The 144,179-nt window shown below is 41.8% G+C and overlaps 3 protein-coding genes across 3 annotated transcripts; all 3 read right to left on the reverse strand.

The window, feature by feature from the left end:
- Positions 1–14,298: 14,298 nt before the first annotated feature.
- On the reverse strand, positions 14,299–89,279 carry met (MET proto-oncogene, receptor tyrosine kinase). Its single transcript, XM_030731620.1, has 21 exons — positions 89,050–89,279; positions 86,349–87,549; positions 66,715–66,918; positions 53,067–53,195; positions 52,658–52,834; positions 51,540–51,697; positions 50,814–50,928; positions 49,786–49,922; positions 49,180–49,344; positions 47,503–47,602; positions 37,844–38,053; positions 35,254–35,403; positions 29,342–29,495; positions 28,426–28,560; positions 27,097–27,381; positions 25,173–25,253; positions 21,329–21,510; positions 20,762–20,871; positions 20,364–20,529; positions 20,130–20,266; positions 14,299–17,662 (listed from the first exon to the last, which is right to left on the reverse strand). Exons 2-21 carry the CDS (start codon positions 87,546–87,548, stop codon positions 17,380–17,382), a joined length of 4,278 nt encoding a protein of 1,425 aa, XP_030587480.1. The 5' UTR covers position 87,549; positions 89,050–89,279; the 3' UTR covers positions 14,299–17,379.
- A 13,609-nt stretch (positions 89,280–102,888) lies between these two features.
- On the reverse strand, positions 102,889–112,304 carry cav1 (caveolin 1). Its single transcript, XM_030732276.1, has 3 exons — positions 111,975–112,304; positions 110,884–111,051; positions 102,889–104,245 (listed from the first exon to the last, which is right to left on the reverse strand). The coding sequence occupies exons 1-3, from the start codon at positions 112,008–112,010 to the stop codon at positions 103,904–103,906; spliced, it is 546 nt and encodes a 181-aa protein (XP_030588136.1). The 5' UTR covers positions 112,011–112,304; the 3' UTR covers positions 102,889–103,903.
- Positions 112,305–115,099: 2,795 nt separating this feature from the next.
- cav2 (caveolin 2) lies at positions 115,100–119,842 on the reverse strand. Its single transcript, XM_030732564.1, has 3 exons — positions 119,544–119,842; positions 119,079–119,266; positions 115,100–117,950 (listed from the first exon to the last, which is right to left on the reverse strand). The coding sequence occupies exons 1-3, from the start codon at positions 119,691–119,693 to the stop codon at positions 117,800–117,802; spliced, it is 489 nt and encodes a 162-aa protein (XP_030588424.1). The 5' UTR covers positions 119,694–119,842; the 3' UTR covers positions 115,100–117,799.
- Between the last annotated feature and the right edge of the window lie 24,337 nt (positions 119,843–144,179).

A 144,179-nucleotide genomic window follows, 5' to 3' on the forward strand; every position in this document is an offset into this window, starting at 1 on the left:
TAATTTATAACATTAGAAAACTATTCTTACTAAAGTTATAGAAAGTTAAGACAAAGTAAATTTGAATGAGTGTAACTGTAAGTAGTTTGTCTTGGTTTAATCCCCATCATGAGAGGGTTTTTTATTTTTAAATTGTGGGCCTTTATCGTAAGGTCTAATGAGTTGCATTATTGAATTGCTTTCTTTGTATTTGGTGGGGGTTTTTTGTTGTTTTTTTTGCAATTAATCTATACTAGAGACAAAAAGTGCCTTTGAATAATTTAGAGTTCTGTGCATTCATGGTATCTCTTGCAAATAAAGACAATTAGATTCACTACATTTGTAGTGAATGTAAAATGTTTTGCAGTAAAAGTATATTACTATTTACTCAAATTACAGCTAAATGATTAAAAAAACCTTTTTCTAAAGTGGTTGTTCTACCTTTCAAACCAACAACAGGGTCAATACTCTAAATCAGTGTTTTAAATGGCACATCAAATTGTGATTACGATCCAATGGTTTTACATAGATCAAATCAAACTGCCAAGTCTTGGCTTTAATTTGAGTTTTCAACAATTTAGAAAGAGCCACAGAACCGTTCCTTTACTACAAAGGTTTAGAAGTAATTGGACACTCCATACAGAAGTGTAGAGAAAAAAAACCCCAACACTTTATGAGCTATATCACCTCGTCTTTCAAATACGGTGGTGCATTTCTTATGGTTTAGTCACTGATATTCTCTGAAGATTTCACTGCCAAAGGAAGCAACAGGATGTGCAGATATATGGAGGAAGAGAAGGCGGGTGACAATCACCCAGATATCAGGGTAAAGAGGTGGCCAAGTCTTTGCAGAGGACAGATCAGATCAAAGGCATACTCCTACTGTACAAGTTAAGTGGTTGCAGTTAAAGGTACTGAACTCTCTATGTCCAACACCTCGGATGGTCCCAAAAATTTTAAGTGTGAGACTTTTGTTCAGCTGCAGCATGACGTCCGTATCTGTCCAATTACTTTTGACTGCTAAAATGCTGTCACTATTACCTGTTTTCTACTGAAGCAGTACTGATTCTGGTTTAGAACTGTCAGAAAGCCATTCTTAAGAAAGTGAGAAAAGGCTGTGGTATGCCAGATTACACAAGAACTGGAGTGATGAATGCAACTTTTAAATTTTAAGTTCAGGAGGTCAGTGGAGAGGTGAGTGTCTACAGCCATCTGTTAAACACCGTGGAGACCCAGGTGTTGGAGATCTTGATGGTGGGAAATTATGAACTCAGAAAAGTACTGTCAGATTTTGTTCCACCATACAAAACATTCTGGAAAACATCTGATTGGCAGCAGCTTCATTTTCAGCATGACAATGATCCAAAACACATTGCCAATATGCTAAAAACATATCTGGGTAGAAAAAGACACAATGGAACACTATCAGTCATGGATTAGCCTCCTCAGAACCCGGACCTCAACATTATTGAAGCAGTGTGGGATCATCTTGACAGAGAATGGAACAAAAGGCAGCCAACATCCAAAGAAGAGCTTTGAATGTCTTTCAGGAATCCTGGAGAACTGTTCCTGATGACTACTTAAAGAAATTACAAGACATCTTGCCTAAGAGACTTAAGGCTGAGTTGGAGAATAAAGCTGTGATGTCTTATTTTGACTTTAAAGTGTGTTAATCCATGAGTATTTGTGCAGCAATGTATTTATATTCTTAAAAAATGGTGCACCTATTTCCCATTTTCCTAGCAAAATATAAAGAAATGAGGGGTGGCTCAAGACTTCTTCATAGTACTGCATCTAATGGGGAATCTGCATGAGTCTGAGATGTGTGTGCTTGGGATCAGTGGTCTCCCATACATTCCTATGCTTTTGACTCACCTAATGACTTCAGCAGAAAAAAAACTTGCATCCATCTACCTTTTTACTCTGATCCTATCAACAGTCCCACCTGTCCCCTTTTTGAACATGTGTGTGGCCGTGATTTTAGCACTTACCACTTACAAGAGGAGACAGGCAAACATATACAGAAACAAACACATCCTCACACGCGCAAAAGGGGGATAAAGTTAAGCCTGCTCATGTTGACTTTAGAGGGGATTAGTAAATGGGAGTGGACAAGTTGACATGCAGATTTGGAATTACCGTGTATTACAGGTATTACAGGTACAGGTGTATTATAGGTAATACTCAGATTTCTGTATTGTTTATTTATAAATGTTAAATCTTGTTTCGTGAGTTTCCATGCTATTTTTATGTTTTAGAAGGAATTGAACAAACTAGTTATTAAAAAAGATTCCCTTTGTATACGATTTTAAGATAACCTTCTTTTTTATGTGAAAGTAAAAAACAAAGAATATATATATATATATATATATATATATATATATATATATATATATATATATATATATATATATATATATATATATATATATATATATATATACTTTATTTTTAGGGATGGCACGATACCACTTTTTTATGTCCGACATCGATACTGATATTTTACATTTGGATATCTTTTTTGTATTATTATTTTTAAAAATTGTTTTTAAATGCCTGGATCAATTTTACATAAGTCAACAGTATCTCACACAAAAAAATCGAAATTGACTTTATTGTTTTTCTTTCGATATGGTAATGTTACTTTTTAACATGGTTTTATCTGGGTTTTTTTTTTGATATTATGTTTTAATTATTGTATAGCACTTTGTGACTTTTTGTCTGTGTAAAGCACTATATAAATAAACTTTACTTACAACAGTCGCACTATCACCTGAATCCTGCTGCTCCTATGTGAGAAGGTGATGCATTGGCTTATGGTATGTTGCAAATTTCATTAGGGCTACAACTACTGATTATTTTAGCAATCGAGTATTCTATTGATTATTCCATTGATTCCATTGACTTAGGAAGCAACGCTGATTGACAATTAATTTCACATGCTGTTGTGCAAATGGAATAGACAACAGGTGGAAATTATTGGCAATTAGCAAGACACACTCAATAAAGGAGTGGTTCTGCAGGTGGGGACCACAGACCACTTCTCAGTACCTATGCTTTCTGGCTGATGTTTTGGTCACTTTTGAATGTTGGTGGTGCTTTCACACTCGTTGTAGCATGAGATGGACTCTACAGCCCACACAAGTGGCTCAGGTAGTGCAGCTCATCCAGGATGGCACATCAATGCGAGCTGTGGCAAGAAGGTTTGCTGTGTCTGTCAGTGTAGTGTCCAGAGGCTGGAGGCGCTACCAGGAGACAGGCCAGTACACCAGGAGACGTGGAGGAGGCCGTAGGAGGGCAACAACCCAGCAGCAGGGCCGCTACCTCCACCTTTGTGCAAGGAGGAACAGGAGGAGCACTGCCAGAGCCCTGCAAAATGACCTCCAACAGGCCACAAATGTGCATGTGTCTGCACAAACGGTTAGAAACCGACTCCATGAGGATGGTATGAGGGCCCGACGTCCACAGATGGGGGTTGTGTTCACAGCCCAACACCGTGCAGGACGCTTGGCATTTGCCAGAGAACACCAGGATTGGCAAATTCGCCACTGGCACCCTGTGCTCTTCACAGATGAAAGCAGGTTCACACTGAGCACATGTGACAGACGTGACAGAGTCTGGAGACGCCGTGGAGAGCAATCTGCTGCCTGCAACATTCTTCAGCATGACCGGTTTGGCAGTGGGACAGTAATGGTGTGGGGTGGCATTTCTTTGGAGGGCTGCACAGCCCTCCATGTGCTCGCCAAAGGTAGCATGACTGCCATTAGGTACGGAGATGAGATCCTCAAACCCCTTGTGAGACCATATGCTGGTGCGGTTGGCCCTGGGTTTCTCCTAATGCAGGACATTTCTAGACCTCATGTGGCTGGAGTGTGTCAGCAGTTCCTGCAAGATGAAGGCATTGAAGCTATGGACTGGCCCGCCTGTTCACCAGACCTGAATCCGATTGAGCACATCTGGGACATCATGTCTCGCTCCATCCACCAACGTCACATTGCACCACAGACTGTCCAGGAGTTGGCGGATGTTTTAGTCCAAGTCTGGGAGGAGATCCCTCAGGAGACCATCTGCCACCTCATCAGGAGCATGCCCAGGTTTTGTAGGGAGGTCATACAAGCACGTGGAGTCCACACACAATACTGAGCCTCATTTTGACTTGTTTTAAGGACATTACATCAAAGTTGGATCAGCCTGTAGTGTGTTTTTCCACTTTAATTTTGCGTGTGACTCCAAATCCAGGCCTCCATTGGTTAATAAATTTGATTTCCATTGATGATTTTTGTGTGATTTTGTTGTCAGCACATTCAACTTTGTACAGAACAAAGTTTTCAATGAGAATATTTAATTCATTCAGATATAGGATGTGTTATTTGAGTGTTCCCTTTATTTCTTTGAGCAGTGTATATGTACTGTGCATAAAAACTAGGCCATTTTCTCTCCCTCCACTGAACCCTCATTCAAATACAGGGACACGGGGACACAATACAGCCTTACTGTACATCATGCCACGACTGAGCACTGCGCTTCGATGTGAGATAATTGTTCTACACCGACTTGGCCTGTCCCGAAGGCACATTTCTCGTGAGACTGGGGCGTCACGGTGTGCAATCCAGGCTCTGATCAAGAAGCACCAGGAGACGGGCTCTGTAGAGGACTGCGACCGAACCAGGCGTCCACAGAAGCTAAATGCTTCCAACGACCAACACATCTAGTTAATGTCCCTCTGGAACAGAAAGTTAACCAGCAACACCATTGCAGGTATTCTGCATCAAACCCACAACCTGCAGGTACATCTGTCCACTGTGCGGAGGTCTCTGGCCAGAGGCAAGCTTCATGGGTGAGTGGCTGCCCAAAAGCCATTCCTCAGGCCCCTGAACCAGACCAAGAGGCGTCAGTACGCGGAGAGGCACAGCAAATGGCAGCCAGAACAGTGGCAACAGGTCCTGTGGATGGACGAGTCCAAATTTGAGATTTTCGGCATGCAGACATGACAGTTTGTGTGTAGGAGGGTTGGCGAGCGTTAACTTGATCAGTGCCTGCACCCGAGCATGGGGGTGGCTCGATTCTGGTCTTGGGGTGCATTTCTGCACATTGTCCCTGGGACCTCATGAGGATTGATGGGGTTTTGAATGCCGCCAGATCATGATTCACCATGCAATTCCATTCATCTTGCAGCAGGACAACGGCCCAAAGCACACAGCAACCACGGTCCAAAGGTTTCTCCGGAGGAAAGAGGAAGCTGGCACCCTGAAGTTGATGCCATGGCCCCTGCAGAGCCCAGACCTGAATATCATTGAGTCGATCTGCGACCACATCAAATGCGAGAAGGAAAAGAGGAGGCCGACATTGCGAGAGGCATTGTGGGGCCACACTCCAAGATGCCTGGAGGACAATACCGAGCGACCTGATCACCACACTCGTGGAGGGGATACCAAGATGGCTAAGTGCAATCATTAAAGCAAAGGGTGGTCACACCAAATATTGAATGTCATTACTGTTTTTTAAAAAAAATGTGTTAATAAATTGTCAAAACTTCCATAATGTGTGTTCATTGTGGGTAGCATCCAAGGATCACTCCAGCCCGGGTTTTATTCAACTGCTCCCCCGCCCCTGTTAAAAGAAAAGGAAGGTACTACTAGTACCCCTGGTACTCCTGATGTGGGAGTGGGAAAGATTCATCCAACAGGCTGGGGATAGGGCCTCGGCCACTGCTCCAGTTTGTGGCTGCCACCTCCATCTGTGTCCCGGGACACCTGACCATCATCCAGGGGCACCTCATGCTCCCACGAGATGGGTGGACACCCACAGCGCCCTGTAAAGCAGCCTCCAGGACACACAGACACCTTCCAACAGGCCGTGGCCGGAGACAGGGCCTGGGCTTTGGCCACATCCACCGCACCGGTCCATGACTGCCACTTCCATCCACGCATCGCTCCCTGTAAAATACAGCCTCTGGGACACACAGAGACCATCCCACAGGGCCTCAGGCTTGGCCATCACTTGGTTCCGTGGTTGCCACTGCATCTTGATATAGTATTTAAGCTTGAAATGACCTCTGCTAATAATGTGGAAGGTGGTGTTTTGTTGTACCCCGCAAAAAAAAGAGCCCAGTTATCATGAGTGGCAAATGTGTTTCTTCAGGGACCCTCCCTGAAGACAGACTTATCTACCCTTGAAAGACTGAAAATTTTTCTAGCTTGAAAAATTTTCAGTCCGTTCTTCGGGGACTCTCATCTACTGTACACTCTCAAGGGGGTTAGATCAGTGACTCATCGGTCACTCATCTCTGGAGCATGGAAGGGACACACACATTATGCACAGGGAAGAGTCCCTCTGACCCCGCCACAATATCCACAGCATCCCCTGGAGCTCCTCCACGGAAGATGGGGGGCCTCTCCACATACCCTGCCCAGGGAAGAGGCCCTCTGACCCTGCCACAATATCCACAGCATCCCCTGGAGCCTCCATGGAAGACGGGAGGCCTCTCCACACACCCTGCCTGAGGAAGGGGCACCCTGATCCGGCTAGCATCATCACAGAATCCCCTAGGGATCCTCCAGGGATGGGGGGAGGAGGCACTCTACACACATTCTGCCTGGGGAAGAGGCCCTCTGACCCGGCCTCAATCTCCACAGCATCCCCTGGAGCCTCCACGGAAGGGGGGGCCTCTCCACACAGCCTGCACAGGGAAGAGGCCCACTACCCCAGTTAACATCTCCACAGCATCCCCTAGGGAACCTCCACAGGGAGGGGGGCTCTACACACACCCCAACCACCCCCTCACCTTCAAACCCCAACCCTCCAACCAGTCCCGGGACCCCAAACCCCACCCTGGAACCTTGACCTCCAGCAGCCTCCAGGAACCCACTCTTAAGCCCTCCACCGCTGACTTCATTAATTCACAGCAACACAAGCTTTGTGCCCTTGGCATTCTAAGCTGCCTCCATGCCCCTGTTATCCTGGTTGGGACTTCGACTCTGGCTGTGGTACACTGATTTGTGCCCCTGGTATTCCAAGGTGCCTTCATACCCCTGGTATGCTAAGCCACCTTTGTGCCCCTGGTAAGATGGATGGAACTTTGCCGCTGTCTGCTCCCCGCCCTCATGCTCCTGGTATCCCAGCCCCTGGTACACTGAATTGGACTTAGCCGCTGCACGCTAGCCATCCTCCTGCTGCCGGTACTCCTTGGGACGTGAGGCACATGGTGGATAGGTCCCCAGTAGTATCATGGTCGCGAGGATCAGGAGCGCTCAGCGGCCAAATCCCTGCTGGTGCTTGTTACGCATTTGGTGTGGTTGGGTGCTCAGTGTCTCAGTGCCAGCTGTCTGGCTAGCTGGCTGTCCGGCTGGCCACATGGTGCCCCTGGTACTCTGTAGACAGATGGGCCGGGATACCGGCTGGGCCCATGCCCCGGCACCGGCTCCAGCTGCCCGGTGAATGCCCGTGTCTTCAAACCTTCGTATTTTCTTTCTTGTTTCTGGGAAATGGCAAGCCCGATCATTGCTGGGAAGGCGAGTCATCACGTCAAGGTGACCCTCGATTTCTCACATTGTCAGACCACCCCTTTTCGATACTGATGATCCGACCGCCGACCTAATCAGGGTGCCTTGAGCATTTGTGGACACCCCACTGATTGAGCCCAGGCTCCCTTGTCAGTGAAGATTAATGGGGAGCACTGTTTCCCCTGGTATTACTTTGTCTGGATGAGTTTTTTTTTTTTTTTTTAGTTTGAGAATAGGTTTTAACTAATTAGTCCGTCTTATATAAGAGGGTACTGCCTGTTAGGTTCAGACCACCGTTAAATAAAAGAAGACACAGAAACCCGCAGTTGATCTTTTTACCTGCAGGGAGAGTCTCCATCAGCCAACACGCGTGTGTGTATGTCTGAGGGAGAGTCTGAACCTTCTTCCTGCTTGGCTCTTTTATTTTAGCATCACGTGAGTTTACACAAAGCTCAGGTAACAACATCACTCACTTCACATGATGAAATCACATATGCTTACACAAAGCTCAGGTAACAACATCACTCACTTCACATGATGTAATCATGTATGTGTATGTGGGTGTGTGTGTGTGTGTGTGTGTGTGTGTGTGTCCTCAGGAAACAGGCGTTACCTGCTTTCCATGTGCATGTTTATGATAAACACATTGTGATACATAGGAAAACAGTTAAATGCTTATCTATTCTTACACTGCCCTTCCTCCAACCCAACCCAACAGGGTACAGAGTTAGGCAAGGGTACTGGCCCTTGCTGCCCTCATCAGCCTGAACTCTTCCAGATGGTCCCATTGGACCACAATCCCCGTTATTTCTTGCTGCGGTGTTCAGGCAACCAAGTCTATTTTGAAAGCACAAATTTTTTCAAAGTAAATGCTTAGGACCCCAACAGGACACTCAGCCAAGAGCATCAAGAATGTGGTAGCTGTTTCTCAGGCTCTCTCTCTGGAATCAAACCCAGATTCCCTGTTACCTGTGGTCACCATGGTAGGCACGTAAAGTACCATTAAAAGTTGGTAGGGTAGACATTCAAATGAGGAATGCCAACCGAGGAGTGAGGCGTCTGCTGCGTGCGTGCGGGGGGGGGGGTGACGTAATGGCTGGGAGGACACTCGCTCCCCCTCCCTGACCCACCGCTGAGAAAAAGCGTCAGCCCGAAATCCCCTGTTGGCCGCGCGTGAGGTCCGTGGCGGGGCCGCGTCTCCGCTGCAACAGCAGGGGGATCCGTTGTAGGACAGCTGGGTCAGATGGGGTGTCTCGGTCTTGCTGCCAAGGGGTCGCTCCACTTCAAGACAGAGTGCCGCGTTATTCCCACTGGACAGAGGGGAAGAGTAGGTGGGGCTGGAGGCGAGCCCACGGGCCGGAGGAGCCCACCATCTGAGAGTGACCGGCACTATGGCCGGGACTCCGGCGGCTACCTTCCAATGGCAGGCCACGTTTGCCAGTGGATTGGAGAAGCGCGGCTGGCGTGAGCGTGCACTGGACAAAGCGAGATGTGGAGCGGAGCACCGAGTGCGAGGTGGAGGCTGGAAGTAGAGCTGGAGGTGTACAGGGAATGTTCCCAGCCTCCTCTCCCCACTGCACGAGCACTCTAAGTCAGACACCTGACACCAGAGTATGACCAATATAGCATTCAAGCTAGAAATCACCTCTGCTAATAATGTCGGAGGTGGTATTTTGGCCTACCCTGCAAAAAACGAGCCCAAGGATGATGAGTGGGAAATGTGTTTCTTCAGGGACCTGCCCTGAAGATGGACTCATCTCCCCTTTGAAACAATTTGACAATTTTTCGAGCGGCGGGGGGACCCTCCCTGAAGAACAGGCACTCTTCTCAAGGGCACGGGACGGTCACACATTGTATCCCGGGGATGGTGAGCCGCGGCCGGCTGTAATTTTCAGCATACTGCCCTGGAGCCCAGAGCTCCACCACAGCAGGTATGGCCACCGTCCTACCCAGGAAATGAGACCCAGGGAAGCGGCCCCCTTACTCTCCAGCCCCTGGCGCGCTTCCCTGAACTCCGCGGGAGGGAGAGGCACCTCCTCCACACATTGTATCCCAGGGATGATGACCCGCGCCCATGAAAAAATCATTCAGCATACCGCCCTGGAGCCCTGAGCTCCTCCAGAACTGTGATGAGGGCATTTTTACTGGGAAATGGGACTCTCAACTCACTTACCTGGGGCAGACACTGCCTCACTCAGGAACCCCCAGCCGGAAGCATGGAGCTCCAGGGAAGACCTCTACCTCCAGCAGGTCCTGGGAACCCACATTTAAGCCCCCCCATCACTGACTAATAAATCCAAAGCAACACAAGCCTTGTGTGCCTGGTGTCCTAACGAAGCTTCGTGCCACTTGTATTCTAACTCAGTTTTGGCGGCTCAGTGAAACCACTGCAATATTAAAAAATGTTACCCTCTGTTTTTTAGAGTTAAAATGGCTCTGTTGAAATATTTCCCAGCAACTTTGTATGATTGTATGACACCACACGCCCTGCACAGGGAAGGGGCCCCCTACCCTGGCTAACATTGACACAGCATTCTCTAGGAATCCTCCATGGAGCGGAGAGGGGGGGCTTCTCCACACACCGTGCCCCAGAGAGGGACTCGGGGGGACTCTCTCCAGTCAGTCCCGGGGCGCCAAACCCCACCCTGGAATCTTGACCTCCCATAGGCCCCGGGACCCCATACTTAAGTCCACGCTTTAGTCCCCCATCAGTGACTTCAAAGGAAATCCACAGTGACACAAGCTTTGTGCCCCTGGTTTCCCAGGCTTCCCTCATGCCCCTGTTATGCTGCGCTGCCTTTCTGCCTCTGGTACCACGGATGGGACTTTGCCGCTGTTTGCTCCCCACCCTCGTGCCCCTGGTATGCTGTGCTGCCCTGGTGCCCCTGGTATGCTACACTGCCTTGGTACCCCTGGTATCCCAGGCTGTCTTCGTGCCCCTGGTATGCTACGCTACCTTTGTGCCCCTGGTATGCTACACTGCCTTGGTACCCCTGGTATCCCAGCCTGTCTTTGTGCCCCTGGTATGCTACGCTGCCTTGGTACCCCTGGTATCCTTGGCTGCCATCATGCCCCTGTTATGCTGTGCTGTCTTTGTGCCCCTGGTATGCTGCACTGCCTTCGTGCCCCTGGTATCCCATGTTGCCCTCATGTCCCTGTATGCTGCACTGCACTTGTGCCCCTGGTATCCCCAGTTACCTTCATGCCCCTGGTAAACTATGCTGCCTCTGTGCACCTGGTATTCCAGACTGCCTTTGTGCGCTGTGTATCCCAGGCTACCTTGTGCCCCTGGTATGCTGTGCTGCTTTTGTGCCCCTGGTATGCTGTGCTACCTTGGTGTCCCTGGTGTGCTGTACTGCCTTGGTGGCACTTGTGTGCTGCACTGCCTCAATGCCCCTGATATCCCATGCTTCCCTCATGCCCCTGTTATGCTGTGCTGTCTTGGTGCCCCTGGTATCCCAGGCTGGTTGGAACTTGGGTTCTGGCTGCTCTGCGCTCCTTCGTGCCCCTGGTATGCTGAGCTGCCTTTGTGCCCGTTACCATGCATGGGAATTTGCCGCACTCTGTTCCCTGCCCTCGTGCCCCTGTTATCCCAGTCTGCCCTTGTGCCCCTGGTATGCTGTGCTGCCTTGGTGCCCGTGATATCCCAGGCTGCCCTCATGCCCCTGGTATGCTGCGCTTCCCTGATGTCCCTGGTATCCCAGGCTGTCTTTGTGCCCCTGGTATCCCAGGCTGCCTTGGTGCCCCTGGTATGCTGCACTGCCTTCATGCCCCTGGTATGCAGAGATGCATTAGTGCCCCTGGTACCATGGATGGGACTTGGCCTCTGTGTGCTCCCTGCCCTCGTGCCCTTGGTATGCTCTACCACCTTCGTGCCCCTGGAATCTCAGTCTGCCTACGTGCCCCTGACATGCACCGTTGCCTTAGTTCCCCTGGTATCCCAGGCTTTGTTCTTGCCTCTGGTATGCTAAGCTGCCTTTCTACCCCTGGTACCATGGATGGGATTTTGTCGCTGTCTGCTCCCTGTGCTCGTTCCCCTGGTATGCTGCACTGCATTTGTGCCCCTGGTATGCTGCTCTGCCTTGGTCCCCTGGTATCCCGGTCTTTGTTCGTGCCCCTGGTATGCTGCGCTGCCTTTGTGCCCCTGGTATTCCAGGCTGTGTTCCTGCCCCTTGTACGCTGTGCTGCCTTTGTGCCCCTGGTATCCTGGTTGGAACTTGGGCTCTGGCTGCTGTGCACCCCTTCTTACCCCTGGTATGCTAAGCTGCCTTTGTGCTCCTGGAACCATGGATGGGAATTTGCCGCTGTCTGTTCTCCACCCTCATGCTCCTGGTATGCCTGGCTGCCTTGGTGCCCCAGGTGTGCTGCACTGCCTTGGTGCCAGTGATATCCCAGTCTGCCTACTTGCCCCTGATATGCTGCGCTGCCTTGGTACCCCTGGTATCCCAGGTTGTGTTCTTGCCCCTGGTATGCTAAGCTGCTTTGGTGCCGCTGGTATCCTGGTTGGGACTTTGGGTCTGGCCACTGTGCACCCCTTTGTGCCCCTGGTATGGTGTGCTGCCTTGGTGTCCCTGGTATGCTGTGCTGCCTTGGTGCTCCTGGTATCCCAGGCTGCCATCTTGGCCCTGGTATGTAGAGCTGCCTTTGTGCCCCTGGTACCATGGACGGGACTTGGCCTCTGTGTGCTCCCCGCCGTCATGCCCTTGGTATGCTCCACTACCTTTGTGCCCCTGGTATCCCAGTCTGCCTACGTGCCCCTGATATGCTGCACTACCTTGGTGCCCTTGGTATCCCAGGCTGCCTTTGTTCCTCTGATATGCTGCGCTGCCTTGGTGCCCCTGGTATCCCAGGCTGCCTTCTGGCCCCTGCTATGTAGAGCTCCCTTTGTGCCCCTGCTACCATGGATGGGACTTGGCCTCTGTGTTCTCCCCGCTCTCATGCCCTTGGTATGCTCCGCTGCCTTGATATATATATATATATATATATATATATATATATATATATATATATATATATATATATATATATATATATATATATATATATATATATATATATATATGTGTTTATGTTCACTTTTCATTGGCAAGTGAATGGTTGCTAGTTTGAGTCCAGCCAGAGTCACTGACCCCTTCAAGATTGCTTCAATTTCTACCACTGCCAAGTCATAACATGCAGAGTTACTTACTGTTGCAATCCCTGATGGATAAGGGAGTATCTTTATTCCTTTTTTAAAAAAATCTGAAATACATTTTCAAGTCAATAAATTTCAGCGTTAACATGCATTGTTTTGGGTGATCTTACATACAGAGGAAAACACAGTTTCCTTTAGAAGGACCCGGTAGCATTAAAGGCATCAGAGTGAGGGATTGAGAGTGAAGTGGGATGAAAGATAAGACAAGCCTAGTGTGGCAGGAGTGAGATGAATGCTTAGAGTGAGATACAAAAACAGACATACCTCGTGCTTGCATTAGCTGGGGCTTAACATGGCTTTTTATTGGGATAATTTCAAGCCTTACGGCAAAGAAAATGCAACAAGCCAGTTAGTCACGTCCATGTGTCCTGGAAATTTCCACCAAGATTGATTCCCTTTTTTTTTGGGGGGGGGGGGGGGGGGGGGTAAGATTTGAAGGTCTTATAAGTGAATTGCAATGAGTCAAAATAAAGTCAGGTTTTTTTTTTGTTACACCATCCTAGTGCAGACTGATTTAATGAGAATCACTGAGAAGTATCAACAGTACGCTTTGTTGATTTGCGTACCCCTGATTAAAACAAACATGAAATGCATAAAAGATCCACTGTAGAATATTACAACATATTCTTTGACTCTTCTTACCTATCATGTTGCTGTAGGTCACACATGCTGCTTTCAGTAAACATTTTTTCTTTGGAACAAATTAATCAAAGACTCATAGTCAGGCCCACACAGTTTGATTGTGTGCAGTCAGTGCTGTAAAGGCCCTGAAGGCCATGACACCTAACACATCTCAGATCTTGCAAAGATGAAGCAATGTTTGCTTTTTCACTTCTTTTTTTTCTTCACACTGTAACACACTGTTTCTTCACCTTGTCCTCATTCTTTTATATCTTTGTCAAGTATTTTAAGTACAGCATCATAAATACTATAAAAAGCACAAAGGCCTATTATGAAGTTGTATGTTCCTTGGTTTCATTTTTTTAATGAGAAAAATGTATGTTTTTGAAGAACCAAATCAGAGAAATGTTGATAGCAAAACTTGTGTAGCGACACAGTTACACTTGTGTAGTGTAACTGTGCAAAACTCCCCTGTCCTGAAAGTATCTGCTCAGTTAGACAAAGAGAAATAAGGGGGAAAGTCTAGACCATGGCTGAAAGAAAAGATGGGAGATAGAGGTGAGGGGTCAGAGGTCACATGCAGACAATGGCAACAAAAAATGGTGAATGTCAGAACAAAGGCAGTAACTGAAAGCAGGCCCTGTGGAGTCAACATGCATTTCTCTGACGCAGTGTGAACAAATAATCTGACGACTGATCGTTCTTGAAAAATCTTCAAACAACTTTTCTTAAACCTCCGTACAGTGTGTGAATACACACACAGCACCTTTTTGTTCATTGTGAAAGCATTTTTGACTCAATTGCAGCTGCATGCTGGCTACATATGGAAAGCATGATGCAGCAGTACCCTGCACAGTAATTATAGTTCTCCGCAGTTGTGTTTGCCTCAAAGGATGGTTTGTCCGGTGAAAAAATAAGCATGGCTGATTTAACTGTAATCAAATGAGGGGAAAAAAAAGGAGTGGATTCATTCTCATGATATAGCTTTATTACACTGACAAAGTTCATATGACATTACACGGGAACATGTACCTTCAGGATTTTTTTTTATAGACAACAAACAAACACACACACACACACACACACACGCACACACACACACACACACACACAGTGTTAAGAATGTACAAAGCATCAGAGAATCACATGATCAAAGAGACAGCAGTCTGAGTTTTGTGAGGCGTCTCCAGTTTGTTCTGCATCTTAGATTGTTTTCACATTGATTTCCCAGTAATGATCAGAAGCTAAACGAGGATCCACACAGACCCACACAAATCCCTACGTTTCTGTCTCTGGTTGGTAGTGGTTCAAATAGAAGTGGTTTTATTAATTGCTTGCGGCATGATTCACTCAACACTGATCAACCCAGTGAAGAAGAGGCTCATCAATACAAAAATATAGTACAGCAATTTTCTTGTCATAGCAAACATTCATAACTGTCCATTAATGGCCAAATCATATCAGCAGCCGAAAAACAAACAAATGAACAAACAAAAGAAAAACACAATTTGCTACATATAGCAAAGTTGAAAGGGACACTATGAGTGATTTACAAGTTTTAGCCCACTGGTGACAAATTGTGGTTACTTTAAGTGACAGCTCACCAATTTATAAATCCAACTGCTGCATTTCTGAAAATCTGCTTTGTTTTTTTTTTGTCAGGGAACCATTTAATCTCATTAATTTCAGCACAGTGTAAAACTCCAACTCTAAAAACTTCATTGAGTTGTATATTTGAGTGTAGTACACAGAAAATGATTTACAGTCATCACAAGTAGAAAACTTTAATTCAGGATCTTATTAGTGGATTACAACAGCAAATTGATATACTGATTTTGATTTATTTTTACACATTTATGAATACATTTCATAACCTACAGTATATTACTTTTAACCAACCGGCACATTAAAGCAGAACATAATTTAAAATAGTTTTTGCAATTTGACTGCATTAAAGTGACACTGGCAAAGCTTAATGTAGACTGAATGTCACTGTGATGGGTTACACAATCTTTCAAACAAAATCTTTTTTTTTTTTGCCTCATTGATTCTGGAGACTTGGGGCAGGTAGCAATGTTCAATGCTGATATTCTTTAGATAGTCTGAAGAAGGGCATTGTGGCCCCAAACGTTACTACTGTTTGAAGGTCCTTTTGGATTAAATTTTTGTCCCAGGAGCACTCTGGTGTGCAGACTTTCTTCTTTTATTGTAACTATTTTTGTTCCTGCATCCTTTCATTATTGGATGTGTGTGTTTGGCCTACACATTCTTTAGGTACATACCTACAGAATGCTAAAACATATACCAAGTCATGTCAACCTCTCATCAGTGTATTTACCAAATTAGTTAGAAACTTCCTGCAAAGAGACAAAAGCCCACGTTTCCTCAGCTGTGATGCTACTCTGCTACATGTCCTGCAAACAGTGCTGAGAAGATTGCAAATAGTCAGAGATGGTTTCCAGAATAAACTGTGATGATACAATTTCTACAATACCTCAAGTATTGTTTCTTGCATGATGAAAAGCTCTCACTGAATTATATATATATAGCAATACTAATATGTTGGTAATAAGCTAATATTGGCTTATAATATCAGTCAACCAATATATTGGTGTGGCTCTAATTTTTGTATTGTGCTGAAATTAATGGAAGTAAATGGTGGGAAAAAAATCTAAAACTGTGTCACATTCTTCCCAAAATGTAAAAAGTGTAAATCATTTGTAGTTAAGAGGCAAAACATTTTTTCAAACACACAGGTAGGGTCTTTAAAAATCAAAATACTCTTTATCATGACTGCACAGTTGTCATAAAGATTCAGTAATGCGCAGCGGTCACTTACAGTCAGATAAAATTACAATCCTGTTTTGATGTCAGATGAACACAGGGGCCCTTTGAAGTGCTGTACTTGAGATTAGTAAGAGTACAACAAAGACAAAAAAGCATCCAAAGGTAACTTAAGGAATAAAAAAATGAGCTTTGGTTAAATTAACCAAATGTGGTTTAAACACCCTGTGGCTGCAAGCCCATTTTATCAGGTACACCATATTTTCTGTCAGTACAATTGGAGTCACACAAGACAGATGCAGACTCGACATACAGCAAGCAACTTGGACTGGTCTTTAACCAACAGCAACAAAAATCCCTGGACATGCATGGTTCTTATTTGTTGTCCATCTTATTTCCAAGAAAACATCAAAGTGAGCTGCATTTTTTTTTTTGACATATACAATTGAGACTTTCAAGTTGAAAATAAAAGGCCTTTATTGTACCCCCAGAAACAACTGGGGATTCCCACAGGTGAGCCACACTGAGACTTTCCTCAAGAACATCAAATATAATTATACAAATAAAGCATCCAGTGATCTGCACACAGGCAACACAATTTGTATACATCCCACCTGTACACCTACACACTGCCATCAACCTCCAGCATGCCTCAGGTTACTCACCTGAGGCAACAAAATCCATCATAGCAGGCTACATTGTATCTCAGGTGACATGTAGTCGTCTTTATGGTTTGTGGAGGTGTGATTTTTTTTTTTCTTTTTTATACAACATGACTACATGGCCATTTGTCACTCATTCACATTACAGACTTGGTGAAGGTCTGAGCCCCATCCACATACTGAAGCACATGCCACCCAGAGAGGAGTAGAAAGTGATCCTTTTTTGTGTGTGGGCTCAGTGGCATCAGTCACTGAGATGTGCTTCTGTGATGGCAGTTTTGTCTGCTGGAAAACTTCGAGGAGGCGTTCTATGCCTCGTAATTGTCTTGTACATGATGGAGGAAGTCCAACCTCACGCTCCTCGGGGTCAATGAAAGGTCACAATGATTGACAAACGTTTATAAGGTCAGCCTTAAAGTTCATGGAGGCTCCTGTCATTTGGCAATGCTTGAGAACAGCAAAAGTCCATAATCTATATACAGTGAGTGAAAGGTCTGTTTTTCCTCAGCATGCAGTGTCCAGTGTTTGGCAAATACATACAGTAGTTCTCAAACAGAGTCTTCATCACCTCACCTTTTCTTCCTTGCTTCTTCTCTCTTTCTGAGTCTCTTCTATAACCTGCTCCCTTTTCCTTTTTTCAGGTGCAGCAGTCTCGCTCAACGTGACAAAAGAGCGGGGAGTGGGATGGCAGGGATGTGGAGGTGGAGGGCTCGGAAGAGGAAGATGAGGAGGAGGAAGCGGTGGAGGCGAGGAGGGAGGGGTAGGGGCTCATCTTGTCTATGTTGACGTACGTGGTGTTGAGCAGGACGTAGTGCTCGCCACTGAAGCTGGAGAAGATGGCAGAGATGCGAGACACCAGCTCAGAGAATGAGGGCCGTCGTTCTGGCTTTGGGTGCCAGCACTCGATCATCACCGTGTAGCTAAAATGAGAGGAGAGAAATCGGAACATGAAGAATGAAGGGCTCAAACACTTGATTACACCTGATGTGTTTTTTGTTTTTAGAATTTTTTCTTTCAAATATACATTAGATTCATTTGACAAAAAATGTGACTGTATGGATTATGTGACCTGTTTATGAGACAGTTTTTTTTTTTTTTCCCAACTGGATTGACGAATGAATCCAGTCTGAGATTCCACAGTTCCCAGTTAACTGGATGGTGAGCCAACCTACAAGTTTCGACGAAACTTCATTACAGCTGCTCTGTGCTTAAATACAGATTTTGTGCAAAGGTTACTACACTTTTGATATTGGTCCAGTGACATCTTCCTTATTGTAAATAATTAACTGTAACCATGGTTATAGCTATGTGTCATCTTTCCTTGTCGCATTCACGGGTGGCAAAAATATCAATAGTGGTCACTGGTCAGTGGGAGGCACTTTAATTTATCAGGCACAAAAATCTCTGGTTTCAACTTCTAAACGCGTCACGTAAAGAGAATTTCAACCATAATTAAACTTAATCTGTCAAACTTCAAACATATAAGACCTTTTCTGACAACAGAATCAGCAAAGGCTTATATGCATGCCATGATATTCAGCCATATAGCGTACTGTTATACTACATGGTCTCACACTTCTGAGACCATTTTGAAGCCCTTAAAGTCTCTTTTTAAGAAAACACCGAAGATTCTCGATAAAAAGCCTTTACAGTATCATTGTTGTAACATCATAACCAAGTACAATATTTTGGATTTCGATAGTTATCAGATTTTTATGGATGCTTGCTTTATTTTTAAAGTTTTAAATGGACTTGCTCCCCCTCCTTTAATGTATTTTATAAGCAAAAAAACAAGCAATACAATAAACACAAGAGCACTGACCAGAGGCGATTGTAATGTACAGCGACGCAGGACAAAATTTGGCCAAATGGTGGTGTCCATCAGAGGCACACAGTTGTGGAACACGCTGCCAGCTTATATCAGGAACTGCGGCACCTACTCTAGTTTTAAAAACTCTTTGAAACATTGGCTGAAAACTAACTGGAGGTGCACTCATATGTAGATTATTTTGTTAGGGTGTCCTATCTTTACTGTAATTTTATGTTGTTTGTGTTATGTGTTATATAGGTGATGTTTGTATTATTTTCTGCTTTTTATCTCGTTGGATGTTTTTTGGTCTTACCTGCCTTAGGACAACGGATGAAAATTAGCTTTTGTGCTAACTCTGGCATATTTACATTGATGCTTATTGCAGACATGTTGATTAATGTGCATTGTCCTAATTTAAAAAAATGAATAAATAAAATAAAATAAATAAAAAGAGTGAGACTGTTCTACTTTTATTTTGCTTTATTTTATTTATATTTATTTTGCAACAAATTAATTTATCCTGTTAGAAAAAAAAAAGACATACCATTGCAAAATTTTAGGAACTATTTCCCCATTACTAAAGAGTCTGAGGTATCTGTCATTGTCTGGGACCCAAAACATCCTGTGAACAATCACAGATGAAGAACTGCATGAATCATCTCCTGACATCTGTTTAATTTACAGGTTGGGAATTTTGGGCCTATGCCTCCCTCTCACCTGAACACTCCCATTCCCCTGTAATTTCTACACACACTATGTACACAGTGCATCTTATGATGTTATCTGAGATGTATGAGATCATTCTTGGCATTTGCTTCACAGTACCAATAGGCCAAGGTTTAATGGATAAGGATGGTTCAGAAACTGTACTGACACTAATGGAGAAAGAAAAAATACAAAAAAAATTATATATATATATATATATATATATATATATATACATAACATTTTTAAATATTTTTTTGTATTTTTTTTGTTCAGAGTTTCTGCGAATTTCACCTGAAACAGTCCAACAACTGCCAAGTTTCATAAGTGATTGGCAGCAGCTTCTGCCTGAAAACTCAGATGTGAACACATCCAGAAAAGCTGAAAGAACTCAACTCTAATAAGGCAAAAGTTCATCTGAACACTTCCAGCATTGGATTGACTAATGGGTGAGCACTTTACTACCACAGCAACAAGTGTTCAGCAATCAGAAGAGACCATTAGAAAAGAAATGTTGTACTCTCACTTCCATTTAAACTCTGTTTTCCGTAAAGAAAGAAAGGTGACTTTTATTTGACCTGCAGATATGATGATATATAATGCCTGAGGACACTGAGGAGTTTAACTGTGTTTGAGTTTCTAGTTGAAGATGATGGATGGCCTAAACTTGCAGTTTGTTGCACTTTTAAATATTTTTCCTGCTGCTCTGTCCTGGCACCAGACTCTTAAAAGCTCTTTTCATACTGTCTGTAGCTCTAGAGTACATTACTCATGCTAACTGGGCTGTGGATTTGCTGTCTGAGGTGAAGGACAGGTGAAACGTATGCACACTATGTGTGTGTGTGTGTGTGTGTGTATGCGTGCGCACTCACAGGGCATCAGGGCAGAACTCGGGCTGCAGCAGCCTCCTCCCCTGCAGGAGGAACACGGTGATGTCAAAGGAGTTCACATCGGAATACGGCGGGGCTCCACGGGTCATGAGTTCCCACAGCAACACGCCAAAAGACCACTATATACAAAAAGAAATGATCTCAGCGTTATCTTCTTTTAGGAAGTATTTCTTGTGCTGATTTAAACAACAGTGACTTAATATTACAAGCCCTCACCACGTCTGACTTGGTGGTAAATTTGTGCGTCTGCAGACTCTCCAGAGCCATCCATTTGACAGGCAACTTGACTCCACTCTTGTTGTGGACGCTGTAATATTCTTTGTCATAAACATCTCTAGCCAGGCCGAAGTCTGCCACCTTCACTGTGTAGCTCTCATCCAGCCTGTCAGAGCAAATAGGGAATTCCTTTCGACTCAGTTTGTTTAGTTATCCTATTTTAAACTTCATTTTAACAATAACTGAAATGAACTACTTTCTGTGGTATTATATATTCTTTGATGTTCTATTTTATTCATACTCTTCCCACCTGTATTTACTTGTATTTTCTTATCGGTTGTGGTTTTTAATATTTAAGACACCATCACTACATGCTACATGAATAAATGTCAGCTCACATGCAGTTCCTGGCAGCCAGGTCTCGGTGGACAAACTTCTTGCTGGCCAGATACTCCATTCCTCTGGCCACCTGCAGCCCAAAACCCATCAGGTCCTTAACTGTTGGATTCTGGAAGAAACAGTTAGAGTCACCATATCATCAAACTTGTGAAATGTATCTTGAAATGAACTGAAGTTCTCCACCTATCTATCCATCTATCCTCTTACGCTTAACCAATTCAAGGTTGTGGGGGTGGGGGTGATATCCCTATCCCAGCTACCATAGGGCAAGAGGCAGGTACACCCTGGACAGGTAGCTAGCCTGTCGCAGGGCCAACACAGAGAGACAGATAACAACTCACACTCACATTCATACCTATGGGCAATTTAAAAATCACTAATTAACCTAACCCCACTGACTGCATGTCTTTGAACTGTGGGAGGAAGCCGGAGTACCCGGGAAGAACATGCAATCTCCACACAGAGAGGCCCTGGCAAGATGGTGGATTTGAACCTAGGCCCATCCACCTGCCTGAATGAAAGTTGTGTTGTGGAAATTTACAATATGGATTTATGTGGCCCCTTACATGCCCCTCATCACGGATGAAGTTGCGCAGGTCACCGTGTTTCATATAGGGCAGAACCACCAGCGGTGAGCCCTCTGGCGGAAGACAGATACCCATCAGGGAGAGAACGTTGGGGTGGCTGAAGTCCTTCATGATGATCCCCTCTTTCAGGAACTGAGACACTTCTTCCAAGTCTGTGATGCCTGATAAGAAAATGTAAGTTTAGTTAGTTTTTGACTTGCTTTATAATGATACATTTCTATTCTAGTCTATTCCCTTGTAGTAAAATATGAATTCCAGTTAAAGGGGACCAATTATGCTTTTCTTTATTCTATGTCATAAATGCACTGTTACCATGTTGGGTGTTCATATTGATCACAAGGTTAGCATATGTACTCGCTAAATGTCCAGTTACAGACAGTTTTTACTCAGTGATATGCCCCACCTATGTGACATTAAAACCTTCTGTTTGAGTGGGGCAGCCAATGAGAAGAAAGTTGGCTTAAGGGGAGAGGAGCTAGAACAGCTTGTTTCACAGACAGAAGATAAATTAAGCCACTGCATCAAGGCCCAGTAGACCCAGTGTTTATGAGATAAACAAAGACAAGGATAAGGGTTTTTCTTTGTTTATGAAAATTTGACATTGGAAACTGGTAGGAAAGATAATTGTACAAGCTTTTAGTAAAAGAAAAGGAGAAACTCTGCTGTCCTGGTATCAGTGGGAAGGTCCTTCCTTAGATACCTCTGGGAAATGAGAATGTCGATAGAAACCTATCTAAAGGGAAACACCCTCCCTCAGTATTCACCCCAGACCTGACCCATTCCCATTTGCCAATTGCATCCCTGCTTCGGGTGTCTCGCACTTTAGCCCTGCTGACTTTGCTGTAATCTAGTTAGAAACCTAAGCTCTTTAGCCTTCAGCTCAGGCTTGACCCCAAAGACAGAAAGAATGGACATTTGACTTCAGAGTCTTGATTTGAAAGTTATGAAAATAACTTTTCTGTGAGGAAGATGGCTCTTTTGTGCTACTGATTCTTATTGTAAAACATATTTCTCTTTCAACTACATATAATAGCAGATACATTAGGATAAAAGCATCAGTTTAAGCTACTGAATCCAACAAAGGTCAGAAATAATGACACTGTGCCTGGCAAGTTCACTAAAATGATCCTGCTACCCCCTATCCTACCATCCTACTGTGGTCTGTGTCCCCTTGCATCTGCACAGGTCTTTTCTCCATATTGTTCCAGCATCAATCTCCCCTGCTGCAACTGACAGGTTACACGATTAGGCGGGACCCTAATGCTGTCCTCACTATTGGATGCTCATTCATCACCATCATCTCAAGTCTGAAAAGGATTCAGGCTTCTGATGAGATGAGATCTATAATGCTATTGGGGGCACGGTGATATCATACAATAAGTATGCAATATAATATAACTAGATGAATGATTGAATAATTGTAGCTGGATGCAAGTACGTTTAGACGAGAACACTGCCTTCAGTCTGTGTGTGCGCTGGGTGAGAGAGGGGTCATGATGCATTTTAACCAGGACTCATAAGCACTATGAGAAATCTGAACACACCTGACTTTTATTTATTAATTATGTTTACTTGGAGTGAGAAACCTGTATATGCTACCTGGAGCACTCCAATAGCACTTGTTTACATACTGTATGTATTATCTGTATTAGTCTCCTGAGGGGAATACTATGTAGCAAGATTAATGGCTTAGCGAGTTACGTCAAGCTTAAAGTCAGAGATTTTTTGTGCCTTGGCTAAAATCACCGTGGTAATTTATGGGGAACCCATAACCTGATCGGGTGCAGGTTAAACCACTGAATGAAGTTCAAACTGTGCGTTGCATTGCCCTGTGAATGTGTACGCATTGATTTGGTGATGCTGAAAATGTATAAATGCTGTTATACTTTATTCCAGTCTGCTACTAAGTATCTTTTACAGAACACAGAACACACATTAAGAATACCCGTTCACTCAATAAAATTAATTTCACTTTGATCTGCCAACAAACTAAAGCAATTTCAATGTCTCTTTTATTAGGCTGTGGGACAGTAACCTTTAATGTTTAACTGTATCAGAGTTTAAGGTTTCAGGGCTCTACTGCGCCGCATTCATGTTAGAAACAGCAGCACAGCCTGAAGCAGGGAGCCCAGCTTAACAGAGAAAGATGATAACTGCTGTTGTGATACCTGTCATCTCCAAATGGGGTTTCAGGTTTTGTCAAGCCAGCTAAGGAAAACAAAGCCTGGCTGTGCTGAACTTCCATCAGAGTATACCCCTCTGGTTTTGAGCTGCATGCCATTTTGGTATTTGCCATTTGGCATGTGTATTTAAATGGAACGCCTGCTTGCAGGTGAATCTTGATTTTCTCACTGTGATAACCTGCTCTCTTACTTCACAGTGTACTGGTTTCTCACGAGGACTCCAGATAGTACACCCTGGTTTCACGTAACCAGGATAAGCTGTTTACATGAGCAAAACATAACCAGGATAATCTAACACATTCTAACTAAGTTACGCACTCACCAGTCACTTCATCACCTTGCTAGTGCTGGGTTGGACCCACTTTTGCCTTCAGAACAGCCTTAATTATTTGTGGCATAGATTGAACAAAGTGCTGGAAACATTCCTCAGAAATTTTGGTCCATATTGACATGATAGCATTCACATAGATGCTGGTGATTTGTTGGCTGCGCTTCCCTGATACAAATCTCCCCTCCCACCACATTCCAAAGGTGCTCTATTGAATCGAGAACTGGTGAACAGTGAACTGGATTCATGTGCAAGAAAATAGTTCAACATGATCTGAGCTTTGAGACACAGTATCCCACTGGAAGCAGCCATCAGAAGATGGCACAGTGTTGTTATAAAGGGTCAGCAACAATACTCAGGTAGGTTTAGGCTGACCTCTGACTTCAACAAGGCATTTTTGCCCAGAGAACTTATTGTGGAAAAATCCCACTTTCTGAAATACTCCAGCCTGCCCGGCACCAACAACCATGCCACATTCAGGGTCACTTAGAATCACCCTTCTTCCTCATCCTGATGCTCGACTTGAACTTCAGCAGGTTGTCTTGAACACGTCTACATGCCGTAGCCCTTTAATGCTGGGCGATTGCTGCTGAAGCGCCCGTTACTTGCCCTCAATAGCGGCGAACAGCTGATTGAGACGTGGCATATCAGCTCGGAGTTGGCTGATCAAAGGAACGTTGATCAGCTGGTGTATTACCGTAACTCCGCAACCATTTGTCCTATCAAAAAAATGCAAACGGTTCCTGAAAGCCCAGAAATTGCACGTCACAGCCACATAGGGGTATTACGGTATTTGTTGCCGGAAGTCCGCGAACGGCGGCACTTTTGAAGTATGTTGTGTCACATGGGGCACATTCGGTGTTAACGCATTGAGTTGCTGCCCTGTGATTGGTCAGTTATGTATAGCATTAATGCATTAATGAGCAGTTGAAGAGGTATTCCTATCAAAGTGCCCATGGTGAGTGTGTATGTGTGTATTTAGAAACACATTCATTAAATGAAGGAAGACACCTTATTCATGCTTGTGGACTACTGATAGAGAACAGAGTGGATGTGATACTGTATGAGAAGCTGCACAGTTCATTTAATAATTCAAAAAACTGCAATTAAATATTTTAAGTAGTACTGTAAAAATTTAAAAAGGGATCCTTGGGGACAACTCAAAACCTTTATCACAAACAGCAAAAGTTTCTGCTGCATAAAAATGAGTACCCCTTTATTAAGGCCCTTCACTCCCCAAAATCTCCACCAAAACCTGATAACTGATGACGGACATGGCTGACTTAAAGAATATAAAGACACTTGTACTTACGATTCAGAGACTTAACAGCACAGTGCAGCTTCTGCCCGTCTGACTCAAGCAGCGTCCCGTGGAAAACACAGCCGAAGTGGCCTGCAGGTTACAACATGACATACAGCATTAGTCAGCCATCATCAGGGAGATCAAAACCTCATGTTTAAACCTGTAAAGAACTAACCAATACCACTTCTTTACCACACACAAGTGACAGTGATAAATGATAAATGCTACACTTTTGTGTCCAATGACAATAAAATCCAGCTGTGATGGAGGCCACACCATTAGTGGTAACAGATCTGCTGCCACTGCGCCATAAAACAATGATTTAATCACAAACCTGGCTAGAAAACAGTTAAGAGTTTGTTAAGGTAGTGATTCTATAATGGGTTACTGGAACCCTTGAGGCCCATGCTGACATAAAATTTGATGGTTCTGCCTTTCACCATGACTAAGAAACATAATAAAAGCATGAAGGTAAAATTTGGCACTCCATGAAAGTAAACTGAGACAAGCAGATTCCAATTGCTTGTGTGTGTGTGACTGTAATTCAGATCAGATATTGTGCTTCATGGCTTGATGTACTCATAGATCCAGTTAGTAAACCACAGTTTCTAAATCTTACCCATAAATGGACAAAAAAAACAACTAAATTACCCACTTAGCTTTCACTGAGACACTGTGGCCTATTTTTGTATTTTGAGCAATCAGCATCCTTCATTTATATCACGGTTTAATGAAGCCTTCTCGAAAGAGTCACTGCAATTACAGGCACATGCACTTTCATTCAGCTCCATGATCACAGCAGCACCAGGAATCAAACATTTCTCTCCACTGCATACATATAAAAATGAAATTCTGGAGCAGCAGCGTCAAAGTGATTTTATTGATCCATTAAAAAAAAAAAATAAAGCCAGTTTGAAAACAGGAATGTCTGTATGTGTTTCACACCCTCAAACAGCAAATTCACCATCACACTAAACCTTAGCCCTCCAAGTAACCTAGTATGAAGCATTATTCATTAATATCCCATATAAGCTAATAACCAGTGCCAACCCCCCTTGAGTTATTGTACGTTTTATTGAATTATAACTCCGCTTTAAGACATGAAGGCTTGGCCCAGACGGGGAGGGGTGCAGGAATTAAATAAGCGCGGCGTTCTCCTATCACGTCCTTGCAGATGGCTGAGGGTGTTGGATTACGACTCTCAACAATGGATCCTGGGAATACTAGCTGTGAACAAATCATCCTACGCCACTTTGAAAAACTCCAGCCACCAGATCCAGACTTCAGGGGATAATTCAGCCAAGGGGGCAGAGGGCTGTTGTCGCTGACATGGAGGGGTTTGGGTCTTTTTCTCCTCTTGAAACTGAATTCGATCTGTGGGTCTGAACCGCCTCCTTAAATGTCACGATGTGAGGTGATTTTGTGTCTGTATGTCAGGCTTGTGGTTTGATAATGCAGGCACGCAAAACCTTAGAGGGTGACTTTAGCTTTTGTATAGCTTACCATAAATCCTGAATATATGCTTGCTGTGAGATTATAAACATTATAAACATTGCCATAGATTTGAAGTCAATTTAATGATCCTTGTAATAACATATTTTGTATATTATATACAGTGTGCATTATTTCATTAGAGTGCACTAATTTGGTCATGCTGTACAACACTAACAACACTTCACTTTGGTTTCCAGATTAGTGCTTGTGGTGAGTACCTAATTATCACTGCATTGAAATGGTCATAATGATAATGCATGTTCATTTATAGCTGCTGAAAAATGCTAAAATTAATCCTCAGCATCAGTTGATATTGCTCCATCACTTGCATTAATGAATGCACATTTCTGCATGTATTTAATAGATGCTTTTAACAAAGCAGCTTGTATTGGCTCGTCATACACAATAATTTCTACTAAATTAAATGTCTGCCTCTGACCTCTGCCGATGACCTGGTTGAGATGGAGAAGCAGCCGCTCCCTGGCGATCACCACGTGCTGCATCTCAGTCAGTAGGTCTGGGTGGAGGCAGGATGGGTCGATGTGAACAGGCGCCATCAGCAGGGGTGATACCAACTCACCTTCCATTGCCATCCCCATCCCCATCCCCATCCCTATCCCTATCCCACCTCCTAAGGCCCCCAGTCTGGGAGACAGCAGCTCCCCGTTGCCCCCATAGATAACAGGAGCTGCCCGGCATGTCTCGGGCCTGTCGATGCCCTGATCTGGAGAAGCAAAGGAGATGGAGAGGGTCAGAGGTCAGTGACTGTATCAGCAGGGCCTCAAGAGGTCAAGGTGTGTTATATGATCAGAGAAGCATGGCTACAAAGGCAGAAAGAAACTTAACACTGTAATGAAGGTTGGCAGAGGTGGAAAAACAAAGTTTCTGATTTCTTCTCTGATGATTTTTAGTAGAAGGAAAATGAATGTCAAATTACCCACATTTCATCTAAAAAGTCAGAACATAACCAGCTAAACAGAGTGGACACAGCTGTCAAGCTCAGCTACTGATCCTACAACCCATAACCTCTCCCTGAGGGCAAGTATTAGTTCAGTAATAAGTCTATCTTAGATTTTAAGCTTTTCAAGTCACATGTTAGCAGCTGGAAAATAGCTTTGACCATCACAGTAAGTATCATAATAAAAGCCTGTCTCACAGCCCGAGGTTACAAACTGAAAGAACCAAAACAACATTTTTGGAACCACAGTTTTGCCTGATGGTCAGTATATATATATATATATATATATATATATATATATATATATATATATATATATATATATATATATATATATATATATATATATAATATAATATATAAGTTTTTTTTCCTTTAATGTGAATTCTAACCACTACCAGTTATAGAGTGAGTTCAACTGCATGTACAGTACGTCTATGTCATGTATTCCTTTAAAATGAGGGTGAGTTTTGGCACAAAGTGCATCAACTGTCTCCAAATGAATGATTAACTGTCTGTTTTAACCGTGTTATAAAGAAAGTGTTTGTATGGTGGAATAAAACAGTACTTATCTACATGGATGGGTACACGGACACCTTTGATTTAAAGCACACAGATTTTTTTTTTTAAATTACAAAAAGGATTTTATCAAAGCAATGGGTGTTAGTTCATGTACAGCAAGTACAGTAAGGCATGCACGGCTAGCATAAGCGCTCAGCCCACGGAGAGGGAAGGAGGTAGACAGGAGGGAGAAAGGTGGAGTGGGAGAAGAAGGTGACAGGTGGAGAAGGGCTTATCTGGTTGACGTACCCTCCAGCAGGGTTGTTCTATAGTCGACTGACTCGTGGGACACCATTTCGTTAGTGGGGCTGATGCTCCTTGCATTAGCCAGCCTGTCCAGATGCTGGATGTGACCCCGGCCATCATACCACACCTCAGACAGATCTAGAGACAATGGGGAGAGATTGGGGATGTGGAAAATGAAATAGGAAAATGCAGTGGAAAGGAAGGACAAGGAAGGACAGAAGAAGAAGAGAAAAGGTGAGAGGGGAGAAGAGAGGAATGGACAGGAAGGAGATAGAGATGAATTACTGAGAAAGGCAAAGCATTTCCACCAGTGCACCCCACACACAAACTTTCAAACTCCAAACCCACCAGGCAAAACAAAACCCAGCAGAAACACATGCCCACAGGTTGGAAGAGACACACTGAACTTCATTTGCAGTTATGAATGTATATCCGTACAAGAACTCACAGCAGGACTGGGGTCAATACACTTTCAATTCAAATATTTCACAGCTAATCCTAAAATCTATGTTTTTTGCTAGCGTGGATATCTTTCTCTATGTATATAATACAATATATAAATTCACATGTTTAATTTGGCACAGCCACATTTTTTTTTAGGCATTTGAAATGTATTTTAGAACCTTAATTTATTAACGTTTTCTTAATTTACTGTTGATGTGCGACCTCCGCTGCTTTCAAATCAAACTAATCATATTAAAAGAAAATGTCACTTCTGGTCATAAAATAAACTACCTGGACTTGAACTGACTGGTGAGCTTGATTAACATAACATTTCAGAGCAGATAATATTTCAGTAGACCACAATGATATCCTTGGACAGTGGCTGACTGTTCAGGATATCAAACGTCTCTAGATATGCAGCTGCAGAACCGGGACTGTACTGACTTTTGTTACCCTCTGACATCTCTGCTCTTACCATCGATGTGCTTGTTCTTCCTCCACATCAGCACCATTCCCAGCAACAGCAACAGCAGGCTGAAAGACACGCAGCCCACGATGAGGCCCGTGTAGTCCTGCTCCTGTGCCAGCGTCACCTTGCCAAGATGTCTGATGGAGTCTGCCTGACGCCACTGAAAATGGTTAATGGGGAAAAACATTATCATCAAACTGTCATACACGAGACCACACCTCATCTACCCCCATACTTTAAACTTTACTATTAAAATTTTTCAGTATTTCAGTATGACAAATAAACAGGACATTTGCTCCAAGAGTGACTAGAAGAGTGATGCAGCATTGGTTAGTAGCAGTGTGAGTGTAATCAAATTCATGACATATCATATTAGAGTCAGCATTTGTTATGCATAGTTTTTGTATGAACACAGTCTTTTGAGCCATGTCTAATAGCATGAATCAAATTGTCTTCCTGAAATAACCTCGCAGCCCTTGCTCCATTAACAAATGTTTTTATAGTCATGTCATCATCAAAAAGCAGTGATTCTCTTGTGTTGGCTCTGCACTTTACTCTTCCAGGATTTATTCAACTTGAGTGACCAAGGACTACTGTGATTGCTTGAGTTGGAAATGAACATTGAGTTGGCAAACACATAAATTCAGCACTAGCAAATGCCATAAACATGTGAGAACAGTTCTTAACAACACCCCCAAAAAACGGAAACAAACCAACAGTAAAGTCCAGGCTTGATTGGGCCTGTATGCAACAGAGGAAATATGAAGCTATGACTAATCATCATAGAAAAAAAAGGTTGAAAAAGGATTAGAAGAAAAGACAAGACCACAACAAGAGGTAGCTTTGCATCATCAGATCACTTCAGAGTTCCTATTAGCAGTGCAAAAGCAAAAAGTCTCGCTTTATGTAGGAAGATGCTTGATAAATAATGACCATCACAGCAGACATGACACATACAGTATGTCATGCGTGGCATATATGGCATACGCAAAAGCTTTTAGAAGCATGAAGCTGGCATTCAGTCATACACTATGGAAAAAAAGAGACGCATGCAAACACACACACACACGCACACACACACACACACACACACACACACACACACACACACACACACACACACACACACACACACACACACACACACACACACACACACACACAGTCTGTTGCCACAGTCTGCAGGCAGATTACATCAGTGATATTGCTTCTGCCATTATTAGGTTCAGTGGAAATGAAGTTTCCACTGCTGCTTGCTGCTGCAGATGGGATGATGTGTGTGTGTGTGTGTGTATGTCTATGTGTGTAAATGAGAATGTCTGGGCATGTCTGAAAGTAGGCAATATATGAATGTGTGTGGCTGTGTGTGCAAGTTTGTGGAGCTAAAGGATATTAGCTGACCCTCCCCTGAGATAAAGGCTTGCCTCTAAAGGCCAGTTCACAAGTCAACAGTGATGAGCTTGATAGCTTTCAGTCTGGAGGTGAGTGGATGGTATTTCTAAGGATGACATGAAGATGTCTATAACTCAGTAAATGATATTAGTTTGTATCATAGGAGTTGGGCATTTCTTTGATGTTTGAAGGGTCGTTGGTTACAAGGAAATACGCTAAAATTCATGATAAAAATATGGAGTTGTACTTTTTAAAATCTGCCATATAAACACCTTAACTGCTTATATAATCAAGGCGCGATATATATGTCAAGGTCACATCATACGACATTATTTTTAGGACACTTTAGAGTGTTGTAGGTTTATTTTTAAAATGCACTTGTCAGATTATCGTCAGGCGCATCCTATTTGCTTTCAAAATTCTTAATCAGATGTTTATAGAACTTGATTAGTATCTGTGGCACAGAGTGGATAGAGTTTAGTGAAACCTGATTACATAAACCCACACATTGTACTCTGCATGTCAGGATGAAAACCAAACCTTGAAGTCCAGTGAACTTCATGATAACTTGAAGAGGAGCATTGATCAGCTCAGTTGTATAAACCTGTCTTTAAAGCTTTGTGTGATCCCAGTGGCCTCAATAATCGGAAAATGGAGAAAATCTTCCTCCTTAAGTTGGCAATCCAACCAAATTGAGTACCTGACAAGTAGAGTTGCAGTCAGAGAGGTGCTGGACACTCTAAGAATGCTTCAAAAGATACTGCAGAGACAGGAGAACCTGCCCCAGTCTGAGTTAAACTCCATTAATCAGGCTTTTATTTCAAAGATGCAAGATTGCTTTGAACAGCTTTCAAATCGTCTTCTAAATATTTGGGTACAAATTGATGTCGGCTGTGCACCAGTGACGACTTCTTCTTGCTCCCTTTATGGGTCGCCACATCTGCCTTCATCTCACCTGATTCCTTGCATCCTCTTTGGTCACACCAACCTCCTGCATGCCCTCTGTTACTACACCCATGAGTCTTCACTGTGGTCTTCCTGTTTTCCTCCTGCCTGGCAGCTCTATCCTCAACATCCTTTGTCCAATATATTCGCTATCCCTCCTCTGCATATGTTCAGACTATCTCTGCCTTTCCTCGCTAATTTTGTCTACAAACCGCTCACCCCGAGTTGTTCCTGTTCACAGACACTTGCCATCCAATCTGATGGAGTTCAAGATGATCTTCCAGAAAGAAGAACGCCCAAACCCAGTTGTGCAAAGCTTGCAGAGACTTATTCAAAAGGAGCATCAACAAAATACCAAATAAAAGGTCTGACTTTTAAAAATAAAAGTCAAATTTAATTCTTAATATGAGCACAAATTTAAAGAACACAATGGACTGTATAGTAAGAGCACAACTGACATTTCTATGTTTATATATATTTAAGTGACAAGACAGCTGGTGGCTGAGCCTGCTCACTCAACACACTGTGTAATAAATTCTCTTTTTAAATAAGGGAGTGCATTAGGACAGCAGAGCTACTGACGTTTCCTGTAAATGATCTGGAACACTGAGACTGTGACGTTCCCCTGAGTTCTCCCAGCAGTCAGTGAACTGATGATCACTCCTACAGCGATGTTAATTTATGGTTTATAATTTCATTTACTATTACTACTACTAGTTGTGCTACCACTAGTACTACTAATGACAATAAATGATAGAAATACAAAAACTTAATAATAAAAGTCAAATTTAATCAACTATAATTAAAATAATAATGGCAACTGAAAAAGCTGCACATAGTTCTCCATCTTTCATCGCTACATTATTGCAAGTCAGCCTGTTTTCCTGCAGAAGCAGGTGCTGTTATATGATATGATACCTTTTATTGCTGAAATTCCTCCTGTGAGCCTGATAATACAAACAGAGGGAAGCTTTCATAAAAATGCATTATAAGCAGCTTCATGGGTTTTGGTTGTATCACATCCTTTTGTCTCCAAAATATCTTTTAGATTCATCATCATCATTCTTGAGAATCTGTGTGCACAGAACCAGGGCTGTGACAGTTAAGTGGCAAGTCTTTTACCATTTATCAACAGCATATTTCTTTGTGTTCAGGTGATATTTCACAGCAGCTCTAGACCTGAGTGAGACAGGTCACTGCATTGTGCATTGTTTTGAAGGAAATTAATATTGACTGAAGTGTTTTAGCAGGGAAACCGAAGCAGGACGACAGGGTGTGAGGTGACAGGGATGTGCGTGTGAGTCTGTGTGTGTTGTTGGGGTGTGGATGCATGTTTGTGGTGAACAGAGTGAACAAAAGGTTGAGTCAACTGAAGTGTTAACTGACTGTTGCACATTTGATGGGGTGCAGCTGCAAAGGTGTGCTGCGAGAGTACTTATATCAGGTTTGGTTCTGGACGCTACACTTGTGTCAAACCTTTCAGGTTAGGATTTATTTATACTTTATGGGGTAATGTGTGCGTGTGATGACGCGTTGCACAATTCAACTGGATGAAAAGAATAGAATAAAGAAACAATAGAATAAACAAAAAGAAATAAGCTCTTTATACAGTGCTGTGACAAAGTATGTTTCCTCCTTCCTGATTTCTTTCTATTTGCAGATTGTCACACAGTAAGTAAAGTAAAGAAACCTATCCAAACCTACCTGGCCCTACGCAGGAAAAATAATTGCCCCCTAATCCTAATAACTGGTTCTGCCACCCTTGGCAGCAAGAACTGCATCAAACATTTACACTAACTGGCAATGAGTCTTTCACACCGTTGTGGAGGAATTTTGGCCCACTCTTCTTTATAGAATTGTTTTAATTCAGCCACACTGGAGGGTTTTAAAGCCTGTTTAAGGTCATGCCAAAGCATCTCAATCACATTTAAGTCCAGACTTGGACTAGGACACTAGGACAAACCTTCATTTTTTTGTTTTTTTTTTGGAGCCATTCAGAGGTGGACTTGTTTTGGGCATTGTCCTGCTGCATAACCCAAGTGTGCTTAAGCTTCAGGGCACAAACTGATGGCCGGACATTCTCCTTTTCTGATTTTCTGATAGAGAGCAGAATTCATGGTTCCATCAATTAAAGCAAGTCGTCCAGGTCCTGAAGCAGCCCCAGACCATCACAGTACCACCAGCATATTTGACTGTTGGTATGATGTTCTTCTTATGAAATGCTGTGTTAGCTTCATGCCAGATGTAACATTACTCAAACTTTCCTGAGAGTTCAACTTTAGTCTCGTCAGTCCACAGAATATTTCCTTTTTGTTTTCTCCTTGGAGCTCTCCCATGGATGCCATTTTTGCCCACTCCCCATCTTATTGTTGAATCATGAACTCTGACCTTAACTGAGACAATGAGGCTTGCAGTTCTTTAGATGTTATTCTGGGTTCATTTGTAACCTCCTGGATGAGTCATTGATGTGCTCTTGAAGTAATTTTGTTATGCTGGCTACTCCTTGGAAGGTACACCACTGTTCCAAGTTTTCTCCATTGGTGGATAATGGCTCTCACTGTCACAGCCTCAAAGCCTTCGAAATGGCTTTCCAACCCTTTCCAGACTGTTAGATGTCAGCGACTTTGCTTCTCATCTGTTATTGAGTTTCCTTGGATTATGGAACAATGTGTTGCATTTTGAGATTGATTCAACAGGTCTGGCAGTAAACAGATCTGGGTGTGGCTAGTAAAACTGAACTCAGCTTTCAAAAAATGAGGTTAATCACATTCAATTCATGATTTAACAAGGAAAGGCAGTTACTTCATCAACATAGGGCCAGGTAGGTTTGACTGATTTTTCCCTTAATAAAATCATCATTAAAATGTCAGGATGTCTTCATTCTCTGCAACACGGGATAAGGTAAAGAACCAACTACAGAACAACACGAACAAGAATAGTCGGTATTCCATGTTTATGAGATTGCCTGCAAGTGACAGTATACAGCTACAACATCTACAGCAGATGTAGGGCTGCACAGCGTTGTATCTTTAGACAATCAGGGTACCATTCTGGAAGCTTATGCTACGTCACACTAGGTCAAACAGTGTTGGGAGGCAGTGGCAGCACCAGAGTTATTGCAAATCTGTACAATTAAGTTGCTGCCTTTGAAATGGTTGCTTTGAAGATGGGGACCAGGTCTGTGAGCCAGAATCTTATAGATGGTGAAACAGAAATTCAGAAATTCCTCCACAAATAGTGATGTAGTTGCTGCAGGACAGCAATTTAACTGCAAATTGCCATAAGCACTCCACAACCTTGCTTTTATATTGGAATACAATCAGAATACAACCAGTTGGCAACCACTTGAGTCAAGTTGCAGCAATTGTTTGCAAAACGTCCACAATCTGTCTGAGTGTGATTCAATAGTCAGTCTGAGCCTGATTGTTTGGAGACAGGGTGACTCCTACAAGGTGACCTGTGCAACTGCCTTGTGATCAAAAGTGGTTGCCATCCTATTTTTGTTCTCATGAAACTGAGCCATTAAGAAACCATAACATTAGCAGTCTCTCAGCATCTGTTTTAGTGTTCAGTTTTCTCACCTCCACCTGCAGCTCCTTGGCAGTGGCAGCCTGCAGCTCAGTTGGTACGATGCACTCCAGAGTGTTCCCTACTAGAGTCAGACTCTCACAGCTGTGGTTGGAAACGGTGAGGACCTGACACTTCATTGCTTCCCTGTCCATCCTATCGCCCTGCAGCAGAGAGAAAGGGGTGGACAGAGAGAAACGGTGAATTAAGGAGGGAAGGAGAAAAGGAAAAAAAGAAGACATGTAAGAGCAAAATTTGCAAAAGGGTTGATGTCAACTTGAAGAGTGATTAATAAGGTGAAAGAGTACTCTTCCCAAATAAACAATTTAAAAATAAGATGGCACCAGTCTTTCACATTGAGATGAAGAGTTATACATGAAATTGGCATCAATCAGCTATAGTGAGCAATACACACAATTAAATTTTTGCAGTGTGAGTTTCCTTGTACAGGAGCCACATTTTGGAGGCAAATTTATGGCTTTGGGGCATACTGGAATTTGTAAGCAGAAGGCTTCGAATCCGGGGGGAAAACATACCGAAGCAAATGAGGTGCATCCTTCTTGGCAGAGTTCATCATGACTCATAGTGATTTAAAGCAATGAATATAAACTGGTCCTCTTATTGCAGCTGATATAATTAAGACAGAGTAACTTATTCTAGTTTTGTGAACCCTAGTGGGATGACAACAAACACCCCTCTGAGATGTGACTGGAAGCACACGCAGCTGCTTACCACGTGAGTGCGTGTGTGTTTAACTGAATTAGTGAGCATGTGCTCTTTGACAGAAAGATGTGAGAAAACAACAGAGCTTAATTCGCTCTTTTGTCTCCACTCATTTCCTGCTCTCACACACTGTTGTTCCCTCATGTTCTCTACTCAGTCTTTTTTTTTTCCTGGGATTTCACATCTCTCTCCCTCTCTCACTCACACACAGACATAAACACACTTGTTTGAGTTCAGCAGAAGGCAATAAAGAGAATGATCACATTCCTTGCGTGACAGCTTGGGATTTTCCAATTTGATACAGAGTGGTGGCTTGCACCTGTTCCTGCACTCTCACACACACTTTCTCTCTTACACACACACACACACACACACACACACACACACACACACACACACACACACGCACACACACACACACACACACACACACACACACACACACACACACACACACACACACCACACACACACACACACACAAAAAAAAAAACACTTTGTCTACAAACACAGCAAGGCAATTCAGTAATTCATCCACTTGCTTGCAATTACGCTGCTCATAAAGACAACACAAGTTCATCAAAAACACTTCTTAGCTTGTGTGTTTCCCTCCTGTAACATGACTATGTTATAGACAACTGCAAAAAAAGAGTTAAGAGTTTTTAAAAACACCCCACAGTACCAGTCCCTCTAGATAAACTGTCACAATGAAAATTAGAAATGATCAGGAGTGATAAGAGCCTGGCCATGAGCCAAAGCCAACAGCCTGGGTCCTTCACATGCTCCTTGATAGAGCTGTCTGTCATAGGTAAATATTCCTTTATTTGGCTGTTATTTGCAGCATCTGGGACTACAGTTATCAGATAGTGCTAAATGAGCCCAGCATTTGCCCCTTAATGGAGGCCACAGCAAAGCAGGGTTATCAGATGGCGTTAAATGTGGTCTGATTTGGTGCAAAGCCTGGTACCACCACCTCCCCCTGGGTAAAAATGGGAGGTTTGTCGGAGCTGAAGGGGGGGATATATGTTGGTTGTTGGTGGATTTAGCATCAGGGCCAAGGTCATGTCTGGGAAAAGAGTGAAAGAAGAAAAGCAGAAAAAAAAACCCAGCCAGGGTCCCATGCAAGAAGTTCAGCACAGGCTGCCACAAACTGTCAAAAAAAAAAAAAAAAAAAAAAAAAAAGGACAAGGGGAGAAATATGCATTTCATTGTGTTCCTACAACAGGCTCAGGGGATTGTGGTGTTCAAAAAGCAGCATTAATATGTCAAAAGCTTTGACCTCAGCAGCAACAACAATGCAAGTCAATAGAGAGCATGCATAGAGAAGTATAGCAGTGGAGGAGGGATGGGGATGTTGGTGTGGAGGATGGAAATGATGGGAAACTGACTCTGCATCCTGTTTTCTTTCAGTATTGTTTCCTTCCCTACTTGAACCTGGACCATAAGGGGGTTGTACGTGTGAATGTGTATGAGCACTGGGAGGTAAAGTGCAGCAACTCTGAGGAGTAAACTTCCAACTGTCTCAAACTTGTGAACTTGGGAATTCAACAAATCTATAGAGGTCAAGAATACGTGCACTAATTATTTCATTTTTCTGCGTCTTTGTCTTGCTCTTGCTGTTTCAAAAGGCATTTCTTACAACTGAAATTTGCTGCAGCATATAAACAGAGATTTCTCGGTTAAGTACTGCAGTGGGTCAATTTTCTGAAGTTGTTCTGAGTTTTTAACACCTGTGTCTGCAGGTGTCTGTCCTGTGGCATGGCTGTTAAAATTAACCAAAGGTTTCTATTTTGTAGATCACTTCTGTTTTTTTGTTTTTTTAACTGATATTTTTCACTGAACACTGAACTGAATAAAGTTAATGGGGCTAACCCTCCTCACCTTGAGCTCCACGATGCTCTTGTTGTCTTTGGAAGTGAGCTTTGGGTCTTGGAACAGTGGGTCTTCCACATAGATCAGATCCCAGCAATCAGTTGAATAGCCGTCCAGGACAAATGCCACCTTGGTGACCACTGGTGGTTGCAGATGCAGTTTGGCTAGAGAGGGTGTCGTGCACTGGATGGAGGTCCGGTTTTCACCATACACACAGCTCTGGAGTAAAGACAGGTGGGACAATAAACAGATAAAAATGCATAGGTTAGAAAAAAGTGTATCTGGACTGTAATAAGATGCACAAACATGCCCTTAATAGCTATAATAGGGGCAAAAAGCAAGGGTACACCCTGGACAGGTTGCCAGTTTATTGTAGGGCCAACGCAGAGACAGACAACCATTCACATTCCAATTTTCACCTGTGGTCAATTTAGAATTGCCAGTTAATCTAACCCATGCATGTCTTTGGACTGTGGGGGGAAGCCAGAGTATCTGGAGAGAACCTACACAAGCATGGAAAGAACATGGAAAATCCACACAGAAAGGTCCAGCCAGCCAGTGGATTCAAATCCAGAACCTTCTTGCTGTGAGGCAACAGTGCTAACCACTGCACCGCTGCAAAACAGCAGTTACTTTTTCATAACTCTCTGTAGGTCTTTAGCCCATAAAATGCAGACATCCCTCAGCAGTCTTTTAGTTCTTTGAAACAAATCTAGGACAATTTATTCAGGTACTCTGGGGAAAAACACTTTCCTTGTTAAACTCCAGGGTGTTTCCTCTTATTAAGAAACAATGTAGGCACAAGCTCTGATGTAAGGTTGCAAAGCATTCAGAGAATAATGTCAGGGTGGTTGGAGCCACATGAGCACAAATACAGGAATCCCAACTATTTGTAGATGCTACTTCAAAACACAGCATCTTACTTTGTCTATATTTAAATATAATTTCTACAGAAGAAGCTTTACTCAAATGAGCAAATTTAGATGAATGCAAAACTAAAAATGCAATAGTAAGAACTGAAGTGAATAAAACCAACTTCATTTGTTGACTACTAGCTTTAAACTTAACCTTCAATGATACATAAAGAGCACCATTCCTTGAAAAACAACAACAAAAAAAAACGCACAAAAAACACAAATGAGAGCTGAAGTTTGGCACCTCTGATCTATTCTTTTAAATTACAGACACATCTATACACATGCAATTTTCCATCTACTCTTGCTACTGAACAAAGCTAAAGTCTTGACTTAGTCACACTGCAGAACAACAATGTAGTAATTCTTCATGTGGGAGCTTCTTTTATACTCGACACATTATATGGGACTGTGCCTGCTTTCAGCCACTGCTGTGTTTACACGTGTGGCCTAGGGGCACAACAGAGTTTTATCCCTTGTTGGATTCCGCCCACATAGGCCTCACAGCTTTTGTGCTTGTTAAGGCCCCCGAGTGAGAGACAGACAGCTTGGAAAATAGAAAACAGCCCTCTTCATTGAGGTGTGGCAGAGTTTCATGCGAATAAAGGTACCCAACAGGGACTGAAACACTGAGACTGACATATCCAGGCAAAGATCTAAACATGATGTGGCTGGCATAAGGTCTGTGTTTATCCATGTAGCATCGCACAATGTGCAGATATCAGGGCACTTACAACACAAAATGTTTGAGTGGCACAGAGATAAGGGAAACCCACTATGAAGAAAGTATGACAGAGGTCAGCACTAACCTACTAGTGTGCTGTGTTCTATACCAGCAAGGAGCTCACTGTTATTAAATGTTATGCTACTTATGCAACTTTTCTTTTCTGCAGCTTTGAAATTCTATAACTTTTGTTTCTTTCTGTTGCTTTCTGTGGTCAAACTGTGCACAGCAGACCTAAACTGTAGAGTGGAACAGACTGACACTGGGGCAGCAACAGTTGCTGAGAATGAAGACTACAATACTCAGAAACTTTTGTCTGAAATGTAGCTCATATTATAATATCATTCTCCACAGGTTCATTGAAAAAAATTCTACATATATGCAACAATATGTTGCAAAGGAGGCATACTCTTGTACAAAAAGTCAGCTGTTGAGACTTCTATAAACACAGAGTGGGAGGAATTCTGGGGATGTGGGGTGTCACTACAAATTGAGATATGTGGCAATGCTCCCAGAAATAATCAATACACAAAAATACACAAAAGTCAAGTCAAATTTATTTCTATAGCACCTTTAAAAACAACAGCTGCTGACTAAAGTGCTAAAATAATGAACTAAAATAAAACAGGACAAAATGACAGAGTTGAGAAAGGAAACAAAAAAAACCCCGAGTAGAAACAACATAGAGTACTCAGAACTCATTCTGATTTAAACATCAGAGAATAACAATGGGTTTTCAAACTGGTTTTAAAGTGTTTAATGTTTTGTTCCACAGTTTTGCAGCAACAACTGCAAAGGCCTGATCTCCTCTGTGCCTTAATCTGGACCTCGGGACAGCGAGGAGCATAAAGAGATATAAAAAATAATGGCCATACTAATCTGAAAGCCGTTCTTCACGTGCCTTCACACTGAAGATGCCAATAGTGAATATAAAATGATTTGTTAGCTTATTTTCTGCCTGTCACCATGCCGTTTTATTTTTGGACCACAGCAGACAACACCTGCTTTTAGCTCATGTCCAGGCTCCAGTCCTGAGGTTAAGCTGAGAAGGAGAATAGAACGTTGTAAAATTGTGGTTCAGCCATTACGTGAAGCAAATACCAATGCAAGCGTGATGGCATCATATTCTTCCGTGTAGGTGTCTTCAAAACAAACCATAATTGCTTGTCTGTGTGCTGAAAGATCAATGTTGATATTTGCTCTGTGGCAACAGCCCATGATACTCTGTGTTTATCTTCTGGGTACAAAGGTAGATGTGTCCTTGAGACACTGTTCCATAAGGGCAGGAGCCAAAAAAACCCAAAAAAACTGCTCGATCAGTGTGCCTCATGTAACCTTTGAAATCAAGCAGTGCACGCACACGGATGTTTAGTGAGTCTTCACTGTCATTTACAGTGGAAGTGACAAAGAGATGCAGCACGGACATTTTTAACTTCTATTTAACCAGGAAGTGAAACTCTTAAGATAAAGAATCTCTCTTGTGAGAGTGTCCCGGGCAACAGCGGTAACCGCTGAGCTACCTTGCTACCACTGGGTTATGTTAAAAAAAAAACAACCCACATTTATAGTTTTTGCCCTTGAAAAAAAATATAATTTTAATTTCTGTTTTAAGTATGCCAGTTATGTGACACATAAAGAACATACTGTATTGCAGCTTTTCCTCAATCTTCTAGCAGCTGAGTATTAGCATGACAGAAAACAGGTATCAGTCAAAAGAAGACTAAAATTTCCATGACTACATTTATATTTAGTAGCACAGATCTGTTCTGGCACTTTTCTGATGCATGAGTTGGGGAGAGCAGCAGCAAGACCACAGCACAGTACTGAGCTGATTAAGTCAGCATGAGGTGGGTTGCAAGGCAGGTTGCAACCCACACAGGAACTGTGGTCAGACTGAAGCAGCTTAAGCAGGATGCAGTATATGAGAAGGCCAGTTGGATTTGCAGAAGCTGAGCTTCTGAGATCTGCTGGGACTGCAGCTGAGGTAGAATTTGTGGCCTTCCTGAACTGATGTTATGCTTGATCAAACTAAGCTTATCTAATTACCTGTGGGAGGAATATGCTTTTAACCACTATAATACTGATTATATAACTCATCAGACCCTACAGCTGCAAATACAAATTCACAATAATTTTACTGGATCCCAGTAAATAAATAGATTGGTTTTGCCTTTACTGTATGCAGCAGGGAAACCTGAATCAGGTTCTGCTCCAAGTGCACTTTGAAGAGGATCTATTATGGTTTTACTTAATTTCTGTCATACATAAATGGCAACAATGGTGGATGCTCATATAAAAAAACTAGGCTGCCTAGGTTTTCAAATAATAAGGTTGGTGTATATGCAAGTAAAGCTGTGTTCATACAGGAAGTGATTTGCAGTGATGTGGCAACCAGAGACCACCATGCAAAGCTTCTCTGGTAGAGTCAGTCCAACAGCAAAAATACAGATTTTCTTCACAATGAGAGGTCTGAACTCTTGGACTATGACTTGAGAACAAAGAAGCAGTGTGGACCTCAGGGTTAGACCAGTTGAAAAACAATATATTATGGAGTCTGGATAGTTTGTTATACTCAAAATCACTTGGCAAACTAGCTGAAATCTGACTTCTAATACACTGACTGATATCTGCCTCCCCAGAGACGTGCTCTGACTGCAGTAACAGCAGTACTGTTGAAGTGTGGCTGAAACTTCCTCAGACATTCACTAATCCGACTCCCTTGTGAGCTATAGCAGCCCAAATGGACACACATGAACGCACTCAGAGTAAATGTGCATCTGCAAACGCTTAAACACAGACATAAAGGCACAAACACAATCAAAACACAAACTCACACATAAAATATGAGTGTTAGTGTGTGAGGGCTGCGCTTGGGTCTCATAACAAAAGCAATCCAATGAGCTTCCCTTGTCTACATATCAATAAGGAGCTAACAGAATGGGACTAGGGGTAACCCCCTTCTCCTTGCCTCCCATGGGTGCAGTGAAAGGAAAAATATCCTGTGAATTAGTGGAAACTGCAGTCAGTTTCATTGTTTGGTTGATGTCTCCTCTTATTTAAGGAGAGAAGGTGACGGGCTTTAGGTTGGGAGCAGCTGTAAATACAATTGCTGGGCAAGCTGGACAGCAAGTGAGCCAAGAGGTTTACTGTGGGGTGATGAGAGAACCAGCGATCCCAAAAACCTCTGCTGTCCCCGAAGGATCATTAGTGTAACAGCCTGTGAAAAAGCCAAGTCATAACGGAGCTCCCACGTACAAAAGTGCTTGTCACATCAAGAGTGATTTATACCAGAGCTGCTTCCTACCGCACTGTGTTGTGTGATCATTCACTTTGGTTTTAAAGGCTCCACTTCAGAGGAATCTTTGCTTGATTTTTTTTTTTTTTGGTATCAGTTTCATTATTTCTCCTTTTGCATCTGATATTTCTATAACTGCACATAATGCATTTTGCACCCTCCTCAAAGAAAAATTTATGTATCTGTCTTTTTATATTTCCTTTTATGCTTATTTTTTTTCAGCTGTTGAAATGAACAACACTGCATTATAATTTATATCTATATATCGGTAACTTAATTAAATGTTTGTTGGAATATTTCTGGGTTACCCTTTGAGATAGGTTCATCTGAAATCTGCAAAATCATGAAAAGTAATTCAATACTGGACTATTATTTCAAACTCTGCTGAAATATGTTAGACCAACTACATATATAAGTTGCATAAGGTTTTATGGACCTTATAGATATGTTTTAACCCCCATTTTACCATCACAAGATTCCCAGTTTTGTGTGTTTATATAGCATTAGTTACTAGTTTATTCTCCACAGCAACTGTCTCGCTTTACTTTGATAAGTGACTTTCACCCCATTATCTTTCAGTCCATTCCTGCTCTCAGAAACCAACCCCCCCCCCACCCCCCAGCTGTGGGGGCCATGGAAAGTAAAGAGGTTCTGTGAGGCATTCAGGTGTCAGCTGGAAGGATTATGTCCTCCAGGATGAGACAGGAAGAGGCGTCTGACACGAAACAAGACAATTTGTGAATTCAGGCAACAGGTGTCTGGCTATGGTGAAGCCCCTGTTAAACCTAACTATTTGTGATGGTGCAGTACAGCAAAGCAACCCTGGCATCGTTAACTCCACTCCCCGAGCTTTGTGTTAGAAGCAATGTCAAAATTCACAGATGACTTTTTTTGTATATGTAGCTTCCTTTGACTTTGTGACCATGCCAGCTTTTCACGATGGACCATAAAAGAAATCTCTTTGATGTTTGTGGGAAAGCTGAGATTGGCTGAGACTGGGCTTTACTGGAGATCTGAGGGCCAGATATCAAGTCAACACTGGCTGTTTTTTTAATGCTCTGGCTCTAGCTGAGACCCCTAAACCTCTGCTGTTGGTTTTTCAGTAGTTCTTGGCCTTCTCTCTACAACCTGTTTTAGGGTGAAGATCTCAAAGCTGAAGATCTCGTCTGACCGGATGGCAGGTTTTTCCATCAGAAAGCAAACTCGTTCTTCAATAGCTTTTTGGACAGTACGCTGATCACATGGAGGTTTATGAACACAGTTCTAGAGGCACGACAGGCTGGCTCACATTACTGCTGACCATAGAAACCTCTGTATTGTCCATTTGTGAAAGATCCTTGCCTCTATTTTGAGGGGTTAAGACAATAAGACACTTATACTGTCCCTTCCCAGGCTGAGGCTTAACTCATCCCGTTTACTGGAAAGAATTTACAGGCGACAGCTGGAGCCCTACAGGGCATGATCCCTTCCTAAATCATTAGTAATGATAGCCTTTTTATACAAGCCTTTCACTTCATGCTTTCTCTTGCCCTTTCCAGAAAGCCTGAAATTTGTTTTTGCTATTTTTCTCTGGCCTGTTATTCCAGTTCAAAATGAACAATAAACTCCGAGGTCAAGGGTTCACTTAAACATGCTTTCAGTCAACTTAGAGCCATTCACTGCCTCAAAATGTGTTAATAACTTTAACTTTAACACGCATATAAGCTTCCATCACTGTAGGACCAGGTGACGCATAAAAACCCCCTTTACAACACAAAATGGCCCAACTCATCTCATAAAATTACAGGTGAAATTACACCCGTCAAAATTGGCTGTAACTTACACGCACAGTTTGCTATAAACTGAAACTGATGACTGTATTCTTCAAAGTTGGGATTCAGTAATGCTACATTTTTAAAGTGACTCGAATTAACCGAAGTGAAGCCCAGCTCACAGCTATCTGCTACAGTAACCTGCGGCATCACCCACTGGTCAAAGTGTTCACAGCCCTGTTAATGACAACCGTAAAGAGGCGCCCAAATAGGAAAAAAAAAAAAAAGGGGGAGAGAGCACAGAATGTCAGTGTAATTCAGTGACATGTAGTGACATTAGCAATGTGATGTGGGGAGGATCTGGAGTTACATTTTTCTCCTATTTGAGATGAACTGGAGTGACTGACATTGACATGTGAGGGGACGTGTTGCTAATACAGGTTTTTGGACATTTAAACATGGTAGTCTCTGGGGGATCACTCACTTTTAGAGCCAATCCAGGAACTGCATTACTCACTGGCTTTTTTTTCCTCCGGTGCTGGAGGCTGCTGTTGTCTCAGAGAATGTTAGCTAACCGACTATGCAGTGATACCAACTACATCTGAAAGACACTTGTAGTTCCGGCCTCTTGATGGGTGAAATAGGAATAGGACCTAGTAATTTTGAGTCTTAAGCCTAATTTCAGAGTTGTATCTGCACATGCTGTTTGTGTGTAATGAAGCCTGAACTCCCTTGAGACCTATCAACTGCTGAGCTGAACACAGGTCAACGACCACAGAAAGAGAAAATGAAAGCTGAGACACTGCAGACTGTGTGCATGTGCATCTGAGAGTGGGAGGAAAGACAGATAATAGGATATTCTGCCACTAAGATTCGACATGGAACTCTTATTCCATTAGAGCAGGTGTTTTGTATGGGTGTTTGTGCGTATTTACGGAGTGTATTTACAAAGCTTATTATTATCTCCTGACTGAACCTGGAGCAGCAGTTCAGGATGAGAGATAACATCATTACACTGCTTGCCCTTAAACCGCCTCCCTAAAGCAAACATTACACACAAAGAGACCAGGCACACAATCCTTGTGTAAAAGGAACTGTTTGTTGTGACTCACCAGAAAACATGTCACATTTACTCTTAAAGAACATTTACTAAAAACAGTTCTCAACAATACAGGTGTCAGAAAAAAACTATAGCACAGGAGTAGTAACTGCTGTCATTAAATTTCTGTTTCATTTAAAGCTGATGGCAGGATGAGAAAAGGTTCAATTTGTTGGTGCCTAATTTATTTTCTCTCTTAAAGGAAAAAAATAGTATTGTTTTAACAGGAACTACAATGAAACCCAAGCTGTGAGACTTTTATTCAAGTGCTCTGAGAGTGGATCAGAGGATCAGCAAGTTCACAGTCAGAAGCCATGCTGGGTAGTTTATGTGGTCAGTATTGTTACTTCAGACGGGACTGAAATATTCTGGCTGTAACATGAAAACTTTGCGAAGACAGCAAAACACTGGCCAAAGGAATGTTGTTATTTCTCTGAACTGTGTTTTACATCAACGATCTATGTCCTCCTATAATGTTTTTCTGGGAAGCAAAGCAAAACTGTGCCATCTCATCAAGTAATATCACGGTTGTTTGCAGTGAGATATCCTAAACGAAAGTAAGGCTGAGATCATATTCACTTGCACATGTGCACACGATTGGCTGCAGACACCAAGAACAATCTATTTTTATAACTTGTAGTGTAATGCATGGATAAGCCAGGGAAGTCACAACAATGTGGAGGGTAAGAGTATAACCACATGGAGCCTCTTGTTCATTCTCTGATGATGGACTTGGGTCCAGACAGATTGTCCTATATTGGCAAATGCAGGAAGTATAACACTGGTGCATCTAGCCTTAAAGGTGACACTGCACAGCTTCCCTATGTGCAACTATGATCTTCTTGTTCAGGTGATATAATATATGAGCAATAAGTGTCATTTATACAGATCATAATGGTCAGCATCAGCCAGTGGTAATGCCATTGTAACTCAAACCAATCTCTTTCCTTTGACTTATGACCTGGATGATATTTTATATACATTTAACAACTGTTTAAGGATTTTATAATTGAGATACATAAATTTTAGAGATGTTAAAGGGTCATAGACAGTGGGGCACTGTGTATGTGTCAGCTTGTAGAATTTAAAACACCTCCAGGCTCTCGCAATAAAGTAGTGCGTGCATGCGTGTGTGTGTGTGTGTGTGTGTATCATTTTCGTGCATTAAGTAGAATAAAGCCTGACGGAGGTGAGGTGAGCCAGCGCATCCTAAAGGCTTCACTTCTGCTACTGTGTGTGTGTGAGTCAGAGGTTACAGCTGGATCCTGCAGATCAGACTGTGGATTTTCCATTTCCTTTCTTCTTATGTCTGTCTGAAACCTTAGCTTTTTTCCACTGTCAAGAAATCTTTATTCTTCTAGAAGGTTTTTGGAGGTGTGGGAATGCATAATGGCAATTCCATACATGTGACAGTGAGGTACTGAAATGTTTATTTTTCCCCATTTTGCTTGCTGCTTGTGATTTATTCAATGGGAACCAGGATATGAGAAGCCTCAAGAACTAAACTCAAGGAACTAAATTAGAAACCAAAAAGTTTACTTGGCATTTTCATGTTTACATTTCCAAGGAATGTTAAAAACCAGAGCTTAAAACAATGGCTTTATTTTTTATGTCAAGTCAATATTTCATTTCTGCACTCATGCAACTTGCACAGTGCCACCAGGTCTTCCCTGCATCTTAAAACGAGTTATTGTTTGTCAGGAAAGAAAACTGTACTGTGGATTTAAGTTAAAATACATTAAAAGTAACTGATAATATTCCCAAGTTCCAGCCAACATAATAAAACTTTCCTCACTGAGGATGCAAACTTACCTCAGATTGTACAAAGATCATAATCAATTAATGGATTTCACATTTTGACGTTTAATATCCAAACTGTACTCACCACCTGGAAGAGCTCCTTATCCTGACCAGTGCTGAGAACCATCTGGGGCTGAAGGCCGGATTGGAGGAATAAACCATTAGCCGACACTGTGCAGCCTCCGCTACAGAGAGGGGGGGAGAGAAAGGATATTAGCATTAGCACCAGACGGAGACACAGTAGATTCCTACAGGGAGCAACCTGCTGTTAGCATTAGCAGTTTAGCCACTCATCACCTCCCACTCATTTCCTACTGCTGTGAAAACTAAAGCATTAATGCACAGTCCAAACACCAACTCACTCTTTCTCTTGTACTTCATCTTAGGTGAAGAGATATCTCAGAGCTCATATTTAGAGGGAATTCACTGAGACTGCAAAGTGATATCCAAGCTAAATACAATCCCGATTCCAAAAAAGTTGGGATGTGGATAAAATCTAAACTAGAAGGGCACTCAGGAGAGCAAGTACCTCGCCCACCCCTAACTAGCTATGGGCCCATACTACACTGCAATAGATACTACCCAATGTTGTCATAGTCAATCATAAATAATCTTCAGCATTTTGGATCAAGAATCCTCCTTGGATCATGAACAAACTTTGCTATACGACAGAACTTATGGTCATGATGCACCCAAAGTCTTTTAAAAGGATTCTAACTTATCCTCATAAGGTTAGATGCAAATATGTGAATATTGTCCCTATCTTACAATGGCAAAGATCCAGATCGTGACCAAATCATCACCAAAATTTAAAAAATTGTTCCTTGTACCGCCCCAACTCCACAAACTTTCATTGAAATCCATTAATAATTTTCCATGTAATCCTGCAAACAGACCAACCAACGTCACCAAAAACAGAACCTCCCTCCACCGATCGATGGGTGAGTTAATGAGCACCAGCCCAGAGTAGTCTGGCATTTCTTCATCATGTTTACATATGCCTTCTTCTTTGCATATTTAAGCTTTAACCTGCATGAGTGGAATGGATGGTGTTCACATACAGCGATTTGCAGAAGTCTTCCTGAACCCATGCAGTGATTTCTATGACAGAATCATGCCTGCTTTTAATGCTGTGCTGCCCGAGAGCCTGAAGATCACAGGGATCCAGTACTGATTTTCTGCCTTGTCCTTTACACACAGAGATTTCTCAAGATTCTTTTGATAATATTATGCACTGTAGATGATGAAACGTTCAGTCTTTGAAATTTCATGTTGAGGAACATTATTCTGAATTGTTACACAATTTGTAGATGCAGTTTTTCGCAGATTGGTGAACCTCGGTCCATCTTTTGTTCTGAGAAACTCTGCCTCTCTAGGATACTCTTTTTATATCCAATCATGTTACTGACCTGTTCCAAAATGTTCCCTCAGTTCTTTCTTTTTAGTACCGCTTTACATTTCTAGCTCTTTGCTGCTCCTGTCCCAACTTTTTTGAGACACGTTGGTGCCATCAAACTCAAAATGAGTTACTATTTTTCATGAAAATGAAAATGTTTCACTTTAAACATCTGATATTGTGAATAAAATATGTGCTTATGAGATTTGTAAATCATTGCATTGCTTTTTTTTTTCCTTTTTACATTTTGCACAGCATCCCAACTTTTTGGAACTCGGGTTATACATGTAGTAAGCAGTTCAGTTCTGGCCACCATACAGATGTGGATAGAAATTAAATCAGAACTCATTTACGAGTGACTCTAACCTCACAAAGGAGCGTGAGGGCTGGATGTTGTTGATGATCGGGTCAGGGTTGTAGGTGAAGAGCACAGGGGCGCGGCGCTCCACCGAATCTACTGTCAGCTTCACAGTTTGCTTCGAGTGAACGGCGTGTGGAGGCGTCTTACATGTCAGCATGGTGGAGGACACGCTGATGGTGCCGATAAAGATGAGGTCAGGGCGAGTGAGTAGACAAAAATGATGTATTGTTTAGTGTATACAATGGTAAGTACTGTCCAAGGGGCTGTTCATGCATTTTTCTCATTAGTCCTGAAGATAATTCTGCTCATAAGGTATAGAATGAGGAGAAAAAGTATAGAATGAGGAGAAAAGGTATAGAATGAGGAGAGGTGCAAGAGAAATAAGAGGTAATGAAAAACTGAAACAAAGATCATTGAATTTTCATTAGCCTTTCTGCTATAGGTAGAGAAGTCTCAATAAAATCACTGTACTGCAGAGGCACAATAAACACCCATATTATTTTATGAGCCCTGAAAAAAATACAAACAAAAACGAACATAAAACAATAAGACAATATATCAGTATAAACCAAACAGAAAGTAAAGGAGGGATAAAAAATGAGTGACCTTACCTCTCAATCTTGCAGGCCACCTTCCCCACAGTCACCTCTTGCTTGTTTCCTGTATTCAGGAATTCTCCTCTAATGGTCAGCATGGTGTTTCCTGACTTTGGCCCAAATGTTGGGAAGATTTCATGGATCACAGGGTCCTACAGGTAGAGACAACCACTAACTTTTCATACCTGGCAATAACATTAACATGCATCTTGAATGAGATGATCACTAGTGGACAAATCTAAGTACAGGTGTGAAGGCACCCAGGAAGTATCAGATTTTCACTATACTGTTTTTATATTCAAATAATTTACAATAACAATATTACTGCAATATCAATAAAAAGGGTTTTTTTCAGACTGCTTTAAGAGGTGGTTTGGGCTACTTTTTAGCAGTGTGGAAAAAAAAGTGTCCTGGGCTACATTTTAGGACTGCTTACTCAACTGACATTCCTCACCCCAGAGGAAAACAGCAACACATTTGGCTGTGCTGCACCAGGTCATATGCCCACAGTCACTGCTAGCAAATTGTTTTGCATAAGACTGTTGGCCAGTTAAATGTAAATGATGCCCTTTAATGGTAAATGACTGTTTAGCCCAAGTATTAATCATAGGTCCGGATTCAGGACATATTAATGGGTTATAGGAAGGTCTACAGCTTATATGAAACTAATTGCGTGTAATGAGTTGACTTTGGTAGTCTACTAAGCTAAAACTGTACCTGCGCAGGACTCTGGCATTTGGTCTTTTCAAACAGAAATAATGTAGAAGCTATTTGTTTATTAAGAGATAGAGCAGGGAAGTTAGATATATAAATATATCCTTTTTGAAATGCACTATAACTACTGCGAGAAGTGAAGAACTACAAATGAATCATAAATAATTTTAAACAGCAGCTTTAACATCACCAAGCACACTTGGTAACATGCTGTATCATCATGTTCCATCTTCACACATACGCAGGTGTTTGTTTGTGTTGTGTACATCATGTCCGCTTTAAAATACACAGACTTTCAAACCGAAAAGAAAGAAAAAAAGTATCCTTACCACAAAAGTGAATTTCCCCATCTTGGCCACCTTGTGGCCACTGGTGACCTTCACAGCATCTCCTGATGGGGTGAAGTTTCCATTAAACACCGGGGAACAGTGCATCTCAGTCCACCTATACCCAACCCCCCAAAACAACCCACAGACCAGGCATTATACCCCACCAAGCCAGCCAGCATTTAGCTTAATTCAATGATCATCCAGTACCCTGCAGGAATGCACAAAGACACAATCTTCATGGGATTGTGCGGGCAGTGTTTTTATTTTCCCCCCAATTTGTAATGAGGATGTTTGTAGCAAAAGGGTTCTTCTGAATGGGACATGGCCCCAGTGGATTTGGGAGAGTGGAAAGTCTGCATTCAGCGATTTTTCCCAGCAATTTTTCAGTTAAGGGAGTCATGTGTTGATCGTAGCAGGCTGCAAAAGAGTTAGGGGTGGAGGGGCTTCTTAACATTCTTCCTTCAACACAATAACCCCTATTAAATGTGTTCTCCCCCCTACAGGACACCAGTGTACTGCTCCCTTTGTCTCATGAACACTCACCACTTAACATACACTCTTGTCTCTCTCTTTGCCTCTCAAAGGTGGCTTTCAGATACTGTGCAGAAACAGTACTGTTTGAATACATCACAGATGGCCAGTAAAACTTGCATAGATACAAAACACATACAATTTATTAAAGAAGACCTGAAAACCGTATGCTGTCTTGACTAAACACAAGCATACCTGTTGGTGTTTTCTTGTCTGGGCAGTTTGCAGGAAGCTCCTGCCACCTCCACGGTTACCACAGAAGCCTTGAAGTTCTCTGTCTTGTCGAATCCAAAGTTGCGGCCGCAAATTGTCACTACAGTAGAGCCTCGTACTGGTCCAGATTTTGGATAAAACTACGGCATTCACAAAGAACACATTTTAAACAATCATTTATCTGTTTTTCTTCTCATAGAGCTGAGATATCTGCCTGGACTTAACAGGCAGCTGCAATAATCTAAATATGCTGTGAGAGCTATAGAAAGTAAATGTGCAATTTCTTCATTGTAAACTTAATTTCATTTATGTCTAAACATGTTAAACATGTTAAGATCATGATGCAGAAAAGTAAATTACAACACTCAGACAAAAGATGTTTTCACAGGTACATTCAGAGCAATGGAGGTCAGGTGCCACTGTGTGTGTTTTTTAATGGAGACAGACTAACAGCATGAAGTGCAGCATTAAAGTTAGAGAGAACGGAAATCAACTGAGCCAGCTGAGCTTAGTGAAGTCTGGCAATGCCAGAGCAGTGTTTAGTAGTTCAGTGCAGCTGTAAAACGTCTGCCTTTCAGGAAGCACCTTAACCTTCATAAATACTACAAAAATACTATGCAAACATGTGCAGATGAAAGGCTCAACAGACAGGTTACAATTCAATTCAATTTTATTTATATAGCACCAAATCATAACAAACACTTGCCACAAGGCACTTTATACTGTAAGGTAAAGACCCTACAATAATTACAGAGAAAACCCAACAGTAAAAACAGCCCCCTATGAGCAACCACTTGGCGACAGTGGGAAGGAACAACTCCCTTTTAACAGGAAGAAACCTCTGGCAGAAGCAGGCTCAGGGAGGGGCAGTCATCTGCCGAGACTGGCTGGGGGTGAGGGGAGGGAGACAGGATAAAAGACATGCTGTGGAAGAGAGCCAGAGATTAATAATAACTATTGATTAAATGCAGACTGGTGTATAAACACAGAGAGTGAATAGAGGTGAATGAAGAAAAAATGCTCTGGGCATCTTGGAAAATCATGACTGTGGCTAGTGACCAACAGACAAAATATGCACAATCTTTGCATACTGTGGTTACCTCAGTGATAACAGGTGTGCAGTAGTCCTGGGTCCAGATGGAGGAGGAGGGGCACTCGGTTGCTCTTGTGCAGCGTCCATCACACCAGCCACATTCTGTCACTCTTGATGACAACAACCACGAAGTGCAGGTGGTCAGCTGACCACAGCCAGGGCCAATTAGAGGGACCTTAGTGATCTAGGTGGGCAGAATTTGGGACAAAAGAACTCAGTATGAAACCTGACATTTGAGAAAGTCGACTGTGCTTTGTTTGACAGAAAAGGATATCAAGAAAAAACAGGACTCAGGATCCTGGGAGGAAGCCTTTAGGAAAATTATTGTCTTTTGTTTGTTGGCTCAGGTTGTAATCATCTCTAATGCAAGAAATTCTGTGGTATTATATGCATTTTGTCCATAATAAGGGGCTCACCTTGTTTCCTGTGGCCATTAGAATGGCTCCATCCGGGTGGTCAGCATCCAGAAGTGCTACGCTAGAAATGACGGGTCTTGAGTCCAGGTGGATGTTGACATGGGGAGAGGCAAAACGGGAGAACAGAACCTAAAAGGAGGACACATCAGTGCAGTTATAACAGACTGGTTCTTATATAATGCTTTTTTTTTTTTATGTACTTGAGCACTCACAGTGCTTTATACAACATGTCTTCATTCACCCATTCACACACACACACACACACACACAAGCACTTTCTACATCTAAGTGCTTTCTAGCTAACATTCACACACGCAATCACACTGATGAACACATCGGGAGCAACTCAGGGTTCAGTATCTTGCCCAATGATACTTTGGCATGCAGAGTGGAGCAGACAGGGATCGAACCACTAACTTTCCAATTAGTAGATGACCTGCTCTACCTCCTGAGCCGCAGCCACCCCAAGCCATCCTAAAGGGGCTTCAGTTAATACAGATGTGGACAAATTTGTTGGTACATTTACAGCTCATTAAAACAATGCTTCATTTCTCCTGAAAAGTTATCCATCCATCCATCCATCCATCCATCCATCCATCCATCCATCCATCCATCCATCCATCCATCCATCCATCCATCCTCTTCTGCTTATCCTGTTCAGGGTCATGGGCGGGCTGGAGCCTATCCCAACTGTCATAGGGCGAAAGGCAGGGTACACCCTGTACAGGTCGCCAGCCTGTTGCAGGGCCAATACAGAGAGACAGACAACCACTCATGCTCACATTCACACCTGTGGGCAATTTAGAATCACCAATTAACCAAACCGCACTAAGCGCATGTCTTTGGACTGTGGGAGGAAACCGGAGAACCCGGAGAAAACCCACACAAACACGGCAGAACATGCAAACTCCACACAGAAAGGCCCGGGCCAAAGTAGAGTCAAACCGAGACCCTACATGTCTTTAGTATGTGATAGAGTAAACAAATAAAACAAATGTGAAAACAAATTTATTTACAAAGATGTGCTAAAATAGCATGGACAGATTTGTTGGTATCCTTAATGAGAGTTAATTAGTATCACAGGCGCCTTCAAGCTTGTCATCTCTCCTTTGCTTTCTTTGGTCCATGTTCTCTGTGGTACACACAATGATACCAAAAAACATGCTTCTGTGTAGTTTGGTATCATTGTGTGTACCACACTGAACATGGACCAAAGAGAGCAAAGGAGAGAGAGCTATCTGAGCAACCCAGAAGGAAAATTATAGATTATTAAAGACCATCTCCCAGCAGATTTATGTTCCTGTGATCACATTTGCTGACATTAAAACGTAGAAGGTTCATGGAACTGTAGGACTGTAGCCAGTCTCCCAGGATGTGGACACAAGAGCAAATGCAGCCCCAGGTGGATCAGAACAATAGCGTGGATGGTAGAAAAAGAGCCAAGGAAACCATCCAAAACCATTTAAGCTGAACTCCACGGTCAAAGTATGTCACTTTCTGATCACACCTGTTACATTCTGAACAGTAATGGGCTCCATGGAAGAAGACCCTGGGAGAATGTCCTTTGGACTGATGAGACAAAACTGGAACTTTCAGCCACTCATGCCAGCTTTATGTTTACGGAAAGAAAAAAAATGAAGCTTTAAAAGGAAAGTATAACTATACCTACTGTGAAACATGGGGAGAGCTTGGTTTTGCTTTGGGGCTGCTTTGCTGCATCTGGTATTGGGAACCTTGAGTCTGTGCAGGGCACAATGAAGTCTCAAGACTACCAAGGCATTTTGGAGCAAAACATACTGCCCAGTGTCAGAAAGCTCAGCCTCGGTCATGGGTCCTCCAACAGGATAATGACCCAAAACATCCAGCTAAAATCACTCAAGAATGGCTGAGAAAAACAAACAAACATTGGACTACTCTTAAATGGCCCTCCATGAGCCCAGATCTCAACCCTGTTGAACATCTATGGAAAAATCTCAAAACTGCAGCGTGGAGACACCACCTTTCAAACCCGAGGCAGCTTGAACAGGTTGACTAGGAAGAGTGGGCCAAACTACCTGTTGACAAATGCAAACATCTCATTGTCAAGTAGGTGTGAGATTGCTTGTTGGCACAGATGGCTACAAAACGTGGTGTCACAAAATATGGATACCATCTTTTGTCTTTTCATTTGTTTAACTAGAACTGCACTCAGCAGAGTACATATCTTGCCCACCCCAAATTGTCTATGTGCCAATAATAGATAGCACCCAATGTTGTCATTGTCCATCATAAATGACTAGATCACAAAACTAGAACTGCATTTTATTGGCTTTTAAAAACTGTAAAATATCATTTTCTATTTTTATTTTTAAAAATTAGATCCACATGAACAGTTACTGGCACATAAAGTCAGGATATATGTTGTGTCTATGTTCCCTAATGGCACCCTCAAAAAAATATCTGCTGCAATATGAATCGTATGAGTATGTGACGTTTGCGTAGAGTTTGTAGTTCACTTTGCATTATTGTGAGTATTTTAAAACAGAACATGGCATGCACTAAATGTCATGCCCTGTGAGGGCGGTCCCTCCATGGAGCTGCTCCACACCTGTTCTCCATTGAGGCAATCAGCACCGCCTTCTTAAGATGACAGCAGACCTCGACTCATTGCTGGATCATTGACAGAGTTACAGTCAGTGTCGGCTCAGTATCAGGCTTATGACTTACCTGTTCCTATTGTCTTCTCTAACTCCTCGTCTCTCACCTCAGGTCAGCTGTGGATTCCTGCCCGCGCTCCATCGCCGCCACCGTCTTGCCCCCCCGCTCCTGCGGACCCTTGGGACCACCGTCACTCGTATTCCTCGTCGGAGGCAGCCTCTCCTCTCCCTCAACAACTCTCGCCCCCTGCTCACTTCCCTTCGCACATTCTATTGTAATAAACCTGTTAACGCTCACCCTCCTTGTGTCTTTTCGTTCTGTGGACGTGACAGAATGATCCAGCCACAAACTGACGCGTCGACCGCCAGCCCCCTGGATCGGGCCATGGCTCTACAGGAGGAGACTCTCCAGCGGCATGAGCACATGCTGCGGCTGGTTTCCAGCCAGCTGGGCGCCACCACGCAGCAGCTCGCGGAGCTGAAAGGTATGCTGGAGGCCACCGCATCACGAACGCCCTCCGCTCCCCTCTTTTCGGCTCCACCGCAGCCCCAGCTGCCGCCGGGAGATCTCCCGGGACCAGCCGGACCGATCGAAAGAGCCCTTCCGACTCCGGAGCCTTTCCATGGGGACCTGGGAAAATGTGGGGGTTTTCTCACCCAATGCCTGTTTATTTTCCAACAGCAGCGGACTGCATTTGCCTCAGACGGCACCAAGATCGGCTTCATTCTCGGATTACTACGGGGACGGGCGCTGGACTGGGGACACGCGGTGCTGCAGAGGGACCCTGGAATTACTTACCGTGAGTTCCTATCTCAGTTCAAAGAGGTGTTTGATAAGGGCTCCTGCCCGGAGGCGGCCGCGCAAAAACTCATAAATGCACGCCAAGGAAAAAGAAGCGTTGCAGACTTTTCAGTGGACTTCCGGATCCTCGCGGCGGAGGCGGGCTGGGAAGAAAAATCGCTCAGAGGTATATTTCTTAACAGCCTAAATGAGGAAATCAAATATGAACTCGCCACCCGAGACCTGCCGCCATCCCTGGGGGCTGTGATCTCCCTTTGTATTCGCCTGGATGATCGCCTGAGCACCCGGCGCGGGCTGCGAAACTACAATTCCCATCAGGCCTCTCGTCGCACGGCCCCGGCTGATCGGGATGACACCCCGGAAGAGGGACCAGAGGTTGCGGGGACACCTGTTGGCCTGGTGGAGCAGCCCATGCAGCTCGGTCACTCTCGGCTGTCAGCAGCGGAGCGCCGCCGGAGGATGGCGAGCGGTGAGTGTCTTTATTGTGGACTAAAAGGACATTTCATTAATTCCTGCCCGACTCGGCCAAAAGGGGCCGCCCGTCGGTAATGGTGGGGATACTGACGGGCGCGGTCAATGCTAGTCCCTCCCAACCCAGGTTAACCATCCAGGCAAAAATTAACCTTCCTCCCGAGAGTCATCCGGCGCTCGCCTTAGTGGACTCAGGGGCTGAGCAAAATCTTTTGGACCGTGCTCTCGCTCACCAGTATGGTATTCCCTTCGTCCCGCTTCCTCAGCCGCTTCAGGTGGTTGGCCTAGATGGCGCCAAACTTTCCACAATTACCCACCGGACTGACCCCATCTCGCTCACTCTCTCAGGTAACCACTCTGAACTAATCTCATTTTACCTTTTCGAGTCTCCCCAGACACCCATCGTTCTCGGCTTTCCTTGGCTTCAACGACACAATCCACACATAAATTGGACCACTCGGAGCATCTCTGGATGGAGCGAGCAGTGTCACCTGCGATGCCTTAAGGCCGCTACTCCCTCCGTCCCGCCCGCAGCATCTCCCAAGGACAACACGCCACCCGACCTCTCCGGAGTGCCCGAGATATACCACGACCTCGCTGAAGTGTTCAGCAGAGATCACGCTGTCTCCTTGCCGCCTCATCGCCCCTACGACTGCGCCATTGACATCCGCCCGGGAGCTCCCTATCCCTCCAGCCGCCTGTACAGCCTTTCCAAACCGGAACGAGACGCTATGGAAAAGTACGTCACTGAGGCCAGGGCAGCTGGTCTCATCCGGCCCTCCACGTCTCCCTTGGGGGCCGGATTCTTTTTCGTTGCCAAGAGGGATAAGTCTCTCCGCCCATGCATCGACTACCGGGGCCTCAACGCCATCACCATCCGGAACAAGTACCCACTTCCTTTACTCACCTCCGCGTTCGAGCTACTACAAGGAGCCACCATCTTTTCGAAACTGGACCTCCGCAACGCTTACCACCTCGTTAGAATCCGCAAGGGAGACGAATGGAAAACAGCGTTTAATACACACCTCTGTCATTTTGAGTATCTGGTCATGCCATTCGGACTGACCAACGCCCCCGCAGTGTTCCAGGCCCTCATTAATGACGTACTCAGGGATTTCATTAATCATTTTGTCTTTGTGTACCTCGATGACATCCTCATATTCTCCTCCTCGTTACAGGAACATCAGACACATGTGCGGCAGGTGCTGCAGCGGTTGTTGGAGAACCGCCTGTTCGTGAAGGGGGAGAAGTGTGAGTTCCATGTTGACACCACCTCTTTCCTGGGCTATGTCATTGAGAAGGGGCGGGTGAGGGCGGATCCTGTCAAAATCAAGGCCGTGTTGGAATGGCCAACACCCGCTGATCGCAAACAGCTGCAACGTTTCCTGGGTTTTGCCAACTTTTACAGACGCTTCATCAGGGATTACAGTCGGATCACCCTGCCATTAACCTCTCTTACCTCTCCGAAAACCCCTTTCAGGTGGACGTCTGCCGCGGCTGAGGCCTTCCAGCTCCTGAAGGACCGTTTTACCACCGCCCCAGTCTTGCTCCAACCCGACCTGTCACAACCCTTCATCGTGGAGGTGGACGCCTCCGATGTGGGAGTAGGGGCCGTCCTCTCTCAACAGGCAGCAGGTAACCTTCAGCCGTGCGCCTTTTTCTCTCGTCGACTCTCCCCCGCCGAGAGCAACTATGACGTCGGGGACCGCGAGCTGTTGGCCATCAAGCTGGCACTCGAGGAGTGGAGACACTGGTTGGAGGGCGCTACACATCCATTTCTGGTGTGGACGGACCACAAAAATCTGGTTTATCTCCGATCGGCCAAGCGACTCAACCCCCGGCAAGCCAGGTGGGCCCTGTTCTTTACCCGATTCAATTTCACCATCTCTTACAGACCCGGGTCCCGGAACGTGAAACCAGACGCCCTCTCTCGTCAGTATGCCTCCCCGGACCACTTCTCCCAGACGGAGTACATACTCCCACCTTCCTGTGTCATAGGCTCTATCACCTGGGAGATCGAGTCGGCAATCCAGACGGCCCTCCGGACGGAACCGGACCCCGGTACCGGCCCTCCTAACCGCCTCTACGTGCCCTCCCAGGTTCGGGCCCAGGTTCTACAGTGGGGCCACACCGCTAGGTTTACCTGTCACCCAGGGGCTCACCGAACCGTCACCTTCCTCCAACGGTATTTCTGGTGGCCCTCGCTGATTAAGGATGTCCGGGAGTATGTGGCTGCTTGCAGTACCTGCGCTCAAAATAAGCCATCGACCTCCTCACCCGCTGGTCTCCTCCGGCCCCTGCCGACCCCCAAGCGGCCCTGGTCACATATTGCTCTGGACTTCATCACCGGCCTTCCTCCCTCTGAGGGTAAGACTGTCATCCTTACCATTGTGGACCGTTTTTCTAAAGCTGCTCATTTCATTGCACTCTCCAAGCTCCCCTCAGCCCTGGAAACATCCCTACTGCTTACTGATCATGTCTTCCGCCTGCACGGCATTCCTGAAGACATCGTATCCGATCGAGGGCCCCAATTCACGTCTCGAGTATGGAGGGAGTTTTGCAAGTCGCTCGGAGCCCAGGTGAGCCTGTCTTCAGGTTATCATCCTCAGACTAATGGTCAGACAGAGCGTACCAACCAAGAACTCGAGGCAGCGCTACGCTGTGTGGCCTCCACCAACCAGGCCACCTGGAGCTCCCATTTGGCGTGGATCGAATACGCCCACAACTCCCTCTCGTCCAGCGCCACCGGCATGTCACCTTTCGAGGCCTCCTTGGGTTTCCAACCTCCCCTCTTGCCCACCATCGAAAGGGATCTCCAGGTTCCTTCCGTCCGACACCACCTCCGCCGCTGTCGCCGTGTGTGGCGGGCGGCCCGGTTGGCCTTACAGCGCACCAAGGACCAAAACAAGCGAGTGGCAGACCGACATCGGACCCCGGCGCCAGCCTATCAACCTGGCCAGAAGGTATGGCTCTCAACCAGACACGTGCCTATTCGGGCTGAATCTAAGAAACTCGCCCCTACATTCATTGGTCCATTTGAAATACACTCCCTTGTCAATCCTGTCTCGGTCCGGCTTAACCTCCCTCGCAACATGCGTATTCATAACGTCTTTCATGTGTCCCAAGTGAAACCTGTCTCTACCAGCCCTCTGTGCCCGCCGGCAGCCTCTCCTCCTCCGGTGCGCATCATCGACGGCCATCCGGCCTACACCATCAACCGCATCCTGGATGCGCGCCGCCGCGGCCGTGGTTATCAGTATTTGGTGGACTGGGAGGGCTATGGGCCGGAGGAGCGCTCCTGGGTGTCCCAAACGAACATGCTGGACAAACGCCTAGTGCAGGAGTACCGCCGGCGGCATCCAGACAAGTTCAGGTCGCCAGGAGGCTCCCGTTGAGGAGGGGGTACTGTCATGCCCTGTGAGGGCGGTCCCTCCATGGAGCTGCTCCACACCTGTTCTCCATTGAGGCAATCAGCACCGCCTTCTTAAGATGACAGCAGACCTCGACTCATTGCTGGATCATTGACAGAGTTACAGTCAGTGTCGGCTCAGTATCAGGCTTATGACTTACCTGTTCCTATTGTCTTCTCTAACTCCTCGTCTCTCACCTCAGGTCAGCTGTGGATTCCTGCCCGCGCTCCATCGCCGCCACCGTCTTGCCCCCCCGCTCCTGCGGACCCTTGGGACCACCGTCACTCGTATTCCTCGTCGGAGGCAGCCTCTCCTCTCCCTCAACAACTCTCGCCCCCTGCTCACTTCCCTTCGCACATTCTATTGTAATAAACCTGTTAACGCTCACCCTCCTTGTGTCTTTTCGTTCTGTGGACGTGACACTAAATCCTGTCCTCATATTGAAGTTGGTGTTGCATTTCTACAAAAACATCACTGACATTTAGATGTAAATGACTTTTTTGGGGCTGTCACACATTAGCCATACATTTTGCTTTATGACAGAGTCTGGCATCTCTGCATCAAGGCAGAGTGAACACTTCAAGAACTTTTTTCTGCCCTTAAGACAACAAACAACATTCCTCAGAGATGTTGAAGATTCTGCAGATTTGTTGGTTGGCACATTTGTGATGCGACTCCTGTCCCACCACAACCCAAAAGTACTCTGTTGGATTGAAAACTGGGTACTGTGAAGGCCATTTGAGTACAGTGAACTCATTGGCATTTTCAAGAATCCAGTCATGTCAGTGACAGTTTGAGATGATTAGAGCTTTGTGGCATGGTGCATTATCCTGCTGGAAGCAGCCATCACAAGTACACTGTTGTCATAAAAGGAAGACATGGTCAGCAACAATACTCAGGTAGGCAGCGGTTTTTAAACAATGCTCAGTTAGTACTAAGGGGCCCCAAAGTGTGCCAAGAAAACATATCCCACACCATTACACCACCAACAGCATCTTGAACTATCGATACAAGGCAGGCTGGATCCATGCTTTCATGTTTTTTACGTCAAGTTCTGACCCTACCATCTGAACGTCACAGCAGAAATTGAGACTCATCAGACCAGAAAACATGTTTTCAATCTTCTGTTGTTGATGCGCCCGTGTAAACTGTAGTCTCAGTTTTGTGTTCGTAGCACACAGGAGTGGCACTGGTGTGGTCTTCTGCTGCTGTAGCCCATCTGCTTCAAGGTTTGACTTGCTATGCGTTCTGCATACCTTGGTTGTAATGAGTGGTTATAATTGCCTTACTAACAGCTCAAAGCAGTCTGGTTATTCTTTTCTTTTTTTTTTTAAATATATATTTATTACATTTTTCAACAACAACAACAAAAAAATACATACAATACATATCTCTTGATTACCTGACATGCAGGCTGCACAATAAAGATGATATTTTTGTTAAAACATGGGAACCCTTTTTGTTATATATGGGAATGAATATTTCTAAAATCTTTACAAGAGCCTTTGTATTGTAAATATTATCAGTGAATATGGTCTTGTATTAGTTACTAATAAAACTAAGTGCTATTTTATTTGTATATACAGCTAATATTCGACTGGGACTCTAGAAACTGATGTCTATGTTTATGGGCCAAATGTTTGTCTAAATTTTATTTTTATCTTATTATTATTATTTTTTGTTTTGTTTTGTTTTGTTTTTGTTGGTTATTCTTTTCTGACATCAAGAAGGGATTTTGTCTCTCTGCACCTGACCTGTGATTACTGGCTGGCCATATTTTGCTGCCTAATTTGAGTTTGGTATGGGTCCCTCGATGAGCGGATACTGCGAAATTAGACTGCAGAAACATGTATCATGTACCGTGTATCAGTCTCCACTTTTGTGCATTTGTTACTGAAAAACTGACAAACAAATGAACCCATGCTGATGATATCCAATCACAATTATATCGTCACCTAAAAGAGCATATAGATTGCCAAAAGCGTCAAAAGACTACAATCAGTCAGCTTGCTACTTGCAGTAACAAATTAACTATTTTATTCCAAACACATTTCCATATGCATACCAATAAGCATAAAATACAGTTTAGTTCAATTTCCCAAAGATTTACTTACACACAGACTTTTATTAACACTCATGCCATACATGACCACATGTCATCAAATATCAGCGAAACTAAGTAATGACTGAAAACACATCAATTTTCCCCACACACAAATGCACACATGCAGTCAAGACACCTGAAACACCATTCATCATTTGTGGTTATGCTGCAATTACAGGCCTCACAGCAAATAGAACAGAACAGGGTCTCTAATAGGGTGCGCGGTTACTCCAGTTACATTGAACCTTTTAAATTATACACCCATCCACACACACACACACACACAGACGTTTTTCCATATCAGAATGAAACTGAAATGCCATTTATCCTAAAAACAAAAAGAAAAAACAAAACTGTTGTTGCAAGCAAAGCAAATCATGTGAAGCATATCCCGAACACAGTAACAGGGATGAGGGTTGTGTTATGTCTGCACAAAAGGTTGCGCAATGCACTAAAAGAAAGTTTCTCCTACATAGTGGAAGTTAATGGATGCTTTATATTTATATTGTCTAGATTCAGACTCACTTTGAAACGCTCACACAAAAACAGTGTCACATTGTCTATCTACACCTGACCTGTGATTACTCGCTTGTCATACTTCATTGCCTAATTTGAGTTTGGCTAAGGGTCCCTTGATGAGAGGGTACTGCAAAATGAGACAGCAGAAACATGAAATAGAGTGTATAAGCCTGCACTTTTGTGCATTTGTGTGGGTCACAGTCCAGTATATCCCTAAGGTACTGTGTGTTGTAAATTTTAAATGTGATTTTGTTGGTTGGCTGATTCACTGCTTGCCCTCACCCTCACCCTCACAAATGTCTTGTTTTCCTGCATCATTCTTCCCACTGTTTGAGCCTCATGATCAACATTAGCTTTGTATCAGTGAGTATAATAGGTGGCTTTCCTCTGGGGACGAGGTCATACAAGAGGAATCTCTCTGGAGGGAATGGTGGTGTAAATTACAGCTTATTGTATTAAACAGGCAGGGGGGAAATTTGGCCTATAAACACGGCTACTGTATTATTCCCACAGTGGCCTAACTGAAGTCGAGGGAAACACTTCCTGAGCCAGAATGGAGTCCATCAGGAGGAACAACGCTCTTTTTCTTTCACTGCCTCTACTCTATGCTCCATCTTGCTGCGTCCACTGGGAGAGACCAGGAAACTGAAATACATGAAAAGTTGACATGTTCTTTTTACCATACTAACAATGAAATGAGCTGCCACAGCAAGACGACCACCTCTCACTGTTTCTTGTTGCTTAGCTTGAGCCGAGAATGAGCAGGTGGCCAGAAGGTCATCAGTTCAAATGTACGCCTCGGCAGTTTAGGGTAGGAAAAGTCAATGGGATGCTGCACTCACAGTATGACAAAGTGGTCAGAGAATAGATAAAAAGGTTGGTCAGATTTAGGACTGAGTGGGACTAGAGCTGGTTGGCTGCCATGCTCTCTTCCAGCCCAGTTTTTACTGGTTGGACATCCACACATGTTACTCACATAAAGAAGAAAGTGCTACATCAGTAGCCTACAACACTGGACATGTACAGCTTAAATAACTTTCTAAAATGTTTTAAGCTGATTGTTTTCTCAGAGCTGGCTCCAAATGCTTTATGTGTGGCTCCATAGTGTAGTGATATACATGCTTGCTTAGCAAGCAAAAGCCTTCTGATTCAAAGACAAATTTCCAGCATAAAACAATGTGAAATCGAACATGTGGAGCTGCCCGATGTGGTGACTCCCTGTGACAATGGAGCAGCTGAAAGTAGCTTTGCAGCAGTAAATGCATCTAAAATTCACAAGAAATGTTTGTGCTCACACATCTTCCACCTTAGTGAACAGAAGTCACTTAAAGCAATCGAGAGTTTCCCACAGCTTTTTATAAGTGAGGTGCCACTTCTGAAAACCAGTTAATTGATGGAAATCCTAAAGCCCAGCGTAAGCAAGACTGCTTTATTGGACAGTATAAAATAGATAAAAGTCCAAACAACTGAGGATCAGGCCAAAAACAAGCAAACAAAACAAGAAAAAAACAAGGTTTCCTGCTAATTTTCTGATGACCTGATATCTTCCCAATGATTTTCTTACTATGGCTTTAATGTCAAAGAAATATCTTTCAACCACTACTACCGATTACTGTCTTTCCCTCCCCACTGTTTACTCCCCTGTCCCTTTTTTTGTCCGATTTTAGAAAATATTTTTTTAGTACACAGTTATTAATGAAATGAATAGACAACAGAAACATGAAACAATGGATATCCACAGTGAAATGTATAGACCAGTGCATCACAGCTGGTCGCCTCTTCAGACTTCTAGTTAAAACAATGAACCACATCCAATTCAGGCAGCTACAAAAAAAGCAAAAAAGAACTGAAGGAGGGGGTGCGAGTGGGGTAGGGTGGTGGTTGACGGTACAGAAACGCATAGCAACAGCTGCATGGGACGCTCAGGGAGTAGAAAATGGTGTGTGAGAGAACGTGTCAGCGAAGCCCGCCGTTCACCATTAACGTGCCGTTCAGCTTGTAAACCCCCCCCCGCAACCCCACCACCCCACTGCCAACGTCTCTACCCTTCCTCCATCTTTTCCTGCTTTTCCGTGCAGCTGTCAGCCCTTTTTTCCACATCTCTCTTGCTGTTTTTTTTTCAATACATCTTTTCATTCTTGTGTTTCAAAAACACGTGAGGTAATTCAGCTTTTACTTTATGTGTTTCACTCCATTTGCTGTAGTGTTTTGTTTTACTGATACAACAATGCAGTGCCACTTGCTGCACTTGCTGTCCTTTTCAGCTGCAACCCTTGCATGCATAGTTTTATTGTTAGAGTAAATGACTTCAACACCACAAGAAAAGGGAAAGTAGCTGCAGATGGTGAGTCACAGTGTTAGATGCAGCTGCACAGGCCCGTCATACTGACTTAATTAAACTGAATGCCAAAATGTTATGTTTTACCTTGATAATCAGCTCTTTCATGACTCCATTTCAGCTAAAGTACCTCTTACAGGCCAAATCTTCATTTGAACTGCAGGTGCACTGGAACTAGTCTTATTACATGTGGTATTTATTAGTTTTAAATTTATATATTTTTTTAATTTAACTCACTTGTAGTTTTATATCAAGGCTTAAACTTATGCATTACTAGAAGAGTGCCATCTTTGACTTATAGGTACATGTGTATAGCCACACAAGCGGCTATTGCTGCTAGCTTTGTTTATCCATTATGATTTTGATGCCTTTTAGAGTATTTTTAACATAATTTTCTGGATTCTCTGACAAATAATATGGCTAGTTGTGCAGTTTACTAGACCAACAGATGATTAAAAAATAAGTTTGTAGATCAGTCTACAGTTTGTTGGGTGACATTCCAGTGTTACTTTATTTATCTTTCAGGACTCATTTTCTGGAATTTTCTGTTATGAGAAGTTTGCGGAAACTGCTTGCTAACCAATCCAGTGAGCGTTAGCTGATAGCTTAGCCCTCCGGTTCAAATATGTTCATTCTGGCTCAAAAACCTCTGGCTCTACAGCTCAAATCACATATGCTGTAATGAAAAGAAATTGAGGAACTACCAGTTTCAAAATGTAAAATAATTGTATATTCATTACAGTTAAAACTGTTAAGATTATAGTTTAGTCTAATGAATTTACATACAAATACAAGATAAATTGCTTGCTCCACATGATTTAAATATGACAACATATATACAACGGGTGGAATGTTTAAATAGTTTCTGTACTATTTTATCTAACATGTCTGAGCCAGCCATTTCTAACTATTTTTTTTCAACAAGATACAACAACATGAACCCTGAACATGGAAACTCTGACTTGCTTTAATAAAGTCATCTAATTACATCCCTAAAAAATGATTTTAAAATGATCAGAATGGTGGAATCCATTGCTGCTCTCTACACTAATAGCCTGAAGGGACTGTATTTGTGCAGATGGCTGACTGGAACATGAACTTCTTTGGAAACTCGCTGAGCATAGTTCAGAGGTAAGCAAATTGTGCAAACAGAAAGACTCTGGAGCTTGTTCATATTTTCCCCTAGCCTGCTTCTAGTTGAAGCACTGGAACTGTTTCTGTATTGTGTCTCCAGTTAGACACTTTCACTCTTCACATATCAACATCCAGCCACATTTACAAGAATAAATCTGCTGTAACCTCATGGCCTCTGCACCAAACTTTCGGCATTTTACAAGCAAATTAAGTACCTGCTGGTGAGTTCTTTACCTGTATTTGACGTCCATCAATGGTTCCTAGGTATACCACAGCACGGCCGTGGACGGGCGCCACGGTAATTGAGGTCACCAAGGTGTTTGTTAAGTCTTTGTGCCAGTACTCTAACCTCTGGACAAACTGGGTCACCTGCAGACGATACGTGCTCTCTTTTCCTTCGTGGATTCCTTCATGAGGGTCGCAGTCATCAGATGAAGTCTGCGAAGAAACCACAGCCATCAGAGGGAGAACATTTTTTCTAGTGTACCACAAGAATAACACTAATATACACTGAGAATAATAGTGGAGAGAGTGGTTTTTGTTGTGGTTACAGGGATGATACTGATAGGATATAAGATGTAGCCAAGAAATGTCAAACACCAGTGCGGTCATGTTCAACAGTGAAAAACATCCAATATGGAACATGTAATTAAAATCAGTAAACTTGGAATGAAAATGATGCTGTAACCACAGAAATCTGATTACCAGAAAAATAAAACAATGCACTTTTAAGAGAGATCTGATCTCTTTGCCCAAACAGATCCTAAAATCTACTTGTTATATAATATCACGTTGAACTATCTCATTTCATATCTGTTCAGATGGGGGAGGGTTAGGAGCCAACCCTCCTAAGCCCCCTCTTAGCTACTCTTTCATCAAACCGAGCTCGTAATGGAGGTCTCGGCATGATAGTACCTCTAGGGCAAGTACACGCTTTGTTGAACAGAGGTTTGAGGACTGGAAGATTTCATGGGAAACAGCGAGGAGATATTCATGCTGTTTTTCATTCCACGAGTTGCTTTTTCTCTCTCCAACTGGGAAACCCCTCTTTTTTTCTCGGTTTCTCCACCATTCTCCTCTGTACTTCTGTCTCCTCATGAGTTTAGAACCAAAATCTTTTAGCCCAGCTCCCCTCTTTGGTTTTCAAATGTCGCTGGGTTGTTCAGATTGTTGTGTCTGTAGCCTTTGGAGCATACAGTGAAAGCACGGACTGAAGCCAGAGTTGGATTCAGGGCTTTTTCTCTATCAATAACCGCCTACCACCCCCTCCTCTTACTGCCCAGCACTGCTCTCACTGTTTGGACTCTTGTATTTAGTCATGGCCTTCTGTCCCAGCCTCGGGTTTCATTAATTATTAATGACCCAGAGGGTGGTGGGCCTCTTGTGGCTCTTAAGGTCCTTGACCTGGCTGCTTGACCAGAACTTAGCTTTCTGTTGTTTTCTCAGCTTCAGCGTTTAACGATCTCTTCAATGGACTCACAAGAAAGAGGGAGGCAGTACAGGTAGAATGATTACTGCAACTTGTAGATGGTCTTAGTGCCTGAGAGTGTCTTAACAGTAAATGTCTACTGTACCACTTAATCCCTCATAGAAATGTTCATGACTTTAGTTTGTGACCATTTATTGTGCATAAAAGGGCAAAAACTAAGCTGGTGTCCCTCAAAACTGTTAATCACTTAGAGGCTCATCATCATTTTCTGCCTCTACCTAAAGTAAGCCTGGGTCATTATTTGTGGTTTGAGTGAAATTTGCTGCATCATTTGTTTAGTGGTAAGCTTTGAAAATCAGGAGAACAACATTGAAGTAATAAATCTGACGTTTTTTTTTTTCTTTAAATTTCAGTGTGACGTTACTTAGCTGAGATGAACAGGACCTCATGGAGAGGAAAGGCCAAGAAAGCAGAAAAACCTGGCCAACTGACAAGCATGCAGGAACAAACCTTGGTTAAATCAAATATCCCCAAGGCCATTGGTTGCAGTTAGAGGGACAATGGCTAAGTCAAGACCAGGGAAAACGTGGAGGAAATTGAAAGCTGGCAGAAAGATTGCGTGACTTTTTTTTTGTTTTTTGCCAAACACACAGCTGTGAGAAGCCAGCTGATCTGCATGGAATTAGAGGAAAAATAATTTAAATTATATCATAAATTGCAGTCTGTGACTGAAATTGATTCAGACTTGGATAAAAATATGGAGACGTAGGAAAGTAGACACGTAGCATATGGACAGAATCTGAGGGCCGAGGCATAAAAAGTGCCTCTTCTTCAAACAAGATGGAAGGCCATTTTTAATCTGTTGATGTGTCTGTGTGTAAGAACACCTTTACAGAGTCTACCTTTCCCATGTAATCCATCATAACTCCTGTTTGCAGTTTCCAAACAGAACATCTAGTACACTGAGCATTTATGAAAAACATGGGAAACTGCCAAAACCCTCCTGACTTCCCTAAAACTACAGCAGATAGAGATGTCATCACTATAGAGATTACACCATGTAGCTCAAAAAACAGGCCCCAGGCTGATTATTTTCAGAGCAAACAAACAGGATTTAGGGATGTTTGTTGAAGTGGAACGGTACGATGGGCGATAGAGGAGAAAGGGACCAGGAGGCATTCCTCTGCCTCTGCTAAAGTATTTTTGAGGATCAAGGCAATGAAACTGGACAGTGGAAAGACTGTTTTGACAAGCTTCGCTTGAAGAGCCGCTGCTGTTGTTCTTGGCTGTTCCTTGGCATAGAGACAGAGAGTTTGCCATGGAGCCAAACAGGTTCTGCAAGAGGGTGATGTCACACTTAAAATAAATATTTTTTATTCAGTAACTGACAGGTAGAAGAAGTGCAATGTTAACAATTGACAGTCAAATATTATTTAAAAAAAAAAAAAAAAAACAAGAGAGAAAGAAACAAACAGGAAACCTCCGAGAATCTTTCCAAAGAGCACCTAGCTAATCCAATAACATTCGACATAGTTAGATATTAGTTTTAGTAAAAGACACTTTCTTTAACCAACCTTAAAACCTTTTAATGGTAGTTTTATAATGCAGCTTCTCCAAGAGATTGGAAAAAAAAAATTCAGAAAAGCCGGCAGCAGCTGTGCTTTAATTTGAAGCAAACAAGGTGACTTTAACTAGCTTTGGTCTCTTAGAAAAGACTGGATCATCTACACAGTTGTCCACCAAGATCCACCAAAAAGTTTATGATCACGTCCACCTTCTTCAATCTCTGCTGCAATTTAGAACTGATATCAAACTGAGCAATCATCTGTCAGTTAGTACAGTTTTACTATTACCACTATCAAAAGTCAGCATCAAAAAAGTGTTATTAATCAGTGACCCAATTAACCCTTAAATTCAAAGCAAAATTTTGACCTTTTTTCTTACATTCATCTGTCAGAGGATTTATAGCGTTGGCAAGATGTTCTACATCTTTCAAGCCATTTTGTGAACATGTCTTTCAGTAGTGAAACAGGCACCACAGGGCACATATGTGAGATATTGTACACCTTTTGCCCCGTACTTAAAGAGCAGTCATTGTCCCCAAAACAACGGCACTGCGATAGGGTTTCGGTGTTGTGGAGCTCCCAATGCCTGCGGCACTGCTCAGGAGAGTCAAAAGAGGGGTGAAAGGTGATCCATGTGGCCTTCAGTGTCATTTTCATACTCTAACTGCAGCTCCTGGGTCCGGTGTGAAGGGATACACTAATGCCTGAATTATAAACCACTGACTGGGTAAGAGCCAGAAGAGGCTTTGGGTACAAACAGTCTGTTCAGTGCAAATCCAGTTAAAAAAAGAAAAGAAAAAAAGGTTAAAGGCACTTTCACTAATGTCCAAAAATACACCATGTGTGGAGGTTTAGCACTGAATTAGCAAACTTGCACACATGCAAAAATCTATGGGGTCTGTCTTTTTGCTGGCCTCCCAGCTGGCTCTCTCCCTTGAATAACCTTTGACCTCTAGATTGCAGAGAGGTTTGGTTGTCGTTGGGGTGTGTGTGAATGTAGTTTTTAGAGAAAGTGCAAGCAAAGAAATGCAATGTGCACGTATGGGTCTACAATTTGTGTGTACACATGTGCGTGCTGGAAGGAGGTTATTGTTGCCGTAATGCTGGGGCACACATTACAGTACTCCACCTGGAGTCAGTGTGCACGATACTCTGCAACCTGATCTTAATAGCTGTAATAACCATGATGTGTGAGGGAGGGTCTAAATGCACAGGTGGCTGGTAGCAACAACCACATACAGTCATGTGTTAATGTGTTTTCAAGTGTGTGTTGTAGAGAACTGTCAGGGTGTGAGGGACAGTAAAGGGAGTAAGGCGAGGACAGACCCTGATGCTCACAGTGTATCAGGCCTTGCATTCAGGTGGCCCCCAGATGTCAGGCAGGACTGCAGTTTTGATTATAATGGGGCCCTGTAATGATACATACAGAAAATATCTGCAAACATAACCAGGTCCCACAGAAGACAGGGAGAATACTACGTGATGATTGTAGTGAAATGTGACCACTGTTTTTTAAAATGTGAGGCACATATTTATTTGTCTACTACCAAATATGTAAGACTAAGTAGGACATATTTTAACTGTATTAATCTGAATAACAATTGCACGTTTGAAGAGCTTGTGTCATGTACCTCTTACAACGCTTTGGCTGACCGATGTGCTTTAAAGCTTTGAATGTTTCCATGTCTAAATCAGTGTTTAAATTCTTTGTTATTGTTTATATTATTATATGCATTACCAAATAAAGCAAAAAGCAATCCAACAGTTTTCAATGAACTTCAAAATCTATTATTGATGGCTCACTATGTTAGGAACATGTTGATAAGTGCAATTGTGACTTACATGCCATAAAAGTATCATTTTAGTTTACCAGCTGTTGCTAATTGTTTTCGTAGGTATCACAAAGTTCAAAACCATTTTACACAATTGATTTAAAAATTGAACACCAATAAAACTAATAAAAAAAAACATACTGCGCTCTTTTTTAGCTTGACGGAATAAAAAACATTTCATTAAAATTATGTTCTACTGTTTCATATTATACAGGCTGCTGTGTGCCCAATGGATGCACTGACTTGCCTAAAAGAATTTTGTGAATGGCAACAAAGGAAACAGATTATTTCCACCCTCATGTGACCTTCAATGGATAGTGAAAAGTGTTTTTTTTAAATGATTAACTTTTATAAAGACTATGGTAAAAAAATAACTTGGCCTCGGCAATCTTCCTGAACCATTTTAGTCTACTTTCAGGGTCACCTGAAACACTTACTAATGTGGTTAATGATTTTCTTATTACTCCAATGTGTTGGTTATTACTCTAAATGCGCTACAGTTCCACCTGTGTATGGAGTATCTCAGGGCTCTGTTCTTGGTCCTACTTATCTTTCTTTATATTTTACAACTTTTTGAATTCCATGGATACAAAGACGACAGGTCTACATGCCTGTAAAAGCTGATGACCATTCTCAGATTATTAAATACATGGCTTGCATTTCTGCTGGAAACAATACATTTACACAATTGATTCAGGAATGTATTTTTTTGATTGCCTTAGTAATAGAAAAATACACACCAACTTGCCCAAGCTTGATTAATTCTTTAAAATTGTGTGAGTGAAGATTCATATATGACTCAAGTCTGATCTCTTTGAATGTTTTATACATCTCATTGACTTAGCATCAAGGTTTCTTTCTGACTTCAGAGCTAAACTAAGTCAGCTGGCTATGCATTGCTGGAGAACTAATTTACCCGAGAGCTAGCTGACCACGCCACATAGAATAAAATGAGTGTTTTAAATGAGATATTGTATCCTTCTATGGGTAAGAATTCAGCTTTTTAATTTCTCACAGCAAGCTCCCAACATGTAATTTATATTTCAGAGTTCATGCTTATTTCATGACAATTTTTGAGCCTTTGGTGTGAAACTTCCCTTACAAAGAAGAAATGGGAATGATGGCATGATTACTTTCCTTATTTATCTAATATGCTAAACAAATCACTTCCTATCCTGACTAAACTAAAAATTCTCACACACCACAGGCACAAGGATATTATCTTCTCTGTTCAGCCACGATAATGAAAAAATCTTATTGTTTCATGCAAATGTTCAAAGTGTTTGCAAGCCTCTCTTCCTCCCCATTTTCCATTAGCTGTCCCTGAGCTAAAGGTTGCTCCTCATCCCCCTTCAATTCTTCTGTCCACTAACTGCCTTCCTCTCTTTTTTCTGTTTCCTTTAGTTCCTTGCACACACACAGATTCATGCATAGTCCATTCTAAATAATCTGCTAGTGTGTGTGTTTTCCAAACTTCTCCCACAAAGGAACAATGCAGCTTCCAGTCTCTCAGCCCTACTAAATCACCTTAACTGTTTGAAACCTGGTTGCATGAATAATTATCCTGTCTCCTCTGCCTCCAGTGGAAGACTAAAATATAATCTCTGAGAACACAGTTTGGGATGATTTTTCACCTCTGTTAGACACAGCAACTTCTTTTCCAGCATGAATCAATATCTTCTTCTCCTCTTCTTCTTGGGGATTTATGCAATTCAAAATAAGGAGCAGGATGATGGACTACTGAGTTTGAAGACTGGGAGCCAAAAGACACTTCTTCTTCTCACTGAGAACTTCTTTGATTCCACCTCTCCGAAACGCAATGACACCATTCTTCAGATGAGCTTTCCAGAGTTGCCCTTCAAATATACATTTCAGTCAGACTGACACAGAAGCTAAAATTACAGCCGGTAGATTAAAAGGGAATCAGTAGGGTCAACTCCTTAATGCATTCTTGCAAGGACAAAAAAACAAAACAAAAACAGCAACACAGGGAACAGCTTTTGCAATTATTTTATGAGGCCAATTTCTGTCCCATTTGAATAGCAGATGGTCTTTTTTCCCAATGCAGGGTTGATATTAGGTATCATCCATACAGCCCTTGTCCTAGGTGTTTCATAAAAGCTTTGGACATTAGAAAACCATTACACCATATAAACTTTTCATGCTTGGTTTGCATTTTGTGCTTGAAACATCAAGCCAAACACTCCAACTGGACTTACACTTTACCCATTGACTTTTATTTGTTAAATACTGCTGCATTTAGTGGTAGTGGTAGTATGGGGTTTCACTATGAAAATAAAGGGTAGGCTGTAATTATCTAATTGGGACCCATTAATTCAAATCCTCCACACCCTACCTGCAGAGGCCCGGGCTTTTCATACCAGTTTGAGAAGCACTGCTTTAACTGGAATCCCAGTCAACAAATCACTTTTTAGCTGACAGTTGGTCGCTAGGGGACATTTCAGGCTCCAGTTGCAAATGTAATCCTCTTCCCCACCTTGTCATATACTAGTGAACAGCAATCACTAGCTTCAAAGTTTAGATTCATTCAGCTTGATTATCCTCCAGCGTCAAGCTCTCAACCCGTTAAGTATATCTTAATGATTTTCACTGACATTCCCTGGTCTTTGATGGCCACAATATGCTAATCTCTTCCTTTGTGTATGTCCCTAACACACTACACTAGTGTCCCATCTTTGCTGTGAGGAGATTTCATAAGGAAAGCATCCTTGTGGAAAGAAGTTACAAAACAGGCACAAATGTCAAATCTTTTCAATGGTGTAAGCACCACAATAAAATCTCCCTTCACATCCACTGTATTGGATTGGGGGTAAAGATAGTTCATCGACATATCTCAGAACCAAGAGAATTAAAGCAAAACTATCCGAAGGTCTGCAGAAAATGTGTTTTGTTAACATTTACCTACGTTTAATGTTGTTTGTCATAATCAAACAGGTCAAGAAGTATACTGTGGGTGCATATGGATGTGAACAACTCCAAACACTCTGTCCTAATACTATGTGACAGTGCTCCAACTAAATGAGGAATCCAAAGGACAATTTTAGGGTGTAAATGAGCACCAGATTGCACTTTGCTTTTTCAGCCTTAATATTAGTCACTCAAGAGATTATTTTAGAGCATTAACGTCTTTCTGAGATCACATCAATCTTGAAACTGATCGCTGAGTGGAACGATCAGTCGTATTTATTGAAGCAGCTGCCATTTCTGCATGTGCTCTCAATTATAGACATAAATACCCATAAATGTAAAGGGGAGGCTGATTTATTGTCGAGGCTTCTTCGGGGAGATAGCACCAATCATCTACTCACATTATTTTATTAGCATTAGCATTACCCTTTTCCACTGATTACTACAAAGAAGTGGATTTAATACAGCTTCACTGTATGCTGAGAAAGCCAACACTGGCTTTGAAGCGGGGATATGCACACAAGATTTAACGTGACAAGTTATTCAGCCAAATATCTTTTTTTTTTTCTAAAATTCCTGCTCCTAGCAGTCTGGAATAATCAAATCCATCCACCGGTGCAGACACTTGGCAGAACCTTCACAGTGAAGATTTCACTATGAACAGAAATTGCCAAAAATGGCTCCTGCGGCCTTCTTGCTACCATTTAAAGCACAGAACATTCTTGACTATAAGTGGCTCTCTCTCTTCGTCTCATTCTTTGCAAATCTGAGAGTCGAACTTCCATCTTACAGGCAGCAGGACTTAATCACACATGAGGGAAGGAAAGGAAACGGCAGCTGGAGAGCAGCAGTCGTTGAGGAGCAGCCTGATAACCGAGCCACAGCCGTTGAGGAGCAGCCTGATAACCTTAGGTTGTAAACAACACCGGCCTGCGCTTCAGCAGCAAGGCAGCTTTTCAACTGTGAGTCAATACAAGGTCTGTACGTGGAGGGCTCCTCAATGACCTGAATGAGCGGAGATCACTTGCACCATAGTGCTGGCAGACACACTGTGCTTCTCCACACAGGAGAGCTCAGATCAGACTCAGTTGAAGAGGTGCAAACGAAAACAACTAAATTTGAAATGTGTCTTTGATTGCTCAGCTGCATGGCCCTTTGCAATTGTGTCTTTTCATCAAGTGACAGAAAAGCAAATATAGTATTCCAGCTGCTTTGCATGAAAAAGATGGCTAAATATAATCAAGAAACCCTATGGAAACACAGTCAAAACCTCATCATAAAACTTCGAAAAACAGGCGTTTTATTTTATGGATGCAGATCTTTGTGAAGTCACCATAAAATGTTTCATAGCTTGTCGTGACAGCTTGCAGGTGGCAGCCATTTGTGCATTTGGAACTCTCAAGACTGCAAACAAAAGAAATATTAGCATTGCCTCTGTCCTCAGAGAGCAGACCACGATTGCAACAATGCAGCATTGTGTTACTTTTGACACTTATTAAAGTCCTGGAAGTTGGCACCAAACTTTGCAGTGTTGCTCAACCTCTTTTTCACTACATTGCACAAATAAAGATCTTCAGGGATTAGATGTGAAAGCCAGAAATTTTTAATGCCAGAATGGAGGATCCGAACATGCTGACTTCATGATGGGGGCTTCATTCCATGTTTAACTTTGAAAAATAAGCTGGCTGGAGGGTGTGTGATGCAACTGAGCAAAAAGAGTGGTTGTTTGACGAGCATGCAAACTAGTAATCAGACCCCCCCCCCCCCCCCCAAACAATAAAAACAGCAGTTAAGTCAGGTTTGCAGGCATAATGAAGAATAATTCTGTATTCTCAAACTAAATATAGCAAATAACTGTTTTGCAAAGAACTTTTCTTTTTTTTTTTAAAGAGTCTTTAAACAAAAATGATCAAAACAATCCTGCCAAGTTCCAGCTGTGTACAAAACGTGACTTAACCGTAAAACACAGTATTCATTTCCAAGAAAAACTACTCAGCCCTCAGGTGTGAGCTTACCCACTTCCCGGTAAATGATTCAAACCATGATCCCCGATGAGGAGGACGAGATCAAAGCCTGTGGAGACAATATCTGTGGCGTCCCAGGGATTGGCTAGATAACTTTTCTGTTTGTGGTGCATTGTTCAGGGGCACAGCAGGGGGGATAAAAGCCATACAAGTGTGTAGACACTGATGGCAAGGAGGGTTTGTTCTCTGACCTCCTCCATTACTTGAGTACACATTCTGGCATAATCCCTTGCTTGCATTGTGTGAGGATTACTGTTTGAATGGAATGGGGGGAATCAGTCCTCGTGTGTGGTGAGATCTTCCTGTGGAATGACATGGTGTCCACTTTCATTTGGTTTAAAAAAGTGGAGTTTATTGATATTTGTGTGCTCAGGAAGAGCTGATATAGGTCTGCAACTGACAGGAAATTCTATTTGTCCACAACAAGAGAATCTCAAAGGCTCAATTAGTCCAATTGGCAAAAATAAAAATGGTTTTCCCCCTACAATTCTGTTCTTTTTTTTTTTATATGTAATTTCGAAATTTTGAAAATTCAGTTCCCTTCTGTTATAGTTAGGTGGAGTCTAAAGTCTGAAAAACATGTTACAAAACCAGCATTATCTGTAAAACATGAATGCAGACAGTTTCAAATAAGAAAATGTGCCTTTTTAAGAATTCACAGTACTCAAGTCAAGTAAACGGATGATGGCGGTGCCTCCACTGCTGGTCATTTCACTTTGGGTTGAGTTAAGTTGAGATGCATTTGCAGGAAGAAGAGTCCCAGTTTTTCCAGTGTGTCTTTATGGTATCAAAGAGCTCATCAACCAGACTACAAAGATAGAAATAATCTACCCACTTCTCACTATACCAAATCCAATATCTTCAGAAATATGGAGATGAGGTAAGATTTCATTTTTGTCTATCCAGTTTACTGTGGCTGCAGGCCTGCCATGGTCATTTGCTGCTCCAGTGAACTTTGTGATTATGAGCTTTTCAAAGGGGCAGACAGACCTTATGATAAAGCCCGAAGGACCCACAGTCAAGGAAGTAAGAGTGATCTGGGGTCGAGGTGAGGTCGCAGCTTAGGACAAGCTTTTGGTCCTTCATTTTGGGCATGGGAGGGGCGAGGGACAGATAAGCATCCACATGCCTTATTTCAGTGGAGAGCAGGATATCACTATGTGGTGAAATAGAAGAGTAGGAGGCATGCAGCTGATTAGGAAATAGCTTGGGGGCCTTGACTCATAAACTCAGCAGAGCAAAGTGCCTCCATACTTGACACTAAACAAGTGTATCAGGAATGGCTTCTGGCACTGTTGGCAAGTGTCTCTATGCTGGTAAGGAAAGCAGTTTTTCAACCACAGATAAAAGCTTCAGCAGCACTGCGTTTTAGGAAAGTATCTAATTTGCATCACTGTGTCAAAACAGAAAGATGACATGACAGTCACAGTGATCACCAAAGCACTTAGTTCAGTTGGTTGGGGAAAGTATTTTATTCAGAATTATATCAGAATTATATAAGGATGGAAAAATAGGATAATTTTTTAAAATTGTTAACTTGCAGTTGAGCTTATTTTAAACACATGACCAACCAATCAGCCTAAAATGGTCAGAAAATAGTAAAACAAAACAAAACAAAAAACAAGTGCAAGAAGGAAGAAACAGATTCTTGTCATGACAAACAGTGTCTTACTTGCAAACTGGTCAGTGCACATTTATGCTGTGCCTCCAAACAAAATGAGAAATGTTTAAAGTCTTACATTTTTTGTGCTGACTCTAAATTTTCCAAAGATACCATATATGTCTGGCTGAATATTAGTGATGTGTATTTAAAATGATGCATAAGGTATCTAGACTATTTCCATCTGATAGCATGTTTACAGAAAACACAGAATCTATGTGTGTTCCCAACATGGAAAGTGGGGCCCCGGTGTGAAGTCACAAAAACTGGGATAGTTTTCCAAAAGTATAATCATCCTAGAGATTTAAACAAGTGTTGGAAATACTGACACTGTTGGTCAACAAGAAATAGGTGCAACCCCAAAGTAAGCTAAACCAAAGGGGGAAAGTTAAGGTGTTAAATAGCTTGTTTTGTCCCAGTGGTACTGGAGTTGTAGTTAGCAATAAAAATCTTAACAGTTGTGGCCTAATTTGAACACTATTTGGCTGACGTTTGGCTGGTGGTAATTTCCCACCTTGCTTATTGAAAGACAGCTTGCAGGCATCAGTGTTTTGCATATTCTCTCTTTATCTAGGGAACAAAGATAAGGTGTGCATACAAAAGACCGCACAAAACAATTTGCACACGCTTCCTGCAAAACAAGAAACTGAACTCCTAGTTTAATAATTAACAACTTGGATTCAAACTAAACACTAACATTGAGTGAATGTGAAATCATGTGGAAAATTGCCTGGAAATGCCTGCAGACGCGAATAGGCTCACAATCACCCAACACTACAGAGGTAGATGGGTAGTGTTGAGAAAAAAAAAATGCAGCCTTTTGCTTAACAGTTTTATCTTCCACGATCAAGGTATTATGAAGAAAAAAAAATTCTTTAAGGGGCTCATTAGTCATATATTGGTCAAAATTACTGATCCGCTGTAGCACTGCAACTTGTCATGATTGGCACAGCTCCAAGTTAATTTGACCGTAAACCCTTTGAAAAACATTACACTGCCATATTTGACATATCAGATACAGTACATGTTTTTTTTTTCCTGATGTGCTGTGCAGCTGAATGTGGGTGCTGACCAAGTTTCTCCTTTTGAAGAGGGGACCTGTCTCGACATGGCTGTCAGATGACGCAAGGCCCTCCTGAGGACGAAGGAATACAGAGCTGCCAGCTCTCACTGCCTCATAGCAAGCCAGAATGTAATGCTTTGGGGCACATAGAGTTTTCCAAGATATTATACTGCATAAAAGGTAGCTTCCATGGCCTGAACACTATTTTGCCTTCACTCATATGGCTAAATGATCAACTTGATTATCTTCACCAGTAATCTAGGAGATTTAGGAGAAGAATAATCTATGCAGCAATGTGCATGTCCTGTTTTTTGTTCATTTTATGCTGATCAGCTGAGCACAGCATCAAACTCAACACATTTATCTAGCTCTGCTGCATAAAACACGTGCACCTCTGTGTTAACATGTAAAGAGACAGATGCAACTTACTGGAACACAACAGCTCTAATCTTAACCTTACTACAATCACTAACTGTCCTTAAAAAGAATGGCAGGACGGGACAGGAACATGCTATTTTCATTGTTTTGTTGATTCTTGTACATCGATGGAGATGCACCCACCTGCTGCCGTCAGCACCGGGTTGTACACCCAGCTGAGCAATGGCATGAACAGGCTCGGACATGTGAACACGATCTGTGGCATTTGTGGTAACAAAATGTGTAAAGGATGGTAGAAAATGTAACATAAACATGCAAAATTATCAGATGAAAAAAATACTAGACCATTTCCTGTTATTGCATCCCCTCTTCCATCCTCATAATTCAGAGTCATTGGGGGGGTTCATAGGGCAAACAATTCACACTCAAGTCTCCACCAATTTACAATTACCAGTTAGCCTAGCATGCATGTTTTTGGATTGTGGGAGGAAAATGGAGCACTGTGAGAAACCCCATGCACATTTCTCTCTACTTTCTGTTCTCTCTAATTCTGCTACTGCCACTTCTCTCTACTCTCTGTACACACAGGCACCTGTTACACGTCTGTCTGTCTTGGAAGTGAAATGGAAAATTCTTTAAGAGCTAAATCCACCAGAGCTTGTAAAGAAAACAGTCACTGATAATGCATTTTCTGGCTGCCAATAGTGGTAAATGTTTATGTATTGTTTGAGTTGAGTGGTATATTAGGTTGACCCTATAGCCAAATGTATAGGGCACATACCACATGGGCTAAAATCTCTCCCAACAAGCTGGAGTTGATCCAGCCAGCACGTCACTCCCCTGCATGCTCTCCCCACAATTCCTGTTGATCACCACTGTCCTCAGTGAATAAAAGTAAAAATTCCCTAAAACATTCTTAAAAAAATAAGTAACTTCATAAAATGATGATGATAATGTCATTTACTTCAATAAAGCCTGCTGTTTTGCACATCTGTTTCATGCATAAGTTTAAATGAGCAAATACCAGCTTAGTGATGCTATAAGCAGGCTTGGGCATGTGGGGCTAAAAACCATGACATTCACAGCAGAACGCATTGAATGAGCAGCACGTCTGAGAGATTTGCAGCAATAAGTCCATCTATTATCTGACAGCTGTGGATCTAATCACCTGAAACTCTCATTATGTCAGTGGAAAACTACAAAAAAAAAATATATGAAACATCTGGGACATGCACACTGAAGACAGATTTACCAGTAATTGCTGTCACATTACATACAGTACATTACATTTCTTATGTGGCTACGTATTTTCTTGACATGATAAAGTTAGATTTTGCAGCTTCATCTTTCTGATATCTTTGCTTTCCCCCCTTGTTTAAAATATATAAATATATATAAAATAAATAAATATATATATAAAATAAATAAATATATATGGCATTTAGATAAAGCCATAGTTATTCAGGCTGGATTATAGGCATGGTTTCTACAGCCATTATTAAAGATGGAGGCAATAAGGAATGACATAATAAAAGCTCCAACAGTATTTGTATTTCATAACTGGATCTCCATGTGTTCACTGCTGTATAGAAAATTTTCAGATGTGCAAATCATATCTTATCTAGTGACTAAACACCTGCACGGCAAAGCGAAATACATCCCTGAAGCCACATAAATTAATGTTTACTGTTTCATAATCAGAGACAAAAAACATAATTCAGTGAGTCACTGTAGCAGCTTGTTTGGCATTTTCTTCAAGCCAACATTTAAAACCTGTTCATTTAAACAAGCAGCTTAATTAAAATGACTGTTGGTCAAAACTGTCTCCCTCCTGGAATTATATTACTCGCACTATAATCAATCAGGCCTAGAATTCAATTTAAAAGCAATCAGCCTTTGGTGGGTTTTCTCAAATCAATGGTAATCCGATGATAATTTTGACCCCGAATGTGGCTGTTCTTTATTTCTAGTCTCAAGTGTTTCTGCTCCCTCAGTAGACTTATAGGAAAGCTCCAAATCCCCATAGCCCCGCAGACTACATTACCCAGGAAAATGGCTGTACATGTCTTTTTCAAAAGCTGTACTGTCAGGCCACAGCACATTCCGGGGGCTGGATTTAAAGAGTGCGTTTGATATTTGTGAATGTCTCTCAGAGGTGGAGGGCAAGTGAAATACAAAATTTGACTACTCAAATTCAATTTTCACTGAACCTAGGTAACATTTTGGCACACGTGCTTAAAATATAAATAGGTAGAAGAATGAGATTGGCTCATTAAGCACTGTAATGCACGCACCAGTTTTAGTGATACTTATTTCAACTGTAAATGAATGGATTCATTATCAGTTAACTGTTTATTACTGTTCTCCCCACGGAGCACCCAGTTAATCTAAATGATTACAAGCATATCCTAATATTAAAGCACAGTAAACAGTAGTTGCTCATGGTTGCTCAGTTGTTTTGTGGTTAACATTAGCTCTAATTTTTTAACTTACATGGTTGTCATGCAACTTACAGGAGCTTGAAGGCAGAAATAACCCTGCAGAAATAATTAAAAAGCAGATTTTTTCTATCACAAAGACAGCTGAAAAAAGAGCCACTAGTCATTACATTTATCATATCTTGCTGCCTGAAATGGAGTTAAGAGGCACGTCTGAGCTGACAACCAGCACTTAAAAACTTCAAACATGCTCTTACGCTGAGCTTTCAACCTCATCCAGATCCCTACTGGGAGTTTTCCATCAGAAACACACAGTTTGGTGGAGCAACTGACAAAAATAACCTCTTGTGTGCCTAAGTATGCATCCTCCAAACGTCTGCAGTTTATGAATTTATGACTGTGCTTAACTCTCACAAACCTCCTGATAACAGAGATACCTGCCGTATGCCACTGAATACAGGTCATAAATCTATTAAATGGAGCCACGACTAGATTACTCCACTCCAAGCTTAAACCATGAGCATCAGGTGGGCAGTTGTTCAATGGTCTTTTGTTGTTACAGCTTGTTTCTTAACCTGGCAGCTGTGGATAGGAAGAAATGAAAGACAAATTGGAAGATAAAAGCTCTTTTGGCAGCAGCAATTCAGCACTTGACCTACTGCATGTGTGCAACTCTACTTTCAAACTATGAAATACTTTGAAACTGCAAATCTTTATGTAGATGAATGAAAAAAGTCAACAGTGGTTGTGTGACTGTGTCAGGGTACTAAATAGGGAGCAGTGAGTAAAGATGGTTCTGCAGCTGCAAAATAAAGAATTAGGTAGGTTAAAAAAATGTAAATTTTAAATCAAAGTGTCTAGACAAACAGAAGGAGTCCTTTGATAATTACACAGCACAGTGCTGCTACTGTACCTCCAGCAAAAACTGATGTCACCCTGTAATCAATTGAGTCAAGAGGAAAGAATGTCTAATAATGGAATAGTACATTCTCACTCTGAAGGATCAAAACAGCAGGTTTTATGGAGCCCGTCACTGTCAAGAAGAGGAAACAGACAATTACTGTTTGGGGTTTCAGGAAAGAAAAGGTATGCTCGGTGTTTGGCAACTGGTAAATACGGCTCATTTAAAGAAGTTTGGAGCCGAAGTAGGTTGTGGGGGTAAGTTGTTTGATTTGCAACAGGAAGATTTTTGTTTTGATCCTGTGCACAGTAGCTCAACAGGCTTTGTGAGTTTACAGCAGATAAATGCTTCTGACTCTGATTCCAAATGTATTCACTGTCAAGCAGTGAAAATCTTTCACATCTGTTCAGCAAAGATGCACAGAGCCACAAGGTCTGGGCTGTGGTTTGTTTGGTGTTCTCCATTTTTAGCTTTTTCCCTGCTCTGTCCCAATGGGAGTCCCATTTTTACAATGAAAGATATGAACTTTAAAAGTGCATCTTCTACGTCAGGTCTCAAAGTGTGAACAGTCTCTAAATTTTAAACACCAAGCCATCAATGCACTTCCAAATACTGATGAAAGATCAAATCAAATTAATGCTCATCATGATAAAACTCTTTAGCTGCTGAAGCATTTTGCACTATCCTACAGGTGCCAGTAACAGGTGGGGGTTGCGGCAAATAAAACAGAGACATTGCCAGTGTGCCTGGCTGCCACAGTGGGTTGGGAAGATCATCTTCCACCCAGCTGCTGATGCCCCGTTATCCCCCAGCCATTCATCACAGCTCGCTGATAGATATGCACTGCCCTCAAATCCCCCCACCACGCTTTGCTCCCAGCATTCCTCACTTTCCCCTGTGGATCTCTGCTGCTGATAGCTGTCAGAACTGCAGTGATGTACACAAACACCCACCCACCGTGTATGTGCATGTATTTACAAAGCTGCTTTCAATCTCCTTTCAACCACATGTCACTCTTCATGTCTGTCTGTAAGATCACATTGATTAAGAAAAAAGAAAAGAAAACAAAAAAACACGACATTCAGCCTTAAAGGACCAGACAGCCTGTTGGCAAGTTATAGCTTTGTAGAATTTGACCACTTGTAGCACTATGGAAGTATGTTTTGTAGAGCTTATTCTTGTTTATTTTGTATCTGCTGGTGCAGTGGTACATATAAGAATACAGGTGTCCACATGGATGGAAGAGGCTATTCCACTTTTAATGGAGGTAATGCGTCCAGAAAAGAAGGAATACATAAGAAAAAAGGAACTGGGGAAGAAAACTGATACACAACTGTCTTGTCCACTGGAGAAGATTGTATTGGTGTCAGCAGTGCAGGAATGTGAATGTGGATTATCAGAAGGCCCACTCACACCTTTTACAGAAATAAATATATAACACTATACATACTTTGTGACAGTGGCTTATTGAGTACTGCTCAGCTGCCTCTTCAGTGAGTTCCTCATCCCGTTAATGGACACCCAACTGGAGTCTTAAAATTCAACTGGTGAAGATAGTTCTTGGTCTCTGCAGCCGTGTTGCAGGCAGCTTTAGCAGTGCACGACCGAGTTCTCCACCTGATGCATGTTTTGGTTTAAATGGCAGTCCAGTGGAGTTTTAGACCTGAAGAACAACTGTCGGCACCTGCAGTTCATGAAGCTAGAGCTGGAGACAGAAGGCTAGCCAGTTAGTGTTGACTGAATCTTTGAAATAAAAGCAAGGTGACTGTCCACTATTAAAGCAGTCGCCATTCTCAAAGTCTGTGTGTGGAAAATGTTCTACAATGCAGACTTGATGTTTACTGGAATGGAGTTCAAGCAAGTTTTATCTGTCTGGTCATTGATTTTTATATTGCGCAAAAGGGACAGCAGGAATGATAGAAATGTCAACTAAAATGTCTAAAACAGCAGCCTAGTATGCAAAAGTCACTCACTTGAGCGCATATAGTTTATAAAAAATAGGATAAATTGTGCAAAGCCATCAGTCACAAATGCTTCTTACCCATAGATATGGTGCATAGTTGTGGTTTGTAGTCAAGCACCAATAAATTTTGCTACAATGATGGCTAATCCAACCATTTTAAAGCAAATTCATAACACAAAAAACAGCCCCCGTAGTAACGCACACACCCAGTGCTTTGACTGTGGTCTTCCTCTGGAGTGTGTTGGGTGTTTTCCCTCGACTCATTACTCCTGTATGTGCCTGCCCTTTGACAACCCATTCACTGCATAACATATCAAGGTAATCGTGTGCTTGACAGCTGATATAAAGTACTGACTGATGCTGAAGTAAAGTAAAGATGAAGTCACAGAGGGGGCAGCTCAAGTACGCATATTGACAGCCCCTTTGTCAGGGTGGTCAGCAGTTAACTTCATGTCATTATTGATCAGATGATCCAGCTGATTGATTGGTCCATTGCTGATAGATTGGAGGACAGAGACAAGGCAGAAAAGACGGCTAGTTACAACTATTTAACAACAACACTGGGGGAGGGGGACTTCTCCAGCATATCAGCTTTGAAATCAATTAAAACATTAAAACAAAATGACAAAGTTAAAGAGCCGGCTTTCACCTCTAATTCAGAAGCCTTGCCTTTCACATCAGATTAGAAGTAAGCAAAATTTAAGAAACCAAAACAAAGAGATCAGCCACAATATTAGAACCACTGACAGGTTATGCAACTACCACTGATCACATCATTACAATGCAGCGTTCTGCCAGAACTTGGGTTCTCGATTATATGGATGTTACTTTGACATGCACCACCCACCTGAAACACTGCTGCAGAGCAAAGCATCTCCTAACCCTCTTCCTCTTTCTTTAGCATATGATGAGCTTCACGTGGCCAATCAAGAATGTTCAGCTATTCTGGCATTAAAAAAATCTACTCTGTTGTCTTCTTTGTATATTAAGGAGCATCCTCCCAACACTTGTTCCAAATGTTGAACGACTGTTTTGAGAAGGCAACAAGTTGTAAACAGTTCACCAAATATGGATGTTAACAGCTTCAAATTAAAGCTGAAGGTCAGGACTTTCACATCACTGTCATTCTTTAATTTTAAATCCAATATGCTGGAGTACTGAGCCAAAACGATGAAAGATTTGCCACAGACCCTAAACATAGGTCTCAGAGGTCAGAGTTATGTTTCAGTGTCTTCCTCAAGGACACTTAGACAACAGCAAAGTAGACACGGTGCCTGTGTGAACCTGAGACCACCCAATAACTGGCAGTCTCTCTATCCAACAAACTAAATAACATTTAATGGAGAGCCAGGGTCTATAATTCATAAAGATTAAAATCAAGGATCGCTGTAAAACAGCACTGGAATCCTGATAAAACTTGGGTTTCTTCAGGAAAACACTCTAGTCCTAGAAAGTGTCATAAAAATGCATGTGAGTGCAGCAGTAGCCATTGCAGACTTCCACATGGAACATAACTGCAAGAACTTTTGAAGTGATAAAGAAATAATTTGCAAATACACTTTTGTGTTGAAATTTGATTAATCTTTTATGAAAGCTAAGAAGAAGAACAGCAATTTCCTTCCAAATAAGGGCAAAGTCTGCAATAACTATAGCTGTAATGTAAGCCCCTCCCCCTCCCGGCTCTTACCACATTGTAGCAGGACTTCTTGTCTGAACCAGTGAAGTGATATGGGTCTACGGTATTGCACCTGTCCATATAGGCCTTGAACATGTTGTTGATGTGTTTAAGGGACATCACGCAAACAGCTGAATTAGGGGTCGGTTCTGGAGAGTTTGGCTTTCCTTGAGCAAAAGCAGCAAACAGCACGTCATCGCCCTCTTCCACCTTCACTTGCTTCTGGAGTTCTGGGTCAATTCCCGCCTTAGTGACATAGGCTGCCTGCAAGATATTGAACACCTTCACATCTTTCACAGAGCGCCGCCGCCGCTTGTCGGTGCTGATGCATTCAAGGGGCATTTCCACATAGCGACGAATCACAAAGTCTGTGGAGCACATGCGGACTATGCGGGAGTGGTAGGCCTGAGAGTCCTTGCTCACCCGCTGCACAGTGAGGAAGTAGGTGAAGGGTCCACTGTGGAAGGAGTAAACGTAGCGCAGATAGTAATTTCCACGTAGAGATGGAATCAGGTCCATGTATGACGTGTTAGAGAAGAAAGTGAAACCATTTTGGCTTGTCTTCATTTTCCGCAGAGAAATGGTGTGTAGGTGTTTTGCACTGCCTGAGATGTTTCCTCTGCCAGGAATTTCTGAGTTCCCAACAAAAAATTTGATGACGTTGCTCTCCACATTCAGCACTTGGGAGCCTGAAGGGCTGACTACAACATCTGAGTCTATGGGTTGCCCTGTGCCTAGGCTCACCTTATTGGCAAAGCAGTAGACTTCTTCGTCTATGGTTTTTGGGCTGGCGCCATCATCCAGGACGTGACGACGGCAAACACCGTTATCTGCTGAGCCACAGCTGTACAACCCCTTGTCATAAATGTTCTCCACCACTAAGGCAATGTTATGGTTGTCCACTCTTCCACCGCTGCTCGTTCCACTCTGCTTCTGGCCGCAGGTCTCGTTGGCAAGCAGTGGACCTGTGCGGTACTCTGACAGCTTCGTCAAGTTCGGGGCCAGGGCATATATTCTGTTCACGGCACCGACATAGATGACCCCATCCAACATCACCATGTTCTGAATTGGGAAATCTGCAGTAAACGATGGGAGCTCATAGGTGACAGAGAGGTTGAGTTGGGTTGCCTCTGATGATTTATCGCACTGGCCCTGCACACTGGAGCGCATGGCCCACAGCAGCATGATGGCAAGAAGCAAACAGAGATTCATCCTGTTCCAGAAATAAGAGACATGAGAAATTAATTATTAAAGCATCCCCGCTAGAACAACAAGCACTGAAACATTCATCACAGATGAATAGGTGGCCTTAATTACATTGAGTGTGAACTTTTGGGGAAAAAGCTGCAGTTTGTGCTGATTTGGAAGATTCAAATCCCTTATTTAGACTCACAAATAGGACTCTGTCAGGCAGTGAAGTCAGGGTTTACTCACTTCACCACAAGCATTGAACATAGTCATACTCAAGTTACTGGAGGTTTTATGGTGACACAGAGCTTCGATATCAGTCTTCTTATCATGGACACGTGCACATCTGCTCTCACTGACCGCTGGACGAACAAGGAACAAGACTTGGGTGAGCACTTCTGTGGCGCTCTGCTCTGTTCCCAAGTGACCACAGTGCAAAGCAAAGCAGTGAATCACCCTGAGAGGAGCCCGCACTGCGCGCTGATGGATCCACTGGCCTAAGTTTAGACAGCAAGAGCCCATGGGAGCAGAGATAAACTTAATTAAAACAAAAGAGGTGGGAGGGAGAAGGCAAGGGGGCCCATCCAGCAAAATGATAAATAACCCCACCAACTAAACGGTAATCCACTGGGATTACCTTTTCTTTTTTTTTATTTGAGGGTGGGGGGCAGGGGTGTAAAATAGCCACACCAGGGAGAGAGAACTGGCAAAATGTCCGTTTGCATGCTCCCTGTCTGGATGTGTCTTTAACACAATCCGAGGATATAAACCAAAACAAAGCAATAACATGCTGCACAGTAAGTTTGGGTTTTATATTAATGCCCACAGCTACGCATAAATTCATTCAGATCCCCCCGTGTGTGCACATTCTGATTGATTTATATTGGATGTCTCAATGTTAGGAGCTCATTTGTTATTGTAGAGCAAATCAGGGGGAGAAAACTCAGCATTCATATGCAACATATGTTTGAAGGGGAGGATTTTCACACAGACAGCACTTAACAGGCGCCTGTAGGCAGAAAACAGAAAACGGTACTCATACTTGCCAAAGACTGAATATCACAGTCTGAGGAACCACTGCAGGATGATGATTGTGTATCAAAGAAAATAAGCATTAAACAATTAAAACATTCTCATTCCACGAGACGGTCAAGAGAAGCAGACTTGTTTTTGGAGTAATAGGGAGCGCATTATTGTGCACCTGCACCAAACACAAAAAAGATCATAGCCTCTATTATTCATCACTTTCTTTTCTTTTTTTTTTTCCCTCAAAAGACAAAAGGTGGAAAACAGTGAAAATGTTTTCAGTTTGAAAGGAAAATGAGTCATGGCGAGAGGCTCAGAAAACAGCAATGGGAAGTTGGTGAAATGGTGTTAGGAGCCAGAAAAAAACGTTACAATACAGGCTGTGATATCCAGAGGAGGAGAAGAGGGTCTGGGATCATTCTGCGCTTTTACGCATTGTGAGTTTAAAAAAACAAAACAACAAAAAACAGGAAACTGGAGGAGTTCGAAACAAACTTACCTGTTAGTGAGCAACAATGCGGCACGTCCTGTTGAGTCAAATCATATTCCGCCGGACAGTCTCTGAAGACTGCAACTTTTTCATTAAATCCGACCGGAGAGTCTTCTTTTCGCTTCTGAAAGAAATATCCTCCCAGTAAAAAGTTTGGGGTTTTTTTTCAATCGATTTTTAAATACTTTGCCTTGAGCCAAGCCCGTGGACCTGCTGCTGCTGAAACGTGTGGGACTAAACTCTGGCTGACTGCATCCAGCAGAGAGACTCGCTCACATCTCAGGTCCTCTCGTGGCGCGTGACGCCCCGCCTCCTTCTCTCCACGAGAGCTCCGCAAGGCTCCGCTTTCAGGTGCTGCAGGGGCGAATCGGTCTATGGATATTAGGCAATATAGACACTCAGGTTAAGGAAGCAGAGCTGGAAAACCATGCAAAAGTAAACTACTAGAGTTGTGAATATTAAGCAGTAATGATGTGTTAATGATTATGCATTATTCGGTGTGTTATGACTTCACAGAACCTATGTCAGTTTGTATGATACCAGCTCATGTGTACTAAAGGAATTGTAAATTAACTGCTATCAACACAGCTTTTGTTTTTAGTTCTTATGTATAAAAAAAATATTTTAAAACAATAAAGCTGCTACCAGCACACTTCATTTCACCAATACTACCTTCCCTGTCAATTAAACCAAACAAAGACAACGTGAAACAAGCTCTTTGTAGAAGAAGAGCTCTTTCTTGTCCAACTTCCACCTGACTCTCCTCCAGAACCCCTGAGTCAGACTGCTGGTAGCCATGTTAGAACTAAGCCATGAATAATGAGTTATAAAGGCTAAACCTACTGTGTGTGTGTGTGTGTGTGTGTGTGTGTGTGTGTGTGTGTGTGTGTGTGTGTCAGCAATGAATCACAGCGGGCAGCTCAAAAAATTCCTTTGTCCCACTTCCTGAAAGGAGGGTATTCGTACTGAAGACTGGAAAGTCTGAAAACAGAGATTGTGTAGTTAGGGATGTGCTGTGGATCTGCACAGGTGGTGGCTCTTTGCACTCACTTACTGTACAGTGAGGGTTTAATGAAGCTGACGGACACAGGATGAGTGTACTGAAGTGATGGAATTTGTAACATCTTCTCTTTCATGCATGCCAGTTATGAAAAGTATCAGGACAGTGTGATAGTTTCCTCCCTCGGACTGAGACAATCTGACAATCAGAGGACGTTGCAAAAATCTAGATTCAGTTTAGAGTTTTGAAAATGGTGCTTTGAAAAATGGACAGCTCAGCTTTTGATATCATTTATTTTGAAAGTGTACAAAAACAAAAAGTTTACTATTTTTGTTTTTTGTGATTTCATGCACTCAGAAATCTTTGCAAAAAGCAGCAGAGACTCAGTAAGAATTCACAAACTTTAAACGTAATTCAGATCAATTTTAAGCTGTTTTTAGTAAGTTATGTTGATGTTGTACACAAAAAGAGAGAAAAGTTTCAGTCTCACAAGCAAGACTAAAGTTTCACAACACACTCCTTAGCTTGCTGTAGTCACTGTTTGCTTGAGGAGCTGTGTTTTACCATACCTCAGGGCATTTCTGATGCGTTTGGCAAGGGGTGTGTCTGACACAGGGTGTGTGCATGTGTCTGAGTGTATATCCCAGAGGCGTGTCTGTGTGGCTCTAGTGGTGGTGAACTCTGTTTTGGCTCAGGCTCTTGTCATGCAGTAGCAGTAGAAGACAATGATGGAAAAGCTTGGTATGGTGGTGAACCATGCTCGCTCACAGAGTTTGGAAACCTCAGTGTATGACATACACTGCAGGAATGATGTGCATCCTACACCCACAGCACCTGCAACACAACAACTAGACTCTATTTTCTGTTTTGTGGTCAAAGTTGCACCATGGCTAAGATAACAAGATAAAAGAGAAGTGAAAACAGGCCCTTTTGACTGTGTATCTGTCTACATGCCATGACAGGTTTTCAGTTCACAAAGCCAAACTTGACTGCCAAATGTCAGTGGTCCACCTCTGTGATTGTAGATGAATAGGAGCAAATCCCACAGCCAGGTTACAAACTATGATGGAAAATCTTCAAAGCAAATCAGAGCAAATCGGAGCTATCTTCAACACCCACATTAGGGCTGTAATGTTTGCATGTCCACATACCTATGGCCATATGGGAGATAAAATATGGCCATATGGGAGATAAAATATGGCCATATGGGAGATAAAATTCATACTCTACCTCCTAAGGTAGAGTATGAAAATTTTATTTTTTTTATTTGCTAGTTTTGATGGAACTGGCCTTTAAAAATCTATTTTACCAGAACTGGATGAGCAGGCAGAAGAAAATGAATGGATAGCTGACTTTTTATGGCGCCATCTGCTGGTAATTAACATGAACAGGCTTCCCTCATGAAGCGAGCCTCCTGGCAGACTAATTTATAAGCTAATGAATGGAAACTCAAGGGAGTAATCTCACAGACAATGCTGAGGGATTATCAGGGAGGAGCAGTGCTGCACTCAGTCTTCATTTTCCTGTTTGTGCCAACCATTCTTGTGCACCTAAACTTAGTTCAGTGGAGGTTATTTATCACCTGCATGGTCAATACAAACCCTGGTTCACTGCTGATCAGGACAGTAAACTCTGATTGATGCTGTTGACCCATCAAAGATCTTGGCTGTTTCATTCTCCAGATGGAACGTGCAGCTCTCTGAGTTCTTTAACTCATAGAGAAGAGTGGTGATTAAGTGTGTGCCGCCTTCATCACTCTGTCATGTATATCTTCACGTAGACCGGCTTCTGCAGCAGGATCATTCATTGAAGATAGGAGCAGAGCAGCTCATTTAAGGTTACATGAAAGCAGGGGGCCAAGGCATGATTCTCACTTCTTGTTTAATAGTCTTCGGTGTTGAGGTTCTACAACGTCTGAATGACTGAAAAAACACTGCAGTGGAATTTGTCTCGCTTCTGCTCATTAAAACTTCACGTCTTGTCACCTTATTGTCTATATGTGCTTAAATGAATGCATTATATGGCTAATTATGATTAGCTTTCCTGCACATACAGATTCTTCCAGAATATCCATCTAACAGACACAAATGTATAGCTTATTACAGTAATATAATTTTACCATGAACCTCAGCGTATAGTATATTTCTTGTCAGTTGTTATAATTAATCTGAAAACTTTGGAAAGGAAAGAAAATAGCAGGCTTCTTTAAAATATGCCAGGCAAACAAATATGTAGTTTAATTTAAAGCAATTAATTATCACCTTTATACTTCAAAGAGGTTTTTTTGTTTGTTTGCTGGAGGATTTTTTTTAATCCAAGTGAAAGAATCCAATTAAGCAAATCCAGTTATTATTGGAAAGAGAAGATATTGTGCAATATCACTTTTAACACTCTGTTTTCTCCTCTGAACACTGGTCTTGCTCATTGTTAGTCATATTGTTTCCTGCCTAAAATGAACCTTTAGTCACCTTTTGGTTACAGCGTTCCCTCATCAGACACGAAACCCCAATGCTGGGCCAGACTCCAGATTTTCATATATAGAGAAAGACAGATCAGACCTCTCATCTTCCATTACCTGTCTCTTAGATACAAAGGACTCTCAATGAAAAAGGAAATCAAAAGATTAAAATCTCATACATCACAGGAAATGGTTCTTGCAGCAGATGGGCAGGACTGCCAGTCAATAAGCTGTGTGCTGTATCCATATCTGTCAATCTGTCTCATCATGAGTGGAATCAGAACATAGCTCATATCCACAGCCACTGAAGGCCATCAGTGGAGGTAAGAAAATAATGGGGGAAAAGCAGTGAACATGTTTGCAGTCATGTTCAGATTTAAATGTGTTTTGAAACAATCAAGAATGACTTAAAATATTGTGCAAACACAACATTTTTGATCACTTTAGAATGTGTTTTGTCCATAAACTATAAAATAATCTATCTTTGCTCTCTGTCTGCTTAAGTCTACTTATTAAATTCTCATTCTCCTTATTGCTTTTGACAAGCTGTTTCTATAATGTAATCATATTAAACTGCAAATTCCTCTGTTTCCAAGATTCTTCTGTTTTCATTTCTATTTCTACTGTGTCAGTCTATTCTTAAACAGTTTATAGAAAGCCTTCAAGAGCTCTTACTCTCCCATCCTGGTTGTTTATCTGTGGAAGCTATGACTAAAATAAACCACACTCAAGAGCAAGTGAAACTGCAGCAGAGCATCTGGGCTTTATGCTGCATGTTCATTTTGCCTTGTTCCTTTTCTCTTCTTTGCAAAAAGTCATCTGAACTGATCTGAACTTATTTGACAGCTAAAAATGTACAAACTTTTATCTTAAGATAATGTTTTGAGTGACTTTCTATACATCTTCACTTCAGACTATGCTGATTCCATGGACTTCTTTATATGATTTTTACATATGGCTTATCTTTGTACTTTTGTCAGTCAGTCAGTCAGTCAGAATACTTTATTAATCCCAAAGGGAAATTACTACTGTTACAGCTGCAACCGTTTCATTTAAACGAGTAAACCTAAAACACAATAACATACACTAAAGGCATAAAAGTATAAAGACTAAAGAGATATTTTGACTATATACACATCTAAATCTATACACATATGAAAATTGTGAGTGCAAAAATTTTTAAATAGGTGTCATTATATATATATGCACAGTCCTTTTTTGTACAATGTATAAGTGTATGTACAATGTACAATGTATATATTGTATGTACAATGTATATGGAAATTTAAACAATTTTATGTACAATTGAATACTGATAAATGAATGACACTGATGAACCACAATGTCACCTATTAAGGGAGGAGTTATAGAGTCTGATGGCCACAGGTAGAAATGACCTCCTGTGGCGCTCTGTGGTGCATTTTGGTGGGATGAGTCTTGCACTGAATGTGCTCCTGTGTCCCATCACTGTGTTGTAGAGTGGGTGGGAGCCATTGTTCATAATGGCCTGCAGCTTAGACAGCATCCTCCTCTCCGACACTGCCATAAGCGAATCCAGCTCCACTCCCACCACATCACTGGCTTTGTGGATCAGTTTATTGAGTCTGTTGGCGTCTGCCGCCCTCAGTCTGCTGCCCCAGCATGCAACAGCATAGAGGATGGCACTCGCCACCACAGACTCATAGAAGATCCTGAGCATAGTCCGGCAGATGTTGAAGGACCTCAGGCGTCTCAGAAAATAGAGGCGACTTTGGCCCTTCCTGTATAGGGCATCAGTGTTCTTAGCCCAGTCCAGTTTGTTGTCAATGTGTACTCCCAGATATTTGTAGTCCTCAACGGTGTCCACACTGACCCCTCCGATGGACATAGGGGCCACCGGTGCCTTGTCTTTCCTCAAGTCCACCACCAGTTCCTTTGTCTTTGTCACGTTGAGCTCTAGATGGTTCCGCTTGCACCATGTGACAAAGTCCTTCACTGTCCTCCTGTACTCATCCTCATCACCCCTGCTGATACATCCAACTATTGCAGAGTCATCAGAAAACTTTTGAAGATGGCAGGTCTCTGAGCAGTAGCTGAAGTCTGTGGTGTAGAGGGTGAAGAGGAAGGGAGAGAGGACAGTCCCTTGTGGGGCTCCAGTGTTGCTAACTACTCTGTCAGACACACAGTGCTGCAGCCGTACATACTGTGGTCTGCCAGTCAGGTAGTCAACAATCCAGGACACAAGGGGGACATCTACCTGCATCGCTGTCAACTTATCACCCAGAAGAGCAGGCTGAATGGTGTTGAATGCACTTGAGAAGTCAAAGAACATGACCCTCACAGTGCTGGCCGGCTTATCCAGGTGAGCGTAGACTCGGTTTAGCAGGTAGATAATGGCATCCTCAACTCCCAGGCGGGGCTGGTAGGCGAACTGGAGGGGGTCCAGAAATGACTGGACAATGGGCCGGAGCTGATCCAGGACGAGCCTCTCCATGGTCTTCATTATGTGGGAAGTCAGTGCCACTGGCCTGTAATCCTGAATAAGATACATAAGTCAACTTTAAACAAATCTGTAGATAAGAATAGTTCACACTTAAGTCAGTTTTTAAGACAACAATGATTTTTCAGAATATAATGGTTTTGTTCTCTAAGGCAATACAACCTTCTCTTCAACAAATAGGATGATACATTTTTCCGAGTTATTCCGAGTCAACAGCACACAATTTATTATTTTTCTAGCACAATTCTCTATAATCCAGACGATGTAATCCAGATTGCCTTTAGTGACTTAATGTGTTTTCATATGTAAGTGTATAATTTTCAGTTCCTGGTAAGACCCATTATAAGGAAGAACACATGTAGAAATATGGTATCCTGATAAAAAGAATCTAGCATAAATGATATGTGGAGTGCCCCAAGGCTCACGGTTAGGCCCAATATTATTTTATTTATGTTACCTTTTGGTCAAATTACACTCAAACTGTAGTTTTTAATTGCCATGCAGATGATATCCAGTTGCATTTTAATCTCAATAATATCTTGGACCTGTCCCATGACTTTTAATTACAGCCAGATAATCACTTTGAGCATCACCGTACTTAATGATTTGTTTTATGACTTATTGCTTTTAATGCTTGTCATAGCCAAGTTCCAGAATATATTTCAGAGCATGTCAGGCTCTGGGTCTAGATAGAAGACTAGTTGACCTGACAAGTCAACTAAATGCAAAATTCAGACTTAGCAATCACAATCTTCCTGCAAATCGTCCATCCATCCATTTATTTTCTTCCATTTATCCAGGGGCAACAGCCTAAGCAGAGAAAACCTAGATCTCACTCTCCCCAGTCTCCTCCTCCAGCTTATCCGGGGGAACAGGCATTCCAGGCCAGCTGAGAGATATAATCTCTCCAGCGTGTCCTGGGTCTACCCTGGGACCTCATCCTGGTAGGACATGCCCGGAGTACCTCATCCAAGAGACACCCAGGAAGCATCCTAGTCAGATGCCCGAACCACCTCAACTGGTTCCTTTCAATGTGAAGGCATAGCAGCTGTACTCTGAGGCCCTCTTGAAGGACTGCACTTTTCACCCTATCTGTAAGGAAGAGGCCAGTCATCCTGACAAAAATTGTAATTTCCACTGCTTGTATCCAGGTTCTTTTGGGACATAGATCGACCGGTAAACCGACAGCTTCACTTTTATGCTCAGCTCTGTCATCACCACGACAAAGCAGTGTAGCATCCTCATCACTGCAATCGTGGCCCCAATCCATCTGTAAATCTCCTGCTCCCCACTCCCCTCACTCATGAACAAGACCTCAAGATACTTAAGGGGTCAAACACACACCGGAGACAAGTCTGGCTTATTTTCGGCAATGCGGACCAAGCTCTTGCTACAGTTGTAAAGGGTCTGAATGGCCCATAATAACGGACCAGTCACCCCATACTCCTGCCGCACCCCCCACAGGATCCCTTGAGGGATGTGGTTGAATGTCTTCTCCAGGCCCACAAAACACAAGCACCTTGAGATGATGGTTTGTTGTGATTTGATGCCATATAAATAAAATAGGATTGAATTGATTGAATTCAACATGTAGACTGGATGAACAAACTCCCACGCACACTCGAATATCCTTGAGAGGATAAAGAGCTGGTCCAGCAATCCCAACCAGGAAGAAAACTGCATTGTTCCTCTTGAATCTTCTTAAAGATGGGAACCACCAATGCTGCCAATCTAGAGACACCGCTCCAGATTTCCATGCAAAATTGCAGAGGCATGTCAACCAAGACAGCCCTACATTTCTCATCCACCCCTGGGGCCCCGTCACCAAGGTGTTGCTGAACTACCCCAGTGACCTCACCCCTAGTGATGGGTGAGTTGGCTCCCTCATCCCCAGAATCTGCTTCCTGACGTGTCAGTGGGATTAAGGAGGTCCTTGAAGTATTCTTTCCACCAGCTGACTATATCCTCAGTTGAAGTCAGCAGCACCCCACCCACACTATACAGTGTGAGTAGAGCTCCGCTTTCCCCTCTTGATGACTTGCCATGATTGTAAATCATATTTGAAAACAAATTTTTATCTCTTAGCCTGTGAACACTCCTTTTCTTCTGTGTGATTGCATATTATTTTCAGTAAATCATCCCTTTTATTTTTTGTATTTATTTTATCTCCTTAAGATTTGTGTATCCCACTTCACAACACTGATTACGAAAGGTGCTGTACCAGTTGGTGTTAGTATAATTGTTCAAGGCATCAGAATGAATTGAGACAATATCCAAGCATACAGTGTTTTCTCAGTGTTCAATTGCCAGGTGATTTCTGGGAAATGCAGCACAAAAACAGCAAAGAGAAGCTAAGTAAAGGTGCTCCAGATTCACCTTGTAAGCTTTATCAAGTTATGTTTTCTTAAGAGCCACACACAGAGTGACATATCTGTTCAAAGAGTGCAGTCACTGACCTACAGAGACCAGGTGTGCTGGAGGGAGGAACATCTGTAAAAAGCTTTTGTGGTTGAGTGGGTGGTTCTCTGCCAGCCTTCCTCTTGCTTGATGTCATAGCATGCTTCATCAGTTTCAGCAGTCACTGCAGCAACAGCTGACGGAGCGTAAGGCCAAAAAAAATGACTCAAATTGCTTCTCTGAAAAAGTTATATATGGGTTTTTCCCTTTGTGTGTGTGTGAAGTCTTGTTTTCATTCAAGAGTGGTTACAAAGGAGCTTCTGTAAACTCACTGACCATGGCAAATTTAAGAGACTTGAGGGAGTGTGTTCTCTACAGGGCAATAAAGTATATAGCATTCCATTAAAATAGAGTGTGTGTTTCATTTTTCTCAATATATGGATCTCAGAAACTATCAGAGATGCCACATATATGAGGAGAATGTTGATCTAACTCACTCATATGTTATGAAATTAAAGGTCATCTTTCCAAGTACATGACTCATTCTACCTGTGTATAAAAAGTCAGTTATTGTATGCATGCAGGTGGTTAAAAAATAAAGCAAAAATATATCAGATAAAACAACTGATTTTGGTCTTTTGGGCACAAAATTTCAACATGACACCCTGCAGGCAATCAGCCTGAGAGCTTTTTGTGTGTGCAGTTGAGGACAAACCAGGACATTAGCAGCCTCCCTGAGGGTTTGTTTGCTAAAAGCACATGAGGCAAGAACACAAACCTGATCTACCTGATTTGTAAAAACCCTCTGAAATGTGTTCCAGCTGCAGAAGTCTGTTAACAGGTCAGGATAGCAATGAGCTCTCCACTGGTGGTTCCGGACCAACAGTGGCAAGCTGCAAGAAAATAAGACAAAAATGTTTGGTTGAAACAAAAGAGGATTTGAAATACATTTTTGAATCCTAAAGCAGCTGAGACTTCAATATATAACAAAAAAAAGGAGCATGAAGGTTAATTATTTGCTTCAGCACACAATATGACTGAATATAAAATAAACCCTTCCATATTATATTCTGGTGGTTCTTTAAAAAAACAGTACATCCTTGAACATGAGCATCCTACAAAGAAGACTTTGTAGTCTGAGTTTTAAAAAAATGAGACTAATTTCTGAATTGTCTTGATTCCTTTTCATTTGACAGTTTTGCCTGCTGTGCATTTGATTCCTGTGAAGCACTTTGTGACTCGTGTCTGAAAATCACTGTATAAATAAATTTTACTTGCTTCCTAAAGAAATAGTGTCCAGGAAAGCAGAGAGCAAAGTAAACAACACTTCTGTGTAAGTATATTTCTACATAAACTCCTGAAAGTGTAGCAGTCCCACTTTTGCAGTCAAGGGTTCCTAAAAGGGTCTTAAAAAGGCCTCCAAACAAGGCCTTCAGACCTGAAGCACTGTAGATGCCAAAACATAGTCCTCAGGGAAGGTAAGGGTGATATATTTTGACAGCAACAAATTACACAGAAGGACTCACCAAGGACTTTCTGCTGTGAGAGGAAACAGCTGTTGATTCTGCAGCCCTCCAGGTGGTTTACTTCACCTGGTCTCCATCTTTCCACTGACAAACACTTCTGATGCTGATTAGTCATTCTGACCTGAGGAGAACAGAAGAGACTGAACATCATGTCTATGTCATGTCTGATACCTCATTCATTTACAACTTATTGCCAGCTGTTTTGTTATATCTGCTGCAGTTCTCACTTTGACAAAACAAGTGATATGTTCAGCCTGCAATGACCTATTTCAAGTGGGAAAATATATCAATCACTAGCTAGATGGCACTCTCATAATGATACCAGAACAGAGTTGTTTATGCTAAATAGCCAAAGCATCCACAATAAAAACAAAAAAGCAAAATAAAATACATTAAAATCACCAGTGCAATTTTTTTGGTTTTGAATATATGAAAAACTATTAGGACTTCAAGTGTTTCTTTCCATGAGTGGAAAGACCTGAACATCACTTCTTAAACATCAATTTAACATCATCTTAAAACAGATTGATTGAGTGGCATTTCTCTGTCTTATAATGTCTCAATTACATATTATTCAAATGAATGGTTCATAGTTTTAGGCAGCACGGCGGTGCAATAGTCCCTTCACAGCGAGACGGTTCTTGCTCCCAGTCAACTTTGGCCTTTTTCTGTGGAGTTTGAATGCTACAGTATGTGCCTGAGTGGAATTCCTTTGGGGACTCTGGCCTCCTTGAACAGTTCAAGGACATGCTTGTCAGATGAATTAGCTATTCTAAACTGGTTGGAAGTGTGGAGGTGCCAACCCCAATTCAGAAAAAGTCTGGATGCTGTGTAAAAATAACACTATGTAAAAATGTAAATAAAATAAGAATACAGTGTTTGCAAATCTAAAAAAAAAAATAGAACGTAGTAAACATATCAAATGTCTAAACTGAGAAAATGTACCATTTAACAAATATATATATATTAGCTCATTTTGAATTTGATGGCAGCGACATGTCTGAAAAAAGTTTGGACGGGCAACAAAGGGCTGGAAAAGTACAAAGAAACAACTGGAGGAACATTTTGCAGCTAATTAGATTACCTGGCAACAGGTCAGTAACTAATGGCTGGGTATAAAAAGAGGCAGAAGTTCACCAGTCTGCAGAAAACTGTCCCTACAAATTGTGGACTTGAACATCTCACTATCTACAATACACAATGTCATAAAATATTATTATCATTGAGAACATATTTTGAGTGGGGATATTGAGGGGAAAACATTTTATAAATGATATTTTATTGGGCCCTGCGACAGGCTGGCGACCTGTACAGGGTGTACCCTGCCTCTCGCCCTATGACAGCTGGGATAGGCTCCAGCCCCCCCGCGACCCTGAACAGGATAAGCGGAAGTGAATGGATGGATGGATGGATGGATGGATATTTTATTGCTCAAGTATGAGGCTTTTCCAGCGTGAGCCTATTTAACATAGTGGGCCTGCCCTCCTCCCTGCAGCCAGGTTTGACATCTCAAACTCGATATTCTTTTGCACCAGTGCATGCTTTTGGAATGAAATGTACAAACATCACGTTTTCTTTACACTTTCTTCAAAATGCTTTGCAAAAGGTAAATATAGAGTAAATACATGTGTAACCAGGCACAAGCAGAATACCAAACATTAAACAAGGCAAAAATGCAGTATTAAATATGATAATAGATAAAGATGGAAAAAAACATGAAAGTGACTTTGAATTGTTAAGTGCTGATAAGGTTAAAAACACTCTACAGGTAGAGGCCGTTCCCCGTTTGATTGTCCACATACTTTTGACCACATACTGCAAATCTGCACTTCTCTGTGTATTCCACCAGAGGAGGCTGTTGTAAAACCTGAGTTAAGCAGCTCAAAAAGTGAGTGGAGAGACATCAGCCCACAGATCAAAGTCAAACCTCTCAAATGCAGCCTCACAAGAAAGAGCCGTTTATTTTTACACTTTTAAATTTGCACTCAGACTCAAATGATGCTGGAGTTTTTCCCAGCATGCACTGTGACGAGTTAAAACTTAAAATATATTTGGGCGTGTCACATTCTTGTTCATTTTTGGTTTGTAGCTGTTCAACAGAGCTTGTGTGGCTCCATAGTGTAGTGGTTTACATATTTACCTCACAAGTGAAAGGGCCCTGGTTTGATTCTGGGAGGAGGCACAAGTCCCACTGAGGTTGTGTCAGAAAGGGTATCTCACTGTTTAATAGTCACCTCTATTAAAATTATATCCTAATGCTTTTTCTATCAGTTATTCAAAAAAGATACCAACATGCATCCAGATTTGAAAATGATTCTGGTTTGGGCTTTTCTGCAGCCCTGTGCCCAAAATTAGGCCCACAAAGAAATGCCTTCCAAGTTTGGTGTGGAAAAACCTGACAGACCCCTGACGTTAACCCCATCCAGCATCTCTGGGTCTTATTGCTCCAGTGTTGTGGCTGAATGGGTGCAAACGCCTCCAGCCGTGTTCTTCATGACAGTGAAGAATGAAGGCTTTAAAAGCAGCAGATTAATGGCAGCAGGCTTGGAATGACTTGTTTAGTCTCACATGGCTGTAATGTTTGTGTGTCCACATACTTTTGGTGTCGTAATATTATACACAGTCTCTAGGGATGATGGCAGCGTTAAGCAGCTCATCTTGAATACTTTTTTTTAAAATTGTGTGCTTGAAAGTAACTAAAAAAATATTAAAACAATGAACCACTGTTAAGCTGACATCATTCTTAACACGTAACTGCTGAACAATACTGTTTACAGTGTGAATCCAGGTCTGCCTCAGGCGGCATAATTATGTGCTTACTTGCTGTAAATTAACTTGAATAAGGTTAAAAGAGTGGACTCCAGTCTCATGAGCATTGCTCAACACTTTCTTTGTTTCCTGAGTAACCATGGAAATGTTGTGCCAGGCTCTTGGGAAAACAGCCTATGGGCAACACTGGAGGCATTAGGCCTTACTTACAGAGACTGAGATACAAATAAATACTAGAGAGGGTTTGCACGGCAGTGCTGCTGGAAAAAAATTTTCTGTTCAGCTTCATTCTTGTGTATTTTTTTCCACAAAGTAGCCCCAACTGGCTTCATTCTGCACTGTACATGAATGAAAGCAGTCACCAAGTATCTACTGTGAATCATTACACAATTGGATTTGCTATGACTCAATATCACAAGTATAAAAGAACAAACGGTCCACTGTTAGGTTCTGAATTTCATGGGGAAGCACATGGTAAATGATCACTTCATCCATGCTTCGAATAAAACTGTAGATCATAAAACAAAAACAAATGCACACCAGATTATATTAAATTTTAATGTGCACAGCGTGATATGGTACAGTAAAAGCAAGGAAGAAAAAAAATCATTTCTTATACAAAAATATCACCTTCAGAGCTTAAAAACTCAACTTGATTTGATATTATCATCCCTGTGAAAAGACAGCAGGTAGGCTGAAGGTGACATAGTCAAAGCGAGCTTAGTGTCTCATTTAAGCACAGCCCTCCCTCCACCCCATCCTCACCCATCCATGAATTCACCCATCTCTGGGGTGGGAGGTGTCATTTTGATGCTTTTTAACATCATGTCCACAGTAAAGAAGCAAGGCAGCATAACAAAACTGTCGACGAAAAAAAGGGTGGGGCAAAAAAAAAAGAATCTAAAGTCACACATTTCACCTCACATTGTCTTTATTCCAATGCATCAATCTGTGTAAGTACCACAATGTGTGAACATCTCCAGACAAGCTCATAACTGCACAGTATAACTCTAAAGTGTGCAAAATTAACTGCTAGCACTCTGCTGTCTTAGGAAATATAAAACTGAGACTTTCATTAGTGCTATTCACTAACAATACTTTTCCATAGATTAGTGCACTGGAATAGTTTTTGAAGTCTTGTTTTATGAATAATCACCCATACAGTACATACAGGATATCAAAACAACGGCACTGAAATCAACCCCCCCCCCCCCCCCCCCCCCCCAAAGTTCTTCATTTTCATAGTGTAGAAAAAAATAATAATTTGCTGTGGCGCTATGATGATAAAGCATGGAGCTTGAGCGAAAAATAAAAAGTCTGAGTTTGTCTAAAAAATAAAAAAAAATCAGGTTCTGTAAAATTCAGACATTTTCTGTCATACACTCGAGGTGAGAAAACTTGCGCTGAGAAATTTAGTTTGAGGTGAAGCAAAAAGCTGGTGTAGAGAGTGAGTGAGCTGAGATGCAGATTGCTTCCGGGTCATCCGGCCATGGTGCGGGTGTGGTGGACGGTGAGTTGCTGGCAAGGTGACGCAGGTGCATGCAGAAACTAGGGCAGGTTCAGTGTGTCAGACCGTTGGAAAACAGGAGGGGAGGGAGGGGTGGGAGGTTGCTTTTAGGGGGTTGGAGGTCATGTGGGGCAGAGGGAGGGGTGCTTCTGTGCTGCTGGCTGCATGTGGTTCTTTTATTTTTGCTGAGTCAGACAGAATTTGGCAGCGCTCACTCATTCTCTCTGTTTGGACCTACGCAACCCCAACATCACCCCCACCCCCCATCCTACCCTGCCCTACAGCTCCAAAAAACAAACACAAGTGTGAAAGGCGACATCCCCCCTTCACATGAATCAATCCTTGTGATGAGCTCTCCATAAACAGAGTAAGAATGGAAGGAATTTACATCATAACAAGATACGGAGCTTCGCCGCCTGCTCGAAAAACTTAACAGCGAGAAATTAAAAAAAAATACTAGAGAAGACAAAAACAAACAAACAGACAAACAAAAAGGAAAAACAGAAGAAAACAGCTGTTGGATAAAGGCGGGGCTAGGTGCCAATTGACCACACCCCTTCACCTCCACACACCCCCTAACCCCCCCACCCCACTCTGGAAAAGTCTCAACTTTTGTTTTCTATTTTTTCTTCTTCTTTTTTTTTGTTCTGACTTTTCCCTCCATCTCCATTGCTCTGCCCACCCCCGTCCTTCTGCCCTTCTTTTGAATCCTCCTGATTTTGGCATGCTACACCTCCTTGGTCATCCTGACTCGGACGCTGCTGAGGCACTTGCCCATGGCCTCGAAGAGTGGGTCACAGAAGGTATGCACCCCAATAGAGTAGACGCGGCTGATGCAGTGGATCTCGATCAGGTAGCTCTTGACACACGGCACCACAGCCCAGATGTGCAGGAAGGACAGAATGGCAAAGAAAATTCCCCAGATCAGCGCCAAGGGGATGCCGACCAGTGCCGTCAGCAGCCGGTAGCACCAATACTTGGTGACGGTGAAGGTTGTGAAGCTGGCTTTCCACACACCGTCGAAACTGTAGGTCCCTGCGGGTTCTGCAATCACGTCTTCAAAATCAACCTAAGGAAGATCAAAGCGGACAAGTCAGAAATTGCCAGTAAACACACAGTATTTTGGTCTAGATTTATTTATCACAGGTCCAATGATAATACTGACTTAATACAAACACACAATTATTAGCCAGCTTAAGTATACTGAAAAAACTGAAAAAAAAAAATACAATTTGGAGTTATATACCACACCTGTGGCCATTTTAGAGCCACCAATTAACCTAACAAGCACATCTTTGGATTGTGAACTAGCCCTTTAACTACTGAATGTAAAAAAATTAAGACACAGAAATGCACATCAGCACCACATTCAGCCTAAACTCATCACTCTGACTTGTTAAATACCTTCATCCCCTGCCAACAGAATTTCACAAGAGTTTCTGATATAGCGCAACTAAAACCGCCAAGCAAACTGTATCGTTGTCAAATCTGAGCTCATTATTTCCACATAAATCAGCTTCACTCCCTGTTAATATGCCAGTTTTGCAGAGTTAGAGGGTGGGATTCTTGACAAGATTTATACCTCTCTTAGCAGCGACTGGTACACAACTCCACATCTGCCACTCCCAAATTGCTGATTGCACAAACTCTGTCTCTGGTATCAGCTTCAGTTTCTGAAAATCAGCTCATTGGTTTTTCATCTTGCGTGCCTTCCTTACTGGAAATAATTGGACACACATAAGAAATAAGACACGTTTTACTGGCAGGTGATCTACTGGACTTCTGCTCCATCCTCCATCTCCCGTTGCTAGCGCTTAACTGTCAGCCCTCTAATAGGAGACTCCATGCAAGTGTCGACAACCTGACTGCTGCTGTTTAAGGAACGGAGGAAAAAGCGACAACTCAGTGCTTACTCGCCTTACCTCCTCCCTCTCACTCTGTCTCTTCCTAGGCTTCTGAGCACCATGTCAATATTTATTTTACAGTTACTTAGAGACTGTGTCGTGTCAGAGCAGTTGGGCTACTGAGGGCTAATGGTTGTAATATCAATAAGTCATGCAGATAATATCCAGTGTTACACTGACAGTGAAATGGAAAAGTGAAGTGCTTCATTCCTAAGAGATACACCATCTGGATGATGTGACTCCAGCTTACACAAACTATCTGACTTTGACCACTTTTAGATCTTTGAAATAGAACTTGATTTAATAATTGATATAAAAGTACTAAATACTGATACAGATTTTCTGCATTAGATCCATTACTAAATAGAGATATTTATTATTTGTTCAAATACTCTGTTCACAAACTTTGGCTACAGTTAGATGAGAAAATTAACACTCCTGTCATGTTGTTCCCTTTAATATCGAGCTATTGTTAGAAGAGTGTCAGCTTAGCTTCACAGTAATACTGCAAACAAAAAGGATGAGCCTTGACTCTAAAAACGAAGCAACAAATGGAGCCCTGGCTCCTTTCATTGTTGCAAGGTTTCTGCAGCTGTTTAGAATGACACATAATAGCAATAGTATGTAACTGCCTTTAAACCACAGTTGATCATACAGTACCAGTTGGACATACAAGTGTGTCCAAGCCTTCTGTTTTATCTGTGCAAAAGCCTTTTGTTTTTGTACAGATAAAACAAACACATATAGAAAGTTCAAGAGCTTTAGAGGTATTGCTAAGCTAAACACACAATACATTTTCATGGCCCATGCTTAAAGTTGCAAGAGGTAGAAATCTAGAACTCAATAGCTTGAAAATAGCTCTCCTCCTGCAGCTCGTCCTTGTGTTTTCTCAGCTCCGCCCACCAGGTGAGCACGGAGATTATTTTTTGTCTAATGATACCAACCACATATTGCCAACTTTAATATTTAGTGCACTGATATGAGAGTGGTACTAATCTTCCCATGAACTAAATCTCTAAATGTCTATCCTCAAAAATATTTCTCACTTCATCTCTGGACACTAATCATTCCTTTTTCACGCCATTATTATATGAAATAATGTTTAAATTCAAGGACAGCGTCAGTAACCAGCTAAGCTTTGCCAATATAATAAGAACATCTCACTTAATATTTTGGATAATAATGAATTATTTCCAAATCCCAAATAATTAATGGTATTGGTTTGTATTATTATTCCCAAATAATACAAAAATAAACACACAGACTGAATGGCAGCTACTGGAGTGCAAGAATAAAACACTCTATTCACATATGTATGCATTTATTTTTTAATCTGGAACAAATCAATTGCACTGAAGATTCAAATTATGCAACAGTATCCATGCACCATGAATATGTGATATAATGCACAGCTCTAAAACACTCAAACACTTGTTTCACTGCAGTTCATAATTCAAAATCTTTTATTGGGGTCATTTTGACTGTTGGGTTTTCTCTGTGATTATTGTAGGGTCTTTACCTCACAATATAAAGTGCCTTGAAGTGACTGTTTGTTGTGATTTGGTGCTATATAAATAAAATTGAATTGAATACATAGTGAGTGTAGGGCTTAATCCCATGCTGTTATTCTTTATGTAAATGTCATGTGTTTCCAATCCTACACAGCTAATTTTGGAAAAGCACTTCTCAAATCCAGGCCTGCTTTTTTTTTCTTGCCTTGAAACAGCAGCTTGCAAGTCCGATTCTTTAACTCCTTAAGGCAGCATAAGGCCTCTCTCACAACACCAATTGGCGGCGCTCACTACAGCCTTATAATATAACACTGACTGTGGCCACAAAACCAGCCCGCCATCCATTTAATTTTTCCACAGCTACAAATTTTAAAGTGGGCCAACTCAGTGCCAGTTTCCAGAACTTTGAGACTAAATGAGAGCCTTCTGCAGAGAGGCACAAACACAACCACATCAGGGTGGTGGGGAGTGCCTGACATCATAAAATTGCACTCTTCAGTACTTTTTTACTTTCCAGTTTTGTATTTTTCCTGTTTTTAAATTGGTATTTATGCAACATTATGAGGAAAGTCATCAGTACCTTTGCTGTATTTCAGGAGAACCTTCCTCTGTAAACTACTCAAGTGCTGAGTGAGATTTTGGCAAGAACACCATAAATGTCCAATAGTTATATGGACATCCCTTATATAATTATGTTAGGCAGTGTACCATTCTGAGCAAAGTATTCACATTTATGAAGACAGTCACAAAGTTAGGAGGGATTAACACTTATTGTAGGACTTTAGTTGACAATCAAGTCACATTTAGAGAATTACACTTTTGTACTTTTGTGCTGATTCAAAAAGGGGGCCTCTGTGGTCATTTGAGAAGTTTGATACGAAACAATAAAGTCTTGAGGCCAGCATGTGACCAGCAGTCAGCAAGGCAACTGTATTATTGAGTAAATAAGCCCATGTGCTATTTCTGGAGCTCTGTCTTAAGGCTGTCGACTATGCTTGAATAGACAAAGTGGGTCCCTGGAGAAGAAGGTCAGAGTGTAGAAGGTTTGGGGGTTTTGGTACTCAGTGTGTTTGATTTTAGGAGACAGATTAGAATGATTAGCACTCAAGACATAAGCATCCAAAAGCTATGGGTTCATTCAGGACAGGACTTTGTATTGCATCCAAAATGTGTTTTAGGGTGCAACCTTATATAGCAGTAAAACGTGCTTTGAGATGAGTATTGCTGTTATTTGGTGCCACACAAATAAAGATTGAACTGAATCTTGCATCTTTTTTTTTTTCCTCATATCTCTACACTGTTTGTTGAATTTGCATTCCATTTGCATGGAAACAAAACTACACTGAGTTTGAATAGGTTTTATTAGCATTTAATGCCTCAGCCCATATGGGAGTGTGTAGCCTAATAAAAACACATAAATCATCAAAGCAGGAGATGTGAGCTTTTCATACAACAATATCATTATATCTGTAATCAGCTAAAAATCCCAGGATCCCGGAATGAGGTGGATAAGTAAAAATACCACTAAGAGTGAACCAAACATAGGCTTTACAGTCCCAGTGGGAGTGTTTCATTCCTTCCAGTTTTACCCTAGAGACTTAAGATCTGCTGCCAGAGCACAAATTTTTCACAACTCCCTCTCAAAAAATTTTCTCCAGTGGGGGCATTTTCACTCATCTCACTGCTGGGCCTGAGCTCCTCCTCTCTCCTATATAAAATCCCACAACTCCTCCAGAGGGAAAAAACCTCTCACTGCAGGAGAAACTCCAAATGCACGGCAGTAATGGAACTTGTTTGATGTGGCCAGGTGATTGAGGCCAGCTGCAGCAGCAACGGGAGTGTACAGAATGTACTCCTTTGATTACCAGAATGCAGAGTACGTGTTTGTGTCTTTGTGATTGTGCGCTGTCTATGTAGCGTGCTTGAATGCATGCTATAGAGATTTATGTGTCAGTCCTGCACATGAGGGTTGTGTGTGGTCATGGTGGATTGCAGAGTGAGCGTCATTAGAAGGGATTCCCTGCTTGTGTTTTTCATGGGGGCACACCAAACACACGCTTCCACTTGGCTGAGCTGTTTCACTGACCTCAAAGCACCTCAGAGCGGCTGTATACGGCGCACTGTACAAACTTATTAGTGTTTACTCTCAAAATCCAGAGGGAGGCAGTGAGCATCTAAGGGCCTCTCATTACAAAATACACCAAGAGGCTCCTCTGTTGGGATTCATTAACTCAGTATGAAAGGAGTTTTTTTAAATGGCCGGTCCATTACAGAATTACAGGAAGGATTCTGATACTGTCTCTAAGTAACAACAACACAAGATAAAACGAGCTCATGGAAAAGTATCAATGCCAGTGTTACTTTGTGGTTTGTTATGTTTTAGCACTACTGAGCCATAAATATGTAAGTAGCATTTTAACTTTACTACTCACTGAGGTGCAGCTAATTTAAATGTTTTCACTCTTCTAGCAGTTTTGCAATGTATCTTAATAGTTTTTTTTAAAAATGTAAAGTAAAATATTAATTCAGATAATAAAATAAATACATCAAAGACTTGATTCTTTGGCAATATAAGGCAACAAAACAGTATAAGGAACTATAAATAGTCCACTAGCTGAAGGTTTCAGGCTCCTTACAGTAAATGCTGCCTATAGCAGGTTAATTTTTACAGTGTATGCACATGTGTTGTCAGATCATTTCAGCAGCAGTCTGTTGACTTGATTCAAGAGGGGTGGGACAATCATGAAGCTGCATTCTATTCTGAGACTGGAAGGAGAGTCTGACTCACTGTGACAGTGGAGGAGAATGGGGAGAGAGAGGGCAGAGAGCGGTGGAAGACGTGGGGACAGAAGCAGCAAACAGGAAAATGAGAGAATGACAATCTTTTTCTTTCCAAACCGACCGACATATTTAAAAAAAAGCTTTCTTTTTCTTACAAAAATGTGAATTTATCACATATGTAGCACATTTTTAAGTAAAGGAGTGCGTCACAGGGGGAAAATGCTGGCAGTGACACGTATGCCTCTGGACAGTGATAAATTCTATAAAAACACACGGTTTTCAAATATATAACATGAACTGGAAAAAAGTACTTCTTTGCACAGATTGTATGTGCAATTAGTGTCATGTATAAGAATTTCATTAGCATAACATTTTTTAATGCATTCCAATTGTTTTACTTTGATATAGTTAAAGCTTTGGTTGTTTTCATCCAAATGCTCTGTCAATTTAATTTCATTAGTCAATTTGACAGGGGATGAAACCTTAACACGTTTATATATTTTAATCACTCTACAGTGAAAGGTTATCTTCCAGTAGTTATGGTCTGATCATTCAATTTAGCAGTGTGAGGCGCTCATTTCTACTGAAAAACGTTATGTTCCCCAACAAAAAAGAAACAAATGGATTTACTCCTCTGACGTAACTACAGGCATTCAGGGAGGAAGAGGAGGGGGCAGTGGCAGAATGGGAGGAAAGAAGGGAGGATAGGGAGTGGTGAGGGATCCCCTCAGACTAATCACCCACTTGGGTGTTTCCCTATTTTAACAAGGCCGAGTTCAGGCATTTCAAAGATCTGACCCTTCCTGAACACGCAGGGAGCTGTTTGACCCCACTCTGATGTAACCAGATGCACCAGCTGGAGAGGAGCACCGCCGAGCGCACGCGGCTGCTGCTCCCCTCTCCCATACAGACGGGTCAGGTGGCTTGCAGCGCACCACTCCTTCGCCGCTATAACATCCCTCCCTCTGCTAACTCCTTTAAACAAAAATAAATAGTCAGTATTTATCCGATCAGGGTGCTCTGTTATGGACAGAATTCTACTTTCCCAACAGAAAGGCGTGTGCAACAAGGACTGTGGGAAATGTGTGTTCCAACAACAGGAAATTGGTTATGTTTCCTCTGTTGGAGGACAAGTTCAAGCCCACTCCTCAGACAAACGCGCCGATATATACCCAAGGGTTACTGCGGGCCATTGTAACGCAGACAAACGATCTTTAATACATTTGCGAAACTTCTTCTTAATAGGGAAAGTCACCGAGGGGTAACGCTGCTAGAAGCACAGCAACGGTGCGCAAAAGAGCTGCAAGCGCGTCTGACGCGCATATAACCTGTTTGACAGCTCATAGACTTGGACACCGTGTTGTATAGATTATTTAAGCTCACACTGCCTGTCAGCTAAACTCAGCAGTTGAAACACAGCGTAAACTCTGCAACAGGTATCCTGGTGAAGTCATCGTTTCAGCTGCCATGGATGAGAATAAAGAACTGCATCTTAAACATGTTTAACTCACCTTAACAACGTCGTCGTTTATATGTTTGGGATCCCGGTTGACCAGGTCGATCTCTTTAGTGTGGACATCCTCCATCGTCTTCTCGTTCAGACTGTCGTTGTCCATGTCTTTGTTGTTGGGTTTGTAAATGTTCCCTTGTTTTCGGATAAACGGAGAATGCAGAAACTCCTGATCCGGGGGAGACAGAAGGAGAAGAGGGTGAGGAGAAGAAGGAATAGTGTGTAGCGCGCTGAGAGGGAGAGCGACTGGAGCTGCAAGTTACCAGGCTGCCCCACAAACAGGGATGGGTTTAAGTGAACAGAAAGTAAAGTACCACACCCCTTCATCCAGCCGCAAGGGGTCCTCACCATCCAGACAGTAATCCAGTATTGTAAAATGACGTACAGTTGATTCAACGCGTAGCCTACCTGTGACAATGGCAACACTTCTAAGAAATGTGCAAAGGCGTTATTTTCAAATATGAAAAGGTATCCAATAGTCTTCCACCAAAATAATATGTTTCGACATTAAAAAGCACTAGTTCAGGTATATTTGCAACGTAATTTATGGAAATATGTTCATATTAAAAATGCTAAAACTTACTGGACTAATGTGTTTTACGGTTTAAAAACCGAATGCGTAAAGAGGCCTTTGGCTTTTATGACCCTCGTCAGTCCTACGTGTCAAGCATCTTGTTTTATTAAGCACACCACACAACTTCAGTTAAAATTTACGGCTAAAGAAGATTATAGATTTCCTGTCCCGTTTTTACGCACGGAGATATCAAGTTTAGGCATTTGTGCGTAATCACAATAATCGGTTATTCTGCTGAAAGAGGATTTAGCAGGTAAAATCTCACACCCACATTCTAATGTAAACTCCGTCGTCCTCCACAGTGCCTTAGCCTGTGTGGGAGAAGTGCTCATGACTAGGTGCCAGAGAACAAGATAGCACTGAATCATTGCGCACTAGAGTTTCAGAGAAAATCCAAATATCCGGCATGAACGCAAATTCTTTTGGGGAATAATCTGCTCCTGGATGAAGAAAAATCTGCGTCAGCTACAAACAACAGCCAAACATTGAAGCAGCTGTAGTTGAGAGCTGTACTGTACCTCTTCTGTCTCGCCGTCCTTCAGTCCTCCTGTCATGCTGTTCACACGTTTGAAGAGATAAGCGCGTTGAAACAGACAAAAAAAGAGACAATATAGGAAGCAGAGAGGGAGGCGTGGATGTAAAGTGAGAGGACCGGGGCTTTTCTCACAGTCCTGTATAGTGAAGTTATTCCTGCCCTTTTTGTTGAACGTGACTAAAATGTAATGCTAGAGCGCGTACGGGGAAACCTCCAGTGTTTCCTCGGATACGCAGCGCGCAGCTGGGGAGTCACCAGTAAGCAGACAGCAGAGCCACCGCGGAACCTGCCCGGCTGGAGGAGAGACTGACGTGATCTCAAACTGAAAGGGTGTTTGTAACCAGCATGGAATTACTTATTTAGGGATCACAGCAGAGTATAAGAAGTTTTTTGTTCAGTAAAATGTGGGAGGTAATTGAACCTGGCAAGGTGTGGACACTTGCCATACCTTAGCCTGAGGGAGAAAAATTAGAGTGGTTACAATGGATAGAGGGAAGCGAGGAAAATATGTAAGTTCAGCTATTTCAGCACATGTAAAGTCACGCCTGTCATCAGCTGTTTCATAGGAGCGAGTTTATAGTTTGGTTAGTGAACCCAGTTTTTCAAGCTGTCAGCTTCACGAGGTTATGGAGTCTTGCTGGTCACTCTGGTCTGTTTACATTCTTGTATCAGCTCATTTTGGAGAGACAGCAGCTGGCACACTGCAGGTTTCAGTCAGAGGGGTTGTGATAAAAACAATTTTTAGGTGTGTCTGATAGGTGTGTCATAAAATAAATGGGCTGGCACACAATAATAAGGTTGTTTTCAGATTTTTCTCAATCTGGCAAATTAGAGGCTGACACTGTCGTAGTCAAACCTTTGTTGAATTCTGACAGCCCCTGAAGACAGCCTTCATTTACTCTATCTGTAAGAATTTCAGCTGTTTATTGATGGTATGCAGCACTAATGATGAATTCAAGGTATAACAAAGGAAAAACAAAACAAAACCCACCCCCTTTGACATTACGTTTGTACACATTTTGGTGAAACAATAAAAAAAATACTTTTAATTAGTTAATTAAAAGTAATGTATAAACAGTCAAAAGGGTGGCATAAATTATTAAAGTAGAGAAGTAATGGTGAAAAGTAAATTAATATCTGAAACACCCAGCAAGAAGTTACAGCTACAGTTCTAATAATAATAACTATAGCTAATAGTATCTCATTAGGCAATCAGCACTCAGAGAGTGCAAGCCTCTGCCAAAGGCAAAACCAAGTATTGGTGTATACCAAGACACCAAGTGCAATGCAAAGCATCAGATGCAGTGATATAAAGCACACCGTCACTGGATTCTAGAGCAGCAGAGAGGTGTTCTCTGGAATGATGAATCACGTTTCTCCATCTCGTAATCCAATGGATGAGTCTGCGTTTGGTGGGTACCAGGAGAACAGTCTGACTGCATTGTGCCAAGTGTAAAGTTTGGGGGACGGGGGGTTTTGATGTGGGGTTGCTTGTCAGGAGTTGGGCTCGGCCCCTTAGTTCCAGTGAAAGGAACTCGTAATGCTTCAGCATACCAACACATTTTGAACATACTCCCAAGTTTGTGGGAACAGTTTGGGGATGTCCCCTTCCAGTTCCAACATGACTGCACACCAGTGCACAAAGTGAGGACCATAAAGACATGGATGAGCCAGTCTGGTGTGGAAGAACTTGACTGGCCTGCACAGAGTCCTGACCTCAACCCGATAATTTGGGATGAATTAGAGTGGAGACTGCAAGCCAGGCCTCCTTGTTCAACATCAGTGTCTGACCTCACAAATGCGTTTCTGGAAGAATGGTCAAATATTCCCATAAACACACTCCTAAACCTTGTGGAAAGCCTTCCCAGGCTTCCATTGTTCCACCTATGCAACATAGGACTGTATCATGAAACATCTGCATCCCTTTACGCTGCTCACAAAACCTTTATTTTTTTAACAAGTTAGTAAATAAGCAAAGGAATAAATCAGTCACTAAGTAATAAATAATTAAATAAATAAATGGCTGTGCTGGTTTTTTAATCACTGTTGGATTTCTATTAAGTTCTGGGTCAATTTAATCCATCCAGAACATCACTAACCCACTGTGGATCCTCTTGGACTTGTGCCATTCAACTCCAATTTTTTTTTCAAATACTTCATACTTCCTCACTTGATTTTCTTGCTGGCAGAAAGACTTTTTATTACCGATCATATCTACCACATAGTGGCACGAGACAACTAAATCTGTAAATACTCATATATATTCTTTCATCAAAGACTTAATATTTTGTTTTAGGTGTCACTGGCAATTAAGCTATTATGTCATACAGATATGAGGATCTGTTGATAATGACAGTATTACCAAGAGCTTAAGCAGCATGTTTGGTTGCCTTATAAAGCTTCTAAAGCTGGAGGTCAAAAGGTCAACATGATCTCATTGCAGACATTGAAAACAATGTAAGTGCATTCTGACGTCTCTTTAATTTCCCTGTAATTAAAGAACAGTGCAGTGCTCTGTTTCATGCTGGGCTGTGATTGGCTAGCTGAAACTATTTATCAGACAAAAACAGCAATGCAGGACGCAACAACTCAGCCTTTACACCAAAATGTTTTATATCAAAATCTGAATGAGTGACAGTTGAGGTTGATGATGATGGTGTTTTTGCCCTCCTGACCCTCCTGATCCTGACCCTGTCAGGCAGTGTTCCTTCCAGCCATATGTACTCTATATGGCTGTGGATGAGAAAAGTTAACATGAGAACTGTGGTTGAGTCTGTTCATTTAGTCAAAAGGGAACACAGTGAAATGAACACTGTCATCAGCATTGTCCACACACAAGGGCTACAGAATGGAAAACAAAACAAAAAAAACGACAGTTGAGGAAATAATCTGTGCAGTATCATGACTGTTAATGCCGTGCAGGCCTGCAAATCAAACTGCAAAGCCTCAGGTCATGTTCCATCAATGCACAGCTCATCTCTGTATAGGAAAGTGTGTTATGCAATCTCAGCAAAGTGATTTATGAGACCTTTCTGGCACTCACCTGCACATCCCAACCACACTCATCTCCTGTGACAAAAAGAAGAAACCACACACAGAAGAATTCCCTTGAGGAAAAAAAAAGATCTTTATTTTGGTCACGAAGGAGACATTTGCTCTTTTAAAGTCAGTGTTTCAAAATGCGACAGTCACAAAAATGAAAACCAAACTCATAAAAGTAGCATCATACCGATGAAAGTAGTTTTATTTTACTGATAGGTGGATATCATGCAGTATTATGTTCTTTTTGTCTAAGAAGAATATACTGTATAAACTGCATCAGAATTAAAAGCAGAGATGAAATACTGTGGATTAATGCTACGTGGTTATTTATTATAAACTGCCAAACGCCAATGTAGCTTTTATTTCACGTGTTTTATTGTCTTTGGAAAATCTGGATGGTCATTTCTTATAAACTTAATTGCATTCTAAAATGCCAGCTGAAATGAGACTTTTTGGGTCGTGTGTCCATTTCTGACCAACCCCATTTTACTCTCCCTAACAACAAACCACACAGCTAGCATCTAGCTTATAATGAAAGTAAGGCATCTAGTAAAGATTCAGATATTTCTTACAAGAATACAAAGGACTGCAGAAATTCAAATGAATGCAAATGTTGCTCAGTGTAAGCTGGCTGTAGCAACTGTTTATAACATCGGGCACAATGAGCTAATACAGCATCCGAGAGGTATACAGGTGTTTTAGCCTGCTGTCAAGTTCTTCATATCCCAAAGAGTAAAACCAACCAAATAAAAATGTACACTTTCTTATCCCAGGGTGCCAAACAGAGGATATGCAAAGGGGATGTATCCCCAACTGTGCATGCTTTGGTGGTGTAAGATGTGCTGAGGCTACAAACGAGATCCATATCTTGAGCCTTTCAGAAAGTCAAGAACACTAAAGCTCTGAAGATCAATCCAAATGGCAACAAATGACCTAGTGTTTCCTCAGTTGGGATCCTAATCTTGCAGTTGTATGAGAGCTGATGCAAAACTCTGAAAGCCATTTTGAATATTCAGTGTGATAACCTATCCATCCATCCATCCACCCATTGCAGGGTGGCAGGGTTCTGGAGCCTATCCCAGCTGTCACAGGTTGAGAGGCAGAGAACATCCAGCATAGATTACCAGTCCACCACAGGGCCAGAGACACAATCATCCAAACTTATTCAAGCCTACAGCCAATCTAGAATCACCAACTAACCCAGCATAGATGTTTTTGGACTGTGGGAAGACGTTGGGCACCCGAAGACACAACAACGTGCAAAGCCCATACAGAAAGGCCACAGCTGGCTGGCAAATTCAAGCCTCTCACTGCAAGGCAACAGTGCTAACCACTGTACCACTGTGCTGCCCTTTGAAAATTCCAATGCTTGTTCTTCCATTGGTCTCTCAGGTATACTAACTAAGATGCAGGTAAACTATTTTTATTACAAAACTCAGATTTCTCAGGGTGAGAAACTGGCATGAGCACGTGCCTTGCCCAAGGACATCTTGTGCTGATCTCTCGGCCATGAGTGGGTTTAAAGAACTGAATTTTTTTGATGCTCTGGGAATGAGAATGGATTTACTGGATATATCATGGTGGGGTTTGTACTTGACAGAGAACAATGCAAAAGCAAACAGAATAGACATACAATGATGTACCTGACACTCAAACCTGACTGCTACACAGTTTCTCTCACTGTCATAGTCTAAACTTTGCCTTGTGCAGCTCATTGCAAGTAGGTGCTGTCGAGGTTTTAATTTAAAATTAAATGTTATCAAAACCACTACAAAAAGGTAAAAAAATCAAATCACTCTTTCATTAATTCTGGCTGTAGAAGTATTCCAAATCCCAGCCTACTAAGACGCAATGCTACAGCAAACACAGCTTATCAAAAATGCATGTACTATAGTCTCAGCTCAGCCAAGGCTTCAGCTGAATGAAATATGGAATACCTTTATCACACTGTAGTACAGTATTTCGACACCCTTGTTTGTCAATCAAGAATTAGTTGTCCCATAAATAATAAATTAGAAAGGCCCCTCTCAGATTATGCTTCTTATGACATAGTTAAATATCAGTATAGTCCGTACATAAGCAAATGCCCATTATTATTGCTGATACAGTAAAATAAGGCTGCAAATGTGCAACAAGCTGCTGCATAGCATTTAATATTCCAATAAACTGCTCTTGAGCAAACTATTCAGTTCATTCCATTCAACTTCCAGCTGAATGCTTTATAATATATACACAATATATATAGATAAAAAGCAAAAATATTACATCTTTAAGCAAGTCAGAAACCTGTTAGCCTGAATAACAACAGATTTCACAACTCCGTCAGTCACACAGTAATGGAATGACAAACTTTTTTTGGTCACAATCAGCAAAACGACTCCATTTTTGGTGGCACACATGAGCTCTATGTAAAGATATGAGGGGTTTGTTAAGTGGCTGCAAGTAGTGTTTCTTAAATTGCTGATTTTCTCTTTTCAGTGTTATTTGACTCAGAATGCACACAGGTGTGTTTTCTGTATTTGAAACCACACGGTGCACCTGACATGCTGTGAGAATATGCAGATCAGGTAATATGTAAAGAGAATGTTTGACAAACTCAGCCCTCATGGCCAAAGTTAAAAAAAAAAAATCTACAGTTTATTACTTTGCATAAACATCATATTTCATATTTCACTTAGAGCTCATGTATCCTATTAGTCTCATTCACTCTCTTGTCAATGACTCAGTCCACCCTTACATTTCTTTCTCCTCAGGGACAGCGGAGTATCAGTTTTCTGTAGTCTTAACTTGAATGGAGGACAGGACCTTTCCCATACTGTGGAAGAGTGGTGTTACGAGAATGCCCGTTAGACTCCTCCACACTACCTGGACTGATGGTAAGAGCATCATGAAGCTCTGGATCATGGGCATCACCAGCCTGGAGAAAGAAGGTCAAAGGGTCAGTGGTGCTTTTCTAGACAAAGAGGTTTCATCACAGATTTCGATTTTAAACTAATGCTATCAGGAAGGTATTTGAGTCGTTGGTATTTATGTGACCAGTTGTTGTTATGATCTCATTTGTAAAACAGTTTGTCAAGAAAAATCTAAAAGAAGTGCATCATATCGTATTGCTGCATTTCTGCAGCTTGTTTCAGTGTATTGTGAAGCTATTTCCTCCCTTGGAAAAGCACCCCTTTGTACACTCTCCCACCCAGACATTCCTGATATACTGACCAGCTCTCCTGATGCCTACCTGTGACCGACTTTCTCCTGGCCTTATGAGCTCAGCTAGGTCAAAGGTCATGCAAAATGCATTCTACAGTGCTCCATGCACATGTAAAAAATGCCCCACTCAGGTCTGAAAATAGGCTTCGAACATGGGACATTTTTTTCCTCTCACTACCAGTGGAACGCAACATTCCTCCCAACTTTCCATAGGTTGCTCACTTCTCCACATAAAATGTCGTTTCATCAAATGTTAATAAATGGACTCTTTGGGATTTAGCTGGAAGCCCATGAGCACATTTACTTCAAAAACCTAGAAGCACCTGGCTGCTGCAGGCATATAGAGCTGGCATAAACATGGCATCATTTTCCAAATAAAAGTAAAAAAACAAACAAACTGATGACATAATGCTTCAATGATACACTGGATATGATGTGAACTGTAAAAATAACCCATGCCAGTGTTTGCCTAAAGAGCCAGAACAAATATAGAGCAGTAGTGGTTCATACTGTTGATGCAATGTTCCCACCAAGATCTAAACTTTTCATCAGGGCAAGCTAAAAATAAATATAGCAGTCATGGAAAATTTCACATTTTGTGTACCAGTTAATTTTAATGAATTGTTTATGTATTCTCTCTCTCTCTCTCTCAAAAAAACAAACAAAAAAAACTTCTACTCATCGTCTGCAAGGTTGCCTCTTCTGGGAACGAACTATTGGGACTCTAGCTTATAATGGCATCATTTTTTGCAGTGTTCACATGCTGTTTTCTGAAAATACTGCACAACACCGGGAAGTGAGGTCCCAAACAGAGCCTCGCAGCCTGAGAATAACTCCTTACCAGATGTGAACACAGCTGAGCACTCCAAAGACTATCCCGAGGATGAAAGCCACGGGCACAGCGAGTAATGTAGTCAGCAGGCGGTAAAAGATGAATTTGACCAGCTCAAAGGCGGCGTGGCTTCCAATCCACACTCTGTCAAAGCTGTGCGTGGAAATGGGCTCCGCGATGACATCTTCAAAACCCACCTGTTAGATCACACAAGTCATAGGGCAACCCATTAAAAAAAATTGAAAAAAAAAAAATCATTAACGCTATCAGGAAGGTATTTGAATGTGATGGATTAATGCGCAGACAGCGACTTCCAGGTATTCATACTGCAGATTAACGATATCACAGTCAATGCGGGCACAAAAAGCGTCCAATAAGACTGTAAAAGTCCATAACAAATAATTCAACTGGACAAGCTCCACCTTTTGTAGTTTCAACTTCAAAGAATCACCCAACACGCTGCGCAGACTTTACCTTCAAATGTGCGTTGATATCGTTTGGATCTCTGTCCGGCGACGCTGCATATACATTCCCCTTTTTCGACAGAATGGGCTCTATCGATCTGTTGAACTCATCTTCGTCCATAATTATGCTGGTGTCCAGTTTCTCCTTCTCTAAACCCATTTTGTCGAGTCGGGTCGGCAGACGGTGCAGGGAGAGCAGCTGGTTACGGTGCGCAGTGCGCCGGACTCAGCGGCACCCCGCCCCGTACGGAAGTCAGCGCAGCGTGGGGCAGAGGAGACACAACAAACCCAAAGTCACATCCCTAGACCGTTTCAACAGTTTAGTGATGAGAGACGCCTCTGTGCAGTGTACTGGTCTCGTTTCATGAGCCATTGAGTCTCAACAGTCCGCAGGGTTTAATAGGCGCTGAACAAACCAGCCTTTTATAGACATGTGATCAACCTGCAGGACTTTTCTTTTTACAGCCCACAAACTCATTTCTATGAAGTGGTTTATATGTGAAGCTTTTCTAAAATAAACAGCGATGCTTTGGAAACTATAACCACCTACATCCCATTTCTAATTCCCTCCAGGCCTTTTATTTGGTACAGGTACACCAAGATGTGGATTGCAAGAATAATTTGTAACTATAAAAGCCTGGTTATTGTTGCTATTGTGGCACAATGTTGTACCTGTTGAGTTGATTTACCACACATGTTCTTTTTTGGTTTTTGGTCTGCATAGATTTATTGCACTCTAACTCTTTCATGCTCTGAACCCACCAACCAGCCAACATTGTTAGAATAACTGCAGGTCTTTAGATGTCTAAGAGGAACCACAACAGGAAGGCATTTTCCTCAGGCAAAGGGAGGGGAATTAGTTTCTAAAGACAAAGGTTTTTGAGCCTTAAAAATTTGTATAGGGGTTAACTTTGAGTCCGTTTTTGATGTTTGTAAAGTTCCTAAATTGCAGTTAAAATATGATGGCATGGTTATGGAATCATTACACAGTAAGCACACACTCCTATGTTTTCAGGAGTGTGTAGTGGCATTTGTGTTAGTAAACGCGATATCAGGGTCAGGTTTGCTTAGACAGTTCTGTGTGGAAAAATCTGTCACATCTTCAACCCTGAGAAAATAAGAAAGTTTGAGAAAAGAAACATTTAAACCCCTCAAAAAGGCTAATATTTAAGATAAAAAAGACATGAAATTACTTTACTGTATGCCAGTAGTAGGATTATATCTCTAACATTGAGCTTTCAGGGAATCCTGAGATAGATTGGATCAACTTATCAGAGGTCTATTTAAGTTAATCATCTTGCAGCAACTGTCCACTTATTGTATTAGAAATTTCCAGCAGAAAAGTGCTGACTAAGAAGTACTGTTATGTTGTGAAACATGAGTGAAAGTGTCAAGAAAAGTCACATTTTTATTATAAGCAAAGAGCCCGTTTTAGATTGTGGCTACACTAAAGGTTATAAAGGTGAAAACCAAAAGATTTTGCAGAAACTGGATGTTCAGTGTTGTTCAATGACAGGTAAAATTTCTATTTTCTTCTTTTGTAGACAGGTACAACTTCCTCACAGATATAGAATTTGTTAAATAAAGATTGTGAGATAACAGTTTAGTCAAATAAATGTGTTTTTGCAGGTGTGAGGAGTCCTATACACTTATCTCTAGACAGAGTTGTGCTAAATACTTTTCTGTTCCAACAATATAATCAGGAGAACTCCTGTCAGAACAAGATTACTACTAGTGGCTTCTAAACCAGTTCTTGGGAGAGAAGACAAGATCAAATCTTTGATGTGGGCTGAGAAAAAACAGCAGGAAAGAGTCTTATTTACTTATGAACACATGTAAATGAGTAGTGAAAATAGCAGGCAAACAGGAGACAGAAGGATACCACAGAATGCCAAACTCACAGGAAACCAGAGTGTTGAGAACATTTATGTTTTTTTGTGTTTTGTGTTCTCTTGATACCTGCAATGAACTGATATCACCTTCACCAAGGAGAAGAAGAACTTTTTTTTCAGATACATGCTCACCCCCTTTTCTTTATTGCAGAAGGATAATAAGCTCAAGCAGCCTTTTAAAGCTCTAAAGAACCAGTTGATGACCAAATTAGACTAAAGAGTGCTGACTGTCCTGGATGCTTCTCCACAGTCATCTAACTTCAGCCCCAGTGAACAAGCCAAAAATTCCTGAAGCTCTTTGGAAAATTGACAGATCATGCTGCGAAAGCATAGATTATCAGATTTTAAGCAAACGTGTGGCATCCATGAAACACTGATGCATTAAAATAAGAGGAGTAGACAAAAGCCAAAAGACATTTCACTCAAATTGTGAAGCTGATATTATCATCTGTAGCTGGAGGTACGAATTGTATGAAATAAGCATACCTTAATAAAAGCACAGGTCTGAGCTGAAACTCCTGCAGACTGGCTTTGTCTATGCAAAAAGTTTGTCTTACAACCCCGGTTACAAAAAGTTGGGATGTGACACAAAATGTAAATAAAAACAAAATGCAATGATTTGCAAATCTCATGTCTCAAACTCAAATCCATATTTTATTCACAATTGAACATAGAAAACATCACAATGTTTCAACTGAGATGTTTTAATAGTTTATGAGAAATATGAGCTCATTTTGAATTTGATGGCAGCAACATGCCTCAAAAAAAGTGGGACAGGGCCCAGAATAGTGTAACATAGTGTAGTGTAGTGGTATTGTGTGGAATGCTGGCTTGTGCTACAGTGGTTATCCATGATCAGAAACTGAGGCTGACATCTAGTGATCGAGTTGCAAGAGATATATTATTATATATTCAGTGTGATGCTACATGAGGGTTAGGTATGGTGTGGTTTCTGCAAACAGGAACAAAAAACCATTACACTATAAATAAGGACTAAAGGTCAACATAACTGGCCTCAAACACATGTGACGCACACCAGTGTTAACAAATAAAGGATGGGCTGTTCCCAACAGCTTTCTGCACAAACCAGTTCAACACCCAGACTCTTCTACTATGAGGCCATGCTGTTTTATTAGCTGGAGTATGCAATTTAGCATTGTCTTGCAGAAATATGCAAGGCTTTCCCTGAAAAAGATGTTGTCTGGGGGGAGCATATGTTGCTCTAAAACCCGTATATACCTTTTGGCATTTATGGTGCTTTTCCAGATGTGTAGGCACTAATGCACCCTCATACCATCGGAGACGCAGGCTTTTTAAGTGAATGCTGATAACACAGAACACTTTCTTGCTTTGCCTCAGTCCATTTTAAATGAACTTTTGCCCAGCGAAGATGTGCAGCATTTCTGGATCATGTTCACATATGGCTTCTTCTTTGCACAATAGAGTTTTAACTTGCATTTTAAGATGGCACGGTGAACTGTGTGCACAAACAATGATTTCTGGAAATGTTCCTGAGCCCATGCAATGATTTCCATGACAGAATCATACCTGTTTTTAATGCAGTGCCGTTTGAGGGCCCGGAGATTATGGGCATCCAATACTGATTTTTGGCATTGTCCCCTGCACACTGGGGTTTCTCTAGATTCTCAGATTCTTCTAATGATATTATGTGCTATAGACAATGCCCCTCCAATAGTGTAGTGGTGAACACATTTGCTTGGCAAGTGAAAGGTTGCTGGTTTGATTCCAGCTGGAATCCCAAAACCCATTTAGGTTTGTGTCAGGAAGGCTATCCTGTGTAAAACCGCTAAGTCAAACATGCAGAGCTACTTGTTGTGGTGACCCCTTGTGGAAAAGGAGCAACTAAAACTAGCACTCAGCATATGCACTGCAGATAATGAGCTATTCAAAGTATTTGCAATTTTACACTGAGGAACATTAGTCTGAAACTGTTTGACAATTTGTAGATTTAGTTTTTTGTGGATTGGTTAGTTCAGTTGGTGATTCTAAATTGCCCATAGGTGTGAATGTGACCATGAATGGTTGTGTCTCAGGATAAGCGGAAGAGAATGCATGGATGGTTGGTGAACCCCTGAACTGCTTTAAGTTAACCTAATTATCTGGAAACAGTTCTTCCAGCTGTTTCTTCTTGGTACCACTTACTTTTCCAGCTTTTGTTGCCCTTGTCCCAATTTTTTGGAGATGTGTTGCTGCCATCAAACTCAAAATTAGTTAATATTTTTCGTGACATAGTAAAATGTCTAATTTTTAAACATTTGATATGTGTCTATGTTCTATTGTGAATAAATCATGGGTTACTGAGCAAACAGTGACAGACAGTGCATTCTGTTTTGATTTACATTTTACAGCATGCCAACCTTTTTGGAATTGGGATTGTACTGCAGTAGAAGGCTAACCTGTTGGTTGCCTGCACTTTGCATCTCATTTGTTAATGGGCAGGTCCAGCAACCTGCCTAATGGTGCCTTGAGGCAACTGTTGTTGTGATTTGGTGCTACATAAATAAAACTGAATTGAATTGGTGGGTAAACTAAGCAACAACATGCCTTGTTTGGAGACCTGGGCCTGGAATTCATACTGAGGGACAAAAACTTCTAGGTCAGAACAGTGAGAGACAGCACAACAGAAACACAGCAGACAAAACAAAGTGATGCTGAGTATTCAGAGCAATCAAAGTGATCCCCGACCCTGGGCACAGCGACAATATGACACCACAATCCTCATGGATTAACACACAGTGGACAGTTTTGACAGACAAGCATTCAGTGAGGGGAGGGGCTGACTGGCTGGAGGGTAAAGCAGGATCGGGGAACGGTGTTGACATGAGAGTATGTGAGTGTATGAAAGAGCAGCAGAGGAAGTTATTGTCTTTGGTTTGTATTACAGTTTGGATGCCAATGGCATGATGGGACTGTAACAAGATTTGAGTAAAAGTAACTCAGATATTTTGTGTTAAAGCAGCTTGGATGAATAAAACCAAAAATGCTCTGATTAAAAGGAAACATGACTGCCCTTTTTTTTCTTGGAGGGGGGCTTTATTTGACAGTCAGCGGTGAAGAGAGACAGGGAAGTCACGCAGGACGGGTTGCGAACCTGTGCCACTGGCATCGCCACGTGGCATGCGTGGTCACCTGCTCTTGCATTGAGCCACCCAGGCGCTCATGAGTGCCTCTTTTTTTTTAAATTTACAAATGTACTTATACAAACATTATTTGTTAAAATAGTGAATGTTCTGTGAATCAACTTATTTAACAGTTACTGATTTAATTAATTATTCTATCTTTTTGATATGACCAACATCAAATCTTTACACTTTGGGGGATCGTTGACAATTATCTGCATACATATTTGGTGTGTGATTATTTAAAAACTGAAATAGAAACAACAACTGAAAGATGAAAGATGAAGTGGTGTTTACATTTTTTGTAATGATATATAAGGTAATGGGAATGAGTGGCTCCAACTTTTTCAGCAGATTAAGTTAAATGAACTTACTTCTTTTATTAAGATATACTGTTTTACAGTGTACAAAATGACCTCCTGCAGGCCACTGGTATGAATGTGTCTGACCAAACAATGAGGGTGACTTGAGGGTCTGATGTGCCCTAGTGTGCCCTGTGCTCAGTTTCTGGCACCGACTTGCATTTGCCATAGAATACCAAAATTGGCAGTGTCCACTGTGCTTTTCACAGATGAGAGCAGGTTCACCCTGAGCACATGTGGCAGATGTGAAGGAGTTTGGAGAGGTCGTTATTATGTTATGCTGCTTGTTCATGCCCAGGTCCAGATCTGGGAGAATATCCCCCCAGGACACCATCCTTTGTGTAATTAGGAATATGCCACGACATTGTCAGGCATGCATGCAAGCACATGAGATCTGATGTGTTTTCAAAGTGTTCCTTTAATTTTTTTGAGAAGTGTATTTGCAGACTGTAACAACTCCTGCGTGCTATGCCTTTAACAGCCCACTGTTTCCCATCCCAGAGCATGATACTGATGAAATTCTGCTGAATTTTCCAAGTATGAAGCAAACTATACAAGTTCATCTTGAATTTAGTTTAAGATTTTCCATTGTATTAGTTGGTTCAGTTGACATTATTTGCTGTTTTGCTAGCAGACAAGACAGAAGAGTAAACATGACAGCTGATAATCTGCAGTCATCTACTTGCAGTCATCACTCCTCAGTTATTAGTGTCTGCTCTGACTGTTCTTACAAAGTATCCCAAAGAACAATAATTTCAGCAGGTAAAATGTTAAACATTGTGCCCTTATTGCTTTATTTGTTATTATTAATTGTAAAACTTGCAGGTCATTAGCATGCAGGTGTAGAATATTGAGCCAGACACCACTGGCTGACCTTTCACTGGCCCGCGAGCCTTTTGATCCTGCATGGTTAATTTTTAATTAATGCAGCAAATAGCCACAGGACGTTCCACACCAACATTCCCTGGAGAGTTGCATCCTGATGTGCAGCTTGGAGAGTTTCCGGTGACTTCATGAGGAAGAAATGCCTATTTGTCCAGGAGTTTCCACAGGGAACAATGATATCAGAGCACCCGTAGTGTTCAGGGATTTCCTGTTATACCCAAAGACCTCTCATAATGGGTCTGAAACACACAACACCTTGAGTAAAAGGTGTGTGCTTTTCCTTGTGTGAATACCATCTGTGCTTGTGTTTGCATCCAAGCATGGATAATAAGCATATGTATGCCTGCCCATTGATCTCTGTGTGACTGCAAGTGCATGTGAGTTGAAGGGAAACACCCAAACTTTCCTGTGCTCTCTGTCTCAGGATGTGTTTTTGCATTCTGATCTTTAGATTTATTAATTTAGATTTATTAGATTAGGAATAAAAAAATACATCAGAAACTCTGTGCTGAGTTTACATACTTGTATGCTGTTTGATCCTGTAGCAGAAAATCTCCCTAAATTACAAAAAAATATTTGTGATATAATTTCGTGGAAAGATCTGAGTCTAACCATAAACAGTGTGTGTGAAAACGAATCATACATTAGCCCCAGGCTGTTATACATATGATGTCAAAATTTCCACCACTGCAACAAATGAGTACATAGCATATTAGGGTCAAATGAATTTAGGAAGCTTTTATTTGATAACTGTGAAGGTAGAGATGCATATTAAAATAATAATAAAAAAAACATAGTGAGGTTGTGTGAAGCTTTGTATAAATATATCCATAACTGAGTGAGAACACACAAGGTATATGTGCCCTGTGGTCCACTCATCTTTATCCACTTAGAGTTTCCATGAGGTTGTCCTTTTAACGTAAATTCTGTCATAACTTTATTAATGAATGCCTGCAGAGTGGCATTCACATGTATGTGTACTCGTTTCTGTCAGCTCAGGCTTGAGTTGCCTACTCTGGTTGCAGACTATCCTATACCTTCAGGGCCATAAGTTTGTTCCACAGTTCTTTTGCTGAGACATAACAGATCAAACCCTAAAATGTTTTTGGGTTTGGGGCTGTTGGCATACCCAACAGCCATTTTTTGCTTCTCTGTGATGGTTTTGTTTCTCCTAGTGACTCATTCAAAATTCTTTCCACTAATAATGTATAATGCTTTCTGGCACAAAGCAGCTGGTGGACTTGGGTCTGTCAACTAAAAAAAAAGAGACCCTAGCTGAACCAAACCAAGCCTTGTATGCACATCTGCCACTGAGATACAGTATTTTAACATTTGGAAGCCAGAACAAATGACTCACCTGGGCTCGAAATCTGCCAATTTTAAAAGCTTATAAATACATAACAATGTGGCTGTGAAAAATAAAATAAAAGGCATTAAAAAACAGGCTACTGCATAAATATGCACAGCCATATTTTATAATTACACTGACATAAAATAAATAATAGTATCACCTTATATACACTATTTTTTTTCTTTTCAAGCAAGTCAACAAGCAGTCACTGAAACTGCAGAGCTCTCTCATTATTTTTCATAAGATAATTAGGAAACACTATAAGATATGCTGCAAGGCCACACCCAGCGTAAGGCAAGGAAACTAGAGAAAGAAGACCCTGAACTTTCAAGATGGAAATAAATACTGAATGTGCAGACATATATAAAGCTTGTAAAGAATCTCTTCAAAACATTTATGTTGCAGATATTTTGTACAATAATTGGTAATTGGATTACTGAAAGAGTTACACCAACTTTTATCTATGCATGCTGGCAATTCTTGCTTTTAAAACCTTACAATTGTTTTGGCCAAAGTCAAATTAAACATAACTAACTGTAATCAATTTTCCATTTTTCACACAAACTCTGAAAGACTGCGACTCAAAATTGTCAAATTTGCTTGATGTTTCATGAGATCTGTTGCAACACTGCTGTGGGTGCATGTGCAAATGTGTGTGAGTTACTTAATATGATCCAGACACAGATAAGATTCCATACACCGCAGCAAGAGTAGAATAATTTGACATTTTCGGGCTGAAGGCAGAGACAATCAAAACCTTGAATCTGTTATGGGTTTGGTCTTCTACTGGTTATTTGACAACTGCCTGATATTTATTAGATAATAAATAGGTCTCAGAAATTCAAACAAACAGGTGTTTGGATTATGTTAAACATTTTTCTTTCTTTTTTTTTAACAACAGCCATGAATTCAGTCAGATAAATTGCTCCCCAGATTCAGTATCAGAAAAGAAGCACATTGTCTCTGCACTTCTCTTCCTGCCCAGCCTTCAGAGGTGGTGGATCGATGAAGATGAGATAAGATGAGAAGAGGAGAATATCGGTTTTAGAGAGAGGAATGTCCTGACAGGCCCTGGCATATTGAGGCACTGACTGTCACATGTGTTATGAGTCGTGGAAAAATTTCATATCAAACTTGAAAGCCCCTCAAACCATTTTCCAAAATGGCCCAGATCTGTCTTGCAATGTGTTAGACACCATATGTAAACCGTCTGTGTCACGGACTATGCGGTCTCAGATAGGTTCTGCTGATGGAACCTGGATCAAATGTTCTGGAAACCAAATAAAGTGAAACCAGCTGAGAGCCTATATAACACCTGCTGTATCTGTCTCCACATGCCTGTGTTGCTCAGGCTGCTGTGCCAGGATTTTACTGATAAAATATAAACACGGAATTAAAAACTGATATTATTGAACGGGCAACTGTGATTGCTTTGTAAAAATGAAAAAGTAAAGATATGATGATAAGTTTTGACTTGATTACAGAACATTCATGTTCACCAACCTGTGCCTGACACAAAGGACCTGCTATTTTTTTTCCCCCAGTGTGATTCTTTTTCAGATTAAGACAACATGCACAATTCACATGCTGTGGGTTTAACAGTCTATTCTCTAATCTAGGCTTATGTGGACAAGGATAATATTAATGATGGAAATTTAGTTTCGAAAGCATCTTGATAAAGTTCTGATTGGATCTGGGAAAGGCATTTCTTTCCCAGATCCAATCATGTATCCCTTGCAGAGGTAACAAATGTTGCCTTGATGCATGTTGACCATGAGATCTCTATGTGACGACATTTCCTCTTGTTTTGTAGGAAGTGAGTAGACACCATCTGTTGCCACTATGTGTACAAAGCAAACATCATAAAAGCTGATGGGGTCAGTATTTTGGTTTTAGTTTAAAAGTCCTGCATTGTTTATTTGTCTGTCACACAGGAAGCAAGCAGGGAGCTGATATGTATCCTCTAAAAAAACCACAGCTAATTCATGCATTACATCCAGCATGCCACAAGTCATTAACCCCAGGCCTTGAACATGTGTATATGAGAGATTTTGTTACAGAGAGACTGAGGACATTTTTACACTTCTGAGTGTTTAATATGTTTTTTTGAAGCTGTTGGAATATCCAGGTGCTGCCTCTGAGCCACATCTGTAATGTTAGTGACATCAGTCTTTGTGTACACAATATAGTAAGCAGTGATTCAAATAGAAATGCATTTTAAAGGCATGCACCTCATTTTAAAGTAGCTACTGCATTATGATACGCCATGTGTCCAAGGGTGATACAAAGCATATTCAACTTTGCTTATCTGCCTTCATTTTCCCTGACATCACAAACTAAGCAGACACAAGAAGGTGGTTATCAACTTAATAAGTCAACCCAGTGCTTCCCAGTGTGATGATCACATAAAAGAGATGGTGCTGGGTTGTGACCAGTAGCAAACATGGACAGCTCTACTGAGCACTTACTTTATGACATCAGCAGTTATATCAATTATATTCGATTTTCTACATGAAATACATCAAAACATATCAATAAATATGTAAAGGAAATGAAAGAGTATGTGAATGGACAAACAGCAGTATAGAACACTTTGCATTGTGTCTTTGACCACATTTGAATCCACTTTCATGTAAGCTATTATTGCCAGGAAAACATTTGAACAACCCTTTCACCACCTTTGAGTTTGCCACCTTTATGCGGTTGCATTATCCTAAAGGGTTCTTAATTCCAGATGTGGAAAATATTACCTCACACCGAGCAGAAGAGTGATGTGCACCTGTCACTGCTTTTTCCTCCCTTGATGTAAAATAAACACGGCGAACATCCTCAGGGGGGAAAATGATTGCTCATTTCTTTGATTTTATGTGTTATTATGCTCATATTTAGCCAGGCTACAAAGTCACTAATGCAAAGAGAAAGTTGCAACAACATCATTTGAGCTGTATTCCCTCTAATCATTATGGTAACACCCTGTCATCCCAGGGCTGATAGAGATTTCACGCCTTGTGCCAAAGGGATGTAATTTCCTCTCACGGATGGCAGACAAAGAATTACTCTCTTAAGTGATGAGTGCTGGCTCCAGCCAGGTGGAAGACAGTGATACTTTTTACTCTTTGAGATTTTGTGGCTGCAGGTCATGTGAATGTTAAGGATGACACCACTGGAAGGTATGCAGAGCAGCTGTTGGTTCATGCACAGTTTCTCACTGGTACATTGTTTCTAGTGTTGATTCAGACCTGACAGACCCACTGAACAACTGGCAAGCCCTCCAGCCATTTTTGTGAAATTCATTTAGTCATGAAGAGTGTTGCGGAGTCCAGTGAGCGAGTTAGATATTTAGAATACAAGCTTTTATTTTAGTTATAGCTAGCTGCATTGTTAAAAGCCATAGATCACATAAAAGACTTTTTCTAAGTCTGCTGTAATTTAGTTAAACTGCTGCTTTCTACCTACCTGTGAAAGAAGTCTTTGACAGGACTCTATGCAGTCCTTTGAAAAGCTAAGTACACCACATGATTGAATAGCTTGTAGAATCACCTTTAACAGCAATACCTTGAAGTAATGTTTTCTGTATGACTTTCACATCATTGTGGAAAAATGTTGACCTGCTCTTCTTTACAGTGTGGCTTCAGTTCATTGAGGCTTGCTGGCACTCGTTTATGCACAGCTCACTTAAGATTCTCCCACAGCGTTTCAGTCAGGTTGAGGTTTGGACTTTGTGCCATTGCAACACATTGATTCTTTTCTTTTCAGCCATTCCCTTATAGATTTTCTGGTGAACTTGGGATTATTGTCCTGTGGCAGGATCCAATTTTGACCAAGCTTTAGTGATCGGACAGATGGCCTCACATCTGACTCTAGAATACTTTGGTATACAGAGGAATTCATGGGCAACTTAATGACTGTAGGGTGCCCAGGTCCTGTGGCTGCAAAACAAGCCTAAATCATCAGCAGTGATTTCATGTTGGTATGAAGTGTTTTTACTAATATATCACTAATGTAGTGCTGTGCATTATTGCCAGATAATGACAGATAGCATTAGTTCCTTCTTAGTCAATAAGAGATTGCTGTGATTAGACTGGTGGAGGTGAATTCTAATATATGTAAATGCAGTTTAATAGTCAAATCCTTAAGTCTAATACAGTTAGTACAAATATGTTGTTAATGTATCCACATGTCTAATGTTAAAGGAAATAACGTGGAAGTGAATAGTACTGCACATGTCTATGCAGCCTCATTAAAATATTTGAGAACCCTGCTGTCTCAGATTAATTCTTAAGGAAGTGACTACTATACCATCTCCTAGCTGGTTCTTTAGTAGAAGTTATTTGGACTGCAAGGTGACTATCTCCATAGTGTAGTGGTTTTCACATTTGCCTAGCAAGTGAACTGTCTGTGGTTCAGTCGCAGGTTATCTGCTGTTTATTCTTTCTTTTTAAAATCTGCCAAATCAAGCATGCAAGGCCACATCAGGTTATTTGGTCTAGTATTACCAGGAACTTAGATAGCGGTTATCATCTAATGTTATTCGATATAGTTTGATCATCGTAGTTTGACTCTTTTTCCTTCCCACTGTCACCAAGTGATTGCTCATAGAGCTTTGTTTTGATTGTTACAATATTACTGTAGGCCCTTGAGGTGACTGCTGTTGTGATTTGGTGTTATATAAATAAAATTAAATTGAACTGAACAAGAATTAAGTGATGCTGAACCTTACATTTCATTTCTTCTCACACAGATTCACAGCTGTTCATTTCTTGTTTTTTTTCTCCTTATCCATGAACTTGTCCAGTTTTCAAAGCTTTACCTCTGTTATTATACCAGGAATGTATTAAAAGCTCTGTGAACTATGTCTCTGGATCAGTTTCACCAGGACAAATTCCTGCCAGTAAATAAACTGGACATGCATTAAAGACTTATCAAAGTCTTAGAATTTTATCTGCTTTTAATAAAACATTAACAACAGGGGCTAAGTGTGTGCACACAGCTGAAGACAATGCAGCGCTGTATTTGTGAAAGTTACCCAGGCCGCATGTTCTGCCTTAAGGGGGAAACTCTCTCTCAAAGTAGCATCATTAAAACCAGAGATTTCCCCCACTGTGCTAAAAAGAAAGTTTTGTACCATTTTGAAAGCTGTCCAGGGGTGGCCATTTTGTGTGAAAGCATCATTCACATCCCAGGGGTTAGATTTCTGTGGAAAACTACTGGAGAAGCACTGTGTGTGTGCATTTATCTATGTGTGAGTGAGCCAGCTTGTCCATTGGCTCGTAACTCCTCGGTTCACCACACCCTCCATGTGTGTATCAGGTGTGGATTTATCCAGGAATGGAAATACATCAGCACAGTGATAGCAGGGAACCTTACATGGTAGGTAAATGTGTTTTTAAAGGTTTATCTACAGCATTACTGACTTCTGAAGCACTCGGATCCATTTATCCATTTATCAAAAATGTTGATCATGAGCTAAACAATAAAAATCAGCAATTCAATAAAAAGCACATTTATTCAGGTTATGGCATCTTGTAAAGTTTTATCTCCCGCATTTTTGAGCTAGTAAGGCACTTACCTCTTCATCACTATAGCAGCAATCTTAATCAAAAAAAAAAAAAAAAAAAAAGTGGTACCCCGGGTTTTTAAGGGTTTATCTGTAGCTTTATGGCTTTGAACCCAGGTGGTCTCGAACTACTCCCCAAGAACCAGTCTCAGCCCACAAGACACTGTCCTGAAAATAGTCCACTTATACATTGCATAATGCATAAGCTGCACACAGACTACTTTTCATTGTGTCAACATGTCATTTTGTCAGTGTTTGTCATGGTCCTGGGCCGTCTGCCCAGGGTTTTGTGTTTAGTTTTATTTTCCCTGAGTTTTGTTATTTCCCAGTTTGTTTTGATACCTTTGTCCCTGTCTCCCCTGCTTCCATGGTCTTGTCTGTTTTGTCATTTTGTCTTGACCCTGACCTCCTGTGTTTTCATGTTGAGTTTTATTCCTAGTGTTGTGACTGGTCTGCGTCTCTGTCCCATGTCTGTGTGCCAGTCCCCCGTATGTAGTCTGCGTGTACCTTGGTTAGCCACTTCCTGTTTTATTTTGCCAGTCTTGTGTTCCCTGTGCTTTGTGTTTAGTCTTGCTTCCCCTATATTGTTAGTCTCATTTGCTTCACCTGCTGTGCCCTGCTGTTTCCTCTTGCCCTGATTACCTATTGTGTATTTAAGCCCTCAGTTTTCATCTGTCCTTTGTCGCGTTGTCTTCAGTGTTCCCTCGCTGTGTGTCTCCCTGTTCCTCCCCGGTTTTGGTTTAGTTTCCGTCCCAGTGTAGGTTTGTTTTTGTCTTCTGTTCTACATCCTAATAAACCACTTTAAGTTCACCCTCTCCTGAGTCCTGCATTTTGGGGTCTACCTGCTCCAGCCACACAGCACCATGACAGTGTTATCCCATGAAAAGATACTTAAATATCTGCAGAAATGTGAGGGGTGTACTCACTTTTGTGATACACTGTATTATAGTCTCTACATTAAAAATCTTTAGGTAAGGGACAGATTTTTTGGGGGGGCTTTGTTCCAAATGTTTTCTGGTTTGTAGCCCCCTTTTAGTCCAAGGAGTACTGACCAATTACATTTGAGTAGGCTCTCATTTACAGTCTATGTCAGGAGCCAAAAGAGAAAGCATTTGAATCCAAACTTCATGTGACCTTCAGATTAGCTCAAGAACAGCACGTAGAGAGCTTCATGGAATGGGTTTCCATAGCCGAGCAGCTGCATCCAAGCCTTACATCACCAAGCAAAATGCAAAGCGTGGGATGCAGTGAAGATGTGTTCTCTAGAGTTACAAATCACACTTCTCCATCTGCCAATCCCATGGATGAGTCTGGGTTAGGTGGTTGCCAGGAGAACGGTACTTGTCTTACTGCATTGTGCCAAGTGTAAAGTTTGGTGAAGGGGGGGGGGGCACTTATGGTGTAGAGTTGTTTTTCAAGAGCTGGGCTCAGCCCCTTAGTTCCAGTTAAAAAAAAAAAAAAATCTGGACAATTTCATGTTCCCAACTTTGTGGGAACAGTTTGGGGATGGCCCCTTCCTGTTCCAACATGACTGCACATCAGTGCACAAAGCAGGTCCATAAAGACATGGATGAGTGAGTTTGATGTGGAAGAACTTGACTGGCCTGCACAGAGTCCTGACCTCAACCCGACCAAACACCTTTAGGAAGAATTAGAGTGGAGACTGCGAGCCAGGCCTTCTTGTCCAACATCAGTGTCTGACCTCACAAATGTTCTTCTGGAAGAATGGTCAACAATTCCCATAAACACACTCCTAAACCTTGTGGAAAGACTTCCCAGTGGAGTTGAAGCTGTTATAGCTGCAAAGGGTGGGCTATCATCATATTAAATCTTATGGATTCAGAATGGGATGCCACTCAAGTTTATATGTGTGTGAAGGAAGAATAGTGAATACTTTTGGCAGTATAGTGTAAGTCCCACCCAGGTCTTTGTGTGATTCATCCAGGTGCTTCAGTTTCCTCCCACAGTCCAAACAAATGCAGATCAGTTGAATTAGAAAACCCAGATTTGCCTGTATTTTTGAGTGGTTTTGATTTATTTAATACTATGTATTTGAGCCCACTGTGATCATGAACAGGATGAGCCACATATTCTTGGATGGATATTGTGTTCAGTTTTGAAATCAGTTCTATTCTTTGCTCTTTTTTGTATACTTTGTTTTGCAATTCTCTTGCAGCTTTGGCATTTCAAATAAACAACCATATGTTAATGAGCAGAATGACAACTTCTCTGCCAAAAGTGAGTTTGCTGTGTGTTGTTGTTATATTCTTTAGTTGCATAGTTTCTCAAATCTTGTTTTTGCCAAGCAAAAGCCAAGCCCTCACATTCCTCTGCATGATGGGGTGTGATGGAGCATACAGAGCTAAAAAAAGAAAAGAAAAAACAGACATCTTTAAACAGTTATTCAGAGCTTCCAGTCAGAACTGCTGCGGTTTGGGATACAGTACGTGGGATGTGGGGTGGTGTGTGTGTGTGTGTGTGTGCATCTTGAAGAGGATGTGCTGATTCTCATGGAAGAGCTGGGTGTGTCGGCCCAGCCTGTATTTGTGTCAGGGTTGAGGCATTAGTAAGGTTTGTGGTCAGGGGAAGACGAAGCCTCCTGAATGATGGAGCTCATATCCTAATTTGTGGAAAATGCACACTGGCACATTATCATGTGTTAGAAATGTTAGAAATTTGAAATTGTTTTCCCTTTTCAATTAGACTGGTTATACATATGGTGAGACATGACAGTTCATGTATAAGTTCACTGCAGTTGTTACAAGAGAGGAACTCTTCAATGGACCAAGTGCACTCTAAATGCAGAGTCATGTACCTCAGTATGTCAGTATTTTTTGGTGTTAGTATGGCCTGGCTAAAGGTTTTCACAAATTATGAGGCCACTGCTCGTGTGGCCAAAGCAATGAAAACAACCCAGCATCATTTTGCAAGATTTTCCAGAATACATTTACCAAATGGAGGGCATAGCAAATAACCCAAGAACAGCTTAGATTTATGGAGATATTTCAGCACACGTTGGGATCTTCATCTTTCCTTTGACCAACAAAGAAAAACAACTATCTAGACCCAAAATCAGTCAGTCAAAATCTGTTGCACCTGATTTACCTTTGGGCAATCTCCCCTAGAAGATCATCTTCTTATGCACGTCTGGACTGCTTCTACTCACACTTCTATTTTTAAGTTGCCTGGAAGTGCTAATCACTTTCACGAGCACTGTGATTTCAGAATGGTCCTTAATCAGAGCAAACTGTATCAGTGGCCAGATTTTCGTGTTAGAGATCGTCACTGGTGCTAAGCTGGGTCTACAATCTGGAGACCAAACAGCAGTCCACAGTTTCCAAGCCTGAGGGGGATACGATCAGACACATCCATTTTGGTTTAGCAACATTCATGGAGTTATGCAGTGTGAATTCATTCCTTGGGTCAGACTTTTAATGGAGAGTTTTTTATTTGTTTGTTTTATTTTTTTGTAGCATCCTGAGACATCTAACGAGAACATTATGGCCACACCACCTTCATTCACCATCTGCCCTACTCACCAGAAGAATGATATCCTATTCACATAGATGCACATGTGCAAGTGCTCGTAGTGAGATTTCCAGGAAGCACTGGCACACTGGAAGGCTTTTGATCACACCTCGTCTTATTATGCATTGCCTATTATGAAGAACTCATGCCACACAAAGACTTAAGAGGGGCAGTAGAGTTTGTGCAGTGTATCTTTTGGAAACAGTTGGGTAATTAACAAGTCATATAGACCAAGAATAATAAAAAAAAAGTTGGCACCATTCATGTCAACAGTATTGTGAAAAGCTGCAGCTGCTCCACTGAGTGATTTTATCAACAGTTTCACCTCTGGTTTCATTTACACAATGGTTTGACTGTCTGGATATGATGTCTGACATTCTGCAATTGGTAACTTTTTATTAGGCAAGTTGAATCAGAGTTGGAAACATCAGATAAATAATGATTTAACTTTAAAAAGATTAGTGGAGCTGTAAAATAATCTGTACTATAACAGCTCTATAATACTACTATACTACTTTCTGGGCTTTCAGAGGGAAACATAAGCTCAATTTATAATAATGAATTTGTACATTTTTTTCAAATTTGGCTTTAGCAATCTGCAAAATTAAAACACTACCTAAATGTGAATGTATCAAGACCACTCTGACTGGTGCCATTTTCCATAATTATTAATACTTGTTTTGTACTTCAGGCTGCCTCTTTCATTTGAAAACCCTCAAAGCTAGACAGGAAATCAGTGGGCTAACTTACTGAGTTGATAAGCACCTTCTTTCAGAAGTATTGCCGATGTAAGGTTTAGTGAAGCCAGATAAAGAAAAGGCATCCTGTTTATGCTGAACTTTCTCCAGAGTAGAGGCCTCTGCTTTTGTTTTTTTGAGAATTAAAGTTAGAATGAATGAATGGCAATGGAACACTTTCAAAGCCACAACATCAGTACCAGTCTGATTTCCTCACTTTTCTTAATTTGTGCAGTTAGAATCATGGCTTTCACAATATTGTTTGAGCTAGAACTAATTACATTTGGAGGGGAGGGTGGAGGCTAAATTATTACCTAACACTTGCAGGATTAGTTAGCAATGTGTATCATACTCCATATGGGTTCATCACACAGACAGATCCCTGCTATTTCGTGCAAACATGCGAATACTAGAATTTCTCTCACTAAAACTGCAGCATAAAAACCTCTTTGAGTGGCTGCATAACTTTTTATTTGTGAGATAATTCAAAATGCCCCAAAGGCACCAACACAAAATTAAATGAAGCATTCATGTCTGTGAGTAGGATTAACTGAGATGATGACTAGAAGACGGCCTTGGATTTTTGCCACCTGTGTCAGCACCCACATTTCACTTAAAGTGGTCATGCCTAACAAGTCATGACCTCAAATTTGTTTTTCAGCTGCCCGATCCTTCTTCTGTACTAGCTAGATGCAGGGCGCAGCTTTGACATCTGTACATGATGGCATCATGCATAAACTCACTCAATAGTATTATATATCAGACTTAATTACTCATTCCCGATCTTTCTGGCCCACTTTAACCCCCTTGTTTTTTCATCTTTCTCTGATGAGCATCAATTCAGAAACAGACTTTTAGAAGCAATTTTATTCCTGCTTATTTCCTGTTTGCTGCAAGCATGTTTCAAATAATTTCATTTTTCTGTAAACCTTAACATAGTAATATGATCCTCAAACAGGACACCCAAGCCTTGTACTTAGTGACCTCATATAAAAATTGCAAATAGGCTAAGCACCTAAGTAAACTCGATTAGTGGCAGTGGCGCAGTGGGTAGGTGTTCACTTTGCAGCCGGAGGGCTGTGCTGCGTTGTGTCCTTGGGCAAGACACTTAAACCACATTGCCTAACGGTAGCGCTGGTCTCTGGCTGCATGACCGCAGATGCTTGTCTCTGGATGAGTGATCCGGAATGATCATTCCATTGTGTGCACAATGACAATGAGTGTAACATCTAATTTGAACTTTCACATTTAATAAAATTTAATCAGTTGAATCTATTAAAAAGTTCCCAAAAGGGAAAGCTTGCTGTAGAGACCAAAAGAGTTGTACCAGGCTGTAAATGTGTATTTCTGCTTTGTTTGGCATCTGTGGGGACTGATTGAGGCAGCTTCAAGTGGACATTTGAAGAACAGCAGTCACTTATGGATCTGTCTAGGAAAACACCATGATATTCAGCAGCAATTTGCAAATAATGTGTAAACCAGATAGTTTATATGAAATTGTTGCTGAAAAGCATCAAAGAATACCCAGAATTTCAATATACAGGACAAAAGGACTATGCGGATCATATTTTGCTTACTATCATATCATTTACATGTAGGTTTTGTATATTTGAATAGCCTGGGAAGCCAAGTTCATTGCCAGGGTGATGCTAATGATAAAGACAAGTATCTGGTTCCCATTTAGTCCCAATGGTACGTTCTGCTGAGGAATCTCCCTGTGGTGAACTGGTTTGAGTGGTTGCTATGCTGCAAACAGACGGTTGCCATGTTGGGAAGCAACCGCAGGGCCAGTCAAACAAACATCCCTTCTCTGAGTCACAGGCCACCTCCCCCCATCCTCTCACTAGTGCACGGAGTTCCCTTGCTAAATGCAATTATGCCTGATTTTTCACTCACTTACTTTCAGTTCCTCTGTAGTATTTCTCACACCCAGACACTGCCCACTCTGTCACCTTCTCTATTCCTTTCCCAAGCTGCTCTCTCTTCACCATCAGATTGGTTTGACAAAACAGCTTCTGGATGATATTTTTAGGAGGTCACCCCCTCCCATTTTCTTTCCACCTTGTTCCACAAACAAGCGTCCGTTCCCCTTCTGGAGGAAGAAAACTCAATTGACTTACTCATTACGGCCTCGTCTGGCATGCATAACTCAGCCCACTGACCAAGTGCAGCTGCTTTTTTTTTGCTTTTCATCAACAGACGATGAGATGAAGACCAGATCAGAGCAGTTTAGTGCCACGCATAGAAATCCGGCACAACCTGAACTGAATTTTAGCCTTATTTCAGAATGCCGTTGGAATGCCTGCTGGATAATGTGAGGAGTGTGATGGTCAAAATGTTGATGCAAGAGACACATGGAAGTGCATCTACTATGCACAACAAAGGTAATTGTTCATTATGACATCTAAATATTTATCTGTCCCAACTTGTCACCAAATACATGTACATGCTACATTAAACAGTTGTTTCCTTTTGGGAAAACTTCTTCTATCCTTAAATCATGAATTCTCTAGCACTTCAGTCCCCAGCTTCCTTCTTTATCTTGTACTGAAGTAGCTGAAGCAATGTGATTTTACCCAAAACTATAAGCAAAAACAAACTTTAGCTACATTTCTGCCACAGGAGCTTCAACAGGATACTTTGTGAAGGTTAAGGAACGTTCAGGGTAGGGCTGGAACTGTTCAGTGCTATTATTAACATCCTTTTAATGGCAACAGTACACACAGGTCAGGTGCATTCACAGGTCATCCAGCCTTTGTGTTTGAGGGCAGGACTGTGGCCTTTTGGGTCTCATTGTTACATGTGTGCAGCCAAAGAACATTCCCAAAAAAAGAGAGACCACACACCTCCACCACAACCTGCAGTGAGCAAATCATTGGGCTTGAGAGTTTAAAGGTTACATGTGGTGACTTCTCACACGTGAAGTATAGCTTAGAGGAAGAGAAGAGGGAGCCATCAAGTAACAGCTTTTCAGGGGTGTGCAAGGCATCTAGAGACAGAAGGTGGAGATAAGGGAAGAAGAATATAAAATGCTGCAAATGTTCTGCTCTCAAAATGATACACAGATGCCTTGCAAAGTAGGGAAGCCAATTTTTGTCAACAAATATGCACAAGTTTTTCTAAAAGCTACTGTATAACAATAGCTGGAATGCTGGGTAAATACTGATGAATGAGTGCCTTCAGGAAAGATTTAACCCTATTTTTTGCTGACGCTGTTTGTCATGGTCCTCTGATCCTCCCAGTCAATTTGCTCTTTTTCTCTCACTCTGGTGCTAAGTGCAAAGTGCTATCTGTTGGCTGGCAGCTGTGGACCAAACTGCCTGGGAGTTTCTGCAACTGCTGGATCCACAGTTGATATTTCTGTAGCACCTTTCACTGTAAATAAGTGTACTGAACTTTATTTGAGAGTCTGCATTTTGAGTCCATCTGAAATCCTAGCTATGACACTGTTGGCACATGAGTTTGTTGTCTCTGCATGATTCATTGGTTTTGAACAAAGGAATGATACAATAGTTGAACCTTAATGGGACATAAACAGCCTGAGGACATGGGCAGTGTACAGACAAGGTTGTTAAAAAAAATTAAAGGAAAGGAGCAAACTTTAAATTTGGGTGTGGTGGACAGAGCTGAGTCATTTACATAAAGAACTCTGAAAGAAAAGCACAATCTCAACAACCACAGCCTGATATTTACTGGAGTGTGTACAGTCAGTAATCCAGCGCTCACACTGCAAAAGATAACTCAAACCTTGGTTCAGTCTTACAAAGAATCAACGCATTACCTGCATACATCAGAGCAGGCTGAATGGCGAATGATGATATTCTGGCAAGATCATTTTGGCCCAAATTAAGATAATGATCATCAACATAAAATGAGCAAATGGCCATTAAAACAAAAATTGCACACTGCTGGGCAGAAATGACCCATTTGAACAGCACAAGTAATGTCTGTGTGTTTCCTCCACCTTGAGTGTGCTTGTGCATTTACTGAACCGTCCAAAGCACAGGTCTGTGTTTACTGGAGAAATGTAGAGCTGTCGCACTGTGTGCAATCACTGATGCCTGATTATTGTCAGGATTATTGTCCTGAAAATAGCAGTACATGGGGATTGTAAAAATAAAGATGTGTTTATGCTTGTTGACGTTTTCTGTTTTTATGTGTGGGTTTGTATGCATTGAGACCAGTTATTTATTTTTTTTTTATCTTAACTTCATTTTACCTGATGGCTCACTTTCAGTTGAGAGTGGATCCTGATAGGGAAATAACAACAAAAGACAAATTATTTTTGTATGCATATTTTTTTTTGACTTACCAATTCAATTCAATTCAATTCTTATATATAGCACCAAATCAGAACAAACTGTTGCCTCAAGGCGGCGCCAGTGAAAAACGGCAGTGGCTGCGGACACCCATCTCCCCTATGTTAGTCATGTCTGTTTCTTCTCTGGATGGCTGTTCCGAATGGAATTTCGTTATATTGTGATGGAATGTCGTTATATAACTTGTTGTATAAGGATTAATTTCGTTGTATGTATAATGACAATAAAGTTCTATCCATCCATCCATCCATTCGCTTCCGCACATCCTGTTAAGGGTCGCGGGGGGGCTGGAGCCTATCCCAGCTGTCATAGGGCGAGAGGCAGGGTACACCCTGAACAGGTCGCCAGCCTGTTGCAGGGCCAACACGGAGTGACAGACAACCTTTCACACTCACATTCACGCACTCAGTCACACCTATGGGCAATTTAGATTAGCCAATTAACCTAACCCCAGTGACAGTAAAGTTCTATTCTATTCTATTTAGATCATACAGTAATTACAGAGAAAACCCAACAATCAGTGCGGCCCACTATGAGCAAGGACTTGATGACAGTGGGAAGGAAAAGCTCCCTTTTAACAGGAAGAAACCTCCGGCAGAACCAGGCTCAGGGAGGGGGGGCCACATCTACTGTTACTGTTGGGGGTGAGGGGAGAAAGACAGGACAAAGGACATACTGTGGAAGAGAGCCCGAGATTAATAATAACCAATGATTAAATGCATATAATATTTTTATAACTCATATGTTTAAATAATTTTAAGGCTTAAAGTTAGAGGTTGAAGCAGAGTTAGAGCTGATATGGGCATCTGAAGTTGGTCACTGTCTCTTAGGTTTCTCCTCCACTTAATAGCTAAATTGAGTATCTGAACTGGACCTCTTAATCATGTTTTTGGTGTTGTTGCCTTTCGAACCTTTTTAATTTTAATAATCTGACCAATAATATTGCTTGCTTAGAAAATTGTATCCAGTTTGAGTAATTTAATTTCTTTACTTGTATGTTATGAGCACAAGCTGACAGGTATGTGTATTTCTGTGATGCACCAATACATTTTTAATTACCTATTTAAATTCTTGTCTGTGGTGTTTCATACTAATTTTTTGTAAATTAATCTTAAATGCCTCTCATTGTATAAAGACATAAGTATGTAAGCTAAAAGTAAAGTTTCCAAAAAGTGAGAAAATATCTTAGCAGCAAAAGTGTATTATTTTAATTGTTATTCCACATCTGCAGAAACACCAATCATAGACCTAACATATGACCTCTAATTCTGTGCAGTGAATGTTTGGTTTAAATGGTTAGTGAGTCATTATTCAAAGGGATCATTGCACTCCAACAAGCAGATACACATAAAGTGGCAGCAAACTAAAACCTAAAACATCCAGTTCCTTATATAGTAAACATTCTTTATGCCTTTATCATAAGAAAATTACATCAGAAGAGACTGTGCATTTGGACATTTGAACATGTTTATTTTCAGTATCTGCTGTTTCTAAATGCAAATGTCTGTGCTTTGCATCTTAAAATAATCAATTCACTTTGAACCAGAAAGCTCAAAAATAGGTTCCTTGTAGGATCAGAGCTGGAAAAATAAACACAATCTGTCATTTTCCAGACAGACAAAGCAGACTGTTCACATTCCAAAAATTTACAAATCTGCCATTTGAATGTTAACCAATGATTTTCATCCACAAATTTAGGCATTTCAGTTCATTTTTTAACCCTTCAAAGCCTGAACCATGAAATAATTATCAGAAAGTTAAATTTTTTTTGAAAATGGAATCATGCAAAAATGCTTTTTTCAATTTAATATACAGTGTATGCTGCAGGTGCAGAGCTGTGTTTTTGAAATGAAATGAATGAAATTATATGCTGACACTCTGTGATTTTGCTCGTTCTTGAAACAAATGTTTGTTTTAGGTGAGAATCTAACATTTAAGTCTGTATTATGACTGTGAGGCTGTGGGAACATAAGGAGTAGGCCTAGATTTCCTAGCACGAATCAAACCACTGATTTATTATGCCCACCCTCTTTCCCAGTAATCTAATTCCCAGGTCTGAGTTTAAGAGAACGATGCAGAAAACAAGAAAGGAAAAAAATTATGAATCACACAGAACAGTACCAGATGGGGAAAAGAATACAGTATGACTGAAAGCATTATGTTTCCCTGCTGTACCCATGTGCTGTGTTAGATACACTTTGCTAGCTTTGGGCTGGACCCCCTTTTGCCTTAATTCTTTGCGCCATAGATTCATCAAGGTGCTGGAAATATTCCTCAGGCTTTGGTCCATATTGACATAATAGCATCACACACTTGCTGCAGATTTGTCAGCTATGCATCCATGATGTGAATCACTTTTTCCACCACATCACATATGCTGTGCTGGTCACTACGGAGGTTCTTTGAGTACAGTGAATGCATCGTTATGTTTATGGAACTGGTTTGAGATGATCTGAGCTTTGTGACATGGCGTTTTATCCTGGTGGAAGCAGCCATATCAGAAGATGGGTACACTGGTCATAAAGGGATGGACTTGGTCAGAAACAGCACTCAGGCAGGCTGTGGTGTGGTGGCTTTCGACTTTTATGCCAAAGTCAATAAAAAAATTCTATGTCTTGGTGAATTTTACAAGTTAAATTTACAGTATATGAATGTGTGCAATGTAACTTGATTATAAAACTTTAAATTTTTGCTGCAATTGAAGTAATTTCTCAAATGAATGGAAACTTTTCTTAATTCTAAGTTTAAAACACACATCCCACCGTCAGGCACGATACACAGAAAATAATCACTCTCACATTTCATTCTGATTTGTCATCCAGACTGTCAGTCTGTGTCTCAGGAAAATCGGCATCACTCCTGCACATAAAGTATT

The sequence above is a fragment of the Archocentrus centrarchus genome, chromosome 6 (assembly GCF_007364275.1).
Source record: "Archocentrus centrarchus isolate MPI-CPG fArcCen1 chromosome 6, fArcCen1, whole genome shotgun sequence".
NCBI lineage: Eukaryota > Metazoa > Chordata > Actinopteri > Cichliformes > Cichlidae > Archocentrus > Archocentrus centrarchus.

Excerpts from the sequence above, each read along its gene's own strand:
- met (XM_030731620.1), bottom strand. The coding sequence starts at position 87,548 with ATGAATCTCTGTTTGCTTCTTGCCATCATGCTGCTGTGGGCCATGCGC. Across the intron at positions 50,929-51,539 it reads AGACAAGAAAACACCAACAG|GTGGACTGAGATGCACTGTT; the intron begins GTATGCTTGTGT and ends GGTTGGGTATAG. Across the intron at positions 20,530-20,761 it reads CTGGCTGCCAGGAACTGCAT|GCTGGATGAGAGCTACACAG; the intron begins GTGAGCTGACAT and ends TTGCTCTGACAG.
- cav1 (XM_030732276.1), bottom strand. The coding sequence starts at position 112,010 with ATGACAGGAGGACTGAAGGACGGCGAGACAGAAGAG. Across the intron at positions 111,052-111,974 it reads AGGACGGCGAGACAGAAGAG|GAGTTTCTGCATTCTCCGTT; the intron begins GTACAGTACAGC and ends CCCCCGGATCAG. Across the intron at positions 104,246-110,883 it reads TAAACGACGACGTTGTTAAG|GTTGATTTTGAAGACGTGAT; the intron begins GTGAGTTAAACA and ends GATCTTCCTTAG.
- cav2 (XM_030732564.1), bottom strand. The coding sequence starts at position 119,693 with ATGGGTTTAGAGAAGGAGAAACTGGACACCAGCATAATTATGGACGAA. Across the intron at positions 119,267-119,543 it reads ATATCAACGCACATTTGAAG|GTGGGTTTTGAAGATGTCAT; the intron begins GTAAAGTCTGCG and ends GTGATCTAACAG. Across the intron at positions 117,951-119,078 it reads CTCAGCTGTGTTCACATCTG|GCTGGTGATGCCCATGATCC; the intron begins GTAAGGAGTTAT and ends TTCTTTCTCCAG.